Source organism: Lagenorhynchus albirostris, chromosome X, assembly GCF_949774975.1.
Source record: "Lagenorhynchus albirostris chromosome X, mLagAlb1.1, whole genome shotgun sequence".
Taxonomy (NCBI): Eukaryota; Metazoa; Chordata; class Mammalia; order Artiodactyla; family Delphinidae; genus Lagenorhynchus; species Lagenorhynchus albirostris.
Genome location: NC_083116.1, coordinates 30,286,359 through 30,430,537, shown reverse-complemented (window position 1 = coordinate 30,430,537; position 144,179 = coordinate 30,286,359). Strand labels below are relative to the sequence as shown.

The 144,179-nt window shown below is 39.0% G+C and overlaps 1 protein-coding gene across 1 annotated transcript; it reads right to left on the bottom strand.

Annotated features, from left to right (window-relative positions):
* Positions 1-29,564: 29,564 nt before the first annotated feature.
* Positions 29,565-102,329, bottom strand: KLHL13 (kelch like family member 13). The gene is made up of 8 exons (XM_060137593.1): positions 102,204-102,329; positions 100,457-100,522; positions 68,025-68,166; positions 51,456-51,588; positions 50,703-50,899; positions 41,422-42,217; positions 33,241-33,354; positions 29,565-31,113 (listed from the first exon to the last, which is right to left on the bottom strand). Exons 1-8 carry the CDS (start codon positions 102,242-102,244, stop codon positions 30,626-30,628), a joined length of 1,977 nt encoding a protein of 658 aa, XP_059993576.1. The 5' UTR covers positions 102,245-102,329; the 3' UTR covers positions 29,565-30,625.
* Positions 102,330-144,179: the final 41,850 nt, after the last annotated feature.

Sequence of the window (144,179 nt, the reverse complement as noted above, 5' to 3'; positions counted from 1 at the left end):
CAAAGGTGCATGAAATCCTTCTGATACCCCAAATCCCTGTGAACTTCCTATTATGCTACCAGGCAGAGAAAACTCTGTTTTTAAAGGGCTCGTGTGATTAGAATGGTCCCACCTGGATGATTTCCTTATCATAAGGTCAACTTATCAGGAACCTGCAAAATGTCATTTGCAGATATGTCGTGATAGTCACAGTCTGGGGATTAGAGTGGGAAATCTTGGGGAGCTGTCTTAGAATTCAGCCTGCCACAATGATTTCCTGTAACTATCTAATCATGGTTATGATACCTGTACTTTCTAAAGAGCTGTTGGTATAGTGATTATAGTCAATAATACTGTATTACAGACTTCAAAGTTGTTAAGAAACTAGATCTTAGGGGGCTTCCCTCGTGGCGCAGTGGTTAAGAATCCGCCTGCCAATGCAGGGGACACGGGTTCGAGCCCTGGCCCGGGAAGATCCCACATGCTGCGGAGCAACTAAGCCCGTGCGCCACAACTGCTGAGCCTGCGCTCTAGAGCCCGCAAGCCACGACTACTGAGCCCACGCACCACACCTACTGAAGCCCGTGTGCCTAGAGCCCATGCTCCACAACAAGAGAGGCCACTGCAACGAGAAGCCCGCGTGCCGCAAAAAAGAGTAGTCCCCGCTCACCACAACTAGAGAAAGCCCGCGCGCAGCAACAAAGACCCAATGCAGCCAAAAATAAATAAATTATAATGAATAAATTTTTAAAAAAAGAAAAAGAAACTAGATCTTAATTATTCTCACCAAAAAAAAAGAAATGATTATGTGACATGACAGAGGTGTTAGCTAACACTATGGTGGTAATCATACTGCAATATATAAATGTATCGAATCAGTACATTGTACACCTTAAACTTATAAAATGTTCTATGTCAATTATATCCCAGTAAAAAAAATTTTAAATAAAGAGCTGTTGGGCCCAGGTCATTTCTTCCTTTGTGTTTTACAAAAAAAAAGAGGTGCTACCTCATCAGGAAACATTTCTGAAGTTCAATTCCAACCAAACTTTAAGTTGCATGTGTGCAGGTTGAGACCTCCTGCAGATGAGTAGTCAGAGGAATGCAATCAAAACTCAAAAGTAAAGATCTTTTTCCACCAATTCACTATTCAAAGGAACTAGGAGATCACAGTTATTAATTTAATGATGTTAATATGTGCTGAACTCTTGTTCAATTGAAAAACCTGAATTAAGAGAGTTTAATGGGATTGACTTTGCATGCCTAAAACATAAAGCTTATTAAGAGGAAATACAGCAGATTTTAATAATTAAAAATTTAACACAAAATCAAGCAAAATTAGTACCCACAGTAGCTTTAGAAAAAGGTTAGCAAAACATTACATTTAATGGTAACATAAAATAATGATATTTCCCATTACTCTTACCTGATTACCCTTGCTAATTCTTTCAAAATGTCAAGTTTCACAAAAATATTTCCCTCCTTTGTGGCTTCATGGAAAAGACAGCTACTAGGCCTTGGGATACCTTAGAAGCAGTGGAGTAATAGTTTTAAAAGTTTGAATCCTCCTAAGCAAGAAAATGTTCAAATGGTGAGCCAGTGACAACATTCTCCCAGCCAGAAGTAACAACTGGGGGAAAAATACAAAATGTATCTCACTGCCACCAAGCATCCTCCCTTGGAGAATTCATGGAGCTCCTATGCACATAGGTCCATGTATGGTCCCTGGATTCATGTTTTCTAGCACATTTCCTTCCTTTGTAAAAAGCAGTAGAGTGGTCTCATCTACCTTACGCACCTCAGGGGCACAGGGTAGATAAGAAGGAACAAAACAATAATGGCTTGAATGTGCTTTTTTTCCCCTCCAGGCTTATTGAGGTATGATTGACAAATAAAAATTATATATGTTTAAAGTGTACAATTTGATGGTTTTTTAAATTAATTTTTATTGGAGTATAGTTGCTTTACAATGTTGTGTTAGTTTCTGCTGTACAGCAAAGTGAATCAGTTATACGTATACATATATCCCATCTTTTTAGATTTCCTTCCCATTTAGGTCACCACAGAGCACTGAGTAGAGTTCCCTGTGCTATACAGTAGGTTCTCATTAGTTATCTATTTTATACATAGTAGTGTATATATGTCAATTCCAATCTCCCAATTCATCCCTCTCCCCCTTCCCCCCTTGGTATCCATAAGTTTGTTCTCCACATCTGTGTCTCTATTTCTGCTTTGCAAATAAGTTCATCTGTACCATTTTTCTAGATTCCACATATAAGCAATATCATACGATATTTGTTTTTCTCTTTCTGACTTACTTCATTCTGTATGACAGTCTCTACGTCTACCCATATCTCTGCAAATGGCACTATTTCGTTCCTTTTCATGGCTAATATTCCACTGTATATATGTACAATTTGATGTTCTGATCTATGTATACATTGTGAAATGATCACCAAAATCAAACTAATTAACACGCCCATCATCTCACATAATGGCCATTTTCTTTTCTTTTCTTTTCTTTCTTGGTGGTGAGAACACAAGATCTATGCTCTTAGAAAATTTCAAGCATACAATGCAGTATTGTTAACTGGTATCACACTGCTGTACAGTAGATCCCCAGAACTTATTCACCTTGTGTATCTGAAACTTTGACTCCTATTATCAGTGCATGGAACAGAGTAGGAAGCTACTTCACTGAATTCCTCCAACTTCAGGCAAAGCCACAGGGACATATTGCTCTGCAATTTCCTCATCTTGAAACTGGAGACAATATATGGATAAACAATTTTAGAATAAACTATGCCCTATAATTAACATACTTTTCTACTCTCCTGGACAACAATGTTGTTTTGAGTGAAAAAAAGTTCATAAGCACCCTATGAATGGATGACATCCAGACAAAGGAGGGGTCCTCAATTACTATTTCCAATAGTGTAAACTGACCCCAAAATCTGCTCCCAGCATCCCTTATCCCCAACATCCAACAAGATGCCATTCCTGTTTAGAGGTAATCCTTTAGGACTAGCTTTCACAAGATACCAGTATCTCCACAATGTCTACCAAGTCCTATTACCTCCAAGGGAGCCGTCCCTTCTTTGACATCCCTGTTTCAGATTTTCCCAAGGTCCATTTTCTTCAGTATTGACAGTTGTGTTAGAAGTAATGCCATAGAATCTCCAAACTTTAAAGGGTTCTTCAAAATTGAGTCCAATCCCACATTTTCTAAATGAGGAAACTGAGGTACAAAGATGTCTGGGTCATAGAATTCAGCCCCATGATGACACCCATCTATTCAGAATCACCCTTCAGCCTGGTCTAAGCTTCTCACTACCCATATGTGTAAAAGGCTACACAAAGCTGACTGATTCATAAGGCCAAAGAAGAAACATGGAGCAGGCTAACGCCCCATAGCAAATAGTGAGTTCAGCTCCTGGATGGCCAGTTCACCCATTTCATGTTGTCTAGTAAGATTATGCCTATATATTTCAGATTACTTTTTAACTTACTTTAAAATAATTTTAGATTTACATAAACGTTGCAAAAGTAGTCCTCAGAGTTCAGATATACCCTTTACCCAGCTCCCCCTAATGTTAACACCTTGTATAATCTTAGTAAAATGATCAAAACCAAAAAAAAATCACATCAGTACAATGCTATTAACTAAACTACAGAACTTACGTGAATTTCACCAGGCTTCTTGCACTAGTGTCCCTTTCCTGTTCTAGGATACAATCCAGGTCCTGGATTATAATTGTTCTGTCTCTTTGGTCTCTTCCAGTCTGTGACAGTCCTTTAGTCTTTCATTGTTTTTCAACATCTTGTCACTCTGGATGAGTACCAGTTGTTCTACTGAATGTCTCTCAGTTATTTCAGATCATTTTAGAGAAGTCCAAATCTCATGGTTCCATGAAGTGAGCCCCCATTTTGCATCTCGGTCAGGCTCATATGTTTACCACCCAGTTACACTTCAGTAGTACCTGGGTTCTTTTCACTTATGACCATGCCATAGATGAATGAAGACAAATTTGTCATCACTCATTGGCCAAAATTAGACTCACTATTCTTCAGGTGTCTTTGAAGAATCGCCTTGTGATGTGTCATGAGTAATAAGAAACACTGTCAGGATATACGACATGAGCCTGATTAATTTGTTAATAATGAGTCTGTGTTGTTACCTTGCCTGGTTTAACTAGGACAGAATACTGTGGTGAAGCTGAACAAATGGGCACAGCGGTACAGTCAAAAGCCACGAAGAGATATGTGTGTTACATGAAAAGCTCTGGAAGTACAAACTGTAAGAGGGCCAGGCAATGTTAACTCCAGCCAATTAGATCCCAAAGCACCAGAACCTTCAAGTTCTGCGGGATGTTGGACATGATGAATGGCAATAAACACTCCATACCCCACCCAGTCCTTTGGTACATCATGTTCCCATCATAAAATACAGTGCCCATCATAAAACAGAGGATGCGTGCCTATGGAAGGCAGCTGGGAAGAGGCCTGCTTAGAAAGTGATCTTGGACAAATCTCTAGTGTCTCTGAAATATCAGCAGTTGGGGCAGAGGGGGGAGGAAAAAATGAGAGAACATAAAGGAAAAGGTGTTGGATACCACAAAGAGCTGCAGTTGCAGAGTCACATAAAGCATGATTTGGTAGCATTATCTCAGGCATCAAAATGGTGCTCCTCTGATACAGCCCCCCTCCAACACAAGCCTAAGACTTGACAATCTTGCTGACGGTGACTTGTTGTCCCTGTCCCCAGGCTACTTGCCTTTCCTTCACTGGGTGTCCAGCCCTTGGGACCACCTTTACTGCAGCACCATTTTCCAGGTCTGTCTTCCTCTTGACACTGAAGTCTTCTTGGAAGCAATGGGCAAGGATGCTGTTGGGACATAGGGTGATCAATAAAAGTTGGATGAATGAATTAATGAATGATGAAGCAATGGAGAACTGTATCTCATTTGATCCTCTCAATAACCCCGAAAAGCAAACAGGGCAGGTATTATTTCCATCTTAATGAGGAAAGTGAGACTTAAGAGTTTAAACCACCTGCCTGAGGTTGCAGGAGTTAAGTGATTTCCACAGTGCTAGGACCAGAGAAAATAAAGAAAAGGACCTGAATTAAATGCCAGATTTGACCTATGCCCTATGCTAAGCCCAGAGAGCAAACTCCAATGGACTTAGAGGTCTGGCAAGTCATTGAATGTGCACAGAGGATGTCAGGCCATACAACCGGTAGGGACAGTGGCGAAGTGGAGGGTGTGCCCAGCGTATGACGAACAAATCACACCTGCAGGTCACGTTCAGATCATGACCCCTGTGGGCACCTTTTCGCCCAGAATCTCATTTGACCCTCATCACAACCTGTAAGGTCTGCATTATCATCCCTGTTTTACAGCTGAGGATGCTGGGATGTAGAGATGCTAAGCGCCTGGGTTATCCCCTACTGTGAATGTCGGAAGGGGCCCTTGTCACCTGGAGCTACAGAATATCTGACTTTTATGGCTGCTGCCAATCTGAGGAAGGTCAAAGAGAGAGATTCAGCAAGACTGAGGCTGTGGATGAATGTTATATATTTGGTTTTGCCACGTTTCCAACTTAGCCCCTTTGATTTTTAGAACATTAAGCAGAAAAATATCTTAAAGACTCTCCAGTCCAGTGTTCTGCAAACCACCAGTCGTCTCTCCTTACTGAGTCAGAAAATGGGTTTCTGGGGTCACAGCAGGCAATTAAAATCATAACAGAAAATGATAGGACAGAAAATATCCGGGTCCTTCACTCATGAGTATTGGTGAGCATGTATTATTTTGTGAAACTTGTAGACACAGAAAAAAAATTAATTGAAATAAATTTTTTAAAAACTCACTTTGGGAATTTACTTCTCCAATCCAAACCCTTCACTCCATGTATCAGGAAACAATGGGAAAGAGACTTGGCCAAGGTCACACAGTCAGTTAATGGCGGGGCTGGGACCATAGCCCAGGTCTCCCAATGCCTAGTTCATGGCTTTTTTCCCTCATCACTGTGCCTGTGCAAGGCATTGTTTGGGAATTCTGGCAATAGGTACCCATCGTCAGATAGCGGTGCTTGAACAAACTCACATCTTATAAACAATCACTCTGAGCATGTTTATTTGTTGTTCATGTGCGTGTCCAGCTGTTGGATGTGCTTGCGTTTAAGGAAAACTCTGTGCCTCTTATAACATTTTGGAGCTGGAATGATCACTCTCTCTCTTTTTTCTTTTCTTGGCCTCGCCACACGGCTTGTGGGATCCTAGATCCCCGACCAGGGATGGAACCCGGGACCCCTGCAGTGGAAACATGGAGCCCTAACCACTGGACCCCCAGGGAAGTCCCTCTGTCACTCTCTTGAGTACAGGGATGGTGGAAGGTCTGATGTGAGAGCTCAGTGTGTTGCTGTAGCCCCTGAGTGGGCTTCCTTCAGGGCCTTGTGTGGGCTCAGGGTTTTAAAGGAGTGCCCAGACCACTTGATCTGTGGAATGAGGAGAAGTCTGAGCAGGAGTCGTTGTGTGGGGTGGTCTGAGGAAAATACCAGGGGCTGGCTCAGAACATGGCTGAAGGAGAACTGAGCAGAACTCTCCTCTCTGGAAATTTCTGCAAGGACAGGGGCAGAACATTCTGGAAGATGCAAAATGGAGTAGGGAGGAGAAGACAGGGTCAGAATGTCATTGGTTAAAGGAGAACTCAACTAAGCACCCCCTCCCCTAGGTGCTTCTCTGAAGACAGAAGAATGAGGACAGAACTTTCTGGAAAAGAGCTATTCCACACAAGGCAGAGCCTAGCAGAGGCTGTTGCTGGATGGAAGGAGACTGATTATCATATATGATCACGAGCTTCAAGGTTCTAAATGTGTGGGGGACCAACTGATTTTATATGTGGATCTTCTTTCTCTCATCTTTCAAAGCTGAGACTCTTTCAGCTCATTCTAATTTTGAAGCCACATTTTGAGACCAACTTCATTGTGTTATCTTGCTTCCCTTCTGCCTTTCCTTTCTCCCTTTCTATATTTTTAAATATGGACTCTGTATGTCCAGCCCCCAGAGAATAGTTTTCAAGGCTCAGATACTCTTTAAACCAGATAATTATGTGATTTACGGACACCAAATCAAAGAACCTAGTCTTGTGGGGAGGGTGAGGGGGAAATGGAGCCGTAAAGGGGAAGAAGGAACAGGCACTAGAAAAAGGGCAAGGCTGGAGGTTGAGATTCGGCAAAGAAACTGACAAGAAGAGAGCCTAGGGGAAATCATAGGCTCTCGGTCACCATCAAAATGAACTCCAATGATATTTGGTCCTGGAAGAAGTATTGATGGGGTCTGATCAATATAAATAAATGCTGATCTCAAGGAGGGGAAATTCATCCCCCAGTTATATCCAGTGATCTTTGTTTCTCAAATAGTTATTGTATTGTCTAATCTATGTAAGTAAATGCTTATCTGAAGCAGAAAAACTGCTACCATCAAAATTAATTCCAGTAAAAAGAAAAAAATTAATTCCAGTAAAGAGTTTGACAGTATCTCAAAAAGGTAAACATAGAGTTACCATATGACCCAGCCATTCCACCCCTAGGAACATAGGCAAGAGAAATGAAAACAAAGAACCACACAAAAACTCACGCGCGAATAGCGCGTAGCAGCATTATTCACAGTAGCCAAGAGGTAGAAATAACCCAAATGTTCATCAATTAATGAATGGTTAACAAAATCTGGTTTATGTCCACAAAATGAAATACTCTTCTGTAATGAAAAGGAATGAAATACCAATATGTGGTACAGCATGGATAAACCATGAAAACATTATCTAAGTGATAGAAGGCAGACACAAAAGGCCACGTACTGTTTGATTTAATTTACACAAAAGATCTAAAATAGGCAAATGGATAGAAACAGAAAACAGATTAGTGGTTGTCAGGGGCTGGGGGTCAGGGGGAGAAGCTTCAATGGCAAGAATGAAGGTCAAGTAAGCTCAGATTTTAAAATTGAAGGTTGCGGAATATGCAACCATCAGTGAGGAAAATGAAAAGTCTTTGATTCACGCCGAGTGTGTACTTTAGCTAACTACACAGCACTCTTCTCCGTTAACTGTGGAATCCCCTCATCCCTCCACCGTAAAAGGAAAGAAGGGAAAAAGTGGGCTACCACAGTTGAGGTTTTCCTTTCATGTATACCTTCATGTGACTGACTTTTTATTTAGTCCTCTGAGACAATGATTATTTTTTTTCTCTTGAAGCAGGGTACTTGTCATTAGGAAGCCCAAAGCTCCACCTTCTACTTCGGCCTCCACCAGGAGACACTAGTGGGGGCAGACAGGGTTTTGTGAATTCCTTCCCTCTATACAGTAGAGTCGGTGGACACTCCACCTGGGAAGCTGGGCAAACACGGTCTGACTCCAGTGGATAGGGTACAGCGTATAGATTGTGCTGTCATTGAAAGAAACCAAACAGTGAGACTGAGTTCATTCAGATCCAGCACCAGGGCTGAGAATTCTAGCAAGACAGACAGGCCTTTAAAGGGAGAAATGGGGCTTCCCTGGTGGCGCAGTGGTTGAGAGTCCGCCTGCTGATGCAGGGAACACGGGTTCGTGCCCCGGTCCAGGAAGATCCCACATGCCGCGGAGCGGCTGGGGCCGTGAGCCATGGCCGCTAGGCCTGTGTGTCCGGAGCCTGTGCTCCGCAATGGGAGAGGCCACAACAGTGAGAGGCCCGTGTACCGCAAAAAAAAAAAAAAAAAAAACGAGAAATGTAGGTCGTTGGCCAGGTAAGAGCAGAGCCTGGTCACAGACAGCCTGTCCTCAGTGCGTCTGTGGTTTTCCTTCACCTCCAGCATCACTGTCCCCCAGCCTCTCTGGGCATGGAGTAGGTGGGGTCTCCTAGCTGGTGTGTGATTATTTTGTCCCATCTCGTTGCTCAGATGTGTTTTCCTCCTGAGGACCATCCTTTTCTATACCTGTTGGGGATCAGTTTCTTCCCTATTCCTCCACCAGACTCTGCCGGGTCCATGGGACAGGTAGGCCTCCTTGGTCAAAGAGGTGGGGCTGCCAGGTGCCTGAGGGACACATCCCCAGTAGTGCTGGCTGCCCTTGGCTGTGGGAATTGGTCCTACTGACAGATGTACGCCTGTACCAGACTCTGCTGTACCCTTGGGACTGTGTGGGCTAGTGGTCAGGGGCTACTCACCTTCTATGGTGCTCTCCAAATAAGACGGGGTTTTTTTAAAGATGGTATGGAAGTCCTGTCGCCTTCTGAATGATAACTCTTTCCCACCTGGGCATTCATCTCAGATCTTGTCCTAGGAAAGGTCTGATCTGCTCATCCTTAATGAATTACTACAGATTTGGGCAATGGGAGGAGAAACAGGCATGAAACACAACAGGTTCAGAGAGGCTCCAGTTCTGTCTCAGTTCACAAAGGCTTCTGAAGCCTTGGCCTCGACACTTCGCACACGTGCGGCACCTAGTCGAATGGTGCCCAGAAGTCTCCCTTGAGCCCCTGGGATTTTCTGCGGACCTTGCTTTAAAAGCTGAGGAAGTGGGAATTCCGTGGTGGCCCAGCGGTTAAGGCTCTGCGCTTCCACTGCAGGGGGCACGGGTTTGATCCCTGGTCGGGGAAGCAAGATCCCGCATGCCGCACGGCCAAAAAATAAAAATAACTTTTTAAAATAAAAGCTGGAGAAGCTATCCAGAGGGAGTTAGCTAGGCCCCAGGGCTGGGGGCAGGGGTGGGCACCGTTATGAAAAGATGGCAGCACAGGGAGACATCGGTCAGAGAGTCTCCACCCTGGGTGATCATATGACTCCAGGTGGAGCTAGAGAAAAGGAAGGTCTGACGATAAAAATAAATCCAGTGAGTGAATTTTTAAGTGCTTTGAGGCAGGGCACACGAAGCCTCCAGTCATTTATAATCGTGATAAGCTTCGTTTCCTGGACCTTTATGGTTGTCATTTGGTCCTAAAGGCAGATGCTAGGAAGGAGAAGCACATTCACAGAAGGAGGTCGGTGCAGATCTGGGGGACCCATAGGTGGACAGAAAATTTAGGCACACATTTAAGTAGAAGGACGGGTTGGACAGGGTTTGAGGAAAGGAGTCAGTCAAGATACCGATTTCTAATAAAGGAGAAGCCAAGAGGCAGGAGGCCTCTGGGGAAGGCAGCCCCCTGTTCAGAGGGCTGAGGGTTACAACTAAGGTCAGGGGAGCAGGCCCTTATTACAAAAATTAAGGCGCCTGAACGGGCAGCCATCAGGGGAAAGATCCAAAATTGTGTAATGCAGGCCAGGTGCTAACGACAAAGAATTATTCAGCATTATAAACTCCAAATTCTTTTCTCTCACCAAAAAAAGGTAATATGGAGGCAGGGGGCAGGCTACCATACAAGCCTTTATACTCTCATGCCAAGGAATTTGCATTAACTTCGCAGAGGAATCATTTCTATCGTGTGGTCAGATCCCCGTAAGTAGGTAGCCCACGAGTGTGAAGGTTGCCCAAAGGCAGGTCAGCTGGCCCGACCTAGGGGCTAGTCGTGGCCAGTTATTTAAAAATTGTCAGGGACTTCTCTGGTGGTCCAGTGGGTAAGACTCCGCACTCCCAATGCAGGGGGTCCAGGTTCGATCCCTGGTCGGGGAACTAGGTCCTGCATGCATGCTGCAACTAAAGATCCCACGTGCTGCAACTAAGACTCGGCAAAGCCAAAAAAAAAAAAAAAAATTATCAAACAGCTAGATATTGCTGAGGGAGTCTGTCTGCTCGAGGGACCCACAGGGGCAACACCTTAACTGCTATTGAAATGGAAGACATTGACAAAACATCCTCCTCAAAACTGCCTACAAAAAGGGAAGATTATATTTAAAATCCCTTTGAGGGGACTTCTCTGGTGGCGCAGTGGTTAAGAATCCGCCTGCCAATGCAGGGGACACGGGTTCGAGCCCTGGTCCGGGAAGATCCCACATGCCGCGGAGCAACTAAGCCCATGTGCCACAACTACTGAGCCTGCGCTCTAGAGCCCATGAGCCACAACTACTGAGATCACGCACCTACAGCCCGTGCTGCACAACAAGAGAAGCCACCGCAATGAGAAGCCCGTGCACTGCAACGAAGAGTAGCCCCTGCTCGCCACAACTAGAGAAAGCCCACATGCAGCAACGAAGACCCAACGCAGCCAAAAATAAATAATAAATAAATAAATAAATAAGAAGCCCTTTGAGGGATGATAACATAGGAAGACCTCACATGTTAAGGGGCTCAAGGAAGCCTCTGTGATCTTCTTACTTACCTACCCTAAGAATGCACAGTCTGCCTCGAGGAGGGTGAGTGAGTCAGACCCAGAGGGTGAAAGAAAAAAAGTCTCTGACTTTCAGGACCCATGGGGGATGAACTTGGCTGATCTGATGACCTGTGCTATTGTCCAAACGGAAGAAACAAACCAATAAAATAAAAATGATAACAATGACGATAAAAATAAATAAGGAGGGTGGGAGGAAACTTGTAGCATTGACAGATATGTTTATGGCATAGGTTGCGGTGATGGTTTCACTGGTACACACTTACCTCCGAATTCATCAGGTTGTATCCATTCAATATGTACAGCTCTTGTATGTCGATCAGACCTCAACAAAGTAGATTTTAAAAATAACTGTAAAAACTAGAGAATAACAGAAGATATCGCTTAAAAGTGGGCTGGCCAGTACGGCAGCCACTGGTGACACGTGGCTATAGAGCATCTGTAAGTGTAGAATGCATACCGGATCTCAAATAATGTACAACTATCTCATTAGTAACGTTAAGTGTTGATCACATGTGGAAATGATACTATTTTGAACATGTTGGTTTAAATAAGTATATTATGAAAAATAATTTCACCTTTTTGATGTGATTGCTGGGAAATTAAAAATGACACATACGGCTGGGCTGGCATTTGTGGCTCACATTGTATTTCTGTCGGGCAGCACTGCGTTTGAAGGCCAGCAGAGGCCATGCCACCTCTACCACGATCTGGGCGCAGCCCAGGCTGCAGGCACGCCTCGCCTCTGCTGCTCCCCTGAGGGGCCGTGGCCCTGGCTCCTTGGGACCCCTCGCATGGCTCACTTGGACCTGCAGGGATGTTGACCAGGATGGCTTTGAATCTTGAATTCAGTTTGGAGAAAATGGTTATCGTAACAAGTTAGAGACTTTAACAATCTGAACATGGCATATCTTTCCAATGATTTCAGTCTCATCTAATTTAATTTCTCTCAGCAATACAATCAGAGGGCTGTTGATTGTCTTTTGTTAAACATATTACTAGTTATTTTATGTTTCTTGGCATTGCTATAAATGGGGTTTTTTAAAATTTCATTTTCCAATTTTTTCCCGCTAGTATATAAGCATACATTAGAGTTCTCTATATTAACCTTGGATCCTATGACATTGCTAAATTCATTTATTAGTTCTAGTAGCTGTACTGAAACGGAGCAGGACCCTATGATCCTTGCCCCCTATGTCCTCCTCCTGACTTTTGTCTGTGGAAAAACTTTAGTCAAAGAATAAGTTTAATCAGAGAAGTGAGAACAGGCAGAAACAAAGGAAAACAGTCAAAGGAGACCAAATAATAATAGTTTAATCATTAAGCATAGTCAAGAACCTTTAGCTCCTCCTTGAGGGCTAGAGATAATATTCTGAGCCGCATCCTGTGAGCTGTCTTATAGATACTGAAGCCCACACCAGGTGGAAGAAGTTAACTACATGATGACCAGGCTATAGCCATAACATAAGCTGCCACAATTCCGAGAATTGGCCTCAAAGAAATGGGAACAAATCGACCCTGGAACTGAAGATTAACTGTAACTAAAACAATCAAGATGACGCTGGTCAGACCACCGATGACCAATTTCAAGATGACTGTCAGAGCTGACTGTATTGTTTCTGCCTGTAGCCCCCTCCCTCTGTCTAGAAAAGCTCTAGCCCCCTGATTGTCGGGGTGGGGGGGGGAGAGTCAGCCTTTGGACAGGCGTCCACCCTCCCCCCCACCCTGGTTGCCAGCCTCCAAAATAAAGCAAACTTTCCTTTCCACCAACTGCCCTCTTTATCGGCTTTTAGGGGGCGAGCAGCCAGACCCCACGTTCGGTTCCAGTTTTTGGCGCCCAGCGTGGGGCTAGTGGGGCTACTGCGCTACCGCAGGTATGATGGCTTCTGCGCTCTTATGACATCTGGCTCCCCTGGGTTTTCCAGAGTAGAGTCACGGCCATGACAACGCACCAGGATGGTTGCGATGAGCCTGTCGCTCATGGTGAGCTAGTCCCGAGAAGGGGACTTGGGGGATGTTCCCGGCAGCTGCCGAAACCATTTGTTTCAAGGATCCTCCCTGTTTCTCCCTTCCTCGGCACTGGCTGCCAACTTACGCTTTTCCTTGGTGGAACGGCAAGATGCATCTGGACAAGCTGACGAGCTCCAAGACCAGGTAAGTCCACCCGTGTGCACCCGGGCCCCCTTCCCATCCGTGAGCGCTAAGTGCTATTTGGGCATTCTTGCCAATTGGTTCTGACATCTGTCTACCGTTGAGGACTGTTTGTGAGCACTGAGGGTATTTTGCCAATTGGTTCTGACGTCTGTCTACCATCGAGGACCATTTGTGTTGAGGGAGTGTTTGTTTGGGACTCCTTACCGGTCATCTTCTAAGGAGGATTTGTGACAGATCTGCCTTTTGGTGCGTGAGTGCGTATTCCATCTGCGTGATTGATATCTTTGTTGTCCTGTGTAAAATGGGAAATTCAGGTTCAATCCATTCGAAAAATTTTAGCTATAAAATTATGACTAAAGAAAAAGAAAGATGCTTTTTTTTTTACCAATGTATGGCAAGAGTATTCTTTAGACTCTCGAGAAAATTGGTTAAGATGAAACTCTTTTGAAATTCCCAAACTGGTTTTTTTGCATATGCAGTTAGAGAAAGTTAGCTTGATAAAATACTGTTTGCAGAATTCTGACCCTGAGAAAACAAAAATATGCCTAGGAGAACACTTGAAGGTAACTCTTATCATGTCCTTGAAGTACAAAAACGGCCCACTTTGCCTAAGACTTCAACCTTGGGTTAATTAGTAAAACTTCAAGTCAAAAAAAAAAAAAAACAGGGAAAAAAAGAAGCCTTTTAAAATTGAGTGTGTAAATTTGACTATTTGGATTCTTATTCATAAACTGATAAGTTTAATTGCAATGCCTAATTCATGAAATGTAAAAAGACGAAACAATGAGATCTCTGTCTGGATATATGTGTCTTTGTCTTTGGTTAATTTGCAAAGAGCTCTATTACAAATTGGCTTTAAAAAAAAAAAGTAAGCACTTACAAATCAAAGAAATCTAAATTTACCTACTTTTTGTCTTCTTGCAAGACCAAGAGGGAAAGTAAAGATGTTTGGGTTTCTTAAACACACATCTTGTACCACATTAAAGAGAAATTGTGCTATGAAAAAATACGTTTTTAGAGGCTATGGAATATGTTCTTAAGTTTGCCAATCATAAAATACTGATATAATAAATAGTTCAATTACTTGGTTTTGTTAAGGTTTTCAAGAGTTAAAAATTGTAATATGTAAATATGATAAGAGAAGCATTTCAGTGTGTAAAGCAAGTAGGATATGTGTTGTAGGCGAAGAGAAAGTATAAAGAACGGAGATATTTTTGTTGAGGAAAAATGATGACAATAATTTTGTCCTACTATGGGTTGGATGGGGAAAAAAAGGACAGATTTGTATGGATCCAGAAAGTGATAAAAGGCTTGTGAAAAAGGAACTCTGAGAAAAGAATTTTGTATGTTGTCAGGATTAAGATTAGTCTGAATTTAATTAGGTAGATGAATTTTGTTGTAACAGTAAACTGATACATGACTAAATTTGGTTTTCTCTCTCTGTTAAGAGAAAAGAATTTTCTCTAAACTAATTAGGATTATTTGGTATGTTAAATTATATGGAAAACATTTGATAACTTTCAGATCATACTGTTGAACTGGGTAAGAAATTCACAAATTCAAAATTCTGATGGAAAGCTATTGTTTTGTTTCTAACCATACTTTTGACCTCGATGTTCAGAATGGAGAAAACTGTCTAGTGAGGTTGTCACAGAGTACAACTACTCATGATGTGTATCACTGCTGGCTCTAAGTTTACTGCTTAAAGCACATGTACAATGTTTGTGTGAGAATTGGATATAAATGATAAAACGCATGGTCTATAAAGTGTTTCCCGATTAACATACCTCTGAGCCTGTCCACGATATCTGATTAGTTTTCCCCCAACGTGGACAGCTAGGCATAAACAAAAAGAGGCCTAGCACTGAGGGACATGAGTGGACCCAGAGCAGGCAACTGAGCCACTCTGGCAACGGTGGAAAAATATATTGAGTATCAATGCTTTCTATGGAAAGAGTTACAATTAAAAGGGAAAAATGATGGAGGAAATTTTCACATATTGAGGTGTGAGGAAGTCATTCTGCCTTATACATGATTTACTTGGAACTTTAGGCTAACCAAAACAGCCTGTTTATGGCCTATTAAACATACACTGTACATCTGCTTTAACCATTAAGAAAAAATACATTCAGAGAATTATACGAAGATGCATTTCGATTATTATCTTCATTGTAAAATGTCTACTAATTTGCAAATGTTTCTCCAGGTACTATGACAAAGTAATCAAGGAGAGAGGTAATGATCTCATAATACAAAATATTGATGCTAAGCATGGAGCTCGAGATTATTTCCTTTTCTGTGTCCATTCCCCAAATTAGGCAGGACTACGTCCCACTTCAGCAAGAAGTAGGCAAGAGCAGTCGTCGCCGCATTTCCTCAAAGAGTTGGGGAAAATTGAAACAGAAATGGAACTAAACCCGAGCCCCTCTGCCAAGTCTCTGACTAACCCTCTACCCAAACCTTCTTCCCCTCTTGTTCTGCACCCGTCCCTCCTCAAGACTGAGGAGTGCCAAAGAAAAGGGGCCTGAAACGGAGCAGGACCCTATGATTCTTCCCCTTATGTCCTCCCCCTGACTTTTGTCTGTGGAAAAACTTTAGCCAAAGAATAAGTTTAACCAGAGAAGTGAGAACAGGCAGAAACAAAGGAAAACAGTCAAAGGAGACCAAATAATAATAGTTTAATCCTTAAGCGTAGTCAAGGACCTTTAGTTCCTTCTCAAGGACTAGAGATAATATTCTGAGCCACATCCTGTGAGCTGCCTTGTAGATACTGAAACGCACACCAGGTGGAAGAAGTTAACTACACGATGACCAGGCTATAGCCGTGACATAAGCTGCCACAATTCCGAGAATTGGCCTCAATGAAATGGAAACAAACTGACCCTGGAACTGAAGATTAACTGTACCTAAAACAATCAAGATGACGTCGGTCAGACCACCAATGACCAATTTCAAGATGACTGTCAGAGCTGACTGTGCTGATTCTGCATGTAGCCCCCTCCCTCTGTCTAGAAAAGCTCTTGCCCCCTGATTGTCGGCCGGGGGGCGGTGGGGGGAGTCGGCCTTTGGACAGGCGTCCGCCCTCCCCCCAACCCCGGTTGTCAGCCTCCAAAATAAAGCAAACTTTCCTTTCCACCAACTTGGCCTCTTTATCGGCTTTTGAGCGGCGAGCACTTCTGGTTACAGTACTGCAGAGTCCCTGAAATTTTCCACATAAACAATCAGATGATCTACAAACAGGGCCGGTTTTCCTCGTAAAGAAAAACTCAAACAACAAAAATAGTTTAAAAAGAGAAAGGAAAACATTTGAAAATGTACTTCTCAAAGTTCTATAAAAGCACTGGAAAACCACAGGTACCTTTTACATTCTCATTACATTATCTGCTAGTATTCTTTTGGAGGAGTGAGACCGCAGGAAGCCCACCGTTTTGTTTTGTGGCGTCAGGATATTGAACAGAGTTTTCTGGCTTAAGTGGTTGAGGGAGCCAGTCAGAGCTACGGATCCCAGTGGTGGTGGTGTGAAGAAGGGGTCAGTGGAGATGGCTGGTGTCTTAGTAAAAAATACCACAGGCTGGGTAGCTTATAAAGAACAGAAATTTGGGGCGGGGGTGGGGGATAAATTAGGAGTTTGGGATTAACAGATACAAACCACTATATATAAAATCAACAACAAGGTATAGCACAGGGAACTATATTCAGTATCTTGTAATAAACAATGGAAAAGAATCTGAAAAAGAGTATATATGTAGAAAGCAAAATCACTTTGCTGTACACCAGAAACTAACACAACATTGTAAAGCAACTATACTTCAATAAAATAAAATAAACCAAACAAACAACAGAAATTTATTACTCACAGTTCTGGGGGCTCGGTGGTCTAAGTCCAAGGTGCTGGTAGATTCTGGGGAGAGCCTGCTTCCTGGTTTCTAGACGGCTGTCTTTTCTCAATGTCCTCACATGGCAGAAGGGACAAGCTAGGTCTCTGAGGTCTCTTTTATAAGGGCACTAATCCCATTCGTGAGGGCTCTTATGGCCAAATCACCTCCTAAACACCCCACCTCCAAATACCATCATCACCTTGGAGATTAGGATTTCAGCATATGAATTTTATGGGGACGCAAACATTCAGACCATAGCAGCTGGCTTCCAGTGAATCCAAGAGCCAGCACTGTCCCTAGAACACCCCAGTTTAGAAGGAAAGCCTTCGTGTATAACTTTAACATATTAAATGAGGTGGAAAATCTGGGCGAGAATCCCGAACGACACAGGCATCCTGAGGCCTCATCAGCCACAAAACTCACAAAACTCAACGTTTTGTCATTCTTGTGCCGGGGCATGTGAGTCACAGGCCCCGGCCTCCCTGGGATCTGCTTCTCAGGCCAAGAAACAGCGGGGGTGGACTGGACATGAACTCCTATTGATGGGCATATGCTCCCTACATTCCAGAAGTACCAGGACCAAGGTCCTTCTCTCTGCTTTCAGGCATCCCTGCTAAGCCTTTCTGCGAGTTCCTGGCCTCCTGCACTCAAGTCAGTCCAGCTCGAGGCTGTCCATCTCCCTCTGGCTACATCTTCCACCTCATTTCTGCCATGGCCCACACCCACTGCAGCTTTGATCTTTCTGAAACACTGAGGGTCAGACAGATCCCCCTGTTATAGGCTGGCACCTTGGCAGGCTTCAGGCAACTCACTCAACTCTTTTTCCTTTGATCAGAGACTATACACCTTTCCTCTTAGATTCACAGAAAGCAATAGTAGACACAAATGGACTTCACTGTTTTCCTGCCTCTATACAGACTGATGGGACCACATATATTCTACCTTGGACAAGCCTGAAAACAATAATAACAATAGAATATATTTCACTGTCTCTTTGCCTCTCTTTGAAAGTGGAGGATGGATCAACAACAAGGTCTTACTGTATAGCATAGGGAACTATATCCAATATCCTGTGATAAACCATAAAGCAAAAGAATATTTCTAAAAATGTGTATATATACGTATAACTGAATCACTTTGCTGCACAGCAGAAATTAACACAACACTGTAAGTCAACTATACTTCAATGTAAAAATATTGATTAAAAAATGAAATAAAGATTAAAATTGAGGAAATCAAGCAAAAGAGACTAAGACAAACATATCACACATATAAATAATATTGGAAATGAGAACAAGTGATCTATAAAATGAAAGTGATGAGACATCTATGAACACCTCTTTGCCAATAAATTAAAAAATAGATGAAATTGAAAGAAAAAAAAAAGAAACTGGAGGGGATCCCAGTTTTCACTGAGTCGCCATTCCCAACAGAGCCTCCATCCTCTGTGCTATGTGAGCGATTGAGAGGTCTTCTGCCCGTGACTATAGTGTCGCCGCCGCTCTTCTTGTCCCTCCAGTGGCTGGCCTTTCCTCAGGCTCTTATTACTGTGCTGGACCCCTCCAAGCCATGGCCATTCTCACAGGGGCCTCCCTAGTTCCGATCATGGTCATTATCACTCAGAGGGCAAGTGTTTGATGAAAAATTCCTCATGAGATGGTTTCTCCCCTTGTGCTGTTGCTACCCCCTCGAAAGAACTCTGGCTTGGGCTCTTCTCAACCCTTGCCAATGACTGTGGGTCTGTGGCCAAAACATCTGCCAACTCTCAAGAGCCCCTCCCGCTCTCAAGAATGTGGAATAAGGGTCCACTCTCCCTCACGTAACCAAGGAGCCATTTTCCAGAGACATCCGGGTGGGGTAATGGGCTCATTGTCTTACAACTGACTGTGCTCTTCTATCTGACCCTTAGTCAGTCCACCCCAACCCCCAGCTTCCCAGGCCAAGCAACTGTTGCTTTCCTACATATAGTTAGAGTCTGAGCACGTTAGGTGGGTGGCTCTCTGGGCTCCTGGACCTTTGGGAGCCTGTCTGCTTGCTACATAGAAGAAAAGAACAGATCGAAAACTTAGCGTGGAGTGAGTGAAATGCTCAGTGTGTGGGTTCACTAAAAGACACCCATTGCCCCCTCCTTTCCCCCCACCCCGTAGCATGTGGGTTCTTAGTTCCCCACCAGGGATCAAACCCGCGCCCCCTGCAATGGAAGCACGAATCTTAGCAACTGGACTTAACAACTTAACAACTGGAAGTCCCCATGCCCCCTCCTATATAATCTGTTGGAACATTTCAATTTTCCATGGTGCCTTCCTGGATTTTTGGTGACTGCAAGACGGCCCCTGGCTATCCATGCAGAAGCATGAGTGGTGTGGCTAGGACACCCCTGACGAATGGGCGCCCCAATCTTATCGGGGCCACCCTCACAGATATCCAAGAAAATGGGACATGCAGGACTCGTTCTATGAGGGTGCTGTCTGCTTCATTCCACGAATAGGAAAGTGGCAGATATGGGGGAGCCCTGCCCAATGTGTTCATGATGCAGTTCTCCCTCCTCCCTCACCACCTTCAGACTCCTAAGCCCAACCTCTACAAAGGGGTCAGCTCTCCAGCTCATTGAAAACTCTGTCTCCTTAACCTGTGACCACACACAGTGCTTCCCTTGGATGCAAACTGGGTAGTGCCTCCCTGATGGATGAGTGGGAATTCTTTCACCTTCCGAAGACTCCCATGCTTTCCGTGTACCTATTCTCAGATCTCTCTCTCTCTCTTTCAGATATGCTCCTGGAAAAGAACCAGATCTGGGGCTTCCCTGGTGGCGCAGTGGTTGAGAGTCCGCCTGCCGATGCAGGGGACGCAGGTTCGTGCCCCGGTCCGGGAAGATCCCACGTGCCGTGGAGCGGCTGGGCCCGTGAGCCATGGCCGCTGAGCCTGCGCGTCCGGAGCCTGTGCTCCGCAACGGGAGAGGCCGCAACAGTGAGAGGCCCGCGTACCACACACACACACAAAAAACCCAGATCTGCCCACTTCCATTAAGAGGTAAGTGACTGAGGGGGATTCAAAGAGGAAATCTATCAAAGGGGAGAAAAAAGAAAGAGCAGCTACCAGATGTGACAAATGGGCAACGCCATGGATTCCAGCCATGTCCCAGGCGCCCCTGACAAAATATTCCTCCCGTGGCCTCTCTGGATGGAGCTCCGTTCATGAGAGTTCTTCTTAGATGATAGTAATGGGCGTCCTTTGAGGCACTGGCCTCACTGGCCCCAGAGTCTCCCTCAGGCTCCAGGCTCAGGACTCAAAACAATTGGGCCCCCACTATAGAATTCAAAGGATCTTTCATTCAGAAATACATACATACCTGTCGAGCCCTGTGCAACTTCCCTACCTGACCTGACCAGGCCATGACGGCCATCTCCGCCCCTTGACATCTGTACACTGAAGGGCAGTGTGTCTAATTCCTTAGGCTTCCTGGGACCTTGCCTTCTCAGGCCCTCACAGCTCCTGCCCTGCAGAACAATAAGTACCATCAGCTAAGTTTCCCCATGTCGTTAAAATCTGTATCTGCACACTGCTAAGTAGAAATGAACGAGCGAGTGCAACTATGAGGAACCTCAGAAAGCAGTCAGAAAATACGATTCTGTCACAGAACCCTAGGAGTCTCACAGAAGCAATTCACCGGGGCCAGCTTTTGAGCACGTCCCTGTGTTCCCCTGGCCCATCCTGGAGACTGGGGTTTCCTCTGTGATAGCCAACCAAAGCTTCCTACTGGAAACCCTGGTCCAGAGGGTCCAGACCCTGCTTTGATCATCTGTAATCAATTTCTTGCTACCAACCTTAGTGCATAACTTTGGGTTTGGAGTTTTTCCTCTTACGAAAAAGAAGCAAACCACGCCTCAGAGGTCGTGACTCGGTTTCCCCCTGTATTTTGCTCTTGACTGTCTACTTGACAAGAGAGGTTCACAGTTTACACCGAATGGACAGAACCCACAGTCGCCTGAGGTTCTGACTCCAGCACTGGGCTTCAGGAGCTCCCCCAGGATTGAGCAGTGGGCAGGGCTTTTATAGATGGAGGGAGCGGGCTACATGCAGAAACAGCACAGTCAGCTCTGACAGTCATCTTGAAATTGGTCACATGGTTGTCTGACCAGTGTCATCTTGATTGTTTTAAGTACAGTTAATCTTCAGTTCCAGGGTCGTAGCAGATGGGGTTCCCTCATTGATATCTACAAAAGCAATCTACTCTCGTCCCCTCTCTGACTTCACGATCTCAAGCCCCATGAGATCTTTTTGACTGACAGACCCTGCATGAGATTCTGCCAGTTCCTCGGCAACGCATTGCCTCTTAACTCAGAGATGAGACTCTTTCGCTGGGGCAGCATCTGCTAGCGCTTCACCACGATGGTCTCTTTCTTCTTCTGAGTCCAACCTTAGATTTTACTTCCTAGCCTCCTTGAAAGTTGTGTGGGAAGTTGTGCACCACAGCCAGATCTGGCCCGCAAATCCTCTCACTCGCTCCTCAGCTATTCCCTCCTCTCTGATTGGTGCTCACCGGAATGGAGACGATCGTGGCTGTTTGGGAAGCTGTAGATGGGAGAGCTGTCTCCTGAGTGACTGCGTGGAGGAGAGCCGCCCTCAGATCCAGAACACAGCTTGCCTGGTACGTGGGTACGAAGCAAAAATGTTGACTTTATCATTTGGGGTCTGTGTGTTACAGCAGTTTAGCCTACCTTAAGAAATACTTGTAAAAACTCACTTTTCCTCAGTTCTGTACCCATGGACGCCCCAGGCATGCTTCTCAGGCGTCTGGCCCCGCTGAGAGCTCTGAAAAAATGTCACCCTTCCAAACCCGTGATGGAAAATTCTATTGTTGGAAATATTTTCACTGATGATGATGATTAGCCCTTTCGGGCCATTAGTCTAAGGCAATGGACTAATTGAATTGAATCCAAAAAAGATTCAAGCCCTTCCCAAGTGGGAAGGGCTCATTCAGAGTCATCAGAGGGGGGCAGGAAAAGGAGACTAATTTTTTTTTTAATTTTTAATTTTATATTAGACTATAGCTGATTTACAATGTTGTGTTAGTTTCAGGTGTACAGCAAAGTGATTTAGTTATACATATTCATATAGCTATTCATTTTTGGATTCTTTTCCCATGTAGGGTATTACAGAGTATTGAGTAGGAAAAGGAGACTTCAGATTGCTGTGTCCTCAGTTGTGCCAGGAAGTTTTCAACTTGAAGGCTCTTTACCAGAAATGAAGGCTTTTCACTTTTTTTTTTTTTTTGCGGTACACAGGCCTCTCACTGTTGTGGCCTCTCCCGTTGCGGAGCACAGGCTCCGGACGTGCAGGCTCAGCGGCCATGGCTCACGGGCCCAGCCGCTCCGCGGCATGTGGGATCTTCCCGGACCGGGGCACAAACCTGCGTCCCCTGCATCGGCAGGCGGACTCTCAACCACTGCGCCACCAGGGAAGCCCAAGGCTTTTCACTTTACATTTCATTTTTGGTATTAAAAATTTCAGCATGAGGAAGACGGCGGCGGATGGGCCGTCCAGCAGCCTGTGTGCCTGACTCAGCTCCCTCTGCCAACTCCCTGATTCCAGATACCTGACTCTGGAAGAACGTAGCCCTGGCTGTGACCGCCCCTGCCCTCCGCACTGGATCAGTCTGACTGGTTGCCCAGCACCACACAACCTGACATTTCCACGACTTTGCAAACCTCTCACTCCTGAGTCAGTTGTCCCAAACATTTTATTCTAGACTCCTAATTGGTGGAGACGTACAGCCTATGTACACACATCCAGAAGCCTCCCAAATATATCCACACGTTCCCTGTAACCTTCTCAATGCTCTAGCAGGAGAGACTGTGATCATCTCTCTTACCTGAGGGTGTCAAAGACTTGGTAGGAAAAAGCTACTAGTACAGGGACAGAAAGGAGGCACCCAATATAAGGTCACAGACGTCCCAGCCTTTATCAGCTCTCGTGGCCACCAGGACACCTACTCTTGCCCTTGAGTGCTCTGGCCACAAGTCACTCTAATTTGTCCCAAGGACACAGGACCTGTTCCTGGCTAGGCCATGCTAACTGCATTTGGTGCCCTGCCACCACGTTCCCAGCCTTGTTCCGAAAATCTGCTACAGCAACTTCATTGCACATTTGTTGTGTTTAACTAACAGCTTGGAGGCTGCCTTTTTAAAGACTACAAAACAAACACTTGGAGATCCTAGCTCAGATCCTGCCAGTTTTTGTCATTTTGCATTTCTCTCTCTACCGGGACCAAGAAGCCGTACAGTGAAGGTGATGGGCAATGAGAGGCAGCAGTGTGAGTTCTTCCTGACTACGTCCCACGATGTCCTTCCGAAGCAGGCAGGCCTGAAGGTATGTGTAGACCACAGTGAGGTGGAAGGTAGCAGGTGGAGAGGTACTTCCTGAGCCCTGAGTAGGAATCAGTTCTCCAGACAAACTCTGTTAGCTTTCGAGAAATATTTGACCTCTTGATTGGCGCACACACACATTTTCCTTTGGACCTGAGTGGGGTTACTCTGTGTATCTTGAACTTATTATTTGCCTAGACATCAATTTGGGGGACATCTTGGCTCCAAATAATTTGCCCGTTCAATGGGAATGTACCCCTTTCCAGGGATCGAGTTCCTGCCCCTCACATCAGGGCCCTGAGGCCCTTGCGTATTCATCCAAAGGTAAGCATCTAATGTAAACCCGTCCTATCGCTGTGCTTCCCAAGGAGTTTTCAACCGATGATGGGGAACGGGGAGCATTTTGTCATCGTGGGGAAAGGCAGACGTTCTCCGAGCCCCCATTCCTAGCCACTGCCGTGTCAAAGAGGCTGGGAAGCAACGAGTCCAACCCTGAGAGAAAAGCAGAGTCAGAGTACTGACACTCTTTGAGTCCTTCCTCTGGTTTTCCCTGTGTCCCAGCAGCAGCTCTGGTCTTCTTATGGTTGTGTAAGATGCCCCAATAACTGGTCTCATATATTTTTTTTCTTTTCGCCTCAGCTGGTTGGAGTTTGGTTTCTATGGCTTACAGTCAGGCCCTTTCTGCCTTCTGTATGTAATTCATTTCTTTATTTCCTTATTTTGAAAGCTGTACATTTTATTTTATTTTTGTCCACACCACGCAGCTTGCGAGGTCTTAGCTCCCTGACCAGGGATCGCACCCGTGACCCCTGCAATGGAAGCGCAGAGTCGTAACCACTGGACCGCCAGGGAAGTCCCTGCTTTCCATATTTATTAATGTCTATTACAGCTACTGTTCCTTTTGAGAAACACCTTCGTGAAGAGATTTGTGTGACGAATCAAAATCATGGCCTGCTGCCATGACTGTGTGCCACTTACGCTACATTCAGAGTGTGTGTTGTCATCTAACATGGTTTTGGTGCAAATTCCTACCAGGCTAGGGCAGACCTTATAGGTGGTTGTGGCTGCCTGGGTTTAATCACTGAGGGAACAGGTAGATTTTCAGATAAGACACGAGAACTGAGAAATCAAACCTTAGGTGATGTATCTGCTGGGGCCTCGCTCTTTGGTGTCAGGACTTTAAACAACCCAGGAGACTTGAGTGTGCTCCTTGGTGGTGGAGGGAATGGTGGGAAGAGGGCCTTTGTTACATGGAGTATGCTCAGGACCAATGAGCAGTGCTTTCAACCATTTTTGATCAGGTCCCACATTAGAACATTTTACTTATATTGTAACCACACACACACACACACACACACACACACACACACATATATAAGTATTGTTTTGTGAATTTTTTTCTTTTGATTAAATACATGTGTATATATAAACACATACACATAATCCAAAGAAAACTTCACAAAACAATACTTACATTTATGATGTACGGCACACTCTAGTTTTTATTCCATTTCTGTAAAAAATGTTTCTAAAATTGATCTTACAACTCAGTAGTTCTCAGACTTTTGGGTCTCAGGACTCCCATACATTCTTAAAATTTGAGGATACCAAACAGGTTGTGTTTATGTGAGTTATAGCTATTGATGTTTACTGTATTAGAAACGAACAATGAGAGGGTTTTTTTGCTTTTGTTTTTTGGCCCCGACCAGGGATTGTACCCGGGGCCATGGCAGTGAAAGCACCGAGTCCTAACCACTGGACTACCAGAGAACTCCCTGAGGGTTTTTAAAATACAAGAATACACAAACTCATATCCTATTACCTGACAGAGTAATGGCATCACCGTGTGTCCTTCAACCTCTGGAAAATGTCACTGTACACTTGAGAATGAGAGTGAAACAGGCAAATGAGAGCTTAGTATTATGATGAGAATAGTTTTGACCTCATGAATTCCCTGAGTCTCAGAGACACCAGGTTGCCTGGACCACACTTTGGGAATTTCTGTACTAATAGGTTGTGACCCAGACTTTGAAAAACATGAACCTAGAAAAAGCCTAGACCGATTTGGGACAAAGTGAACCAGTCAGTCCAATTAGCTAAATTTCCTTCTCCATGTTTCCTTCTTGTTCTTCCTGAGAGAGGAGGGTATTATGGTTAATTCCCCAACAACAATTTCATGTAAGATAGTTAATCTAAGCCAATCCGTGCACCGCATTCCCCTGGCAACAGGGCCACGAGAATCAAATGTCCTGGGTTGCCTCCATCAGACTAAAGAGAATTTAAATTCCATGATTGAGGGAGAGGTTTTCTCTCTCTGTGGATGTGAACAAGGGACGCTACTGGCAAAACACAGTGTTTACAAATGCTGTTGCAAACAGAGTGGGGATATGAGGAAAAAAAAAAAACCAACCTGGGAGTTTGATGACACTGAGCTAAGTACATCTTGCCTGGGGCCTCCTTTATCTCCAGTGGGCTTTGCAGCTCTGTGAGAAAACACATTTCCTTATTGTTAGAGTTGGGGATTTCTGTTACTTGCAGTAAAAAAACATATTGACGCACAGAGATTTTAGGAAAGTCTTGTTAAATATCCCATCCTGTACTCTGCTGGTTACAGAGTATTTTAAAGGACATGTTGTGTGTGACCCTACTTAGCACAGAACCAGCAAGTTGGGAGTTGGGGTAATTAGATCAAGTTGATCAGGGGGCAGGAGCTAGGCTTTCATGGACTGGCTGCCCCTTCCTTATGCGCATTCTTTTATTTATAGCTTTGTGGCAAGAAAAGTTGTATTTTATTAATGCAGGCACTCGAGTCCCAGGCATTCATTTTAAAAACATCTATTTTTGTGACTTGTTCAGATGTGGCTTTTTTAGACACCCCTCCTAGCCTCCAGCACACTACGTTGTAAGCATCTATCTACCCAATTAGACTGAGCTCCTTGAGGGCAGGGATTCAGTTTTATTCATCTTTGTAGACCCTAGGACTCTTCATTGACTGATACAAAATACATTCACAGTAAATATTTCTTGAAAGAATAAATGGGGGGCTTACCTCGTAGTGCAGAGGTTAAGAATCCACCTGCCAATGCGGGGGACACGGGTTTGAGCCCTTTTCCGGGAAGATCCCACACGCCACGGAGCAACTAAGCCCGTGCGCCACAACTGCTGAGCCTGCACTCTAGAGCCCGTGAGCCACAACTACTGAGCTCCCGTGCCACAACTACTGAAGCCTGCGCACCTAGAGCCCGTGCTCCACAACAAGAGAAGCCACCGCAATGAGAAGCCTGCGCACCGCAACAAAGAGTAGTCCCTGCTCACCACAACTAGAGAAAGCCCTCACGCAGCAACGAAGACCCAAAGCAGCTAAAAATAAACGAATTGATTAATTTTTTTAAAAAAGAATAAGTGAATGATAATGAAACGCACTCTTGTAATGCAGGAGTCAGCAAACTACAGACCATGGACCAAGTCTGGTCCATGGTCTGTTTTTCTATGGCCCAGGAGCTAACAATTTTTAAATGGCTGAAAACTCAAAAGAGGAGTCATATTTTATACTATGTGAGAATTATATGATATTCAAATTTCAGTGTCCTAAACTTTTATTAGAACACATCCTCACTCATTCATTTACACATTATCGACATTTTTGCACTACAACAGCAGAGATGAGTAGTTGCCACAGAGACCAACGGCCCACAGAGATTAAAATATTTACTGATTTTTACAGAAGACGTTGGCCAACCTGTAACGTTCTGATAATTGTGTAAAACCAATATACTCGCATTTAGCAATCGTTACTGATATGGGGGGAGATGAATGACTTCTCTTCTTTCTTGTATTTACCAATTTTTCTGTATTTTGCCTTTTTATAATTACCAAGAGTTGTAAAATACTACATGATTTGACCAATTTAAAATAAAATTCCTTTAATCCCTGTGAACTTGTTTCACATTCACTTTCCTGCCCGCATACTCCAAGAGATCTCTGATGTGGAAAGGACTAAACCTAAGGTCTAGTGCTTTGAAAATAAGACACAATGGCCAAGAATAAAATTAGAGGCAGGGCCAACTTTCCACATGAGGAAGTCTACTTACCATTCTTGGGGGGGTGGGCAATACACAAAGGCCCTTGAAATGGAAAAAAAAAAAAGGTCACAGTTGAACTAATGAAATACAACACCACTTACTTGCCCTATGGGGGCATTCTCTCCGGGTATAATGGGAGGGAATTATTTTAGCAACTTGCAAGGAAACAGTACATACTTATATATTGTTAAGTCTCTAAAGTAATATTAGAGAGGAAACAGGTTCAGGTTATCATTTTACTTTTCAGGGCAAACCTGATTATGAGCTGAATTTTTTTTAATTCTAGAAACAGGCAATGTAGCTGTTTTCTTTCATCTTCCCCACTCTACCAACCTTGACCAGGAAGGGAAATGATGAACCTTTTGAGATTTAATGTATTCAGTAGCTCCTTTTTCAAGTAGATCAAGAACCTAAGAAAGGCAAATGGGAGAAATGCTTGTAGAGCCAACTAATGACTGTCAGAGATTTTTTATAAAGAAAAATTGTTATTCGCTGTGAAGGAAAATGTGTAATAATTTACCAGCTGTTGGAATTGTTTAATAACAGCACTTGCATGACATGAATTGTTATTCTAAATAACATATGGCCTGGATGCAGAAAAGGTAAGCTGTCAAACGGAACCTTGTGCTTTGTTATTCCCTGTGGCAAACTGCGACCGGATCACCAGCCCTGTTTCCTCTTCTTTCTGGGCACGCGGCTATCTGCTATTTTCCAGTCCCCTTTGCGCTTCTGTGTGGACACAGGATTGACTTCCGGACAGCAGAACGTGGGTAGAAGTGATGCATGCCTCTTTCAAGCCCGACAGCCCTCATACCTGCAATGTTCCATTTTTCTTCTGCTGACTGAATGGAGAAGATTCCGAGGACCCAAGAGGCAGAAGGAAGCCACAAGATGGAAAAAACCTTTGCTGCTTGGAGGAGAGCCGCCTGACCAGGAACACCCATACTGGACTGTGGTGGGACCATTAGTCTGTCCTGTACATGCTCCCATGTTCAGGAGGGTGTTAACTCTCTGCAAATGGCTGAATCTGACCTGCCTATAAGCAGACGACTGAAATCACGTGACCAGTTTCTCTGACTTAAGAACAATCTTGCCAAAGAGGGTCTTTCAAATTCAAACCAGGCTTCTCCTAACATTCAAAAGTACCACTGATGGGAAAATTGTTTTCTTCACTATGATTAACTCAAGACAGAGGCAGTGACATGGGCACTGCCAATTCTCCACTAGATAAGAACTTTGGCAACACTCTAGTTGGTTTGGAAAAGCTCGAAATTTTTGGTTCAGATTTAATCGGGTCATTTGCAGATAAAGTAGGAAAGATCAAACATACGGCCCTAACATAATTATCAATCTCTTACAAAAACATTTTTTCAGTCGAGAACAGATCTCTTAAGTCATTTTACACAATCCCTTCTCATTAGGCAAGATGGATCTTCTGGAAGATCCGGGAAACCGACCTCAGAAATTTCACTGCTCTTGTGGCTTAGACATATTATTACCCTGTGGGGATGGAGAGGGGTCAGTTAGCATCTTCTACAAACTAATTCCTCAAAGACAACCAACAATGAGTTTTCACCAATGAAGTTTGACCTGGTCAAATTCTTTTCTTCCTTGAATGAAAGTCATTAGTATTCATTAATCCAAGCTGTTCAGTACTCTTAAGTTCTGATCATTTGGATCTTGGCATACTAAAAAAAAAAAAGAAAGGTATTTAATCAAAGGAAGCCAAAGGAAGCCAACTCAGACAAGAACAGGATACCTCACACCAAAGCGACATTAAATGTTTTTATTGAACAAAAAAAATAAAACATGGAAGTGGAATTCACTGAGCGAAAGGAGCTCTCACCAGGTGGAGCTGCTATACTTTGTGCTAAATAATCTTATGAACTGAGTATACAGAATACATATAATATGTAAGTTACCTCAACAGCAAAGGAGAAGGTGGAGATTACAGTTTTGGAAGGAAAAATTTGGCCAAATGACAAATTGAGTTGCTCAAAATTTCTAGCCCTTATTCGCCTAAATTCAGTATGATTCTACCTACGTGCGTTCAGTACGTGCATACTGAATTCCCATTTTAATGGAAGCTGCTTTTTGGAAGAAATTTCAAAGTTTTCTTTTTTGCATTTGTTTGACGTGCTACTCAGTTTTTAAAATTCTTCTATTTGATATATGTGTGTGTCTATATTTATACACACTTAAAAAACCCCAAAGCCTTGCTTACAAGTTGAGGGGTCATGCTGTTTTTTTAAATTAATATTCGTGAATTACAATTATTCTTTCTCCTGTGTGTCTAAGAAACTCGATGTGTTCTCAATGTACCCCACAGACAGGTGGGCTGACAGATATGTCAAAAATACTTTATGAAAAGAGGGAGGTAGCTCATGTGAGTTGGCAACCTTTTGTCTATTGTTTCCTGTTGGAGCGGGCTACCTCCCTTTCACATCTCACAGTCAAAGATGAAAGGAAAACTTTTTACTTTGAAGCCTAGTTAGCACAGTTGTACATTTACTATAATCCACCTTCAACTTGGTTTATTGGGCTTTCTAATGTAAGATGACAAATACCTTACACCCAGTACACAGCATCAAAAAAGTACTGCAGAAACATCTTATAGACAATACTTTGCCTTGCTTTTTTTTTTTTTTTTCTCCTCGTATGTTAAACATCAGCTTCTATGGGATACATTTCCAGAATGGTTTTGTTACCACCAAACAAACAGCACAAAGAACATCAATGTCGTCTTTTTTCCAATATTTGTATCAATTACTGGAGGCTAATCCTAACATACACTACTTAAGGGGGAGGGCGAAAGAAGAGAATCCATGACACGTTGCAAAGATAGGACTACAGCATCTTAGTTGTAGGGACGATCTTAAGGTGCAGAAAGAGGGGACTCTCTAGAAGGTGATGGTGTGGTTTCTTCAGGTGGAAAAACTGTGAGTGTGCAAGCTCGGATGCCACCCAGGGACTCTGGGAGATCAAAAACCTTATGCCATTCATCTTTATCTGGATCATATTTCTGCACTATCTCTACCATACAACGATTATTCCATGAATACCCACCAACCACGTAGATTTTATTTTCAAAGACAGCGACCCCAACATCACTCTGCCCTCTTAACATGGCAGCAATTGGGGTCCACTGGTCAAGGATCGGTGAGTAGTATTCACAGCTTAGGACATCATCATAATCGCTTGTTCCTCTGAAGTGATTGCCACCAATGACATACAGCCTTTCTCCCACTGTACACATGCAATGCAGACCTCTGACAGTGGTCATTGGCGCCTTCTGGATCCATTTGTCAGTATCAGGGTCAAAGCACATGAGCTCCTTTTGGAAAGTGTCATGAGTAATTCCTCCTAGAGAATGAAAATTACAGGCATGGGGTAAACAGATTATTATAAAAATGCAAAAGTAAATAGGAGACTCTCTGTCACAGGTCACAGATAATTAACGTCTATCCAGGTATTATGACATTTTAGAGCTTATCAACCTTGTTCTTATAAATGTCTCCCTGCTATACTTTCTCTGGATTAAAAATAAAGAAAATAACATTTTCATTTCCTTAAAGAACAAAAATGCAGCTTATGTTATTGTAATGACTTTCTCAGACAGAGACCCATGGGATTTAAGAGGCTTTACAGAATGAAAATATATTTTGGCCACTCTTAAAGTTGGGTTTACAGGAAATCCCAACTACAAAGCATCATTCACTTCTGCTGCCCTTCAGCGAGCACCCTCTGGGTGCTGAGCACAGGGCTAGGGCACTTTAAAGCCTAGGTGCCCGTTTCCTCATTTCTCAGATAAGAATGTCCACTCTAGTTCTCTCATTAGGATTGTGACCATGAACTGAAATAAATCACAGTGCTTCGGAAAAGTCGAAAGTATTGTGCAAATGTACAAACTTAGACGAATGTTCGGAACTGATTATTTTTGTAGAGTTTTGGGTGGGTAGGGTGAGGGTGGGTAATGTCCTCTCTTAAAAAGCTAAAGAATTAGAATGCTGAATATATATGGAATTTTGCATGTACAGCAATTCGTTGTCGCTCAATTGAGTCTATATCATCTACAAAGGATATTCTTAGAGCACATCTAAATCAGCCTGTACAATGAAAGGATCAGACTATATATTCTGCAGTTTAGGGAGAAAACTAAACTAATCTTTAGCCATATCATTCAGAGCTCTACGTCTGGTGGCCAGATGGCAATCGATTTTTTTTTCTGCTTTTAGATATTTTTTCTGTACTTCACTGAATTGTCAGCAAGCAAAACAGTGCTCTTTGGTTTGAAACTCAGCTGTGGTTCCTAGCCTACTCTTGACTGGGAAGGTCATTTGTGCAACGTATCCTAGTTATGCCAAAGCCCCACTAGAACCATTCGAATGTCATTTCTTTTCCCCCAGAAGACCTGGAGCTCTCCTTATAATGGCATAGCAGCTACACACGTAAAATAGGTGGATGGTGTAAATCATTGATTAGTGGATGGCTCTTTCAATATAAGACGTCCCATAGTTGCTCATATATTTAACACCAGAAACCTGCCAATCATACACTACAGGCCTTTCCCTGATCCTTCTTCATTAGAGATTTCATAAGGCAGCGTTCAGAGACTCAGACCACAAACATCACCTTATCGCCTTTGTTCTCTAATAGCGTAACTGCTGGCCTGACACTGGCAGGCCTTCAAAAGGGGGAAAACTGTCAGAGGTAGACTGTGTCAGGGCCAAATGGTAAGAACCTGAATAACGGAATAAAATTTCAATACCTGAAGTGAACATTACATTAAAATAAGACTCCTTTCTAAATTCTACGGAAGGATGATTTGAACACCAACAGTTTGAGAACGAAAGCTGTTACTGGGACACTGAGCGAACTGCAACTGTTTCAGAATTTTTTATCAGAAAAGTATATGTGCATATGGCCAAAATACAGGTAATCAACACAGAATTATTTATGCAATGACACCATAGTAGAACCCATTATAATGCTAAGGACAAGAGAAACATATATTATGGGTTGCACTAAATGAGAGAATGAACATTATTATGCATTATATGCATATTGGTAGCAAGTTTTATGCACAGTAGAGCTTATATGTTACATAATGATATATTTCCTCATAGAGTTTAGCTAAATTCTGAATAAAAATGAATTAAATGTTGTTATAGAGAATATGAATGGTGGTTATTAGAGTACCGAGTTATTGGAGTACAGGGTATGGGGACTGAAAGGCAAGCTGGAGAAGCTGAAAGCTTTCCAATTTCTTCTAAGTAAGGTATTTACAGTAGGATTGGTTTGCCGCTAGTCTTATAAACTTATAAAATGCCAAAGGATTCATATGCAAATGTACACACAAAATATATTCTAAAATCAATACAAATTACATTTTGGTTATCCATTTCCAGGATTATTATTAACACCAGATGGAAAGCTGGCGACATAGCTAAAAGTCTATGTATTACATTAATTGCAGTTGCAATTATTTACCTGAAATATACATTACGCCTCCATATACAGTTCCAGCATGGCCATAGTGGGGCTCACTCATTTTGGCAACGTAGGTCCATTCATTTGTTCTTGGATTGTAACATTCTACTGTAGCTGTTGTTTAAAAAATAAAAGGAAAGAATGAATGAATTTTTAAAAATGATTTATAATTTCAAATTTAGCAATTAATTATTTTTCCTTTTAGGTGGAACAATAATAATATCCAAATAACTGAAACATTTCTATTATAGCTATGAGATATTCTTTGGGGGTCACATATTAATTATTGACGTTATGTTAATAATATGAACCATTAATACATTGATACATGTTACATCAGATGAGCTACGTAATATAATAAGGTAACATTTCTGTTGCTGCAGAAATCACTAGTATTGGGCTTCCCTGGTGGCGTGGTGGTTGAGAGTCCGCCTGCCGATGCAGGGGACACGGGTTCGTGCCCCGGTCCAGGAAGATCCCACATGCCGCAGAGCGGCTGGGCCCGTGAGCCATGGCCGCTGAGCCTGCACGTCCAGAGCCTGTGCTCCACAGCAGGAGAGGCCACAACAGTGAGAGGCCCACGTACCGCAAAAAACAAAAAAAAGAAATCACTAGGATTTCTTTTCTTCTAGGATCTTGTTACATCTTTATAATTTGACATTTCTCCCATTTCTTTGCTCTACATATGTGGGAAGAAAAGATGAAAAACATCACAAGGAAGAAAAACACTTTGATTCTATATGATACACCATATAGGAAACAAAGGTTAACAGATATGAAGCAAAATTTTAAGTTGAAAATGAAAGTATGCACACTGCCTGGTGTATGTTTTGATGCCTATTGCTTTATTTTATATCCAGACTACAAAATGGACACTGACGATAATTTTTCAGTATTTACACATTAAAGCCAATAGCTTGTATATAACCACCCAATACCGTTGTAGCCAGTACTGCTCTTAACTTGAAGATGATTAGCAGCATAATATGAAGTTCAGATTTTTATCAGGGGTACTTCCTCTCAGTAACAAATTTATCATCTTTAACATAAAGTATCTGAGGCCTCATCTTACTTAAATATCAATCTGTTATAACCTCAAGACTAGAACAATGACAGTCCAGACAGATAGAAAATGTGATCTTTTTTAAAAGGCAGAAAAACAATAGGGATGTTAGGAGGACTCTGGTCAAAAGTACAACATCTAGACTGATTTGAAAAGTTTATACTATTTATTGCAGACGTTGCCACTTGCTAACCCAAATGCTTGTCTCCACTAACCCTGCTTTTTTCTTACTAACAGAACCACAACACTGCTCAGGAAAGCACTGTGCCCAACTCAAAATAAAATTCAAATTAACAGGTTCCCTTGAAGCTGGAATTGATGATATGATACAGTTGTAGGCAATGGAACGGAAGCAGGAGGATACTGAGCGGGGCTATTTGATCAAGCCACCGGAATAAAATGTGGCTACTTGCAGCCAAATGCAATCCTAATTGATGAATCATCCTTTGAACAAGTTTTCCTATTTAAGAAAACAACAGTAATGTGAGAACAGGCAAAACTAGAGAGAGAAAGAGATTAATTTTCTACTCTCTTCAATAACTTCATTTCATCAAATTCACTACATGAACTACTTATTTCTCCTCTAACAACACCTGTATTATACCACTTCTCATATCCCTTTACTGATTTCCTTTTCTACTTTAGTTTTGAATTTTCAGTCTTATTTCAAAGGTTTTTAACTGTTCTCTTTTTTAATCTCTTGTTATTTTTGTTCATTGCTTCAGGCTTGGACCCTTACCAACTCTATATCTTCTAAACCTTCCCATCAGGTAGCAAGATCCTGCAAAATCTTGCCCCCAAATAAGGGCTATTTCCACAATTAATGACAAACTAAAATTGTTTGCTCCAATACTGTTTGTGACTATTTTCAGTCACTGGATGTCTTTTTTTTTTTTTTTAATTTATTTATTTTTGGCTGCAGTGGGTCCTCGTTGCTGCGCACGGGCTTTCTCTAGTTGCGGCGAGCGGGGGCTACTCTTCATTGTGGTGCACGGGCTTTTCATTGCGGTGGCTTCTCTTGTTGCGGAGCACAGGCTTTAGGTGTGCGGGCTTCAGTAGTTGTGGCACACAGGCTTAGTTGCTCTGCAGCATGTGGGATCTTCCTGGACCAGGGCTCAAACCCGTGTCCCCTGCATTGGCAGGAGCATTCTTAACCACTGTGCCACCAGGGAAGTCCTGGATGTCTTCTTGAATGTTCAGTTCCATTTGCCTTCAGCATGACTTTTGCCTAATCGACAAGCAAAATCCTCCTGAATGTATATCATTAATGGTAGGGTTTTATCCGATAAAAGAATGTAGTCTAATCACACATCCTATCAGAAGGGTTTTAAAGACTTCTTTCCATCTATTTGATGTCAAAGGTAGCTTTTACTCCAGTTCTGTGCTTTTCTTAATGAAGAATTCTGCCTTGACCTTTGAAATTTCTAGACTGTTACACTCTTTCTTTGCGTCTAATTCAATCTGTTCTGATGCAGTTTGCATTAGTTTCCTCTTATTTTTTTATAGGGAGCTAGAATCTGAATAGCTATTCACTCTTTACGATTATTAAAATTTTCCTATGTAGAAAGATAATGCTGTTCTTCTATCACTGAGTTAACTGCATTTTTTTGGTAATGGGGGTTATAAGAATCCATCTATACTTTCTCATACAGGGGTCCCTGAAATGTAAGATGGCTATTAATCACCAGTAACACAACAAGTATATAATAGTTCATCATCCCTAAACTTGTCTTCTTCCAGCTAGATAACCCATCTCCTTTAGCTTTTCCCATCATTTAATCTTTACTGTCTCCATGCAGGATTGTTATTAGTAAAATCAATATATTTAGTTTTAAAATAGAATATATCTAACTAACAAGTCTATATATTGATACATGCCCTTAGTTCTATTTTCCACATTTACAAGGCAATGAGATGTTAGTGCCAACCACCTTGATAGGGGGAGGGGACACGGGATGAGCATCAAGGAGTTGGAGCCACAAAGCAGTGAGTCCATCACAGTCTGTGACAGGTAGGAATGGTAATGAGGTAATTGGGAAAATCTAGAACAGGGGAGGTCAGGCAAACTACAGCCTGTCAGCCGAATCCAGTACGTCGTCTGCTTTTGTGTGGCCAACAGGATAAAAATCTGAATGGCTTTTACATTTTTAACGAGTTGGAAACACATATCAAAAGAAGAATAGTTCGTGAAATATGAAAATTATATGGAATTCGAATTTCAGTGTTCATATATAAAGCTTTATTGGAACACAACTTCACTCATTTGTTTATAAACAAATTGTCTATAGTTGCTTTCATAATACAACAGCGGAGCTGATTAGTTGTGACAGAGATCCTACAGCCTCCAAAGCCAAAAAGATTTCCTTTCTGGCAATAGGGATCAGTTTTCTGATCTCTATTCTAGAGAACCACCTTCAGTAGTCTGGTGGCCTAGTATTTAAATTAGAGACCCTCCCTAATTTAAGAATTGCACTTCGGTTGGTTATGTCACATTACTCATCAGGGACTCTTATTTTCTCAGGTGATTCCACTGGAGTTCAGAATCGCGCACAAGGGATGACGTGGAATTTACTTGTTATTTGAGGTTAGGAAAGAGATTAGTCCTGAAGAAAACCATTTGGACAATAATGGCTCCCACAAAGAGGGGATGGTCTCTAGAATCCTAGAGTGCCAGTTGGTAATATGTCGCTTAATAAACTGCAAATCCATTAAGGGATATGGATGCATTTGATAAATTTCAGTAATTTTATTGTACATTTATTTGGAAAAATCTAACACGTTTTCTATAAGTTATTTCATTATTTGAAATCCTGACTTATTTAACTGAAGTGAAAGATATCTGAGCTGTCATATTTCTCCTCAATACAGAAAACCTCAATGGAAGATCAATTTCTTATATGACAATTTTGAAAGATACCAGAAATAACTGACCCCTTTTTCACTTAAGTGACAGCTACTCTAAGCTTTCCCCAGTTTCCCACTGTACCCAGTGTCAAAGGAAAGTAGCATTTCTAAGGAATTATATTCCAGCAATAAGCCAGGCTCACACACACACTAACAGTATCGTTTTTATGTACTATGGGCTTGGGTCCATACACTCCATGGCAAGATTTTAAAAGGCTAAATGCATTAAAATGATCTAAAATGTCTTGCAAACGCTGCCACTGTTTTCTTTTCATCATTATATACAGGCAATGGTTATTGTGTGTATGAAGAATAAATGGTGTACTGGTACTAATGAACCTGTTAAACTGTGAAATGATTTTCCCATCAATCCTGTTTTCCTGACACCCATTCCTACTCCCCTTCTCTATTTACATAGACATATGATTACGTCAACACAATCAGTTAAGATGGAATGTTATTACAACAGATGTTAGTGTGGGGCGGAGGGAGGGGATGCCATTAAAAAACGCTTATGGAACATGAGAAATGTTAAAAACCCTGCCTTGCTGGAACATTCAGAAATATAAGCAAGCATTTCTTTAGAACCAAAATCTACTATTCTGCCAAACTAATGGGTCTAAGAAAATTACAAAGGGCAACTGACACATATCCTCTTCTTATTTACACAAGGAGAAACATTATAAACAGAATTCGGAAGAACACATTCATGTTCTTCTTTGGGGAGGTAATCAGGGTGGTTACATCACGATTGGTTACCTCAACGATACAGAATGTGACGAGACGGACCCGCCTACTTCATATCCCCACATGGGAGTAAAATAGGAGGAACTCAGAGGGGTAGGGCGGGTCAGGCGGAAAACCAAACAAAACAAAACGAACCTGCTTGCTACTTGGTTTTATATAATGACTCTTTGGGGCCTGAAGGTTCTCCTGGAATCAAGACTCTATATTGGAGTGTGCTTAATAAGTCAATCACGTGATTTTTTAAAACAAACTTCCAATATATTTTAACTTCAAATATGCAGCACAGAATGGATTTGCTGGGTATGCTGATTTTAAGGGAAGCAATTATCTTCTACAAAAGCTTAGTTGCTTATAGATTCTAGGAGAAAATTTCAAACGGAAAGAAATATCAAATAGTTGCCCTCTAGATGGAATTATAGTTGTCCTTCGGTATTGAGGGTTTGTGTCTATATTATAATCATACATTTATTTGTGAAAACACAGTTTATGAATTAAGATAAAAATGGACCTCTGTTTACCATCTAGACGGGGAGTATTTTTTTAGAATATTTAAATCATTATCCTTAGGTTTAAGCTCTGGGCGATTGTGTTTTTAAAGTCTAAATATAATCAAACAGTTATTACAAATTTAGGAACAGCTCATGAAAAGCATGATTCTCTTGTATCCTGTCACTTTCAAACTGAAACACAGAAGACTGTTTTTAATAAGACATTAAAGGGGTGATTTCTGAAGGTCATGAGCAAGGAAGCCAGCTGCTTGCCCAACGGGGTAGTCTACTTGTTTCCAATTGAGCATAACGTGGGAAGAACTCAAACAGGGTAAGGATTAAGTCAGAAGAAGGAAGTCTCTAGCGCCTCAGTCTTATATAACAACTCTCCTTGGCCTGAAGATGATAAATTCTCAGAATATAAATATTAGGAACAATATATTGAAAACTTAATAGCTGCATATTAACAGAGGTGATAACATTACCAAGCAAGCAGTGACTGAAAAATGGAGCTATTTCCTTAGAGAAAAGAAGTTTCAAAATGACCACTGACTGCCAGGGCTAATGACCTATAATTTGTAAACTTGTAAAGATGAACTTACATAAGTGGTTTTTCTAAGAAAGTGTCAAGTCACTACTTGCATCTTCTGGTTCTTTCCAGACACCATAAATTTAAAATAGTATAATAACATGAAAATAATGTGTGTGGGTTGACTGAGGAAATGACAATTCTACACTAAGGGTATTAATGTGTCAAGTGCTTTTAAAAGTCTGATTATTAAAATATATTGGGAAACTTGTGTGGTTCATGATCCTGACAGCTAGTCCAACAATCTGGAAAGTCTGACATTAGAAAAAATTTCACTGTGACAACAAAGGGGAAAAAAAAAATGGGTAGGAAACATCAGTAACATTAAGACCATGCCACTCATACAGATTGCCAACAAACACATGAAAAGATGCTCAACATCACTAATCATTAGAGAAATGCAAGTCAAAACCACAATGAGGTATCACCTCACACTGGTCAGAATGGCCCTCATCAAAAAATCTAGAAACAATAAATGCTGGAGAGGGTGTGGAGAAAAGGGAACCCTCTTGCACTGTTGGTGGGAATGTAAATTGATACAGCCACTAGGGAGAAAAGTATGGAGGTTCCTTAGAAAACTACAAACAGAACTACCATACGACCCAGCAATCCCACTACTGGGCATATACCCTGAGAAAACCATAATTCAAAAAGATACATGTATCACAATGTTCATTGCAGCACTGTTTACAATAGCCAGGACACGGAAGCAACCTAGGTGTCCACTGACAGATGAATGGATAAAGAAGATGTGGCACATATATGCAATGGAATATTACTCAGCCATAAAAAGGAACGAAATTGAGTTATTTGTAATGAGGTGGCTGGACCTAGAGTCTGTCATATAGAGTGAAGTAAGTCAGAAAGAGAAAAACAAAGATGGTATTCCATATATATATGGAATCTAAAAAAAAAAAAAGAATAAGTGGTCATGAAGAACCTAGGGGCAAGACGGGAATAAAGACACAGACCTACTAGAGAATGGACTTGAGGACACGGGGAGGGGGAAGGGTAAGCTGTGACAAAGCGAGAGAGTGGCATGGACATATATACACTACCAAACGTAAAATAGATAGCTAGTGGGAAGCAGTCGCATAGCACAGGGAGATCAGCTTGGTGCTTTGTGACGACCTAGAGGCGTGGGATAGGGAGGGTGGGAGGGAGGCTCAGGAGGGAGGGGATATGGGTATATATATGTATATGTATAGCTGATACACTTTGTTGTACAGCAGAAACTAACACAACAATGTAAAGCGATTATACTCCAATAAGGATATATATAAAAAAAAGACCATGTCACGAACAAGAAAGAGCTTGATAAGCTGAAAAGTTTAAGAGCTGAGAGCAGCTCTTTTTGTCTCCAATAAACTGCTTATTCTCAAATCCATTAGACTACCTTTTATTTTTTAGAATACTGAAGAAAAAGATTCTGATAATTACTCTGAATTTATCCAGAGCCAATGCCAATATTTTAAACTTCCCCAGCATTATGGAACCTGGAATACCGTTCAACTACAGGGACTCTATTTCGAACAGAGAATAAAGGAAGATGGGTGTTACCCATTGTTACCAAACAATGATGGTAATGACAGATATGTAACACATGACATAAAATGTGGTCTTTCTGACTTCTTGGACAGCCACCTTGTTCCAATTTTATCTAAAATATCAAAATTAGTGTTAATTTATGTAGCCAAAGTATTGGTCTATGTTAACTGTACTTGTCGCTGATCTTAGATTAGGAAGAAGGGACCATCAAATAATAAAGCTTACCAGATCAGTTTACAGTGAAGAAAACCGTTTCGTATTTCACCAAGAGAGAATGATTTTTGAGACTAATAGTTACCTATCATAATACTCACAGTAAATAAACTCTGGATAATATTGAACTCTGAACACTTAGTAGATAAGAAGATCATCTTACTCTGTGGCCTGTGGTAGGTAACAGATTACGTAAAAGAAGCAACTATAAAAGTCCGTGCTCTGTAAGGAAGAATTTTAACCTGTTCAGTAAACTATTATGTGGGCTTTTAAAATGGAAAATGACGGAACATGCCAAACTTCTGTCCAAGATACTATTAGAATTTAAATTAGCAGAACATACTTTTTAGTTGAACCTTCAAGATGAAAACCATAGATATTGCACAAGTAAAACATTCTGCAACATATTGATATATTTGTAAGATAATAATTCGTAGTATGGCCAACAATGTATGCCCAGATAAGGCGTACAGATGGTCTCTGATATTTTCTAAGAAAAACAGTTTAAAATAAAATCCTGGCTACATTTTTTGGTCTTTGATGTTACAAAACTGCTTATTTTATGATTTGACAAGAATCTGGGGGTAAAGAAATTCGTCTCTATGCTTAATAGAAGTGCACACACTTACGCAGTTCACCAGCTGCATTTCGCCCACCAACTGCATACAGGTATCCTTTGAGGGCACTTAGGTGGAAGAAGGTGCGCTTTTCATTTAAAGATGCAACTTGCATCCACTTATTGTATCGAGGATCAAATCTGAAGACTGTATCAACTGCTGTTTTTCCTTTTGTGTCATAATTACTCTGTCCACCAACGACGTACAGGAAATTTCCAATGACGGCAATGCCATGCTGGTACCTTGGGGCATCCATGGGGGCTAAGGACTTCCACTCGTGAGCCTTTTCATCATACATGCGCAATTCCTTGCTGACAACCAGCTGCTGCCTCAGCACTCCTCCTAGTGTAACCAAATGAGTGGTGTCAGACCGAATGGCAGTCCTGTCTGACTGCATCACTGGCTGCATATATGGCATCATTTGGTAATTGCTGGCTTCCAAAAGGAGATTCACACACGTGTTGTCAGTTCTCATGAAATCCACGGTTTGCACGTAATTAATGAGCTCTTGTGGTGTCATCAGTGGAAATCGTATGTTCTTCATTAATTTTGCAGCAAAGTCCATCCGAGGCTCTTCCAGGCGTAGCCAGCGACAGGTAGCCTTAAAGAGCTCAAGTTCAGTGCAGTGCTTAAGGCTATTACTGGAAAGCACAAAGGCAAGACGTTCAAAAGGGAGTTTCAAGAACTCCCCGGTGCTCAGCAATGCAGGAAAATTCTTCAAGACGAAACTGTTAACGTATTTATCCACTTCTGTCAGGTTGTAGGTGTTGGCAATCCGCCCAACTTCGACACAATTGTCTAAAGTGACCTATTAAGCCAATTACAAAAAATTAAAACCCAACTACTTTCATGGCACTCACGCCTGGATACATAAATACCTGTACTAGAATGAGAGTAAATACGCTTTCTACTGCCCATATAGATGCAAATAAAGCTTCCTTTCTCCATATATTAACGATTTAAAGGGAATTCACAAACTACCCTTACCTAATCCAATAGAAAGGTGACTAAAAGAAAATGCTCATTCCAAGTCAGTAGATTGAAAGTTACTCTAAGAAACAATGGTATAACTTGACTATGGCCAAAATAATTACTCTTCTCTCCTCAAAATGTGTTCTCACCACCCCCAGCCAAATACTAAGAAAATTCTGGCCAGATGGAAGTTCTGGAAAAATAGAAAGTTATTCTATTATGAACCATCTCAATCCACTTTTCAGTCATGATTCTTAAAAGGAACTCAGCCAGCAGATCCACACACAGAAAAACTCTAGTGCTCGATCCCTAAATGTCTCTTTCATGTCAACAGGCTTCATTCATCACTATGATTCATTTTAATTCCTTTAAAAGTTATTGCATATAGTGAAGATAATTTCATAGGGCCATTATTCCTAGGGTGAAGTTATTCTCCATATTATTTATGTTTAAACAGAAGCAAGGAAATCACCTTCTTGAGGGCTGGAATGGGTGTTTCCACATCAAATCATTCCTTTTGTTTAGCTTTTGGTATGTATGCTGATGGCTGGCACCATAGTTCTCCTTAGCCACCCTCGTACTCTCAGCATACTGTAGCTCTGCCTGGAGTCCACGTTAGCCCCCCGAGATTTCCCCAGCACAGAGTAAAATATACCAAAGACGGAAGCCATGAAAAGGAGAGAAGCTATGGAGAGGCCTATCTTCAGCAGGAAGTCTTTTCAGTGCTCTAATAAATGATGGGTCCAAAATGAAAACAGGAAAATCATATCAGCAAATATTATGTAAAGCATAAGTCACAAAAACAAGCCTACCATACAAATGTCTGTGTGTGTGTGTGTGTGTGTGTGTGTGTGTGTGTGTGTGTATACAAACACAGAGACAGGTCAAAGGCAAAGGATTCAAATGTTTTTTCTTAATTTTGTCAGGGTGTGTGTTCACAAATGTTACATAAACCTCATTGATGCAACTGTATTATTAACAGATCGGCAGATGCTTAAGAGAAAACTGGCTGATCCTTCTATCATCTTTCTGTTGAAAAGCTGAAATGACACCTCTGCATAAAGTAACAGCCCAGTTATGATATAATACCACTGAAAGCTCTAAGGCCAACACACACACACACGCTGCTATTTTCACAGATTTATTACTCAAGAAGAATTTGAACTCTTTTAAGCATCCTATTTGCCTCACAAAAACCATCAACGATTTTAAATGGTTATTATACTTAATAGCTATGTATTTAAAAATACCTAAAATAAATTGTAACACAAAAGAACCAGGAAAAATAAATTAACAAATTATGGGCCTTTTGAAATCCACAGTTTAATACTGTTCAGTACCTTGGTTAATAATAAAAAATACGGGGCTTCCCTGGTGGCGCAGTGGTTGAGAGTCCGCCTGCCTATGCAGGGGACACGGGTTCGTGCCCCGGTGCGGGAAGATCCCACATGCCGTGGAGTGGCTGGGCCCGTGAGCCATGGCCGCTGAGCCTGCGTGTCCGGAGCCTGTGCTCCGCAATGGGAGAGGCCACAGCAGTGAGAGGCCCGCGTATCGCAAAATAATAATAATAATAATAATAAATACATTTTAATCCACTTTTAGGAGTGGCAGGTTGGTGTCTCATACAATTTTAAGTTGTGTAAATGAAGTTACAGTTAAAGCCTCATTGCCCAAATCACCCCAGGTGGAAGGGATTCCTGTTTGGGGTAGTAGGTCCACCTTATAAGGTAAGTAAGACATAGTCCTTCCCCAGAGCAAGGGTAATTTTCACTGTTTTTTTTTTTTCTTTTTTTGGCCGTGCCACGTAGCATGAAGGATCTTAGTTCCCCAACCAGAGATTGAACCCACGCCCCCTGCAGTGGAAGCGTGGAGTCTTAACCACTGGACCGCCAGGGAAGCCCCAATTTTCATTTTTGAAGATGTTTGCTAATATGGATAAGCAAAAGTTGATGAAAACACAAATATATTTCCTAAGTATGCAGATTCTTATCATTACTGATATGATTACAAATAAAAACAACAAAGAATGTATATTTTAAATGGGCAAAATGATAGCATTGGTTGTTAGTCACCAAATTTAAATCTAAATTTATAGCATATAATACAAACCAAGATTAACGGAAACCAAACTGTGTAACTTAGAACTGGGATCAAGGTATTTAGTTCCTTCCTCTTTCCTTCTTCAGTTTCATTCAATAAGAAAACAGTTACTAAAACAATAGGATAAAAAAACCTACCTTGTATTTAAGGGCATTTGGAAAATCCCTTCTATATATCAGATATACAAATGCACAGGACTGGAAAATCCTTGACAGACTACTCAGTCAATATAGATAGCTGCCTACTCTTTCCTTTAAAAAAAAATCACCAGAGAATGGTATTTCATAAACTTCTGAATTGTCATCTTCTTGATACACAGACTAAGTATTTTCTATAGCTCATGTACAATAGCTACCACACTGTAGGTATATAGCAAAGGTTAAATACTACGATTATCAACAATATATAAATTAAAGACGTGATGATAGATACAACTAAAAATAGAATATCTGCTGAATTAACGTAGCAAATTACTAGAACCTTATTAATTTTAAATGAGACTCAGATAAAAATATGTAATAGGAAATTAATTTTTATGAAGTGCATGTAATCAAAGCTAAAAATATTAATTGTAGGCTATAAGGATCGTAGAAGCACAGTCTAGAATAACAGTTAACAATATAAACAGATCAAAAATGATGGAATAGCGGTAAACAATTTTTGGAAAGATACAGGATTATTCAATTATAGTTCATTTTAATGCATTCTCAGTCATAATTCTTAAAAGTGCTTCAGCTTGCATAGTCCTGATCATTTAGCCTAGACAATATTAAATAATGAATATGTACATTAATATAACATACAATGCAATTCATGTACATAATAGAATATATTACATTTTAAAATATAAAACATGAATTTAAAGCTTATTTAAAAAACCAAACTCAGGCTTCCCTGGTGGCGCAGTGGTTGAGAGTCCGCCTGCTGATGCAGGGGACACGGGTTCATGCCCTGGTCCGGGAAGATCCCACATGCCGCGGAGCGGCTGGGCCCGTGAGCCATGGCCGCTGAGTCTGCGCATCCGGAGCCTGTGCTCCGCAACGGGAGAGGCCACATCAGTGAGAGGCCCGCGTACCGCAAACAAAAAAACAAAAACAAAAAACCCAAACTCATAAGTAGAAAGAACTCTCATTTCATCTGAATATATACCCTGGCCAAAATTCCAAAGAGTCATTACAGAAGTTAAGCCAAATAATTATATTAGAGTTTTAAAGGCTAGAGAAGCAAAAAAGGACAAAATTTCTCAACTGCTTATGAGAACCAATGACATTATTTTAAAAATAATCAAGTGTACATTTAAGTTTCCTTGATATAAATTACTATAAATTATTCTACTATAATCAAGCAACCTTCATGGTCATCCTAAAGGCAGTTCTAAGCATCATAATTCTCAATTGTCATTGACATCCTGGTATTCACTGCTGCAATATTAACATAATTTGATACTTTAATGACAGCTTTCAGCTGTGATTAACATAATTTGATACTTTAATGACAGCTTTCATCAGCAATCTGTGATGTTATGTTGCTGAAATTCAGTGTCTTATACAAATAAATTCCCATTTAGGAAAAAAAAAGCAAATGAGTATCTGCTTTTGTACTCTCAAAGGGAGAGCAAACACTAAGAAATTAGCTGGCAAATTTGGGGGGACTCCTCAGATATTCAGTGTACCAAATTCTCCTTAGCGCTATCTAGTTTATTAAAATGACAGCCTGACATCAAGTACAACCAATGCAGAGAGAGAAAGCACGTCCACAGAAAAGGACTGGGAAGAGATCAAACAAGCTACTTTTGGGGGTCGAGGATATAACAGGCATCTTCTCCTGGGCCTCCTTCCACAGGTGAGAACATCACAGGACACAAGGAAGGGACCTTTTGGTTAGAAGAACAAAGGGATGATAAGAAAACTAAAGCCTTTCTCTCCCAGTCTTGTCTCTCGTCGGATGATGAGTGCCATTCGAGGTGAATACTGATGGTGTGTCCAGCTTGGGGAAGCCAATTTTCTTATTCCTTTTCACTTTGAATGCACTTCCTCTGCTGGTTGCAGTATTAGTGATCACAATGGTCTTTGGGGGCGTAAATTGGTTTAGGCCCAGGCTGAGATTCTTCTTTCCCTCCAGAGTCCCAGATGGCAGATGGGCAAGAATGGGCTGGTTAAAGTTATATGCAGGGATGATATTTAGAATATTTGAGTACCAACTAATCAGAATAGATGCTCGATCATAAACAACCGGTATCTGAGTACTACTTACTGAATATCAGCCTTAGCAATAAGGAAAACAAGACTGGTTTGGTGGGGAGGGAAACAGTTTTGATTCGTTGTAAAATTATCTATACAATTTTTTCTTTAATTTGCATTGAACCTCCCCAAAAGCATTACCTGGAAAGAAGTGTTAATTAATCTTAATGGATAAATCCAATTTAGATTAAAGAAGGAATGTGAAATATATGTACTATACAGGAACATTCCCAAAGCTTCCTGCTGCTATCATCACATTATAGCAAAAGAAGCCGTCTTTTCTAATAACTTCTTCTGATTCCCTTCATTGTTGTCTTTTCTCCCACAAATGCACCTCCCTTGTTTTCCAAGGTCTCCCACTCTTTACCCGTCACCTCAATAAATGTCTCTGCACTTCACTGTGATCCCCCCAACCTGATCAGTGACAATAAATGTACAGGTGGAACCAATGATAGACCTGTATCAAGAAAAAAAAATAAGCACTTTAAAAAAATGAGTTTAAAGAAAGACTACACCAAATCTAAAGCACAGGGGCATCTTCATTCTCTGATTAAATATACTTTTATGTAAAAAAGAAAAGGGTTTCTTGCTTACCTTCATTCTGCTCTGTTTATTCTGTATAACTAAATTTAAATTGTAATATTTCCACCTCAATTACAAATGTTCTATTTCAGCAACCTTACATTAAATTGGGCTCTACGGGCTAGTCTGTAATCCTTCATAACAGTAATAATGTGGGGAAAACGCTAGATGTTACAAATTCCAAACGGCAAACAAATGGTAAACAAAAAATTTGACTACAACCTGTTTGTAAATCAGGGAGTGGCTGCATGGGATTTAGCATGCTGTAGTTATGCAGTGTCATAAGACAAAAACTAATGTAACTTTTGTAGGTATGTAACTAAACAAAGGTAAATTTCCATTATCTCCATGATATATGACAGTAAATGTTTTTAGTTTTATAGAAAATTTTACCTAGTCTGCTTTATATCCTTCACTGTCATCCTTCTGTTTTCTTTTCATGCTCCTCTTTTCTATAACTACCAAGAAAATCACTCAGCAAGAACAAAAGTACCAGATACTATAAACTCTAATACTAATTACAACCCTAAGATAAAAGTATTACTGCAAAGGAAGGCAAAGGTCGGAGGGGAGGGGGTTCTTGTTCTATTGAGCCTGATGCTCCCTTATAGAAAACTGGCGTCTCTATCGCACCAAAGGCAAGTGGGGCTTTATTATTGGTTGTTGTGTGTTTTTTTTTTAAGCAATATAGAGTTGTTCATTTTTTAAATTTTATTTATTTTTAAATTTTATTTTTAATTTATTTTTATTTTTGGCTGTGTTGGGTCTTTGTTGCTGTGCGCAGGCTTTCTCTGGTTGCGGCGAGCGGGGGCTACTCTTCGTTGCCATGCGCGGGCTTCTCATTGCAGTGGCTTCTCTTGTTGCAGAGCAGGGGCTCTAGGCGCGTGGGCTTCAGTAGTTGTGGCATGCGGGCTCAGTAGCTGTGGCACGTGAGCTCTACAGCGCAGGCTCAGTAGTTGTGGTGCACCAGCTTAACAGCTCTGCAGCATGTAGGATCTTCCCGGGCCAGGGCTCGAACCCGTGTCCCCTGCATTGGCAGGTGTATTCTTTTTTTTTTTTTTTTTTTTGTGGTACATGGGCCTCTCACTGTTGTGGCTTCTCCTGTTGCAGAGCACAGGCTCCGGACGCGCAGGCTCAGCGGCCATGGCTCACGGGCCCAGCCGCTCCGCGGCATGAGGGATCTTCCCGGACCGGGGCACGAACCCATGTCCCCTGCATCGGCAGGCGGACTCTCAACCACTGCACCACCAGGGAAGCCCGGCAGGTGTATTCTTAACCACTGCGCCACCAGGGAAGCCCTTAATTTTAAAAAAATTTTATTGTTTAGTTGATTTACAATGTTGTGTTAGTTTCAGGTATACAGCAAAGTGAATCAGTTATACATATACCCACTCTTTTTTAGATTCTTCTCCCATGTAGGTCATTACAGAGTACTGAGTAGAGTTCCCTGTGCTATACAGTAGGTCCTTATTAGTGATCTATTTTATGTATAGTAGTGTGTATCTGTCAATTATTATCATATTGAAAGTTATCATTCAAAATTAACATATAAATGCTTAGTGGATGATTTGCTGACTCACATTTTATGTACCACTGCTCCTCTTCATCCACACAAATGGTTAAGTACGGATACAAAAGAACTGTGTTCGAAGCTAATTTTTCTTTCTAGACGCTCAAACCCAAGTAGTGTTTTGGTTATATGAACTATAATCCTACTATATCATTAAAAACATAAACCTATTTCCTCAAAACATTTGGGTTAAGCACACAATCATGAGGCTGTTATATTTTAAAATTATCTAAAATAACTTAGCTTGTGGGAGAAATAAAAACAAATCTACCTTTGAAAAATATTTATATTATCTTGAAACTTTCAGTTCTTATACAGAGGAAAGGCACCCAGGGCTACTGTTTTTCCTGATTCATTTGACTGCTGAGAAGGAAAGGGGTAATAGAGTAAGCCTGAATATTTAACTAAGATATGGAATTCATGAAAGAAGGATAAAGGAAACGTTGGATTTTATATAATCCTTAAACTAATAATCCACCAACTTTTCTCAAAAATTAGCATGGATTCTGAGAGGGAAGATTTCCAACGTACAATCACATAGACATGTCCTAAGCAAACAGGATGAAAGACAAGTAAATAGTATGGTACTAAGAAAAGAGCTGTTTCCTCAAAGCTCATAGGCAAGAAAGTTCTAAAACGAAGAGTGTTGGCATAAACTATAGCACAAGTAAGCTTTGTCAGGGACATGTCTCTTCTCCTTTAGAAACGGGCTTTAGGATATCTGCAGAGACACTAGGAATGAAAAACGTAACCTTTAGGACAATATTGAGTGTTTATAAAAACGAAGAAATTTTCAAAAGGGCAAAAACATAGTTATAATAAATGTTTCAAGGAGGTTAAGGAACCAACATTCGAATTACAGGAAATTTGTCAATATTGCAAAATTACTGTGATATCATCTTGAGATAAACTTGCTTTAAATAGAGTTATCTAGAACAAAATTATTTTTTAATACTGTTATTTTGACGTGTATATTTTTATAACTTCACAAATCATGCTTCACCCAGTTTGGTTCTTTTCTTTCAAACTAAGGAACTGATCACAACGAATATCTTAAGTGATAAGTACAATAGGTCAACAGTGTCTATGGTTAGTGATTAGTTCCAAGGAAATTATGGCACTGTACCTAGTTTGGCTCAGGACAACCACGTATTGCTAAGATCAGTGCAAAGCAATGTTAAGAATTGATAAGTGTAAGCATCAAGTGTTATCAATTTAAGGGTCTCAACTAAAATGAGGCACTGTCCTCAGGAACCGGGTGACTGTAAGCAGTTCACTGATTGGTGGTTGTATGTACCCTCTTTTATCTATTACAAAAGGCTGAAAATGACTCAGTAGGTGATGTGTCTCTATGGAATCAAGACTCATATCCTTACAGATTTACACATCGATGTTACTTCTTCTCAGGATCCAACTCCCATATTTAAAGGAAGAAAAAATGACTGAGTCTATCTTAAAAGACTTCTAGAACCTCAGATTACCTTCCCACAGAATTCCATTTAAGGAACCTGTTTGTATAAAATCATTAAGGTGAATAAAATCAAATTATAATATGTAACGTTAACAAACAGGTTAGGGAATATATCGTTATCAAACACTATTACTGTCTAATGTCATTTGATTACACAGAAGGCTTTTCTTAAATGATTCTATTTTGTAAAAATGCACCTGTAATATTTTCCCATCGACCTGCTTCTAGACCATATACGACATGACACCTCTCTCTAATGGCCAGAGTTTCACCTCTATACAACAGATTCATGAGTCTACTCTAAACAGGCTATGACAGAGTCCACCGCAGGAAAAGATTTGATTTGAAAATGTCTTACCCCAGATATAAGAAATACTTTGCAGAAGTCCAAAACCGGCAGAATCTGTAGAAAACTGGCAGCTTCCAGTGTGTCTTGAAGGTTGTCCATATTAAGAGAAAGCTTTGCAGTGTAAATGAAATCAATAATTTTCCTTAAACCGACTTTGCTCACGCCATGAAGCTTAATGCACATTAAATCTTGTTCTTTCATTCCACCTTAAATAAAAAGACATTCCATTAAATGACCGTGGATAATTTAATTAAGGTCAAACTCACTTCTGCTGCTAACTAGATATGATAAAATCAGGGTAATTTTATTCTGTGCAGCGTTTGTACCAGAGTCAGGTTTCTGCATATTTTATAGTTAAAAGAGAGTACTTAAAAAGGAATATCTCTATACTAATGGAGGTGGTATACGATGCAAGTGCTTCCAAAATGTTCTCCTGTCACTTCAGATCTTTTGGTTGATTAGAGATTGTATTAGTGGGGATTGTATTAATCTCTGATGGCCCATTCAGATATGTGTCTGGGAAAGCAAAGCTATGAGATAAAGGTGGACAGAAGAATAAGAAAGGTACATCCGTTTTCCAGGTTAAAAAAGGGCCACCCACAACTGTACATACCGGGTGTCTATTCCTTTTGAAACTCCTCTTTCTTCTTGTAAAGACACTGACCAAAAGAACTGAATCTTCCTTTACCAATACCAAAGGATTTAAACACATATTTTTCATACTGCTTTAACGTGGAAGCAGAGTTTAGAAAGGCAAGCTACCTGTGAACATAGCCTTGAAGTAATCACTAGCAGAGGCCATCATGACTCTGTGCACAGGGAAGGCGTCATCTGTGTCCCCTGGCATCAGGGTCACGTCACAGAGCAACCCTTCAAGTCGGAGCTGGTCAAACCCCTACAACAAGAACATGAGATGAGCCGCTCGGCAAGGTAAAATGGGAATACAGATCTCTGTGTGCTAGAATTCTCTTGACGTATTAATGTGTGGGGAATATATTTGGAACATAAAGCCAGTAGAATAATGACTCAGAAGAAGAAAAAACTGAACAGCCTACTTGATATGTGGCAATATATATTTAACTCACTGTAGAAAAAAGATAAAATTAAGGTTAATTTGGATTAAGAACAAATAAGGAAAGAGTATATACATTCACTTATTTATATAACCATTGGCTCTCACAGTATTTTGAAAAAAGAATTACCATGTACACTTCCTTTCCCCATGTGCAGAATTAGTTCCAGTTTGTGAAGAAGGAAAGAGTTCTGGAGATGGATGGTGGTAATGGATGTACATTATGAATGTATTTAATACTGCTGAACAGTACACTTAAAAATGGTTAAGATGGTACATTTTATGGTATGCATATTTTATCACAATAAAAAAATGGAGAATAAAAAAAGATTTTTGCAAGATGGAGTCTGTAGTTTCAAAAATGGAAATGTACTGTTATAAAAAATCATGAAGATACTCATACAAATTACTTTTATTTATTTATTTTAATATATACAGCAGGTTCTTACTAGTTAGATTTATTTATTTGTTAGTTTGTTTATTTATTTATTTATGGCTGCATTAAGTCTTCGTTGCTGCGCACGGGCTTTCTCTAGCTGCGGCGAGCGGGGGCTACTCCTCCATGCGGTGCGCGGGCTTCTCATTGCGGTGGCTTCTCTCTGTTGCAGAGCACCGGCTCTAGGTGCACGGCCTTCAGTAGTTGTGGCATGCGGGCTCAGTGGTTGTGGCTCGTGGACTCAGTCTCAGTAGTTGTGGCACACGGGCTTAGTTGCTCCGCGGCACGTGGGATCTTCCCGGACCAGGGCTCAATCCTGTGTCCTCTGCATTAGCAGGAGGATTCTTAACCACTGCACCACCAGGGAAGTCCTACAAATTACTTTCTAATAATATAATGTAATATAATAATGTAATACAACAAGAACTAATAGCAAGGATTATTCTATCCCCTTCTTATTTTAATGACCCCAAATAAAACTTTTATTTAAAGTCGTGTTTCATGGATTTAAGAAGCAAAAGGCACGACATACTGAAGAATGCAGTTTCAGAAATAGTGATCCTGCACATATGTATAATATAAATCTTAGTCTAAACATCTTCTCGTCATAATTTTTAAATTGCTTTTTAAAGAAAATGCTTGAATCTACAGAACTAGAACTTCAAAGAGATAATGTGATCCAGCCACTTTCTCTCTGGAGAGAGATATAAATATTTTTACTCCAAAAATATTTATACATTATACATATACTTTAGAACAGGATTATGTATCATACTTTCCTCTCTCCAACAGTGATTGACATATGTTTTTGTTCACAAATATCAACTCTTTCACAAATGCCCCTTTTCCTTTGTAAACACAAACATTTCCCCACCCCCGCGCCCCCTCAATATTTTCCTTTCTCCATTGCTAAATCATCTCCTGTTCTTGTTATTTAGAGAAGTAGAGGTAAAAAGAGATGTCCATTTTAGGGAACTATTTTCATGGAGAAGGTAGGCAGTGGCTTTTTGAAAATTCACGTATGGAGTCTAAATTGCAGTAAGTTTAAGGGGATTGCCTTTCAAACGTAGGTGAGCATACGAGAATTGGGAAGTCCTGAATGCGACCACTGGGGCTGGGGATGGGATGGCCAAGCCACTGAGGAGGAGGGAACCATCAGGTAGAAGAGCTGAGGGACTAGGATGTTTGAATTCCCCAGTGCTTGGCACACAGTTGGCACTTAACAAATGTTCAGTTAATGCTTGACCAAACAAACCAGACTTTACCCAGAAGCCACCACTCGGTATTAAAAACAACAACAACAGGCTTCCCTGGTGGCGCAGTGGTTGAGAGTCCGCCTGCCGATGCAGGGGACATGGGTTCGTGCCCTGGTCTGGGAAGATCCCACATGCCGCGGAGCGGCTGGGCCCGTGAGCCATGGCCGCTGAGCCTGCGCGTCCGGAGCCTGTGCTCCGCAACGGGAGAGGCCCCAAAAGTGAGAGGCCCACGTACCGCAAAAAAAAACAAAACAACAACAACAACATGTAGAACTTGAATTTTATAACAAGCTAACTAGAAACCAGGAACTTTATTTGTGAACCTACTCTCAATAATAAAATAAATTGTGCCTATAGTGCTTATTTGTGGTAAACTGTACAGGCCAAGATGAGAGAAGAGGAATTGAACCAGGGTTTGGGGGGAAAAGGTTGGCTCCCAAAGGCTTGGCTTTTTTCTCCTTCAGATAAATTTCAGGTTTAAAAAATTTAGATATATGTTTGTTGTAAAAATACAGAAGGATAAAAATAGAAAAGTAAAGTCCGCCTCTTCTACTTACTAGGAGTAACTACTGTTAGCAGTTTAGTATATATACTTCCAGGCCACTTTCTACACATATGGATATAGGAGTTTTTAAAGTAGGATACTACACTTACTGTTACGTATCTTTTTTTGGGGGGCGGGGGGCCCTCCGGGCCGCACAGCATGCGGGATCCTAGTTCCCCAACCAGGGATAGAACCTGCGCCCCTGCAGTGGGAAGCGCGGAGTCTCAACCACTGGACCGCAAGGGAAGTCCCCTGTTATGCATTTTTAAAATTCACCTGGGCTTCCCTGGTGGCGCGGTGGTTGAGAGTCTGCCTGCCGATGCAGGGGACGTGGGTTCGTGCCCTGGTCCGGGAAGATCCCACATGCCGCGGAGCGGCTGGGCCCGTGAGCCATGGCCGCTGAGTCTGCCCATCCGGAGCCTGTGCTCCGCAACAGGAGTGGTCACAACAGTGAGAGGCCCGCGTACCACAAAAACACACACACACACACAAATTCACCTGAGTGTGTAACATGGACAGCCCTCTGTCTCAGTACACACATATCTACTTCATTCTTTTTAGTGGACGCACAGAATTTCATGGGGTATGGGGTCTACCATAATTATTCATCCATTCCTCACTTTTGGTCTCTCAACTTTTGCTATTACAAGCAATGCTGCAATGACCTTCCTTGTACATATATTTACTTGTGTGAGTAGATCTGTGGGAGATATTTCTAGAAGTGGAATTGTTGGTTTAAACAACGCATACTTTTAAAGTTTTAATAGCTACTGGCAAGTTAAAGCATATAGTTTATGTTGGGAAATTTATCATACCTTGGGTACTGGCAAAAAAGAGAGATGTCAAGATACCCATCAGATGAAACTAGGTACAGTATGCCATCTTACTTTATTTTTATTCAGCAAATAACTTTTGAATCTTCCTCTCTAAGGTATATGTGGATAATATCTTTGAAAGGCAATCATGGCTTCTTCAGTCAAAAGCAATGATTTTATCTAATCAGTTATTTTCTTCCACTAAAAAAAAAAAAAAACCCAAAACCTTCTTGGCTCATTTGCTGGCCCTCCTGCCTTTAAAATATTCCTACAAATATTTTATACTGAGAACTGAGTAATGTCAGTAGGCTTCTTTCCTACTATTTATTATTCCTTCTTTTCCCCTTTGAAAAAAGGCATGGCTAATGTTTCCTGTATCATTACCTGTGTCCTTTCTCATTTGGTCCATATTCCATTAAAACTGCTTGTTGAGGTTTCTACTCAATCTTTAAAATCTCGACAGTTCAGCTAAGACACTAGTAGCTTTTACCCTCTTCACAGATTTGATCATTTTGCTTCCATTTGCACTATTAAAAAAAAAAATCCTCTAACCATTCTCAGTATAATCTGGTATCCCCACAGAAAGGAAGCTGAGGCTCCTAGACCACTTTTATCACATTCTGAGTATTTTCTATCCTAAGCTTAATTTATCTACCTTTGGCAAATTGTCCGCTTTTGAGAGGTTTTGCATTTGTTTTCACTGCATGTAAAGTAGTTTCCCTTTCTATACATTTCATAACCTTTATTTTCAAATGCACAAATAATCCCACTATCCAATTCCATATTTGCTAATTTTATTCCTGATTATTGCTGTCCTTATCCAAATAAGATCTGTCAATTCAGACTGTTTTCATACAGACCTAAATATCTTGTTTGCACGTTGTTATCTGTACTATCCCAGCTGTGTCTAAAGAGAAAAAAAACTAAAGTTCCTCTACAACATACTTTGTCGTACAGAAGTACAGTCATTTTTCTAAACAACTTTTATACTCTAATCTTGTGAAGAATGTACACATGAAAAGAAGTGGGGCAGGGGGGACTTCCCTGGTGGTTAAGACTCTGCACCTCCAAGGCAAGGGGCGCGGGTTTGATTCCTGGTCGGGGAATTAAGATCCCACATGCTGCGCAGCACGTCCAAGAAAATATAAAAATAATACAAAATTTAAAAATAAAAATAAGAAAAGGGGGGGTCATTCTCTTCCACAATTCTCATCTGCCCTCTGTACGTCTACCTTTTGCTTTCACTGTTATAATCTTTCCCCCTATTTAACTCTAGGAATATTCTTGAAGATACCTTGCACACTTAAAATGTGTCCTTTTATTATAAAATCATTTTCTTCCACCAAATTTGTACTGATTCCTCTTGCCAGAATTCTATAAACATTTTTGTCTATTTCTGCATGCTAACCCACGATATACAGATACAGCTGTGTTTTATGCAAAATTGCTCAAAGTTTCCCATTAGTCTTTTTGGAGTGTCTTTAAACTGTTTTTACTGCTTTAAACTCAACTTCTTTCTAACTCAATCCTTATCTTAGTTCTCTATTTTTCTATTTTTTTCTGAGCCTTGGGTTCTATTTATGAGGGGATTATTGTCTGTTCTCAATTTCTTTACTCTGTTATTTCCCTTTCCCTCTTCTATTAACATCCCCATATCTTCTTTTTTATTTCTTCTTCACATCCTTTTAGGGAAAAAATAAGCATTAGAAAAAGGTTCTTAAAGAAAAGGTTCTTCTCTTCTCTGTAGTAAATTTACCTAATATATCGAAACTTCAAATACTATTAAATAGAGGGAGGTACATATGTCATACTCTGAAGGACTGAAACATTTTAAATGAGTTTGATAAATTTTTAAATGGTCACGATAAAAGAGAGGAGGGTATGTACTGACATTACACAACTATAATATAGAAACCTGATGAGCTACAAATAATGTATACCAAAAGTTGGTTGGATGTCAATAGCTTTCAAAATAAATAGAATGCTACTGTGGAAAAAAAGGTAGATTGATACTCTCACGTATTAAAAAGTAATCTGATAAGCACATCTTTCCACTAAATTCTGCATTGGCAATAACTTACTAGCAGATTCTACCTAGTTTTGATCAGCGTAATTTCAAAAAGGAAGTGGAGTAAAAAGGAAATGCATCCTAAGAAGAGCAATAAAAATTATTAACTTTAAAATTGTTTTATGAACAAAGATTAAGGAACTAAAAGAAGAGAAGGTAGAGGAATAGGTTTACTCTAATCTTTAAGTAAATGTAATGTATTTGATCAAAGCAATATCACAGTCATGTTTTTATGAGACACTGTTCATTTCAGAGGACAGAAAAGGAACAGATATTAATTAAAACTCTATTCTCATTATATAACACTGCTTGGAGTTTAAAAACTGCTAATGGCTTTCCATCACTGCATTATATCATTATATAAGGCTTTAAAGACTTCTCTAATCTGGCCCCAACTCAACTGTTCAACCTTATTTTTCATCATTTCCCTAAGTATGCTGACCCATCTTATCAGGTTGTTCTCCAGACTACCTCATCGGTAAAAACGCAGGCTTACTCCTTTTCCAGTACCTTTATTTATGCCAATTTATTGTGCTAAATTATGCTATTTTATTCTATTTTTCACATAGAATATCCTCCCTCCTTCAAAGCCGAGTTCAAATTTGACCTCCTATGTAAAGCTCTCTCTAACCAAATCTCTAAAAGACTTAGGCATCTGGAGTCTGTAATTAAATTTAGCATTTAATTACAGCTGACCCTTGAACAACATGAGTTTGAACTGCACAGATCCACTTACATGTGAATTTCTTTCAATAGTAAATATTGATACTACAGTACTACACGATCTGCGATTGGCTGAATCTGGAGATGCGGAACTGCGGCTATGTAGGGCCGACTGCATGGAGGGCTGGCACTCCTGATCCCCGCATTGTTCAAGGGTCAATGTATAGCCCATAGATTTCTGTTTCCAGCAAAGATGAAGTAACAGGGAGTGGATTTACCTTACTTCTTGAAACAACTCAAAATCAGGCAAAATATATAAAAAATAAGAGTTTCAGGCTGGATGAAGGAGAAGATCTGTGAAAGAGGAGAAACAAGTTAGCGGAGCCCCATGATTGTTTATGGCCTGGAGTTTCCAGAGGTACAGGGAGTGGGAACCCAGGCGAAGCCCAGCATTTTCCCAGGGTTGAGTGTCTTAGGGCAGCTGGGTTTGTAGGGCAGAATACAAGAGGGGAGCTCTGCACAGAGAGAGGGCTATGGAGATCTACAAACAATCCCCCCTCAAGTATATAGATGAGTACTGATGAGTGCATTTGTCTGGGGGAAAGAACCACCTAAAAGGAGCACAGGGAACACTCTTCAAGGTTCGCCAAATGCTGGAAACAGATCCTATTCAAACCACAAGACTGGTAACCTCATAATACTAGGGCTTTGGGTAAAGAACTCAAAAGGATTTGTCTCAGTACTGGGAAAAAGTTTGCTCTAGAATAAGTGTGAGGTTCCACCTCACAAAGCTTAAAAATACATAGAAAATACGTTAATGAAAACAGAAGAACTGGGGAAGAAATGAGAAAGGAACGTGCCACCAAACTCATGCTGAGTCCCCACCCTACTCCCTACTTTTCCCCCCAGTGTACCCGAGCCTGGACTTAAGGCATCATATAACCTGGAGGCAGTCATCTGGGAGCAGACTGAGAAAGCTCTACTTCTGGCTGGAAGAGCAAGGAAAGGGATTCTGAAAGCTCACAGGGAGTGGAAAAAGATCCATTTCACTTTTTTTCCCTCTGTTTTCCTCTGAGCCCCAATCCCCAGGCAATTCCAAGGCACTGGTGGTGGCAACAGTGACAGTCGTAACAGTGGTGACAGCAAATTCCTAAAATTCTGAGAGGAACCTTTTTTGATCAGATGAAGTCCCAGCTTTCAGGCCAGAGGACCATAAGGAGAGCCCTACAGAACTGGGAAGTACTGGGGAGATGGTGGAGATGGAGGATCAGGAAAAAGAGACCCCACAAAATTCCACACCATGGAAGACTGCTTAACAATAAAAAGGAATAGACTACTGATACACAAAACAAAGTAAATGGATCTTGAAGATATTACACAAAGTAAAAGAAGCCAGTCTCAAGAGCTCACAGACTGTATGATGTCATCTACATAATATTCTCAAAAGACAAAAACACAGTGACAGAAAACAGATCAGTAGTATCCAGGGCTTAGGTAGGGATGAGTGTGACTACCAAGTGTAACAAGAGAGCATGTTAGGGGCTTCCCTGGTGGTGCAGTGGTTGAGAATCCGCCTGCCAATGCAGGGGACACGGGTTTGAACCCTGGTCCGGGAGGATCCCACATGCCGCGGAGCAACTAAGCCCGTGTGCCACAACTACTGAGCCTGCGCTCTAGAGTCCGTGAGCCACAACTACTGAGCCCATGAGCCACAACTACTGAGCCCGCATGCCACAACTACTGAAGCCCACACACCTAGAGCACGTGCTGCACAACGAGAGAAGCCACCGCAATGAGAAGCTGACTCACCACAACGAAGAGTAGCCCCCATTCGCCACAACTAGAGAAAGCCCCCGTGCGCAGCAACAAAGACCCAACACAGCCAAAAATAATAAATAAATAATACAATAAATAATTTATAAAAAAAAAGAGAGAGTACGTTAGGATAATAGAACAGTCCTGCATCTTAATTGTGGTGATGATTACATGAAACAATATATCTGTGAAAACTCACATATGTATAGATCAATTTAAAAAAATCAGTTTTACTGTATGTTAGTTAAAAATAAAAGTAAAATGATGGCAAAAGATATGCCAAGCTAACACGAATTAAAAGAAACCTGGCATGACTATAATATCAGACAAAATAGATTTCAGAGCAAAGACTATTATCGGTCTGATGAAAGATCTCAGCTTCCTCAAGAAACTAGAAAGAGCAGAGCAAATTAATTCCAAATTAAACAGGAGAATGGAAATAATAAAGATCAAAGTGGAGATGAATGAAATATAAAACAGGAAAATAGAGAAATGTTTAAAAAGCAACCAAAAAGCTGGTTCTTTGAGAAGATTCATACATCTGATAAAACTCCAGCCAGGCTGATTAGGGGGAAAAAAATGGAGAAAATACAAATTATCAATAACAGCATTGAGAGAGGTGATATCAGTAGAGACTCTATAAATATTAAAAGGATAACAAGAAAATATGAACAACTGTATGCCCATAAATTTGACAACTCAGTTGAAATGGACAAATTCTTTGAAAGACACAAGTTGCTAATAATTACTCTAGAAGAAATAGATAAACTGAGTAGCCATATATATACTATAAAACTGAATTTTCACTGGTTAATTCTACCTTACATTTAAGGAAGAAATAGCACCAATTCTACAAAAACAGATCCAGAAACTTAAGAGGCGGAAACATGTCCCAATTCATTCTACAAGGCCATTATTATCCTACCGAAACGAGACAAAGATAATCAAAGAAAACTAAGACCAAAGACCCTCATGACCATAGATGCAAAAATTCCTGCTATATCAAATCAAAGTTAATAATATATAAAAAGGATAATACATCATGAGCAAGTGGTGTTTATTCCTATAATGCATGGTTGCTTTAGCATTCAAAAATCAATGAATATAATTCACATTAATAGACTAAAAAAGAAAAATGATAAGATCATCTCAATAGGTGCAAAAACGTGTTTGACAAAATCCAACATCAATTTCAATTTGGAAAAAAACACACAAAACTCTCAGCAAACTAGGAACAGAAAGAAACTTCCTCAAATCTATACCTAACCTAACATCACACTTAATGGTGAAAGAATGAATGCATTCCCCCTAGTATTAGGACAAAGCAAGAATGTACACTCTGATCACTTCTATTCAACATTTTTCTGGAGTTTCTACCCAGTGCAATAAGGCAAGAAAAAGAAATAAGAGGCATCAGACTAGAAAGGAAGAAATAAAACTATCTTTATTTATATGCAAAATGGTTGTCTATGTAGAAAATCCTAGAGAATCTACAAAAAGGCTTCTAGAACTAATAAGTCAGTCTTTCAAGGTTGCAAGACACAAGATGAATAATCAGTAACAAACAGTATTTTTATATACTAGCAACAGACAATCAGAAATTGAAAGTATGTATTTGAGCATATTTAACTCTCGGTTGGTATGTACTGGTCCTCTCTATCACTTAAAACATGCTAAATATCAAAACAACAAAAAAACTCATTTGAAAGATCAGGGTAATGATACAGTAAAGTGGCCTAAAAGGAAAGGTGGTAGACTCTCTTCCAACTTATATACTAAAGATACACACTCAATTGGAAGTATAAGAATAACCTATTGTACCCTAACCTGAGTACCTGAAGAACTATCCCCAAGAAAAATTATATATTCATTTCCCTATATTCTAGGTGACATTCAGGAAACTGAAATAAAGAAATAAAAAGTATCATTTTAATAAAAACTTCAACAATCTGGATTATTCAAGTTCCTCTTTTATAAAATATAACTTATTCTAAAATCATTATGCCTTTCTTATGCTAATAATATATTTTAAAAGTTGCTTATCTTATGATCATAAAACTTTTAAATAGGGTACAGTTCATCAACATGACACGATCAGCAACCCAAACGTTTACCTTAGGATAAGTATTTCATGAAGTTAGCCCACTGGAAAGCAATGCAGGTTAATTTGTATAGGCTCTTGAGAAAAGCCATTTCTTTAGCAGTCTATTACATAGATAATAACTTGAGATAATACAACCAAATCTGTCATTGACTTTACAACTAAAGTTGAACAGAGAAAATAAATAGGTAAAATGGAGGGCAGTATGGAAGAGCAATCTGATAGGCACCAATCTTAACATGAGAAAATATCCATTAGGCATCTAGACATCTGGAGCCGGGAGGCGTTTTCAAGCTTGATAGGCTGAAACATGGTACTCTACTTATGGCCTCCTTGTCCTAACAGGGATGTTTCCAAATGGCAGTTAACATTTTTTTCTCTTTGGTTCCCCCATTCACCCCCATTTTGACAGGGGAAGGGAGGAAGGGCAGGCAGGCATGAAGACACTCTGTGTAATTCTGTTATTTCTATTAAGAATAAAATCTTTACTATATCATTCGTGCCAAATTATCTTTTAGCCTTTAATATATCTTTTTATATTTATATTCAGTGAAAACTTAATATTTAAAGACATTAAAAAGAGAATAGATTTTAGAGTAAGATTAGAAGAAATACAAATTTACATTTAGAAAACCTGTGTTCAAGTCCTGGTTTTTGTCCCTTAGTGGACAAGTGAATTTGGGCAAGCCTTCTAACTTTCCTGAGCTTCAGTTTCCCAATCTATAAAATGGGGATAATAATTGTTGCCTTTTGTACATCACAAAATTGTTTCACATATTAATGAGGCAAGCATATGTGAAAGTGACTTATAAGTGCTATCCAAATTCATTTATTCCATAAACAATATCAATAAGAGCAGTAAAAAGCATTGGGTACTTCCTCTGTGCCAGGTACTGGGCTAGGCTCTTTATATGTATTATCCCTTTCAATGATAAGAATAATATTAATAATAAATAACAATAATTATAATCTATTGACATTTATTAATCATTCACCATGTACCCCAGCACTAGATCATACGCAGACAGAAACAACAAATTAGACTCTAGATCTTGTGGATCTCACCGATATGTAATATTGATGGGCTAAGAGGGGGGTAAAGTAGAAGCTGCCAACTCTGCCTAGGTTACACAAATTCCAGCTTTAAAAGGCATTGAAATTAGCTGTCAGAAGAACAGATCCATGGGAGAAACTGTTTTCAGACGTCTCACTTTGCAGAATTACCCACTGCATAACTGTAGTGGGAAGAATGTGAGTTTAGGCCGAAACTGATATTCCAGTTTTACCGTTTACCATTTAAGATGGATCGTTATGAATACATAGGGGTTTACCAGACCAAGAAATTTAAGTAAGGGCATTCCAGGGAGAAGGGATGAGTGCAAAGATACTTAAGTATAAAAGAATAACATATGTTTAGAGAATAATGAAAAATCAGAAGTCTTCCAGAAATTTGCCTTGACTATCTGTCCCATTAACTCTACTAAGGTAAAGCAGTAGCAAAGATCATATGGTCGAATGGATAAAGGACTGAAGATTGGCAGAGTAGTTATGGAAGACCAATAAGGGACCACAAAACTGAAGGTGCTGGGAGAAAATACTTGCAAATCATGTATCTGCTAGGGGATTTGTGTCTAGAATATATAAAGAACTCTTACCACTGAATAATACAAAGATAAATAACTCAGCTAAAAAAATGGAGAACTGACCTGAAGAGACAGTTCTCCAAAGATGATATACAAGTGGCCATAAGCAAAAATGAAAAGATGCTCAATATCATTAGCACTCAGGGAAATACAAATCAAAACCGTAAGATACCACTTCACGCCTTCTAGTATGGCAATAATCAAAAAGATAGATAACACGTGTTGGCAAGAATATAGAAAAATTGGAATCCTCATACTTTACTGATGGGAATGTAAAAACACAGTCACTTGGGAAAACACCCTGGCAGTTGTTCAAAAGATTAAACACAATGATATATCACCCGACAATTCCACTCCTAGGTATATACAAAAGATAGATGAAAACATGTCCATACAGACACTCACACATGAATGTTCACAGCATGATTATTCACAATAGCCAAAAAGTGGAAACAACCCAAATGTCCATGAATGGATGAATGGATTTTTATAAAAGTGGTATATCCATACAACGGAATATTATTTAGTCATAAAAAGGAAAAAAGCACTGATGCATACTATAGTGTGGAGGAACCTTGAAAACACCATGCTAAGTAAAAGAAACCAGTCACAAAAGACCATACATTGTATAATTCCATTTACATGAAATATATAGAATAGGTAAAACTATAGAGATAAATAGTAGACTAATGATCGTCTAGGGTTAGGAAAGGGGTTGGGGTAGATGGGGAATGACTACTAATGGATACATACAAGATGATAATATAGATGAAAATTAAAGTTGTTACTTTAAAAAAATGAAGATGCTAAGAAGAGTATGATTTGATGAATCACCATAGTATGGGGTTTAAAAGATGTTAACAACCTGGGATAACAGGGTGAAGCCAAAGGATGGACGTTTTCCATGAGAAGTAACCACAGTTGTAGCAGTAGTAAAGGAGTGAGGGAAGTGAAATAATTCTTGACTTCACCAATTACTACTTAAGCAAACCCTGGTTAATCTTCCTTACTTGAGTAAAAGTATTTTGCACTGCTAACTCCATCATGAATTCTCCCGGAATTGGTTCAGAATTCTAGGAATTCGAGCCTGTCAGGTATCAAAATTATTTCCAGGCACTTTCTTTGACAGCCTAGTTTCCAGAAGCCTATTCAGTGGAGACAGTCTGCTGGAGCAGATCAAGCCAACCAGATGGACACCTTCTTTGGCACACCCATCACTTCTGATCAACATTTCCTCTGACACCTTCCCTGTTTGGCTCAAATGGAAGGAAAATAAGTGGATATTTATTATGCACCTTACTTTCCCATAAATTGTCACATTTAATCCTCACATCCACTACGCACATTACCGATAAGGAAACTGGCCCGTAGGGGATAGAGACTTTCCCAAAGTCACATAACTAGCTGGTAACTAGGATTCCACTTTTAGCCTAAACTCATGTCCTTCCCACTGTGGTTGTGCACTAGGGTATCCTTCAGAGTGAGACTTCTTTAAATAGTTTTTCCCCATGGATCTGTTCCCCTGACAGCTACTTTCAATGCCTTTTGAAGCTGGAGCTTGTGTGATTGCTAATTTTAAAACAATGATAACATTTACACATTAAACACTTCTCTAGCTTGTTCCCTTGACAACCATACACCTAAGATTAGATACCAAAAAACCCCAGTCTCTGTTAGTGCTTGGACTTAAAAAATCTCAGTTAGTGAGAACATAATTTTTAATAGACTATTTTTTTTTTTTTTTTTGCGGTACGCGGGCCTTTCACTGTTATGGCCTCTTCCGTTGCAGAGCACAGGCTCCGGACGTGCAGGCTCCGGACGCGCAGGCTCAGCGGCCATGGCTCACGGGCCCAGCCGCTCCGTGGCATGTGGGATCTTCCCGGACCGGGGCACGAACCCGTGTCCCCTGCATCGGCAGGCAGACTCTCAACCACTGCGCCACCAGGGGAGCCCTTAATAGACTTTTAAAGAGAGCATACAATGTTTTTCAATAGCAATATGGAGTGGTACCTCTACACCACCACAGAAAATATTATAACATAAAAAATCAGTTGAAGAAAGAATGAACTCTCGGGTTACTTTCACATCTCCATTCCTACCGCCAGCCTAGATCAACAAAAGCCAAGCTAAAACGTGACAGAGCTAAGGGTTCTAAGACCCAGCTACAACTGTTTGGTCACCATTATATTTTTTAAGTTAGACACAAAAATATTTCCATAGTAAAAAAAATTAAACAGTGCAGGATTACCCAGAGCAAAGTGTAAGACATCATTCACCAGCCTCCCTAATGTTTCCAGACCTTTTGCTATGCATTTACATGCATGTATATGTATACATATTGTATATTATTTCTACAAATAGACGGGATTATACAATATATATTGCCCTGTTACTTTTTTTTAAGCAGCTTTATTAAGATATAACTAACATACCATACAATATACCCATTTATTTTTTTTAACTTATTATTTTATATTGGGGTATAGTTGATTCACAGTGTTGTGTAAGTTTCAGGTGTACAACAAAGTGATTCAGTTATACATATACATGTATCTATTCTTTTTTAAATTCTTTTCCCAATTAGGCTGTTACAGAATATTGAGCAGAGTTCCCTGTGCTATACATTGGGTCCTTGTTGGTTATCCATTTTAAATATAGCAGTGAGTACATGTCAATCCACCCATTTAAACTGTACAATTCAGTATATGTACAACCATCTCCACAATCAATTTTAGGATATTTTCATCACCTCAAAAAGAAACCCCGCATCCTTTAGCTATCATCCTTATATCCTCTGATTTTCTCCAATTCTGAGCAATACTAGTCTATGTTCTGTCTCTGTACCTTTCCCTATTCTGCAAATGTCGTATGAATGGAATCATATAAAATATGCTCTTCGTGACTAGTTTCTTTCACTTAGCATAATGTTTTCCAGGTTAATCCACGTTGTAGCTTGTATCAGAAATTCATTCCCTTATAGAGCTGAATAATATTCCATTGTGTAGCTATGCCACAGCTGTCCTATTATTTTTTCATTTAATATTTCCTTTCCATTCAGTACACACAGATCTAGCTCACTCCTTTTAGTGACTGCACAGTATTACACAGTTTTGATGCAACATAATTTAAGTAACCATTTCCCTACTGATGGATATTTAAGCTACTTCCGGTGTGTCCCCATTATAACAATAACTTGTAATGTCCATATGATACATAGGGAGAAAGGGAGAGGCCATCTCTCTTGGTGTAAAAAGGACCCTGCCTCTAGAACAGTGTTTCCAAAAAGTATGCTCCCTGGACCTACAGCATCACCTGGAAACTTGTTAGAAATGCACACTTCTGGGCCCGACCCTCAGAGTTCTTGAATCAGAAACTCTGAGATGGGGCCCACTGCTCACTGTTTAACAAGCCCTTCTCCTTGTGATTCTGATATGTAATAAAATTTGAGGACCACTGTTCTAAATCTCTTTGCACTGCAGTGGCTTTCATTAGTTGGTTTAAGGTAAACTTTAAAAATTAGCAGGACCACAAAAATTGGCTTTAACACATGAATATGGTCATGGATAGGGCAGAAGTATAGCGGAGGGGTAAGTGAGTTTCTATGTTTCTTTAGAGAAAGTACTTTAATATAACAAAAAACCTCTTCCTTTCATGCTTTTCCTAACTGTTTGACCCCTTATTCTCTTCCTCCCGTAATCTTGTAAAACCAACAATTAAACCATTTACATAAACTAAGATACCAGGAGATGGGAAGCTTTTCCTTCCTGACCCTCTCATTTCTGTTGATGATATGATGAACCAGATCCCATTAGAACTGAAACGTTGGAAAGATGAGATGTCAATGAATCACAGATGGGAACTAGAAGAAAATTTAGAAATCTCCCACTCGAGAGTCATAGTCTGGAGATAAGGAAAATGAATCCCAGAGAAATTACATGACACAGCGAGGCCACACAGCAAAGTGCAAGCTTCCGTCTCCCATTATGCTATATACTATACTATATACTATACTATATACTATATACTGCTGGACTATCATGGTTCTTGACCAAGGATATGCATTCATACCAAATTCATCTGGGGAAATTTCTTTAAAAAACAGATTTAGAAGGATTTATTTTCCTTAACTTACTAAGCTGAGAAGCCTGATATAATTTGACTATATCTAACAGGAATTTATGGACATCAAGCATTACACTATTGCTCTGTAACTCGGCAACATCCACCGAGGTCAGGGAGTGTCCACAATAGTCAGAAGTACTTGGACTGCTTATCCCTACGTTACACAGCCCCACATTGCAGGGCTTTGGTGTTCTTTTGGCTTTCTATTGTTTTTCTGTCCTCTCCTTTGATGTCAGTTATTACTTCTTGCATGTATCAGTGTGTTTGCGTCCAGCGGCCCTCACCCCTACTCCCATACCTACAATTGCCAATGTGAGTTGAGACACCAAATAAATACGATCTTGAGAACTACGATAAAGGTGATGGGAAAATAGGTTGTGAGGGAGGAACTAGAAACTTTAATATGGGGACTTTGTGATATTTACCTTGGCTGAGACATAATGAAAAGTCAACGTTGCCAGACACAACATTCTGTAAGAATGTGGCATGACAGCAAGACCTCCCTTACACAAATGAAACAAAGAATGAACTCAGAATTTTTTTTAACACCAGGAAGGTATGCAGTTTTCCCCCCCTCAAGGTTTCTCCTCTATTTGTTTGCTCTTTGTTTTTTTTATTCATAAACTTTATTTTAAAGAGCAGTGTTAGGTTCACAGCAAAACTGAGCAGAAAGTACACAGAGTTCCCACAAACCCCCTGTCCACACACAGGCACAACCTCTCCCACTAGTGACATCCCACACCACAAAAACCCTGGGTGGTTTTTAAAGCTATGAATAATGCAACAGTGAGATTACCTGTAACACCACAGAACTGTGGGTATTGCTGGTAAAGATGCGTGTGGTTCCCGCCTTGGAAGACTGCAAATGGGAGGAGAGGCCCATTTCGCTGCTTCCAAGGGACAATTTCATGTGTTGGTCTTCCTCTTCCACTAGAGATCTGAAAAGGTTTTTAAATCAGAAAGAAAAACAAATGAAAACTTGTCATATAATTCACAACAACTGGATGATTTAGAGAAACAGACACTCTCTGATTATGTGCCAATCATCTGACTATGGAATATACTGAATGTTGTTTCACTGTATTTTAGGCTCATACCATTCTACATCATAGAAGAAATAGATATATATTTGTAAAAAGCTTTCCGAGGTCAGAATAGATGAATGGGAACTGAGAAATCAACTAAAAGCTGGCTCAAAACTATAATTACAAAGGGTTTGTTTCTCTAGTGCCAAAGTAATTGTTTTGGTATTGGGTGGTTTAGGTAGCAATACCATCAAATTGTGTTATTCACAGTTAAAAGTACTTTGGAATCCCTACTTTTAGAAAGATAAACGTAACATTTATCATTTATTGAACAGTCACCATATATCAGGTACTTGCCAAGAAATTTACACACATGATCTCATATAATCCTCAAAACAATCCACTGTAACAGGTATTACTAGTATCTCCTTTTTATTAAGGGTAGGGAAAATGAGCTACAGAAGGGTTACAAATTACTTACCTAAGGTCACAAAGTTATTAAAGGGACTGGAACAGGATTTGAATCTAAGTTTAGTCTGCTTCCAAACTCCAAAGACCCCATAAGTAAAAGTCAAAGATTAACTGTGGCATCCTAATACATTACTTCCTCTTGTGTTACTATAGTTCTAATCAACCCCAACTGAACAAAAAAATTTACACATGAAAGAATTCCTTTTTCTAGCAGTATCTCTCACTAAATAATCACTTGGGATTATTTAGCGAAACAGCTACAGTGTAGTGGCCTTTTCATCTTTCCAAACAAACAAATAATAAAAATAATAAACGTAAGCTATGCCCGTGTATATATCACATTAGCAATTTTTCAGGGACCATAAAAAGCATTAGAGAACCTGTAGTCAACCTGTAGTTAGTTTCACAGAGAAAATGGCGAAATAATAGTTAAAGGCCTCAGGTTACACTAAAAATTGACCATTGTGGTACAACCTTTCATTATTCCTTAGACTAGGCAGACTTGTGTTTCCTTAAGTATACGCTGCTAAAACTGCTTCTGAATCACCTGAGAGCAGGGAGCCCCATGCCTCTGAACGGGTTTGTGCATTCATGATGGGCAGACTGCTAAAATGGACATTAAGAAGGGAGGAAGGAAGAATGGATTTCCAAGTGCTAGAACTATGCCTTTTTCCTATTTATTTCTAACTTCCCGAAGGTTGAATTATTGGTTTCTCTAACTCGTCTCTATCCAATACCATAAAAGATTTCACCTTTTCCCTACCATACCTATAATCTAAGTGGATCAGTTTTAATAGGAAAAAAAGTTTTACAACAATACCATACTTTTAACAAAGATCCTCCTTTTTGAATTTTGACACCAACCAAATGGCTTTAAATCCTGCAATAATTAGCAAAAATCCTGGCCTTAAGGGTGACATCAATTCTTCTTAACGATATTAGAGCCATAGTATAACCAAAAAATGAATTAATAATATATAACCATGTTTTATTCAACTCTCATGGATATTTAATAAAGAAGATAATAATTTAAATAAGATTTTAACAAGCATAAAAGAAAATGAATATAGTTTTCCACTAGCTTCAGAAATAGCTTTTTAAAAGAAATTATATACATGATATATAGCATACATACATTTGCAGATACTTTTAACCAGCTTTCGCAGACAGACATTTAATTACAGAATCAAATGGAAAAGTGGGAAATAGATTGATGGTGACTGGTATCCCTAACCAGAAATTTTCCATTCATCCAGAATTATTTTAATGGGACATTCAAGCAGAATGTTTCATTAGTTTCTGTATTCCCTGCACAGAACCTGGCACATGAGAGGTTTAATATATGTCATCTGAATGAATACAGAATCTCATTTCTGTGGATCATTCCAGAGACATTTCTTTATCATGCAGTGCCTTAAATGACCGTCAATTATTATTTCACAGAACCACAGATGTAAACGGGACAGGAGTAAAGCTGAAACCGCACTGCCCCTATGACATATCCTGGAAATTGTATTTTTTTTTTAAATAAACTACAGATCACAACTTGTTTCCATGTCATTTGTCTCTTGCTCTTAAAATCGAAAGGCAGAATATAAAAATGCAGCCTATTCTTGGCAAGATAATATGTCTGGCTTTCTAACTAATTACTTCAAAAGCTAAAGAAGTCTTCACTAAAATCATCTTTTTCATGACTCCTTAACAACATCTTTTGACTTTTAAACATTCAGAACATTCCCTATTATTTCTGCATCAGTAACAGCACATGTCATGTCAACCTCCCCAGCAGATTCAATATTCCCTTCTATCTCCTACTCACTAAGTCTATTGACTGGATGTGAAGAGCATTGTTCTTCAACAGTGCAAGGAGGTGAAACCTCTCTGCAAACTCCAAGCCACAATGACATCAAACTATCCTTAAAGGAATGATTATCTGAGTAATTCCAAGAACAAATAACATTTTTAATCTTATCCTTTCTAAGTCATATGGTTGAAAGCAATAAAAGAAGCAGTGGTTCTCAGTGCGGGGAGGGGCATCAATGTCTGGAAACACTTTACGTGGTCGCAGGGTAGTGAGGCGTTGCTACTCTCATCTGGTGGGATGCTGTTAAACATCCTACAAGGCACAGGAGAGGTCTCCACGGCAAAGCAGTGCTCAGGCAAAACTTTCAAGAATGCCAAGGTTGAGAAACCCCGGTACAGAGGGATTAACCTCCTCCGGACAGATTTTCTAAAGAAATTTCATGTTCTAAATAACTTCCCAGTCTGAGAGTTAACTCCATGAGGTAACGCTGGCAGTCAGAAACACAGTAGGATTATTAATTACCACTAACTCCTCCAAGACTGCCTAATAATAGAATACCTCTGCTCTCCTCCAGTCCATCAATCTGAAAAATCAACTGTTTACAGGAGATAAGTACATAATAGCTTCGAAGTTTATAAGATAATTATGTGGAAAGGCTTTTGTCCTATGTAAACTCATTGAAGAATAATTCCTAAGTCGGCTTTAAACAATTGTTATTTGGAGAGAAAAAAAAAAAAAGCAAAAAAAAAAAAAAACAATTGTTATTTGGATTCACTTTTACATGCCAATTTAGAATCAAGCAAACCCTGTCCAAATAGTCCTATTTCATCAAAACTGTAAAATTATTCATGGGAGAGAGATTGTGTTCATCAATTTTCTTTTGAAAAATTGAATCTTTTTCTTCCAGCGTCTACATATTGCTACCACACCATTCCCGCCCGCCCCACTACCGCAGGACACATCTTATTTTGTAAACAGTGACCGACCACAGAGCATGAAAGCAATCTTTCACAAAGTGTACAGGAGTCACTCAAGTGCACTTGCTCAAAGAGAACAATTACTTTTTCTAAGAGCATTAGGTAGAGATGGAAGCACTGCCTGATGGTCTTACTGAAAGCTCTGCAAAGGTGGTCAAACCAAACATACAGAGACTGTGGCATTTCTTTGTACTAGTAATTGAAGACAAAGGAAATAGTCTAAGCAATTGTCACGTGTTAACAGGGTGATACTAACATTGTAATGTTGCCTCAAAGCCTTCCATATTTAAAAAATTACCCCAAGGGAAACAGGTGTAAATGACATAGGGACACAATTCATAAATATAAAAGTACAAATGATTAACAGATAGAAAAATGTTCAACTCCATTCATACTCCAGAATATGCAAATTAAAGCAAATCTGTAAACTTATAAAAGAGTAGAGTAGAAGATATACTCTCAAAATTGCTAGTGCAAACAAATATTAAGCCCCTGCCATCGGCATGGCATTGTTCACTCATGGATTTTTTAATGAAAAATTTAAAATCATCAAATGTACACATTCTTTTCCTTTTTACACTGAACATCATGACAATAAAAGACTGTATTACTGGTGGGTGGGCTGCAGCAAGAGTGGTCTGTCGATCTTGTTCGAATATGTTTTCTACAATGAATAGTTCTGTAGAGGTAATAGTTTGGTAGATGTTCTATGAAGAACCGTGTACTTAGAATTCACTATAGCAATCGGGTTTGTTGGTATGCCATATGGGGAAGGGAAGAGTATCTCATAATTGCATCGTTTGGCTCCAAAGCCTCAAATAGTCTTAGGACACTCATCAGTCTCAATAAAACATGCCGATAGGATACATGCACTTGCAGAGGAAACGTACTGCCCAAGACTATCAGAATACATGTCAAGTTGTTCCCTTTACTTTACTTGATTTCATTTCTGCGGGAAAAAAATAAGTGAATCAGAGAAAAACCAGAAAGGTAAAAGTATATCAATGCCTTTAACTTTTCTCTCTTCAGCTCCTGATCAGTTTGACAGCACTTCCTGCTTGTGACTACCACATTACAAAGTGGTTAAACCTAACAATGTATGTAATTCTAATAACATAATGCCACCGTAACAAAAGAACAGGGGTTTCTGAGTTAGTGTCAAAAGTATTATTCAAATACTGCAATTTCCCAGAGTAATAATATTATTCTAACTGAAAGTCAGCGCCAGTGGGTTGGTGTGCAAGAAGTGCAACAACAACAAAACAAAACAAAAATAAAAGTCATGAATGGTATAACAACACAACAAGTCAGCTTGGTTAATCAAGGCACTGACTCACACTTCACCACCCGTCCCCCAGAAAAAGAAAATACATATTTCTCACACTCACAATTTAAAAAGAAAATCAAGAAAAAGGCTTTCTTCAAAGAAGAACTCCCCCGCCATTTGTTTTTCTGCTCTGAAACAGAGAAGTGTCTGCTAGCTGTAGCATTTGCTAAATGAAACATTTCTTGCTATAAAGCTGCATTGGCAGGTGGGGGAAAAATTCAGCCACCTGTTCTCACATTCATTTGAATTTGAGTGCTAAATCCGTCAAGGTATTTCCTTCCCCCATGAGAAATAAATTAAAAGCTTAAGATGATATTAGTCATTTCCCATTGATTTTTCTATAGATTCAAAGTATGCATTCTCCATTGAATTCTAAAGATATTAATAATCTTCCTACCACACAAAATTTAGAATCAGCTCTCCTTCACGCCTCCCATCAAAAACTGAATGATACACACACACACACACACACACACACACACACACACACTCTCTCTCTCTCTCTCAATTTCCATTAAGAAAAAAAAGGAAGTGTTTTTAAAATTAAGAAGGAAAATTTCCAATTCATGAAGTAACTTAATATATATAAAATAAGCCTGGTATTTTCTTTAAAAGAAAAACACCTTAAAACCTAAAATATTTGAAGATATGTCCCAGGAATTCCCTGGCATCTAGTAGTTAGGACTCTGCGCTTCCACTGCAGGGGTCCTGGGTTCAATCCCTGGTCGGGGAACTAAGATTCCACAAGCCACACGGCAGGGCCAAAAATAAATAAATAAATAAACTGCTTTAAAAAATAAATAAAAGATTTTAAAAAATAAAAAAATAAAGATACGTCCCAACTAAAATGACATTTATGGTATCACTGTACAAGGAAATCATAAATATCATAGCAACTTCTCTCTTTGTTTTCTTAACATCTTTATTGGAGTATAACTGCTTTACAATGTTGTGTTAGTTTCTGCTGTATAACAAAGTGAATCAGCTATACAGATACATACATCCCCATATCCCCTCCCTCTTACATCTCCCTCCCACCCTCCCTATCCCACCCCTCTAGGTGGTCACAAAGCACGGAGCTGATGTCCCCGATCTCCCCGCGGGAGCAACTTCTCTTAAGAAGGCGTAAATTAATCACTATTTAAGAAACTATGGAGAACGTGTCTCCTCAACAAGGTGTTTGCCTGAAAGAAGTCAAGAAAAGATAAAGCTTTGGTTAGTTATTTGTATTTTTTAATGACATAAGTATAAGTACATTATTGTCAACTTGCAATAAATCTGCTAATGGAAATCTTTAGCATAGATGATATAAAATAGCTGCTAACCTTTCTGAGGCTTTCTTTTCTGCTGCAGCTATATACCAGAGCCCACAAAAGAGAAAAAACTTTCAAGGTGATAGGGCCAGACTGTAAAATGATTTTCCAAAGTAAAGAAGCTTCTTTATATGCAAATGTCTGTCACATGTAAAATAAAATCACATTAATAAATAGCTGATGTCAGTTTTAACACAGGAATAAGATAATCTGCCCAGCACCTGCTGTGTACTAGGCAGTGTGCTAGACACGTTCTCTATGCTACTTAATCCTCATAACCATCCCATTTTAAAGACAGGAAACTGAAGCTCAGAGAGTTTAAGGCCTCACCATGAATCTGGTAACTATGACTTGAACCTGAGTCTGATTCCAGAGACCAAATTGTTCCCATCACACCAAGCCTAAAAAATGAAAAATAGCAGAGTAGAGGCCATAAAGCAATCAACGTTTCAGTGCTTAATTTATAAACATGAGGAAGATCTCAGAGAGACACATTCTGTTATAGGGAAGCAATTTGTTGGTTGAACTACTTCAGTCTAAAATTACCCACTTTTACCACTACTTCCATAACAACAATACCAATGCGAAAAATCTCTCATGCCATTCTCCCAACACATCTGGGGTCAGGAGGGAGCATATCCTAGGATATAACTCAGATCAGATTTAGGGAGAACTTAACATTACGGATACCAACATTTAAAGGAACAGATTCTGAATTCCAAAGCCACCCATCGCCATCACAGAAATAGCACTATGACACAGATGAGGGAATTGGGCTAAACAAATGGAATGACAAATGATAGTCTACTCTAACAGGATGAAAGTTAATTATCCAAACCATAAAGCATTTGCATTGAATACCTCAATCCTGTCCCTGAAACACTTTCAGATTAATGTTTGCTCCTTCTGTCTACCATATTTCAAAACTTTAGTCTTCCTTCACCTTTTAAAATTCATATACCAATTAAACTACATCAAGTCTCATGTATCTAGACTAGAAAATTCTACTGTTTGGAAGCTTGGTTTATATACTATTTCTCATTCTTTACATTTCTCATAATATTTGGATGAAAGATATAGATAGATAGATGATAGATACCTGAAGCAGAAATACAAGAGTATAATCTATAAAAATATTGAATCACTATGTTGTATGTACACCTGAAACTAATACAACATTGTAAATCAACTATACTTCAATTAAAAAAAATGAATTCTAAATGTTGATTCCATACCTACTATATAAAAAAAGCTAAGTCGAAGTTGAAGCTCCCTTGCCTTAAGAAGCCATATAAGGTGAGCAAGTACACAAGTGGTAGTGGTGGGAGAGAGAGAGCAATATGGATGTGTAGGTTGGGGGAAACAGCACGGACTCCCATCACCATCAATAGTCCCGTTCCCAGTGCACAGAGGAAATAGTTATAATCCTCTGAAAGGATGCTCCCTGCCCCCCTACAGCCAGCACCAGCCTGGCCAGTGAGAAGTCTGAGCTATACCTGAGGTCAGGAGCATGCCTTCTCCTTCTTCTATCCCCAGATGAAGAAACTGAACCGGAGCTCCAACACGCATGCCACTTTTCTATAAAGGAGCTTTTTGCTCCCAGAGGATTTATATTAACCAAAGTATCACTTTATTCCTATTATCTGTAGCTCACTGACTTTGAAATTTGACTATGGTGCTATAGTGCGTATCAATGCAAAAGTGTATTATTAAAGAACTGAGCTTTCACATGCCTAAAATTTCAGATTATTAAATATTCAAACATCCAAGTTATCCAATTTTAGAGTTTATTATAAAGGCAGATTCCACAAACTCAAAACCAGTTAGAAATCACTGAGACAAATCTCTTTGGGAACAGGAGGAATCATTAATCAAGTGATAAAAATCCAATCCTTTTCTGTCTTTTCTGAATTTCCTAGTTATATTCAGCTTCGCAAAGTCAGTAATTCATGACCAGGTCTTAAGGGCATGTTTATTTTTCTTTTAAAAGGAAACATGATAAGAAAAAAAACAATAAAGAGTAAGACTTTCCAACTTAAAAGTAATAGCCAATTGTACTCCATGTTTTAAGAATTATAATTGGCAGCTCTACGAGTCCCACTGATTCTGTCTTCAAAGCCTGTAATAAATGTAACAAATCTCAACCTTGATTTTGCAATGACCTAGCAGTATCTCTAATTATTTCAATGAATGTATCAAATCATTCATTTAAATATAATGTTTAATATGATTTAATCACACCAATGTTTTAATATGACAGCCAATAGTTTTAAGACAGGGGAAGGTAATACAAAAAGAGAAATCAGAAGACAGACTCTAAACCCAAAGAGTCTGAGAATAACACTAAGGATAGCTCTCTCAAGTTTGTTTCAGACGTGGAGCTTGGCGAAGCAAAAAGTCTAATTTTAGTACAATTTTTCATATTAACATTATTTTCCACTTTGTACATATTTGCCTCACCATTAAGGTTTTTTTTTTTAAATAAAACTTAGCTCTAAGACTTTAACATCCCTCTTGCGCTTCCCTGGTGGCGCAGTGGTTGAGAGTCTGCCTGCCGATGCAGGGGACACGGGTTCGTGCCCCGGTCCGGGAAGATCCCACATGCCGCGGAGCGGCTGGGCCCGTGAGCCATGGCCGCTGAGCCTGCGTGTCCAGAGCCTGTGCTCCGCAACAGGAGAGGCCACAGCAGTGAGAGGCCCGCGTACCGCAAAAAAAAAAAAAAAAAAAAACAAAAAAACAACACTTTTATAAGATTTTGTCCATCGTACAGCAACGCTAAGGAAGGAGTCCTTTGCATAAAGTATTTATGTACCATGACTATGTTTACCCCAAATAGTAAGTATTCTTGATAAAATTGGTAATGACTTCCTGAAAGGGAGACTGGTTATTTTTTTTTTTGGAGGGAGTAGATGCAAATTATAATTCATTGAGGAGTCTGCCACTTTGAGGGAAAGGTGTTTCTTTTTAGGAACATTATGGTCTCTGGCTTAAAGAAAGTTTGTGTTCTTGGGTGGAACGCAAAAAGGGTAGAGGCAGACCGTATAATTTAAACAACATGACAGTAGGCATCCAGCACTCACATTTCCCAGTCATCTAAGTGGGAATTTTGAATAGAAGCTAATTGGAGCATTTTCAGACTGTGTATGTGTTTTGCAGAAGCGATCTATGAATTGTGAAGTAGTAATGAAGTACTGCCTCCGTCTGTTTGAGACAAATAGGACAGAAGGATATTAAGCAAGAGAGAAGCATTCCCTTCCTTCCTTCCATACCGTCCTTTAAACCAGTGTTTCATACCCCAATTTATAATTTCTGACTCTCGGAGTGCAGGTGAGAAGGACGCAGAGAAGACTCACCAAGATGAGTGTCAGGGTGTCAAAAGTTTGGCCAGCTAGTTGGAAAATGCTGGCCTAAATGCTATTCCCCTCAACTCATCCCATCTACAACAAGCTATTTCTTGAAGCAATAAGTCATTTTAAATGTCCCAAATCCAATCTTTTTCTAGATCATGCTTTAAGGAGAAAACTGGCTTATTTAAAGGTACTCTCAAGGGAAATGAATTTGACTACATAGTTCTTAATGATTATTCCTGGAAGCTTGGTCAGTCAGAAGGAAGTTCAGGAATCTCAAATGTATCTAGATGTCACGCATTCAAGAGAGACATAGATAGGATATTCTGGATTCTAAAATAAAGTTGTTATCATCAAAATATTTCAGTCATCTTAGACCCCTAGTTCTCCCCCCTCTCCTATGCCCAGGCAACTGACAAAGTACTACTAAGTATCTCTCTAGTATGCGTCTTTCACCATCTCTCCACTCTCACTGCCCCTACCACACTTCGGGTATCTATTACCTCTTCCTTGGATTTGGTTAGTAACATAACTTACATATTTGTTACAGTATAGCATCTTCACATACTGTGATTGTATTTATAGTTTTGGCGGGGGCGGGGCGGGGGGAGACGGGGTGGGGTGGAGGACCGGGGGGACCTTCAGGATAGCGGAGGAGGGCTTCCCTGGTGGCGCAGTGGTTGAGAGTCTGCCTGCCGATGCAGGGGACACGGGTTCGTGCCCCGGTCTGGGAAGATCCCACATGCCGCGGAGCGGCTGGGCCCGTGAGCCATGGCCGCTGGGCCTGCGCGTCCGGAGCCTGTGCTCCGCAGCGGGAGAGGCCACAACAGTGAGAGGCCCGCGTACCGCAAAAAAAAAAAAAAAAAAAAAAAGATAGCGGAGGAGGGAGACGTGGAGATCACCTTCCTCCCCACAAACACATCAAAATACATCTACGTGTGAAACAACTCCTACAGAACACCTACTGAACGCTGGCAGAAGACCTCAGACCTCCCAAAAGGCAAGAAACCCCCCACCTACCTGGGTAGGGCAAAAGAAAAAAGAATAAACAGAGACAAAAGGATAGGGACGGGACCTGCACCTCTGGGAGGGAGCTGTGAAGGAGGAAAGGTTTCCACACACTAGAAGCCCCTTCACTAGTGGAGACAGTTTTCCAAGAGCAGTATTCAATCACTCCTCTCTGCTTGCTGAACAAAAGCCATAGCCTACGCTCTTGCATTCAAGGCTCCTTGGACTAGCCCTCCTTAACTAGTTGCACATTCTGGCAAATAATTCAAAGTAAGTATATATTTAATGATTTGAGAATAAATAAAAATCCAAATTTATTCACAAACTATCAATTGTTTTGCTTTAGAATATGCTGTTTTCATACATTAGTAACTGCTATGCCTTTCTGTCCTATTGTTAACCAAGCAATGTGTAAAAGCATTTATTTAAAATATTTCTGATAGGAGGAAAACTTAGTTAATTTAAATTGAATATCTGCTGGGAGTTCCCTGGTGGTCCAGTGGTTAGGACTCAACGCTTTCACTGCCGTGGCCCCGGGTTTAGCCTTTTTAAGTATAAAACAATTCAGAACATAAGTAAATGTGGATCATTTATTTGAGTACTAATTTAAAATTTATTTTTAAAGATTTCCTTTTATCCTAGTCAGCCATTCTTGTTTTCAAACTATACACAGAAAACACATTATCAATTAAGTACAAACATACTAGTTTTAAAACAGAAATTTGTCTAAAATAGTTTTCCCCTCATGGTAAAGGACATGTGAAAATAAGTCAAATAACTCTTAACTTTAAGAGTAGTTGCTCTCTTGGAAGAGATTATAATCTTACTTTCTTTATCAAATCACAATTTGATGAACGATGACTAAAGTTTTCTGGTCACTGGTAAATGGCTTCTATTAAAATTACTTTCAGTCTGTGTCAGCATCATGGTACTTATTGGAAAGCAAGGAAGGAACAGAATCAGGATTTTGGATTAGTTCTTTTCGTAGGAAAGATAGCTGTAACTTACTCCCTAACAAGATTGTAATTTATTAGATTCCTCTATATATGAAATGAAGAAATGCAACACACTTTGAGTGAAATAATTTGCACAAGGCTACAGACCTAAAAACTACTCTCTCTAGATTCATTCATTGGGGATTTCCCCAGCGGTCCAGTGGTTAAGACTCCATACTTCCAAAGCAGGGGGCCTGCGTTCGATCCCTGGTCGGGGAACTAAGATCCCACATGCTGCACGGTGTAGCCATAAATAAATAAATAAATTTTTAAAAATTCATTCAGCAACTCAACATCTGAACACCTGCTATGTGCCAGCCACTGCACTAGGAGATATGTAAAAAGAGCAGGCGGGATACTTGCTTGCAAAGAGATCACAGTGAAAGAAATAATTACTTTCCAAAGGACTAAGTGATATAAAAATAATAGTAAATTCTCAACATCATCTACTAACAAATACCATGTTGCATAATTCATATAAACCACAGTAACTAAACTAATTGCAAACTTTGCTCCCTGGTACAGAAGTGTATCAGTTCATATTTAGCATATAAGCGCCTAAATAAATAACATCGACTTTCCTTACTGCTATTTTATTTTAAAGGATTATTCATCCCAGATCAGGCTATCTGCAAGGCTGCATCAGCAATCAAATAATATCCACTATTCAAAACTATAATCTGCGGGTTTCCCTGGTGGCGCAGTGGTTAAGAATCCGCCTGCCAATGCAGGGGACACAGGCTCAAGCCCTGGTCTGGGAAGATCCCATATGCCGCGGAGCAACTAAGCCCGTGAGTCACAACTACTGAGCCTGGGCTCTAGAGCCCGTGAGCCACAATTACCGAAGCCCATGAGCCTAGAGCCCGTGCTCCGCAACAAGAGAAGCCACTGCAATGAGAAGCCCGCACGCAGCAACGAAGACCCAACACAGTCAAAAAAAAAAAAAAAAAAAAATATATATATATATATATATATAAAATCTGCAATTATAATTATATGAAAGAAAGCCAAACATATGATGGTGGATCACATCATTTGAAAGAAAAGTCTCTAATTGCATCTATCTATATACTTCAGCAATATGCTTATGAAAAATATGCTAATGAGCCAGGTCACTGGTCTACTTTAGACGAAAATTTTGGTTCCAGTTTCATGAACTTTTGTTTAGCTGTGAATCATTCAGAAATGATTACATATGCACATCCTTTGAGGGAAAGTGCTCATAATGAATGAAAATCACTTCAGTTTAGTGATGCTAAGGGATTATCTATTGGATAATCTACTTACAACCTAAAACATCCATATACTTTTCAAAACTCTATTTCAAAGTATTTTGTAGATCGAACTGTGAGTTAATTAGGAACACAGTTCAGTGTAGGACAAGAGAAAAATCTCTGGCGTGATCACATGTATAAAGAGAAATCTAGTCGAAGTTTTTGTTGTAAACTGGTTTTTAACATTAATTTGTAATACAATTGATGAAATGGGATAAAATAATAAAAAGGAAATATAAATTAAGACTGAGTTAACTCATCAAATGTGAATGTACACAGATGGAGGAAAAGTGACCAGACTTAAATATCACATTCTCTTTCAAGGTACAGTGGTATGACAAAGAATGATTTCTAAGGTTCCTCCCAGCTCTTAGAGTCCAAGAATCCTGAATAAGATACTTATGCTCTTTTTAAGATATGTTCTGATCTCACTGATCAGTGAAAAGCACTATATTTTTGAAACCAGAAAAACAAAGAGTGAAAATAGAAGATGTTACAGGGCAAGCTGTAAATGAGCAAAGGTCTTTTAAAATTTGTAGAAATAACTTCAGTGAGAGACTTTCAAGTGTGGGGGGGAGAAAAGGAGGGGGAGAGAGGAGGGGGAGAGAGGAAGGACAGAGCGATGGCAAAGGCACTAGTTTAACCCGGTTGTCCACGAACACTCAAATGAGCTTGCCTCTCTAATGTATCATTCTCACAATGTTTCATTCTCAAAATCTCACTGTTTTAAAATACAGTATTCAAGGCTTTTAAATCAAAAACTCAATCGAGCCGCTGCACCTTCCAATCTAATCACGTTAAGTCCTTAAAGGTGGAAGAGAAAGGCAGAAGAGTGGGTCAGAGAGAGAGAGATGTGAAAAAGACTCCTGCCATTGCTGGCGCTGAAGATGGAGAAAGGGAGCCAGAAGCCAAGGAATGCTGGTGGCCTCTAGAAGCTGAGATCAACTGTTGCCTTACAGCCAGCAAGAAGATAAGGACCTTGGTGGTTCTACAACTGCAAAGAACTGAATTCTGTCAATGATCCAAACGAGAAGGAAATGCAGTCTCCCCTAGAGCCTCAGAAGCAAACACAGCTCCACCAACACTGTGATTTTAGCCCAGTGAGACCCATACCAGACTTCTGACCTAAAAAACTATAACATAACAAATTTGTGACGTTTTAAGCCATTAGTTTGCAGCAATTTGTTATGGCAGCAATAGAAAACTTATACGTGGAGGTTTTTCTCAGTGCCTGCACACAATCAAACAATGGGACAATCATGTCCACAAGAAAGTATTAAACATGCTGACTGGTTAGTACCCTAGGACTGTGATAAACAGAGCACATCTGCTCCAGTCAATGGCAGCTAATTACTGGGGGGAGAAAAGGTGGTTGGCCAACGAAGGTAGAATAGTGCTTCGAAAGAAATAGGAAACAATGAGGTTAATCCCAGTATCATATCAGTAAGTAAAGATAATTGCCCCAGTATTTTCCTGCAACTTCACCACTTGACAGTACCACAAAGTAAAGCTAACTTCTCCCTGTACCACCACCCAATTCAAAAAAGTTTATCTCATCTGTCATACTCCTTTGTTCTTCGAATTCTAGTGAGATATTTCCTAATTAGTAGATGGCATGAAAGTAGCAAGAGTCTATAAAAAGAAAAAGGCATTAGAGGAGTCAAGATCATTGAAATCAAGCAGAACTGCGTTTGAATTTTCACTTCACCTCTTACTTGAAGTGTAACGTTGAGCAAGTTAACTAACTTCTCGGAACCACTGTGCCCTTAGAGTAAAACAGGGAAAAGACTTACCCTTATAGAGTGTTTGGGAGGCAGCTTCCAAAGTGCTTGGCACTTTTTTTTTCCAGTGAGGGAAGGATTTATTACTACTTGCAACAAGTAAGGAGAACACCGGGAATATTTCCCAAAGCAGTGTCTCCCCATACAGCAAAACTGGGGAAGTTTTCACACAGTGCTTTGCACTTTTATAGTAGCACTCAATAAATTGTATTCCATTTAACTATGTTAAACCAGGACATTTTTGAAAATTGCAAATAAATATGTTTCACACGAAATTTACAATATCTGTTGTATAGGCTAGATTCAAGAATTCTGAAAGTTGTTTTTAATTACATTTTTCTTATGGAAACATGTTATTTCATTTCTCCACTGAACCATATCATAAGAAGAATTGTCCAACGAGTTGGGCATGCTCCTGTCTTACCATACCATAAATGTCGCAAAATTGGGTTAAAAACAACATATACCCTCATCATAGTAAGTCATGCCAGTGAAAATATTTTACTATAATTGGAAACATAATATAATTTTATTTTTCTCTAAGATTACATCATATAGTCTGGGATCAAACTGTTGATGCTTGTAAGGTAAAAATATATACACTTGTGTGCTATAAAGTACCTAAGCCCCGTCCAACTTAAAGAATGGCACTCCATTTTTCTTGTTTGAAAAAGTGACTATCAAGTTTAAATGTAAATTGCATCATTTTCCATCTTATGGAATATGTACTTTCTCTTTTTTTCTTTGTTTAAATATTGGAGTATAACTGACATACATTGTATTAGTTTCAGGTGTACAACATAATGATTTGATATTTGTATATATTGCGAAATGATCATCACAATAGGAATATGCACTTTAAAATCTGGTATCTATATCCAGTTCATATCTCTTCAGTGAGCCCAGATACATTTCTCCTCTGTAGTAGTTTTATTGCCATTAAATCCATTATCAATAATGCAAGCACAGTAAACAAGAATGTTATTTAAACTGGTTGTCTTGGTTTAGCATTTTCACAGGAGCAAAATAAATCAAGCAACTTAATTGTTTATAAATAAAGATAGGATAGAAGATAAAGTCTAGTCATTTGAATAGCTGCAAGGACTATATCCATAATACCCAGCAGAGTTATGCCTGGCGCATAACAGGCAGTAACTTCTGAATATTATAAACTCAATATACAAGGTGACTGAAAAAGAACTGAGCTCTTTCAAAAGTGGATTGCTCAGTAACTTCTTTATGTACTGATGCCCTAAGAATCTCACGTTTATACCACCTCTTTCTTGGCCTTGAGGAGATAAAGCAATACACTGTGGCTGCTATTTCAATTTAAAATATCGGCATGCACAGCGCTTATAATTCTTGACTCTACAAGTAATACAGTCATTAATACAGATACTTGCCTATCTCTTCCTTCTTTCTTTTCCCTCCCCCTAACTTGGCCCTATTTAGGTCTCATCTAAATATTCTAAATTTCAAGCAGAATGTCTGGAATCCTCAGAGTTCTTAGTAACTCCAGACTTCGCACGATGGTGAAAGATTTGCATTTCCGTCTCTCTTCCCTCTGGGGAAATGTTTTGAGGGGTACTTGGAAGTAACACTCATTTAGGCATAAAAAAACAACGAATCTAGATAAATTTTCGACAAGTAAAATTCTTGGAAATTGCTGAAAGCATCCGAAATACTAGCTTTCTGTCTTGTAAGTTTCTTGTGTGCAATATTCCTCAGATACATTCAATGGTTTTAAGAGATCTTTTTAAAGACACATACAATAGGCTTTAAAACAAAATTTTAATTTCATTTGCACATGCCAGAATTCCTCAGACTCGAAGATCTGAAGTAGCCAAGAGAATAAACGCTGACTAGGAGGAACAAGCAATCTAGTCGTAAACCTCCGAAAAGAAGTTTGTAAACTCTGAGTCACTGTGGTTCAGGATGAATGCTATGATTAAAAAATAATATAATTGCAGGCTCTTTAAGATAAGCAAAACGCCTGTATGAAAGGAGAGAGGTCTCTTCTAGTCGGACCATGTGGGGAGCATCTCATTCAGATGTAGTATCTTGTATAAAGTTTAACACAAAAAAACTATCTGGGTGAGGCACAACCAGCAGAGTGAAGAGCGTGGAAAACATGTCACATGAGTAATGGTTAAAGAAAGAAGATTTCCAGGCTTGTACGTTATGGAGGAAATAATATTTTTCTCCATAGCTCCAGAAGGCCACACTAGGAATAGGAGATGAAAGATAAGAGGAATTGATTTTGCTCAATGCATGGAAGAGCTGTCCACGAATGAAAGGTGCTGGCTTGGGGAGGTAGTGAGCTCTTTGTCACTGACAGTGATCAAGGAGAACGTGCATCGGCATCTTTCAGAGTTGTCACAGGAAGGATTCCTGCTTTAAAGGGGATTTGGATTCTCTAAATGACATCTAAGGTCACTTTTATCTGTATGATTTTCCATTAATAAGTGTTAAGCTAGCCCTTCTGCAAGTTCAGACAATGGAAATTCACAAGAAACATGCTACAGGAGTTACAGATGAGCGCTAAATTGCTCTGTGTTATTTATGTTATTTCTCCACATAATTTTGTTAGATTGAGCATATGTAGTAAAAAAACAAATTAAGCAGACACAAACAAAAGTTTATGTATACACTAATTGTGAAAATATCTAACTAATTATATTCTTTTCTAATTTGAGAATATCAATTTGGGAAGTATTTTGCTAGATGAAAAGGATACCTAAGGTTTTGTTTTATTTTATTTTCAAGGTTGTATTTTATTCACTAAATTAGAAAAAAGACAATCTTAGGGGACAGAAAACATGTCAAATTTAGAAAGTGCATGTTTTAATTTTCACTGTCCTTTGAATCACCCACAAACAAGGAATATTTATATAGTATGACTAAATCTAGACAAATTATTGACAATTAAATAAAGCACCAGTTTTTCTAGGGAAATCTAGATACTGAATCTCAATGATAAAATGATAGAAAATGATTTCTATAAAAGTCAGTGCTATTGGCACTTACTCTAAAATATATTTTACATAGTAAACAAAATAGTTGTAAACAGGATGCTAACTGAATACAAGTGTATCGGCTAAGAGAGGACAAGTCTAATTCACTAACACTCATTCTATACCCATTGTCTGGCTTGCTATGATTCACTGTTACATTGTGCTGGTTAATTCTTACCTATTGTCTTCCTCCTTGTGGCCACACCATTATTAGCGAGACTTAACTGCTTGTGAAGAAAGATAAAAGATAGCTAATGCTAATTCTGTTCTATTTCAGTGTGTCCTTGGAATCTAACAATACATTAACCCTATAACATCAGCCTGAAGGAATCATTTGCTGCCTGAAAACAATGAATACCAAAACACCAGAAAACCGCTTAGAAGTGACTGCCCTTTCAGCTTTATTAATTTAGGCAAATTGACAGGTTAATTTACATGGTTCACACCTGTCAGGAGCAGAGTCTACTAATTTAGCTTACGCTGACCAGGAGATACTCCTTCAGGCTAAGGTTGAACTTCAACCTTCTGCTGAACAGAGTGTAACACAAACACATCAGTCAGATTTTGATCAAGACAGTCCCTTCAGAATTCCACATGGATGGCACACCACCCTTGCAAGTGTTCAAAACTGAAGCTGAAGGGAGACTCTACCTAATAGAGACTAAATAATATTTGGTAATCAAGCTATGTGGAGGCCAAAGGATTATTTCCCCAAATCTTTTGTCTTTATGATACTCCACTCTTCCCAAATCATATTTTAACACAATTTGAAAAGCACTTTATGCTATATAAGAAACTATTTTCCTTAATATTATCATAAACATTGTCTTTATCATCAATAAGTCTTGAAAATATGGAAAGGTTTTAACTCACGTTCAGGTTCTAAACAAGCAGAAAGCAAGCCAACTTGGACTTTAAATCCACAAGGAAAAAAAAGCTTTTCTGTTCAATGTTTGCAATAAGTAAAACATTCTCTATTCTAGCTTTCACTAGTGGATAGCAGCACTGCCCTATATCACCAGCATCAATGGAAGAGTTCTAGCCAGCAGCACCTACATTGAGTTTAGAAAGAAACCATAAGGAACCTTTATATTTCTCCATATTTGCTCCATTACTACAATACATTTTTACTACAAGCAAAAATATTTTATATTGAAATTTCAGTCTTTGAAAAAGCACCCAAGTCATCAATGAAAATCATGTAATATGTATTCGACAAATCACAGTAAATAACGATAAAACATTACAAACCAATACGAGCAAATATACCAAAAGATGCTTATATTAACTGGGAAGAATTCTATATTCAAGATAGTATTTTTAATGTTTATACGTAATTTTACAGGTAAATCCTAAAATATCACAATCTATCAGAGAGTCAGAGTTTAACTGCTCCATTTCAATGCAAAGACTTTAGACCCAAAAGACACAAGTAGCCATCTAATCTATGTTTGCCAACCCAACCGACCATGAGAGCAAACATGATGTTACTTGACCCAGGATTCTAACTTGCTCTTTACAATTTTTGAGTGAAAAATATGCTCAACTTAAATATCATCTGTGTGTAGAAGTGCTATGGAATATAAGGAAGCACTGATGAGAACAACATGTTAAACGTGGTATTTTTATTTCTGGCCCAGCAAGGCAATGAACTCTAAATCAGTCAAAAACGAAACAATTTATTTAAAACTTGATTTAAACTCCCCAAGCTAGTCTTCTTTTCCTATATTTAACATATATTCTCTGTGTATATTTACATAATATTTTAAACCTCATATTAATTTATTTATTAAAAAAATAAGTTAAGGCCAATTTAACAATACAGACCGTCACAATGTCAAAATAGTCCAGACTAACACCAGCTCCTCAAATATACTTTTCCATTCTACATATGTGTACTACCAACACTCAATGCCAACGTGCAAGATCTATGACATTTTCTGGCTTCTCTCATCTAAATCAATTCACTCATATCACCAGGTCAAAGAGGTGAGGACTTAAAAGAAAGAAAGTGGTTCATTAAAGATGTTGTATTAAGCTGTATCTGAGCTTGTGGCTAGTATGGATTTAAAAAATGTAAGTATTTTTTAATCATCTCTAAAAATTAGCAAATCAGCTGCAACAGGGGCTACAAATTGGATCTTTTGGACAGTAAAATGCAGTAGGAATACTAGAATCATTAGTAACCATTATTAATTGTAACCTATTGATTTTAGTTTGGGGTGTGTATGTTTTGTTTTGATGATGAAGTTGCTTTTGGTAAATCTTTGGTCATTTCTCACCAGCTAAGATATATAAAGTCAACAGGCACATCTCATTTTCTCGAATTATTTGAAGGAGCTCCATTAACTTGTCACCTCCATTAATTTGCACTTTTGACAAATGCAGCTTTTGAGAAACAAACAGAGCTGATTTTTTTCTTTTACAAATATAACTTAAAATTTTAACTTTATAGGAAACAGAGTTTAACACCCAGATAAAATAACCTGAAGCATCTCTAAGAAGGAATAGAAAAAATAATCTGAAAATGAAATGATGACAGGATTCAACTCTGAAATGTCCTCATTTTTCCTCGCTTTCCCGGGAATTGCTTCTTTTGGACTGAGAGCACAAGCACACTTCCTCAGCAGCTGAAAGCCTTTCAAAGAACCAGAGAGATACCACTGTGCATCTGAACCTCATATAAAACAAAAACTAAGTAATAAAATGGCAACTCACCAGATTTCTAAACACACAATGGACCTAAAGCGGGAAGAATTTTCCACATCTGTCCTACTGAAAAATATTTTAAAGGGAACACTTACAGTTAAGACAGACTTTCACTCAAAAGCTTTTCTCGTACAATTATTTAATAAAAAAAAAAGTCCAGCTTTCCCTCACTCCTTCCTCTACTAAAAAAAGATCACAGACAATACTTTAAAAGAATATTTTATTATATCTCCAAGATTTTGTTTTTAAAGCAACACTTTGCAAATTTAAAAAATAAGATTTTCAAAAATTCTAGAAAGACATCCCAATATATTTCAGTACATATCTACTTAAAATAAATTTCTAAAATAGATATTTGTATAATACACTTTTCAACTCCATGTATATAAATAACTACTCATAGAACTATAATTTGCACAAATTCAAACTTATACTTCAGAACTCGAATTATAAAACTGAGAAAGATATAATATCAAACTTATTAATGTTCATACAGAACTCAAGTATCAAGTCCTCAATAAAAGACTCATTTTCTGATCAATGTGTTAACTCTGAATGTTTCAAATTCATCAAAAAATTATAGAAAGCATTTCCATATTTAACACATCAACATCAATCATAAGCAGTTTTTGTGCCATTACACAAAAGAAGTCATCTTAAGTATTTCAGATACACAAAAATTCAAAACATCCAACCAATGTAAAAGTTTATCCTTATGCAATTCCTTAGATATACCTTTAGACTTTCATCTTAGTAATTACATTACCATTAGGCACTTTAAATGAAAAGAAACATAAACGCCTAGAAAACCAAAACAATGGTAAAATGTGGGCATGCCAATATATTTAAATGTAAGCAAGCTTGAGGTTTTTAATCTTGTGGGGTTTTGGATGTTGCTGTTTGGGATTTTCAACCCCCTTTTGTCACAAGGTTGATTCATGAATGAAATCCCACTTTAATATCCTATTTTCTCTCACTTACATGTATGCTGGAGAAAGTGGAGTTGACCTGGATGTTTTAAGCACAGGAACTGGGAATTTCCAGATAGCAGGAGAGCTCGTTTTCCATTTCAATGGCATGTTGTCACCACGGTACTACAATAACAGTAAACAGCGTTTCCATAACAGACTACCAACTATGACTTCCATTCCACACTGTACTGACACAGCAGTGGCTGCCGCGGAGAACAAGCAAACGATTCTGCCAGTGCCCTTAAACCGATGCTTCCAATCTGTAAAATAGGGCTGCAAGGTACCTCCTTTAAATCCTCCTGTCCCCTAAAGCAAATGATGATTCTATCGTTCGAACTCAACAATAGTGCCACCTCGTTAGGAAAGCGTTGACTGCAGTATAATTTTTTTGAAAAGACTGCACTGTGCATACCACACAATGCAGCTTTATTTGATAAAAGCGGCTAGGGTTTGGGGTGGTTCTTTTTTTTTTTTGGTATTATTTTAAGCTTGCATTACCATTGTTCTACCTTAACAGGGATACTGCAGCACTGCACTATATTCTGCACCTATTAACCTGATTTCTGACCAATAGTAGCAGGAAAAAAAAAAATAGACGGGTTTCATATGAAAATGAAACAACATACCTACTCAGAATACACTTGTCATCCTCTGAACATTCTTCTTTTGAGCTGCAACAATACAAATGGGATATAAACCTCAGCATAGCCTTAGGCCACAGCTAATAGAGATCAGTGACTAAATTCGGCAGCCTGCTTTCCTCCTGTGCAAGCTCTGGCCACACAATACAAGAATGCCATTATGGGAAGAGCCCGTTAAAAAAAAATGCCAGTCTCTCTGTTTTCCAGTTAGAAGAAGGCAAAATGTAAGAACAAATATAAACTGCTGCAGAACTCTGCACGCTCTTCTAGTAGCTTCTGATTCAAGTTGCTCTCTTTTCCCTATTCTTATTTCCAAGCCAGGATGAGCAAAAATCTCATACATTTACAACATGCTGTGTGCTAACACGAATATCACTCTGTCTTCTGCAGCAGAGAAGTACAGAATAGCGTGCTCTTAATAGCAGTCCTCGGAGGGACGCTATCAACAATCTAATTCAGTGCTGCCCTCCCCTTCTTCTCTCCCCCTTCCCCTCCCCTTCACCCTCCTTCACGCCTCCCCCGCCCCCAAACAGCTCACAAATTGCCTAGAGGAGAGACACCAAGCAGGTGTCCAGCAGGGACCATTCCAGAGCTCAGCGGCGGGTCCGGTAACCTCTAGGGGTTAGTAACTGACAAGGAGGATCAAAAATTCAAGCTGCCGTCAAAGGGAGGTTGACGTATTTCATGAAAGTAACGGCAAATAGAGGCTTCATCTGTATTGTTTTAAAATACTGCCAGAAAATAGCGTTGTAAATGCCCAGAACGCGACTGGGTGTTTCAAGTTTCTGTTTAAAGCACCAAACTCACACACTTTCTACACAATTCAAAGAAGTGAAAATAGGATAAACTGGTATTATGCTGAACTCTTTATTTTCAGGTTGAAGAATTTTATTTCTGATGTAGGCAAGTCGCCATCACTAAATATCTACCCTCAATGCGTCCTTCCACCTTCTACCTAAAAACCGAATTACCCATCTTCATCAAATGCAAGCTTAATAAAGGAGGACCGCCATTGACATGAAAGCCGCTACCTTTTTAAAAACTCATCGCAGTGATGAAAAGCTCATATTTACTTTCAAGTGTATATTCAAACAATAAGCTTGTGCTTTCAACTTAAGTAGCTGGCTTTCATATGCTCTTTCCAAACGATTCCCAGTTTTTGAAAGATTGAGATTTAGTCCCTAAGAGCCTTTCTCATTTGTATTCAAAAAGCACAGGTAATTATTTCTGTAAGAAAGACACTGCTTTCAAAAATTGCAAAATACGTAATTTCATATACCAGAATACAGCGTGAAATCACCTAAGGTAATCACAAGTACCTTCAAGAACACATCAATATTCAACAATGTATTTTCCTATGAAATCCAACATATATGTATACATAGTATATACATTCACGCATACATACCTAAGGAGAGAAAGCTTATTTTGAAACATTGACCAGTAATGCATAAACTTTATTAAATACTAAATAGGTCTCAGCCATCACTACCTCACAAATAATTTTTATTCAATCGATCAGACACAAAAACACTGCACAAAAACTCAGTCAAGCAACTTAAAGGGTTAAATGATATTTCCAACTCTTTTCAGTACCCCCCCCCGCCAAAAACTGTCTCACAGAAGTCTTCAAAGGAATCAGAGAAAGGAATATTTATCAATACCTTAGTGGCCAAAATACATTTTAAAAGTTTTTTAAAAGTGCCACTAATACAAATAAACTGTAGTCAATATCTTACATTAGAAGGATTTGTATAATAATCTTAATAGTTAAGGAGCAAAAAGGTCCTAGGTACCATTGGCAGTGGTAACTTCTTGGAAACCCCAAGAAGGAAAACACACACAATACACACACGCGCGCACGCGTGCGCACACACACACACACACACTCATCAAGCAAGTTTGGAATGTCTCATTCCAAAGTCCTGAAGCATTCTCAAACATTTGAAAATATAAAACAGCTACAAATTAGCTATATGGAGCCATTTTAGAGAGAAACTTCAATCACTTTCCAGCTTATGAAAATATTACAAAGTAGCAATTGCAAATGTAACTTCTCCTTCTGAGAACAAAGACCCCCAAACCTATGTAAAACCAAGGTAGTTAAGTGTTTTGAGTCTTTATCTGTGAAGACGACTCAATATTTATGAGGGGGAAATAGGGTGAATGTAGAGTTTTCCAAATTTCCAAGAGGGTAACCTCCCAAAACAGGCGAAGATCACTTTATTGCAAAGGTTCTCAAGTTATTATTCTACTACGAACAATCAACTGATTCAAAAAACCAACATATTCTTGGTCTAATCTCGTTCGGCTCCAAAGAAATCAACCAATACCACCAAATCATCTCTTAGACTTAATGTTCAGAACCTGTTTTTGTAGCACTCCAACGGTTGTAATATTTGTTCAAAGTGAAAAGAAAGACCGCTTTCTTCCACCCATCCTAAACACTCTTAAAGACCCCCAAACCCGAAAAGCATTATATCTGATGATGAGCATTTATTTATATTCATTTCTTTTGATTTAATAAATTGCTAGAAGTCATTTGTAATTCTCTCTCATGAGCAAACAACCAATACGCCAAAGGCTTTAAAAATAATTCCCTTAACTAGAAATATAGTCCATGAAATACACTTTACACTATTAAATTGCTTAACAACACCATTCCTCATACGTCGTTTAGAGATAAACTTCAGCCAGGTAAAATTGCCCCAATTACAAATTAGCAGAGTCCAAATTAATCAGATTTTACTACCCTGATGGCGACTCTAGTAGCAACTACGGAGTGTAATTACCATTACATTCCAGAACTAAAAATGTTTTCACCTACAGAGTGAAAGGAAGAAAATGATTAAATATATATTTTAAATATAATTTTATGCAAGCTCAGTGGTCCCACTACTTTAGTATTTAGACTGGGGGGAACCTCCCTGGTGGCGCAGTGGTTAAGAATCCGCCTGCCAATGCAGGGGACACGGGTTCGAGCCCTGGTCCGGGAAGATCCCACATGTCGCAGAGCAACTAAGTCCGTGCGCCACAACTACTGAGCCTGTGCTCTAGAGCCCACGAGCCACAACTACTGAGCCCGCGTGCTGCAACTACTGAAACCTGCACGCCTAGAGCCCATGCTCCGCAACAAGAGAAGCCGCCACAATGAGAAGCCTGCACACTGCAACCAAGAGTAGTAGCCCCTGCTCGCCGCAACTAGAGAAAGCCCACGTGCAGCAATGAAGACCCAACACAGCCAAAAATAAACAAGTTAATTAATTAATTAATTTTAAAAAATATTTAGACTGGGAAATGTCAAAAGCCCTCGTTCACATCACAGGAAACACTGATTTCATTTACAGAACACTTGGTTTCTATTATGGACAACTGCCTAAAATGGGATAGAAAGACAACATGCACAAAAGCTCTTCAAAACATTGTATGAACATCAATCACTCAAAAATACCTGTGAATGCGTATTTCAGAGATGTAATAAAGAACAATGTTGGAACTTGGCCAAGGCCATGAAAGAAGTCATTCTTGGCCAAATCTTACAACACAGAATTCCCTGGTTCCCAAAGTAGAAAGAGAAGGTTTGTAGAACTTTTACAAATCATCTTGCTCAGTACCCTCATTGTATAGATGAAAAAACTGAAGCCCAGAGAAGTTAACTTGTCACACTACTAGCTAGTAGCAGAACTGCAACTAGAAACCAAATTCCATCTCCTAGTCTAGGACTCCTGCTCTAGAATCCCTACTGTCCTTTCTTCTCAATGAGACAGTTCCAGAAGATGTTTGTTTCCATATGAAGTGAACCACATTCTACAAATATCTCAATGTATTCAAAAGAACTACAAAGAGTTATTTATTCCTCCAATTATATGTACACTCAAAGACAGACATGGGAAAGGAACACCAAAAATACAAACGTGTGCAGAAAGACCATTTCCAAAATCTTAATTCCAGAAGGTGTTTAAGAATGATCAGGGAGAAAACGGTGAGTAAAAATCAAGCCAGTCATAGTATGAGAGAAAAGTGAAATATATAGCCAAGAGCCTCATTTTGTTCTCAATGTAAATGTTTCTAAATAACTTTATATGAAAGTTTAATTTGCTTACAGACTGCTACAGTTTGTCTCCAGTACCACCATCTCGTGAAATGAATTGACTAATATGTCACATATCTGACCTTTCTCCATATTTTCCCAATATTCCCTAAGAACTAACCTACCTTTTTCTTGCAAGTTTTGCTTAATCCCGTGGTAAGTACAACTGAAGAATAATAGCATTAACCATCGTTTGTATGAGCAGGCGCTGTGTAATCTTCTGGAGTCCTGACAATGTCCCTTCAGACTAATCTGGGAGATCCATGTTATTCCTGTTGCTCAGACAAGACTGTAGATCATGCCAAATCGTGTGCTCTGTTTATATTCTACCAATCAGTAAAAGTACTTGGATGGCAACCAAGTAGGACTGTTAAACCCTTTAAAGCATACAAAAAGTTAACTTCTAGACAACAGAGCACAATTCTTAATACATTCAGGGCTCCTCATTACAGGAAATAGAACTGTTCACGCGAATGGCTATATATACTTAGGTGTGTGTGTGTCTCCTTTTCATTTGTTTTAGGAAATTGAATATCAAATACATTAAAAATTTCTTACTAGATACTCTGATATGTAGCCTTGTTCAGATCAAAATGGAAAATCCTAGACATTTCTCAAAGACAGCTGCTTTGGAAAGTCATTATTTCATCTTTTATAAGCACCTTCTCACAAATCAATTTCCTTAACGGAACTGTGTGGACTCTTACGGTCCCACAAAGAATTTACATAGATTATTGTAGCCATGACTATGCCTTGGATTACTGTACACAATCTCCTTCACAATACAAACAAGTAGAAAAACACACTTGTGCGAGCACATACGCACATGTGTGTGTGTATGCCCAGAGAATTCCTCAGGCCATGACGGCATAAGTAATGTGAAGGGAAATACTCTTCTGATCTTTAACATTTCCAAAGGAAAATATGGGTCCTAAGCGTTTGTTTGTTTCTTTGTTTGCTTTGGGGGAGTCAGGTATAGAACAGCAATAAGAGGAGCTAGTAAGCTGATAAGGTAAGGGGAACAAAGGAGAAAAAAAGTAAGGGTGAGGAAGGTAATGGACTGGCTGGAGGGAGAATGGAAAGCCAGAATGGTAGTGGTTCCTGATGTTTATGTAGCACCTTTTGTAACTGGGGGTCAGATGAATGAGTTTATGAGGCTAAGATGGGAGCTGGTGTAGAAAGGACTGAGCAGGCAACAAGAGAGATCCAGCTGTTGGGGACCCAATGATCCACAGATTCTGACTACCCTTAATCTCACTACGCTGAAAAAAGGATTTGCACTGAATGGGAAATTCAGAAGTCCTTGCCCTTCCTTCTTCTTTTTGTTTTCTGCAGTATCTATATTTTTTATGGCTTTTTTTTTTGGGGGGGGGGCTACCCTTGAGTTCTTCGTTCACATGATTCCCAAATCCATATGCCCAAGTGAGTCTTCATACATCTTTGACATGCATAACCTAAATTAATTCTTAAGTATTCCCGTGTATTAAAAAATGCCTTAGGGCTTCCCTGGTGGCGCAGCGGTTGAGAGTCCGCCTGCCGATGCAGGGGACACGGGTTCGTGCCCCGGTCCGGGAGGATCCCACGTGCCGCGGAGCGGCTGGGCCCGTGAGCCATGGCCGCTGAGCCTGCGCGTCCGGGGCCTGTGCTCCACGGCGGGAGAGGCCAGAACAGTGAGAGGCCCGTGTACCGCCAAAAAAAAAAAAAAAAAAAAGCCTTAAACCCCAAATCAAATTGTTTGGGTGTATTGGGGGGGGTAATGGTGGAAATCAATGATTTTTACATACATACTATCTATATACATGATTTTGCATTACCATTTTTAAATTGTTGAAAAAAGCCATTTACAGAGACAGTTTATGATCATCAAATAGGGATAATGTACCCAGGGCTCCAATAAGAGGCCTGCTGTTAGGACACCCCCGTGCTCCAGCTTTGCTTCTTTGTCTGCCTGAGATGCCTTCCCCAAACTCGTGCTCCTCCTTCAAGAAGGAATCCCTGAATCTTTATCTTCCTAATTGATCACTATTCCTGGCACAGGGAAAGCACTCAGTAAGTATTTGTTGAGCAGATTGGAAGCGAGATTTTTATAAGCAGAGTAGTGGTTAAACAAGAACTGTGTACTGAAGCCAGGATATATCCTGAAAAGTTTTAAAAATGCTGTTATTGATTCTGCTATGACTAAAAGCAGAGTTCAAAGTAAAAGGAATATCCATTTGTTAATTTGATAATTTTAGGCTATAAAGTCCTTAAAATGAAAAAAAATTAAACATACACATTGTCTTGTTAAAAATAAGCATATGTTGAAGAAAATCACCCAGAACACATACTTTCTTAAGTAAAATAAAGGCGTCACTGACAGTGATGATGGATTGCTCTAAGGAAAAACCTCTGCTCTCACCTCAAATAATAATAATTTAACTGTTTAGTTGTCTCTCAACAACTTCCTAAGTATCTCCTTAAATTACATTTGGTAAATAAAATAGCCAAACTATCGTTAGAGTTTCTGATGTGTTTGTTTGATAAGTCTGCAAACTTATCAAAATAAAAATCTATTTAAAATGTACAGTGTTACTCAAAAGAAAAGTTAAGAATATGGCTCTACTGACTAAAAATTATATGCATATAAAGCTTTTCAAATAGTTTCACTGCTTTGTGGCATCAACTATAGAAGCAACACTACAAACTGTGCATGAAGACAAAGTAATAAGCAATATTACAATCTTAATTTTTGTAAATTATGAACTATGTTGATAAGAGTAAATCATTTCTAATAATGTTTATCTATAATGGTTGAAAAACTTTTTAAAATAATAAGCACATCACATACCTAAGTCTCAAAAGCATGCCAGTTAAAGAAAGTCAACATTTCCTATGTTATACATTCTTTCAGTAATACCTACATTTTTTACAAAAATCTGAGTTGCTGAAAGACCTTTAGAATAAGACATTTTCCTCAATATCCCAATTAAAATTAATGAAATAATGCTACTATCTTGAAAAAATCGTATTTATATCCTTTTATCTAAAGAGTTATTATAACATTCACATGCGCACCATAAATGTTACAGGCAAAACTGAGATCTAGGCGATTACCTAAGTCGTTCCACCTCTTCTCCCTGAGTATTTGTAAATCTTGGTTACAAATACTTAGGGTAATCACAATAATATTTTGCTAACCAGAAGCAAACACTTTCGTGAAAAGCTAATCCTAATGACTCACTGAGATTATACCACACTACTTAAATTTTCCATGAAAAAGGCCCTTTATATGCAATTACTTTAATCTTGTTTTAAATATCTTAAAGTCCAAAAAAGGCTCAACTTCAAACTTGAACCTTGTGACCCACTGCCATAACATGGGGACCAATAGTTTCCTTAAAGGTATAATTTAGAGTTACGATATCTGCCTACTATGGTGGTATTAAAGAGACTTAGCAAACAGTTCAATACCTCTATTTTCATGAGTATTTTGAGAACCTTCTCATTCTCTAATTTAGAGTTCTTCTCATGGGTAATTTTAAATTCTAAATTTTTTTTTTTTTTTGGCTGCGTCGCGTGGCTTGCGGGATCTCAGTTTCCAGACCAGGGTTGAACCTGGGCCACGGCAGTGAAAGCCCAGAATCCTAACAACTAGGCTACCAGGGAACTCCCTAAAGACTTTTTTCTTAAAAGAAAGGCAGGGAGGGAGGTATAGAAACATTTATACTGCAAGATGCCAAATATATGGTAGCAAGTCTAAATTACAGAAGCTACTGTGCAATTAAAAATTGCTATGTCTCAAAAACATATTTAGCAATTATGAAAATCCTATGATGGAAGACATCATTAACTCATGTTATATAAAGTGTTCATGTGTTACAAACTAACAACAGCATTGTTTTAGATTTATGTCTAACTTCATTACTTGGATGCAATGGTTGTCCAGTGGGGGAAATCCTTTCTTTTCCTTTATCTCATGTTGTACTACTAAGTAAAGTAAATGTGATTCTGACATGAGGGAATGAAAAACAGAATTCATCTTCTAGGCTGACCCTAGGTTTTAGCTAGATGCAATTTAAATTTGGGGTTCCTGACTGCCTTCCTAAGTCTGTCTACTTCAACCAGTAGTTCAGAACCACTTCACGTCTTCAAAATCAAATATATGTTTTCAATAATCAGTTATTTCTCATGGAATTCTGAAGGTATACAACACTTGAGTAAAATACATCTTTAGCTAGCATATATTTATTCATTCATTCCTTATTCAGCTTGACCTAAGTCAGAGACACTGTTGAGCATTTTTATGTCTTCCACTACAGGGTCTGGCCACTTGGTTTGATGCTGTCCAGCCAGTAAACAAAAACATTTGTGTTTAGGGATTTCCAGAATCAACAGTTTTTGAGATTCAGATCTGTAAAGCACAGACCAACATAACTTGTATTCCAAAAAGGGTGAAGAAGCAGCAAGATGGAGCTTAAACTGATACTCTAAACAGGGAACAAGCATTAGCCAATTGATTAATTAGGACCACGTTTTCGCATTTGTCAACTAAAATGCATTTGTTTATACTGAGGCCTCTGTAGTATATTAGCCGTTCCTGACAGTGTAAGATAGGCTCCTTGAACTTCACAAACACCAAAATCAATCCACTCACTATGCCAAGACCAAAACCTGTAGAGAAGACGTGCGAGCTGAATTCGCTCAATCATCAGTGAGTACCGAGAAGTGATGACTTTGCTAGATGTTACAAGTATACAACAGAACACATGTTCCCCAGCCACAAATCCCTTAAAATCTAATCGGGCCGACTGCGTATTCACATATGAAACATGAGTAAGCATAAATATATTGCTGCCGTTAAGCCTTAACCATCCAGAATCCTAGATAGCCTAGTGTTTTTAAAAATTAAAAATTAAATTGAAAACAACTGGGATAGGTTCACTCTTAAAAATATTAAAAGTCACTTGTTTTTCACCTTTTGGGGGCAATGTTTCTGCTCTTTATCTTCCTCGAGTCGAAAACGAACACAAACCTATTGAAAATACCTCGCAATCACCATAATGCACAACATCTATTGTGATATGCCTCCAACGGAGATATAGCAAGGTGTGCAAGCAACAGCTGTCATTCCTCACCCCTGCCTGACTCCCGCCCCCACAGGCCTCGACATGGAACTTGGATGCTACCAAGAGAAAAGGGGCTCTTCTTTACCTTCCGATGTATACCAAGAGAAAAGTCCTATACCTTTTTTTTTTAAACGTCTTTATTGGAGTATAGTTGCTTTACAATGTTGTGTCAGCTTCTGCTGTATAACAAAGTGAATCAGCTATACATATACATACATCCGTCATATCCCCTCCCTCTTGCGTCTCCCTGTATCTATTTTACATTTGGTAGTGTACATGTGTCCACGCCACTCTCTCACTTCGTCCCAGCTTACCCTTCCCCCTCCCCGTGTTCTCAAGTCCATTCTCTATGTCTGTGTCTTTATTCCTGTCCTGCCCCTAGGTTCTTCAGAACCTTTTTTTTTTAATTCTAGATTCCATATATATGCATTAATATACGATATTTTTCTCTTTCGGACTTACTTCACTCTGAATGACAGACTGTAGGTCCATCCAAAACGTCCTACACCTTGAAGCTCTCCAACTTTAGCATGCTTAAGAATCATCTGGGCTGAATACTGAACATGTACAAGTCTGGAAGTGAGAAGCAGTACTCTGTATGTTAAACAAGGAATCCAGCTGATTTGCATGCCTGGTCTACTCAACTTGGAGAAACCCTGCTTTAAAAGTCAAGGTGGCCCACCCCCACTCAGGATGACCCCGGTCAGAATGAGGTTCTGTTTTCTGTCTCAGTGCCTGGCCTTCCTCAGCGTATCAGCATTGGCTGCTCACCAATCGTTGTCTGTCCCCACTGTCCATGGCTATTATCTTGCCCTCCCACTCTCCAGACCCTTGCAGGTCTGGGAGAGTCTGAAAGCAAGGTCTCCAGGTGGCGGACAGATTTGGAGGCGGACAGACACATGCAAAGTGGGAAACTGTGAAGTACAGCAATTAGGCAACAGAGGTAGTCTGAGTTACACTGATTGTGCAATACAGGGTAGAAGTTAAAGACTTGTTTTAAACTTTTTCAATGAGGAAGGGTGCCGAAGAGGACAGAGCTGGGCACATGTGATCTGCTTGTAGCTCTGCCACAAACTTGTAACCTCTCGTGTTATCCTCCGTAAAACAGGGAAGATGCCAGACTCACAGCAGTGTGATGAGAACCAACTGAACTTGTGTTTGTGAAAGCACATTGGAAAATATAAAGCACAATACAATGATGTGTGGTATTTCTTTGATGAAATAATTTCTTTTTTTGTCTTAATAAACACAGTACCCTAGACGTTATTGAAAGTTTCTTTGATGACTGAATGGCTTCTAGTACCTCAGGGTCTTTTTTATGAAAATAAATTCTCATTGACAAAAAGGTAGAAGAAAATGCAGACCCTTAGACATACCCTGAAGTTGATTTTTTGAATATATCCTTGAAATCGGCTTGTTTTAAAGATAATTGCCTCCGTCTCCTGAAAGTGGAGTGCAAAAAAAAAAAAAATCTGGTTAATTGTGGCTTTACTGTATGCAGTTCAAAATTTTCAAAGCATACTCTGCAAATATTTTAGCTATAAATTAATAAACCATATTTATAAATCCTGAACAGTTAAGACTACACAGAACAATTTAAAAATATGTGAATTAACTTTAAAAAAAACCCTTAACTAGCAAACCATAAGATTCTATTTGTTTTTATCTACACTCTCTTAATGTTTCAGAAAGTCTGGAATAAAGATTGACATTGAATACAACATTTACTGGCAGCTGATCTAAAAGACTAAACTAGACAAATCTGGACACAAGGAAACACTTTTCCAGTAAATATATACTCAGCCTTGGAATGCTTTGTCATTTTCTAGCTTTTTAAGCCTAAAGTTCAATTCTTTGCTGATATACTGTTTTGCCATAAAAACCAGAAAGCAAACGGCACAGGCTTTCAGAGAACAGATGGCTAATGTTCTTCTAGGTTCATTTACTACATTTTCTTATTTTCATACTGCTTGTAATTAATAAAAACATATAAATAGATGTATTGTTTCCTAACGAGAAGATTTTGTTTTTGTGAAGTTCTGTCATATACCTAACTCCTTTGGGCTAATACAAAAGGCAACGATGAACAGACATACTTCTGGTACTGCCTCAGGAATGCAGTTTTAAAAATAGAGACTACTACAGAAGCACTGCAGTATATGCTGTCAACACGCTTAAAACATTAAAGTATGCTGGCAGGTGTTTGAGGAGCTCTGACACAAAATTCAATTTATTTACATTTATTTCATTTATGTTGCTATTAGCTTAGAGAAAGTAAACATTACTAATCATTACCTTTGTCTAACTTTTTCTTCAAAATAAACAGATTTGGTATTTTTCTGGGTCATCTCACAAGCACTATTGCATTATTAAAGTCACAACTAAATCAGTCATAGTCTAATAGTATCTTTAAAAAGACCTTGGCAGAAACCTTATCCAGAATGTTATTCTACATCTAATGACTTGCTATGCAAAAGGTAGGTAGCAAGTATTTTTGTTTTAAATGATAAATTCAAAACAGCTTCTCCTTAATAGCAATACTATTTCAAAGTCTACTTTTACTATACACACAAAAATTATTTTTGAATCATAAAAAGCTACAATGGGTTAAATTCATATTTGTCATATCTTAGTAATAAACCTCACCAAGCAAATAACAATTATATATATTTTTGGCTTAAAAATACATTAAAGTATCTTTAAATACAGATTATTTTATATTCCTATTAATATTATTCCTTTCTTTTGTGTATTTAAGAAGAATCTGGTGTGCCACCTTCTGGTAACTGAGTGAAATTATGTATCTTCACACAAGTCACTATTCTTTATTTTAACTTTAAAAAATATATATATTTCTTAACCTGTATTACATTTAAGCTATATAAATAAATCTATACCATAGTCTGAAATAAAGTAAAATTTCCCTAGTGATTTTTTTTTAAAAATCAAGCTTTACACATGCTTCCTATGATTTTTCCATGGTTACCAATATGTCTCCTGAATTCTACAATACATATAAAATTGATTTTTGAACACCGCTTCACAGCCACATATGAAAACAACAGGCTTGCCATTTTAATGAATAAGTAACAGCAGTAAATAAAGAAAAAGAAGTTCTCTTACCAATAAGCCCATTTTTCTCTTAAGGTTTGAACTCTCATCATTTGTCATGTTCTTGTGGATCCCTCTCTCATCAAATTCTCTGGAGTTTTAAAGTTGAGAGCTGTGATGCACAGCTAGGCTCCTCTACATAGTAGCGCACCCCAGTGCATCTGCCTGGTATAACACTTCACAGTTGTAGCTCCCAAAAGCAGAAACAAGCTTTATGTATTCAAAACCTATGCACCGCACACCTTCCCTCGGTAGGAAATTGTAGTCAGCGTGGTTGAACTATTTACATTTCTTATCTTAACTCCCGATCCGATATGAAGATCAGAACCACATGAATCTCGAGCTCAGTTACAGTAAACTGAACAAGAACAGTGCGTTCATCTTCAGAGCAGAGGTGGGGTGAGACAAATACTAACACCAGGAGATCTGACTGAGGAAAAAAAACCCAAACATGTTGATCTTATTTTTTCAAGGGTCATTGTCCTGATATTTGTCATATTACCTTAAATCTTTATTATCTTTAACTCTTCCCTCTCCCAGTCCCTAGTAGCCAACCAATAACTCCTATCCTTTATTCTTTATCAATTTTCCAGGAATCTAACCCCTACTGTTTCTTTGTTTTTTAACAAATGAACTATTTCCCAAAAAATGCATATAACTGGCCTCTCTGCATCTCCCATCTTTAATCTAGCAATCACATTGCTTCTAGATGACTCTCTTAAAATACAACTATACATGGCGTAAATTAAATGTGCCGAAAATATTTTATTCAACAAATATCTGTCAAGAACTTGCTACACGTTAGGTAGGTGATATGGATGACATGGTGAATAAGACACAATCCCGTGCTTTCAGGAAGCTTCTAGTTGAGTGAGGGAAGCAAACATGTACTCTGACAGCACAAAATATGGTGTAGAAGTTTTAGCAGCATAAGCCCAGGATTCTACAGCAGCAGAGGAACAATGAAATTAGTGCTGCAACTGAGGCCTGAAGAATGAGGCATTCACCAGGTGGACTCCAGAAAAAAAGTCTGTGCAGAGACACACACAGGCTTGAGGATTACAACATGTTGGAGAATCAGGAAAGTCTTCAGTACAAATGGAAGGAGCTTCAGGTGCATGGTGTTGAGGGGCGTGGGTTTTAAGATACACAGAACCATATCACAGAAGACCTTACGTGCCAGCAAAGAGGTTTGGATTTTATCCTATGAGCTATGAGAAGCCATTTCTTGAAAGAGTGGATCACTCAAGGAATTAAACAACTACGCCCAACACGCAAAACTCAAGACAAGCCGGCCAAGCTACTCTTCTAATTCACAGCCTAGTATCTCCTAACACCAACTTCCCATTCTATACCTCACAAGCCCGCTTTGTTCTTCCCCTCCTTTGCTCCAGAGGTCCTCCTGCAAGAAATCCCTTCCCCGGTCCACTTTTCTAAACTCCATTCATCCCTCTAGACCCAACTCAAATTGCATTCTTTTCTGTGATGTCTTCCATGGTAATCTGAGTCTACAGTTTATAAACGTTCCTCCATCACATGGACCATACTATGCATTCTTCCTAAAGCACATAATGCACACAACGTTCAAGGAACTTTTCTGACACTTTATAAAGTGAAGCAAGATGGCAAGGGAAAGACACTGAGGCAAAAGCCAGAGCATGAGGGTAAGTGGCCTAAGAAAGTAAACCTCCCCAGACTTCACGGTACACACTAATCTCACTAACTTTCTTCATCACTCTCAAGCCTAAAAAGCAAAGAATATGGATGTAAGAGAACTAGATCTGGATTGGGCAGCAACTCTGCGTTACTATGCAACATTGTTGGCTGTATATATCACAGCTCTGGTTCAAAACCTCCAGAGAATTGATAAGAAATGGATACCAACAGAACAGCTAAACGATGGAGCTGTGATCTTTGGAAGAAAAGAGTTGAGGGTGGGGGAGCTGTTATTGTTGCTTTACTACTTGCAGTAAAACAAGAGAATTCACCTGAAGGTCCATACCATAAACAAAAAGGATTCATGAAGACCACAGATATAGATGGGAGAGTGAGGACAGGGGATTGGATCCAGAAGGTTTAGAATCTCATGAAGAATTAAGGGAGAAAATCCAAGTGTAAGAAGGGGGTTGTTAAAAAAGGGATAATAGTGTTAGCTGGGAGATTAATCTAGGATAAGAAGCTTTACCAGAGAAACGTGTGCTGGGGTGTAAATATTTAGCGTTCTCTTGCTGTGGAACCACACCCCATTATGCTCAGTGTCAAACAGACAAGCTCTCGTTGAAGTTGGCATTTAGCATTCAGCTTTGTCTCATCCTTTTGATGTATACATAATTTCTTACATTTATGCAATGATGCAAAACCCATGGTGCTTTCTTTCATTTGCCAATAAAAAATCTTTTCATCTTCTTCAAGCACTTTATGTTAAAGTGGGTTAAGAGGATTCTGCCAATAATTTCAAAAAGTAGTTAATACTTTAAAATATTCTCTCAATGACTTAAAAATGCCCTAGATAAAATCTATCTACACCTTCTTGTTTATTGAGTGCAAAAACTGACCACTTTTCCTTTCCACTAACTTGTAAGGAAAAAATTCAAATACAGAAAAAAATGGAAGAATGTGATTTTGGATGTGTGCCACACTTTTCTCAAGAAATCTTCAAAAAAGGGCAGTATTTAAGGGACATAAAATGATTTAATCCACTGGGTCTTTGGAAGAATGTTTTAAAACTATGTATCAATGGTACCATAGATTTTATTTATTTTTATTTATTTATTTTTGGCTGCATTGGGTCTTCGTTGTTGCGTGCGGGCTTTCTCTAGTTGCGGCGAGCAGGGGCTACTCTTCATTGCGGTGCACGGGCTTCTTATTGCGGTGGCTTCTCTTGTTGTGGAGCACAGGCTCTACGTGCGCGGGCTCCAGTAGTTGCAGCACACGGGCTCAGTAGTTGAGGCTCACGGGCCCTAGAGCGCGCAGGCTTCAGTAGTTGCAGCACATGGGCTCAGTAGTTGCAGCGTGCAGGCTCTAAGGTGTGTGGGCTTCAGTAGTTGTGGCACGCGGGCTCAGTAGTTGGGGCTCAGGGGCTCTAGAGCACAGACTCAGTAGTTGTGGCACACAGGCTTAGGTGCTCCGCGGCATGTGGGATCATCCCGGACCAGGGATCGAACCCGTGTCCCCTGCACTGGCAGGCGGATTCTTAACCACTGTGCCACCAGGGAAGTCCAATACCATAGATTTTAAAACAAAGAGAGAATAAGCCAGACCATTTCAACATTTAGTTTTGTGGAAAACAAAACAATTGCTACAGTATTTCCCTCAGACCTGGCAGAAAAAAAAAGCAATAATCATTTTATATTAGCTTTGAACTAGAACAGGTGTTTTATTCAAATTCACATGAACTAGTTCATCTAGAAGTTGTAAAAGGCGAAAAGAGGGTAGTAACTACCTCCTGGTAGTCCACAGTAATTGGACATTATTTTTGATGATAGGGTCTATATTAATCAAGTATAAATAATTCACTTACATTCTATTTAAAATAGCATCATCATCGTGTCATCTCATGTATAGCAGTACTCTTCTCATTTCTTCTTTCATCCTCCTTCTTACAGCAGGATGAGTTGGATGGTTTATAGAGTTTTCTGTTGTGTGGAAATATTCTTAGATGGTATATTTTCAGAAACATTGATCTAAAGAAGGGATGGCCAGGGGCATTTATATTGGGAGCAATTGTTCATATATCTATAGCCCAGAAGTGTATATTTCAGGTGAATTATCAGATTCCAGTAGTATGGCCACTCTATCTCATGGGAAAGGTGGGGTCAAAAGGAAGAAAATGAATGGAAGCCTCCTTTTCTGTTACTAATAACTCTGCCTGTACTGTCATTGGCTTGGGAAAAACGGCAAAGGGAGTAGAAGGCCACTGTTTCAAAACTTCCCATTCCTAGCTGAATGAGTCATAACCGTCTTATATATTCCTAAAATGTAACAAAACTCAGGTCATACCGCTATATGGTAACACAAATGATTGAGGCTAAGTCATGAGTAATTCAAACTACCTAAGAGATGTCAATTATTCAAGGTTGACGATAAAATATAACAACTCATAGCTTACCAACCTAAGTCTTAAGTTCATTACTATTTAATAGCTATAGTGAGAATTGGAAAGAAGCTAAGTTACACATGGTAGACGATTGGGAAGGAAGAAATGTTATCATGTTAAGTTTGGAAACATAGACACAAGCTAAATGACATTCCACAGTCAGAAGGGCAGACATACGGAGTTAATAAAGAAGTAAGAATATTTCCACTTGTCAATAACTTTTCAACCTAATTTTCCTATCTAGATACTCCACAAAGTATTTTACTTCTTTTAAGTGTTAAGTGATAGCCTCACCCAGCAGAATTCCAAGTTAAAAAGTTTATTATACTTGTTAATTTTTATTTTTATTTATTTATTTATTTATTTTTTGCGGCACCGCGTGGCATGCAGGACGCGGGATCTTTGTTCCCTGACTAGGGATGGAACCCATGGCCCCTGCTGTGAAAGCGCGGAGTCCTAACCACTGGACCGCCAGGGAAGTCCCAATACCTCTTAATTTTTAAGAGTCTCGTTTTCATTTTCACCCCGACCCTGAGGTAGGCAGTGCAGATGTTAACATCCCCATTTTCCTAGTGAAGAGACACTTATTAAATGACTTGGCTCAAGTAACATAGCTGCTAAGAGAACTGGGAAACAAGAATTTAGGTCCCCTGACATCTAATTCAGTATTCATTAGTCACCTCTGTATTGTACTAATATTTATTTTAGGGGGAAAAGAGACAAACATGACTCCTAAACATCACCAAAAAGGGGAAAAAGGGGTCTTCTCAGACTGATCATGAGGAAGTAAATGGCCACAGGACGGAAAGAATAGGCCATGAAGATATAGGATGCTATATGACTAAAGGTGCAGAACGATCCACGTACACCTATGGCAGAAATACCTTCCCAAAGCCAATTCGCAGAGCTCTCTTATGTCCCTCAATTAGCAATTTCTTGCAATAGACCTCAAATGCGCCATACTCTCTCACACCCCAGTGGCCTTACATATGACATTCTCTCCACTTGGAATTCCCTGCCCTCCTTGTCTTCCAAAGCCAATTTCTACTCATACTTAAGTGTCCAACCATACCTCCTTCCATGAAACCTTCTCTCACATCCCTTAGCAGATTCTGGTGCTAGGTTTTGTAAACTCCCATAGCACTTTGAATATTACAGCTCCTGTCACCTTGGATTATAACTGTTTCTATAAACAATACACTAGACTATAAACTCCTGAGAGTGGTGGTTGGGTCTTTCTTATGTTTTTATTACACTTTACTCAGGGCCTGTCACATATAGTAACCCAATTATAGGAGGCAATTTTAGTGAAATCAAGTCAGCAGAGGTAAGTTCTTCTCTCCTCTACAACTAAGCATTGTTTTCAGATGATAATTAAGCAAGAAATCATTAAAGAGTCTTATCCTTCTAAAGGTGTTCAGAACGAGCCTTCCCAAAATGTACCACTTTTGTATGAGGATTATTTTGAGCTAAAGGCAATCAAGATTCTGCAGGCTCAAGAGAAACGTTTGCCCCTCCCTTAACTACCTAGAAGAATTTAAATTGGGGGTCTTTTCCAGAATAAGTTATTACTTAGAGATAAATTTTATCTGAGTGGCCCAGTGTATGTCAGGGCAAACACCTAATTACCCAACATCTGCTCTTCTTATAGTTCTGTGAATTACCCTCCCATCCTTGGAAGCCCCAGGGCCCTATCCCATTCCCTAGCTGAGGATGGCATATATATGTCATTTTACCTTTCTATCTTTGAACCTCTCATGTATGTGGGGTTCTCATACATACAAAATTAAATTTGACTTTCTCCTATTAATCTGTCACATGTCAGTTTAATTCCTTTTTATTTTTAATTTATTCTTATTATTTTTTTTATTTTTGGCTGCGTTGGGTCTTCCTCGCTGCGTGTGGGCTTTCTCTAGTCCCAGTGAGCGGGGGGTACTCTTCGTTGCGGTGCACGGGCTTCTCATTGCAGTGGCTTCTCTTGTTGCGGAGCACGGGCTCTGGGCGCTCGGGCTTCAGTACTTGTGGCACACAGGCTCAGTAGTTGTGGCTTGCAGGCTCAATAGTTGTGGCGCGCGGGCTTAGTTGCTCCGCGGCATGTGGGATCTTCCCAGACCAGGGCTTGAACCCGTGTCTCCTGCATTGGCAGGCGGATTCCCAACCACTCTACCACCAAGGAAGTCCTTCATTGTTGCTCTTTAAATGATACTGAGGTACTCTCTCTCTTCGGACTCAACAGAATATTGGTTTGATGGCATCCAAGGAATGTTGCCTTCCATCAAGCCATCAGCCGATGCGGGCACCCTGTCAGTGTACCCGGAGGGGAATTCAGGATGGATTAAGATACATATCTAAGGAATAATTTCAATGAGCCCAGACTCTTACATCTTCCCATACACAGAAAAGCACTAAAATCATTAACTTGAGATTTTTGTCTTTTGTGACTAGCAGTAATCTTCTGATGTCCAGCTACATGCTTTTTCTTTTTAAGCAAAAACTCCTGTATATCGTGGCTCCTCCCTTACCTCTTTGGAACAGTTCCTCAGAGCTCTCTGAGAGGCTGCCTCCCAGGCTACAGTCCTTAGTGAGGTCCCTGAATAAAACATAACTCATAACTTTTAGGTTGTGTATTTTTCTTCACTTGACAGATGGATGGAGACTTGAATGGCTCAATAACTGAACTGAGCAAAGGAAACAGCTACAATAAAGAAGGGAAATGTCAATTATCTTTTGCCTAAATCAAGACAGTATTTTTTTGAATTTGATTTTATTTGTTTTTTATACAGCAGGTTCTTATTAGTTATCCATTTTATACATATTAGTGTATATATTTCAATCCCAATCTCCCAATTCATCACACCACCCACCCCCGGCACTTTCCGCCCTTGGTGTCCATATGTTTGTTCTCTACATCTGTATCTCTATTTCTGCCCTGCAAACCGGTTCATCTGTACCGTTTTTCTAGGCTCCACATATATGCATTAATATACGATATTTGTGGGCTTCCCTGGTGGCGCAGTGGTTGAGAGTCCACCTGCCGATGCAGGAGACGCGGGTTCGTGCCCCGGTCCAGGAAGATCCCACATGCCGCAGAGCAGCTGGGCCCGTGAGCCATGGCGGCTGAGCCTGCCCGTCCGGAGCCTGTGCTCCACACGGGAGAGACCACAATAGTGAGAGGCCCGAGTACCGCAAAAAAAAAAAATATATATATATATATATAAATATATACGATATTTGTTTTTCTCTTTCTGACTTACTTCACTCTGTATGACAGTCTCTAGATCCAACCACGTCTCTACAAATGACCCAATTTTGTTCCTTTTTATGGGTGAGCAATATTCCATTGTATATAGGTACCACATCTTCTTTATCCATTTGTCTGTCGATGGGCATTTAGGTTGCTTCCACGACCTGGTTATAGTAAACAGTGCTACAATGAACATTGGGGTGCATGGGTCTTTTTGAATTATGGTTTTCTCTGGGTATATGCCCAGTAGTGGGATTGCTGGTTCATATGGTAGTTCTATTTGTAGTTTTTTAAGGAACCTCCATACTGTTCTCCACAGTGGCTGTATCAATTTACATTCCCACCAACAGTGCAAGAGGGTTCCCTTTTCTCCACACCCTCTCCAGCACTTGTTATCTGTAGATTTTCTGATGATGCCCATTCTAACTGCTGTGAGGTGATACCTCATTGTAGTTTTGATTTGCGTTTCTCTAATAATAGTGATGTTAAGCAGCTTGTCACGTGGCTCTTGGCCATCTGTATGTCTTCTTTGGAGAAATGTCTATTTAGGTCTTCTGCCCATGTTTTGATTGGGTTGTTTGTTTTCTTAATATTGAGCTGCATGACCTGTTTATATATTTTGGAGATTAATCCTTTGTCCGTTGATTCGTTTGCAAATATTTTCTCCCATTCTGAGGGTTGTCTTTTCGTCTTCTTTGTAGTTTCCTTTGCTTTACAAAAGCTTTTAAGTTTCATTAGGTCCCATTTGTTTATTTTTGGTTTTATTTCCATTTCTCTAGGAGGTGAGTCAAAAAAGATCTTGCTGTGATTTATGTCAAAGAGTGTTCTTCCTATGTTATCCTCTAAGAGTTTTATAGTGTCCAGTCTTACATTTAGGTCTCTAATCCATTTTGAGTTTATTTTTGTGTATGGTGTTAGGGAGTGTTCTAATTTTATTCTTTTACATGTAGCTGTCCAGTTTTCCCAGCACCACTTATTGAAGAGACTGTCTTTTCTCCATGGTATACCCTTGCCTCTTTTGTCATACATTAGTCAACCATAGGTGTGTGGGTTTATCTCTGGGCTTTCTATCCTGTTCCATTGATCTATGTCTCTGTTTTTGTGCCAGTACCATACTGTCTTGATTACTGTAGCTTTGTAGTAGAGTCTGAAGTCAGGGAGTCTGATTCCTCCAGCTCCATTTTTTTCCCTCAAGACTGCTTTGGCTATTCGGGGTTTTTTGTATCTCCATACAAATTTTAAGATTTTTTTGTCCTAGTTCTGTAAAAAAATGCCATTGGTAATTTGATAGGGATTGCATTGAATCTGTAGCTTGCTTTGGGGAGTACAGTCATTTTCATAATATTGATTCTTCCAATCCAGGAACATGGTATCTCTCTCCATCTGTTTGTATCGTCTTTAATTTCTTTCATCAGTGTCTTATAGTTTTCTGCATATGCGACTTTTGTCTCCCTAGGTAGGTTTACTCCTAGGTATTTCATTCTTTTTGTTGCAGTGGTAAATGGGAGTATTTCCTTAATTTCTCTTTCAGATTTTTCATCATTAGTGTATATGAATGCAATAGATTTCTGTGCATTAATTTTGTATCCTGCTACTTTACCAAATTCATTGATTAGCTCTAGTAGTTTTCTGCTGGCATCTTTAGGATTCTCTACGTATAGTATCATGTCATCTGCAAACAGTGACAGTTTTATTTCTTCTTTTCCAATTTGTATTGCTTTTATTTCTTTTTCTTCACTGATTGCTGTGGCTAGGACTTCCAAAACTATGTTGAATAACAGTGGTGAGAGTGGACATCCTTGTCTTGTTCCTCATCTTTAAGGAAATGCTTTAAGTTTTTCACCATTGAGAATGATGTTTGCTGTGGGTTTCTCATATATGGCCTTTATTATGTTGAGGTAGGTTCCCTCTATGGAGAGTTTTTATCAAAATGGGTGTTGAATTTTGTCAAAAGCTTTTTCTGCATCTATTGAGATGATCATATGGTTTTTATTCTTCAATTTGTTAATATGGTGTATCACATTGATTGACTTGCATATATTGAAGAATCCTTGCATCCCTGGGATAAATCCTACTTGATCATGGTGTATGATCCTTTTAATGTGTTGTTGGATTCTGTGTTGAGGATTTTTGCATCTATATTCATCAGTCATATTGGTCTGTAATTTTCTTTTTTCGTAGTATCTTTGTCTGGTTTTGGTATCAGGGTGATGGTGGCTTCATAGAATGAGGTTGGGAGTGTTCCTTCCTCTGCAATTGTTTGGAAGAGTTTGAGAAGGATGGGTGTTAGCTCTTCTCTAAATGTTTGATAGAATTCACCTGTGAAGCCATCTGGTCCTGGACTTTTGTTTGTTGGAAGATTTTTAATCACAGTTTCAATTTCAAAACTTGTGATTAGTCTGTTCATATTTTCTATTTCTTCCTGGTTCAGTCTTGGAATGTTATACCTTCCAAGAATTTGTCCATTTTTAAGAATTTGTCCATTTCTTCCAGGTTGTTCATTTTACTGGCATAGAGTTGCTTGTAGTAGTCTCTTAGGATGCTTTGTATATCTGACGTGTCTTTTGTAACTTCTTTTTCATTTCCAATTTTCTTGATTTGAGTCCTCTCCCTCTTTTCCTTGATGAGTCTGGCTAATGGTTTATCAATTTTGTTTATCTTCTCAAAGAACCAGCTTTTAGTTTTATTGATCTTTGCTATTGTTTTCTTTGTTTCTATTTCATTTATTTCTGCTCTGATCTTTATGATTTCTTTCCTTCTACTAACTTTGCATTTTGTTTGTTTTTCTTTCTCTAGTTCCTTTAGGTGTAACGCTAGATTGTTTATTTGAGATTTTTCTTGTTTCTTGAGGTAGGCTTGTATAGCTATAATCTTCCCTCTTAGAACTGCTTTTGCTGCATCCCATAGGTTTTGGATCATCGTGTTTTCATTGTCATTTGTTTCTAGGTATTTTTTGATTTCCTCTTTGATTTCTTCAGTGATCTCTTGGTTATTTAGTAACGTATTGTTTAGCCTGCATGTGTTTGTGGTTTTTATGTTTTTTTCCCCTGTAATTTATTTCTAATCTCATAGCGCTGTGGTCAGAAAAGATACTTGATATGATTTCAATTTTCTTAAATTTACTGAGGCTTGATTTGTGACCCAAGATGTGATCTTTCCTGGAGAATGTTCCATGTGCCCTTGAGAAGAAAGTGTAATCTGCTGTTTTGGGATGGAATGTCCTATAAATATCAATTAAATCTATCTGGTCTATCGTGTCATTTAAAGCTTGTGTTTCCTTATTAATTTTCTGCTTGGATGATCTGTCCATTGGTGTAAGTGAGGTGTTAAAATCCCCCGCTATTATTGTGTTACTGTTGACTTCCTCTTTTATAGCTGTTAGCAGTTGCCTTATGTATTGAGGTGTTCCTATGTTGGGTGCATATATATTTATAATTGTTGTATCTTCTTCTTGGATTGATCCCTTGATCATCATGTAGTGTCCTTCTTTGTCTCTTGTGACATTATTTTAAAGTCTATTTTATATGAATATTGCTACTCCATCTTTTTTTTGATTTCCATTTGCATGGAATATCTTTTTCCATCCCCTCACTTTCAGTCTGTATGTGTCCCTAGGTCTGAAGTGAGTCTCTTGTTGACAGCATATATATGGGTCTTGTTTTTGTATCCATTCGGCGAGCCTGTGTCTTTTTGTTGGAGCATTTAATCCATTCACATTTAAGGTGATTATCGATATGTATGTTCCTATGACCATTTTCTTAATTGTTAGGGGTTTGTTTTTGTAGGTCCTTTTCTTCTCTTGTGTTTCCCACTTAGAGAAGTTCCTTTAGCATTTGTTGTAGAGCTGGTTTGGTGGTGCTGAATTCTCTTAGCTTTTGCTTGTCTGTAAAGCCTTTGATTTCTCCATTGAATCTGAATGAGATCCTTGCGGGTAGTGTAATCTTGGTTGTAGTTTCTTCCGTTTCATCACTTTAAGTATATCATGCCACTCCTTTCTGGCTTGTAGAGTTTCTGCTGAGAAATCAGCTGTTAACCTTATGAGAGTTCCCTTGTATGTTATTTGTCGTTTTTCCCTTGCTGCTGCTTTTAATATGTTTTCTTTATCTTTAATTTTGGCCAGTTTGATTACTATGTGTCTTGGGTGTTTCTCCTTGGGTTTATCCTGTATGGGACTCTCTGCATTTCCTGGACTTGGGTGGCTATTTCCTTTCCCATGTTAGGGAAGTTTTTGACTATAATCTCTTCAAATATTTTCTCAGGTCCTTTTTCTCTGTCTTCTCCTTCTGGGACCCCTATAATTCGAATGTTGTTGTGTTTAATGTTGTCCCAGAGGTCTCTTAGGCTGTCTTCATCTCTTTTCATTCTTTTTTCTTTATTCTGTTCCACAGCAGTGAATTCCACCATTGTGTCTTCCAGGTCACTTATACGTTCTTCTGCCTCAGTTATTCTGCTACTGATTCCTTCCTGTGTATTTTTCATTTCAGTTATTGTATTGTTCATCTCTGTTTGTTCTTTAATTCTTCTAGGTCTTTGTTAAACATTTCTTGAATCTTCTTGATCTTTGCCTCCATTCTTTTTCCGAGGTCCTGGGTCATCTTCACTATCATTATTCTGAATTCTTTTTCTGGAAGGTTGCCTATCTCCACTTCATTTAGTTGTTTTTCTGGGGTTTTATCTTGTTCCTTCATCTGGTACAAAGTCCTCTGCCTTTTTATTTTGTCTCTCTTTCTGTGAATGTGGTTTTCCTTCCACAGGCTTCAGAATTGTAGTTCTTGATTCTGCTGTCTGCCCTCTCAGTATGTGTAAAGCTAGAAACTGAAGAAATGCATTTCACTGGTTTATCACCACCTAGACCGGTGAACACTGAAAAATGAAAGTGTCTCCTGTAACCAGTCATTTCTACAGACTGCTAAGTGAAAAGGATAAAAGCATGTTCTTTGGACTGTTACACCCTATTAAATTATCATAACCAGTGATGATGAAAGAGCGAATCACAAAATCCAATTTTGACAATAACTGCTTTACTAGATTGAACAAAAAAATAAAATATAAAACATTGAATTCAACCAAGCAAGCCATTGCACATCACCAATACGTAGTAACTCAAAGGGTATGCTGAGCAGTCACTAGTAAAATACACAAATGAGGCACAGGAGGGCCCAATGCTAGCAAGCCCTTGTAACTTTCAAAATAGAGAAAAATATATGTATTTGATTAATGACCTATGAAACTTCCGTTCCAATATGGAAATTATAATTTAGGCTTAAGGAAATGTCTCAAATCCCTCTCTTACCCCATTTCCTGGCCTCCCCCCTTATGCAACTGGCTGGGTAGAAATGGCAAGGATATTAACGTAATGAACAATATAAGGAATAAAAGACAAAGCAGTTCCCCATAGGGAAGAGCCTATTCACAACACAGTCTAACACATGCATAGGGTTAGGGAGAGGGGTGGTGGTTTCTGCAGCTGTAAGGGCTCACTGATGCGGATCATTAACCACTATCTTCTGTGTATTCTCTGGTATGGTTAGAAAGGCTGGAGGTTTTTACTTAAACAAAATAATATGGTCTTATAAAAGGGAGCTGTGTTTTGCTACCACTAGATTTGAATTTTGCCATTGGGACACAGAAATATAGTGTATAAGTCCCTATGGGCTAGTTGGAAATACAAGAGTCATAAAAGCCTCTAGGATCTTGAATCCTAAAGGAAAGATTGGCTCAGAAGACACAGAGAAGAATCAGCCATCCAGGGAAACAGACACTAACAGTTAAAGGAATCAGTCCCAGAGCAATGAAAAATCGGTAACAAAAGATAGGATTCTGTATTAACTAATCATGCGATAGCCAAGAGTAAACCTAACTCGCCATCTTTTTTAATCTGAAATTTAGAATTTATTATGGCTTCCTTATTGCTTTCATCATCTCAGCGTTCCATGACTCCTTATTTGTGTGGATGTAGACTCCACTTTCAAGGTCCCCTCAACCCCAGCCCCACCTTGTTTATTCAACCCTATTTCTCATTATAAGCCATCCCAGAGTTGCACATATCTGGAAAGCACAGACCCTTTTACCCAGAATTGCCATGGGAGTTACAGCTTTTTGAAAAGAAATTACAATTTATAGTTTCTATGGATTCAAGAGAATCCAGACGGAAGTGTTACACAGAAACAATTTTGGGGAGGGAGGTTAAGGGGAAAGGGAAATTAGCAGAGGTTTCCCTTGTCCCCAAATATCTTTTCCTACAGTACCAACTCTCCGTCCAATAAACTTTCTCTCCAACCCTTGTGTCTTCCTCGCCTCTCCTCGCCTCTCCTCTCCTCTCCTCTCTCTCTCTCTGTCTCTCTCTCTCTCATTGTTTGCTCTGTACTACTGCCAGAAATTCCAGCAATTACAGGTTCATTTTATCATTTTAGCTAAATAGAAGTTTGCTGAAATTGTACCAAGTACAGTTGCCGGGATGAGGTCGCTATCAGTTTTTCACACCTTGGTGTGAATGAGTTCAGTCAAGTTTCTTCAAACCGCAGACAGCTGCTGCCCTCAGGGAATGGGGAAGGGTGGTAGTGAGAGGGAGCCTTCTGGAACCCTGGCAACCTAGGGTGGGGTGTTATTTGAAGGAAGTTGGCAGGGGGCCTTGCTGGATAGAGAAACTTGACCAGAGACAGAGAAAGAGAAGCTGAGACAGAGAAGGGTGCAGAAAGGGTCACAGGAGAACAACCAAGCTCAACTTCCAGTACCACTGTGTCTTCCAGCCCAGAATCCATCATGCCTTTCCAGACGCCCTGCTCCCAGGCCCTGGAAACCAAGCTAGTACTGCCCATGGGATAGATCAGCTCCTTAAGTAGGTTAAATACAATACGTGGGGCAGGGCCAGAAACCTCACCGTCATATATATGATGTATCATGTCCAAACAAATAATCTGTAAGTAAACCTTTAGAATTCATGGCATTGATAGGTTGGGAACTCCTTGTACTTTTCAGCATATAACGCCTCCCCCCCAGTACACACACCCTCAGCAGGTGGTCTTTTCTATTTTGGAGATGCTGGTTTTTTTCTGTCACTATCCATTCAATTCATAAAACATTTCCTTTGCCTGGATTGTGGCTGCTCCTCTGTTCTTAAGTTCCAAATCAAGCTCTACCTTTTAAAAAAAAAAAAAAACTGTTAGTCTTTTATTTATTTATTTGTTTATTTATTTTCATGTGCGCTGCATGTGGGATCTTAGTTCCCCAACCAGGGATCGAACCTGTGCCCCCTACAGTGGAAGTGAGGAGCCCTAACCACTGGACCGCCAGGGAAGTCACATGCTCTACCTTTCTGAAGCCTAATTGGATTCTCCAACCAAATGCCCCCTTTTCTAAACTCTTGCAGGACTCACCTCAGCCTCCGAAATAAAGACTGAAGGCTAAATTTCTACAGGCAGAAAACGTTCATTCATCCCCCCAAACAATTAATAAGCACCTATTTTTGTTGTGTTTAGGCTGGAAGTTCAAACCTGAGTAAGCCCAGCTCCCCACAACCCTAAAGGTGGCTACAGCCCAGGGAGTATCAAATACAGTCACAATACGATGTGAGATGCATGACAGTGGAGGTGACAAGAATGCACATGGAGCACCCTAACTGGGCAGGGAATGGGGCAAGTTCCACAGAGGTGACACCTGAGCTGAGTTTTTAAGAATAAGCAGGGGTGGGTCAGGCAGTCAAGTGACACAGAGGGAATGGTGAGGAGAGAGGGAGGCAAACTAGTTAAGGGATAATTGCAAATATGACAACATAAAGTCTTAAACTAAAGTAGTAGGGAGGGACATTCAAAAAAATTTTTAGGAGCTAGAATAGATAGGACTCACTGACCAGAGATGATGATAATGGCTAATATTTATTGATCAACTGCCATGCGCTAAGTAGTGTTATAAATGCTTTACTCAGTAAACCATTTAACTTAACTTTACTATGACCTTATCATGTAGGTCCTATTAATATCCCCATTTTACAGAAGAGAAAAGTAAGGAATAGAAAAATCAAGTGCCATGAGGTATACAATGAGTAAACACTGGGACTGGAATTCAACTCCAGGCAGCCCAGCTCCAAAGACCACCACTAAGCCCTCTACACACTATCTTTAAAATGTAGGGTCACTGGGGAGAAGGGGAGCCCAGGACTGAGAGAGAAAACGGTCAGGAAGGGGCTTGAATATATTGTCTGTTGCCTTTATTAATTATTTCTGCTCCTTGTTCCTAAAGTCAAAAGCCAATTTCTCTGTTCATTTTCTCCCTATATGTTCTAGTGTTTTCTTCAATGTACTGGTAACCCAACAGGTACCTAGTCTTGACCTCAGCCTGTTCTCAGTTTTTGCACTTGGCACATTCAGCCTCTTCCTAAAATGATTTACCTTCATGGCTTATCTCCCCTATTAGGCTGACAGCATCCAAGGCCCAAAACACATCTTATTCACCTTTGATGAACGGCATCCAGTACCTAATATGTACTCAAAAACTAATGGGCTTGAACACAGAATAGCAATGATTCTTAAAGTTTCCTATTCCTCAGTCATCTGTAAATTGCCTTCATTTGTCATCTCACTCCTACATTTATTATTTGATTTTTCTTTAAATCAACCCTTTAAAAGTTTGCATTTATCTTAAAAGGAAAACGTTATACTTATTACTGCAAATGGAAAACTGCTATAACGTACTGCAATGAAAAGGCAACTATGAAAACAGACACAACTCCTAAAACAAGAAATGTTTACTTGTACACAGACTAACACCATCCTATTCCTCATGTATTACCTCACACGCACTGTGGGGTAGGGTGGGTTTTTTTTCTATTCAAGTGAAATTCACATACCATAAAATTAACAATTTTATACTGAACAATTCAGTGGCAATTAGCGCATTCCGAACGGTGGGCAACCACAACTTCTGTCTCGTCCCCAGATATTTTCATCACCCCAAAATAAAAACCCATATCCATTAAGCAGCTGCTTGGTGTCCTCCCCGCTGCCCGCAGCCACTGGCAGCCACCAATGTGCATTCTGTCTCAATGCATTTATCTATTTTGATATTTCACATAAATGGAATCATACATTATGTGATCCTTTGTGCCAAAATTCTTTCACGAAGCATAATGTTTTGGAGGGTCATCCATAATGTATACAGTATCAATACTTCATTTCTATTTATGGCTAAATATTGCATTGCACGCATATACCACAGTTTGTGTATCCATTCATCCATCGATGGACATTTGAGCTGTTTCCATATTTTGGCTCTTGTGAATAGCTGTGAACATGCATGTACATATATTTGTCTGACTACTTGTTTTCCTTTCTCTTGGGTATATACCTGGGAGTGGAATTTCTGGGTCATATGGTAATTCTATGTTTAACTTTTTGAGGAACCTCTGGCGTAGGTTTTGCACAGCACACTCTTTTTGTGTTTCAAAATAACATGTGGGATTAAAAGATTTCACACCAGAATGTGTGTCTCCAAACATATGACAGGTAAGGAAAGAGGTGCCTTCTTATCGTGCTTATGAAAATACAAATTTCAAATAATTTTCATCATATTTGTGTGCTAGTTGTTTTCTTTGCAGTTGGTCCTTTTACATCAGTAGCAGATGGTTCAGGCAATTACTAAATTAGGTCTTCGTATCTGAAGATACATGACTGATTTCATCAAAATCATGCCCAGGTGTGAGCATTTCCTTCACAGTCTAGCACCTTTACATTTTAGAAATTCCATTTCATCTCCTGATCCATGTTAGTTCAGAACAAAATAGAAAAAAAAAAAAACCAACAAAATATAGAGCACAGGCTTGATTCCAATTCACAATTACATATCCTACAAATACTCTGTAGATTTAAAAATTACCATTCTCTGGATGTAAGGTTTTGCTCTCTCCTTGAAAAGACTGCAGCCATGCATTGTCGAGTATGCCTGAGCACTGCACCACTAATGCAGTTGGTCAGGATGAGATGTTGTTACCTGCCCTAGTCTTCATTTCAGCAATAATATTCATGAAATCGCAAGTGTAATACACCAGGCTTTTTAAATTTTCCCTAATAAACGTTAAAACAAACAACAAACCTATTCAAATTGAAAGTGTAAGTCTGTGTACTGCCTGGAGTCTTTACGCTGCCAGTAGCACGCACACCATACTTCAGAAAACACTGCTCTGACAGGAGCTATTTTTTAAAACTGCACATGCTATACTCACATATTTTGTTTGCCAAACAAACAGGAAGTTACCATCTTGTCTGCAAACTGACAAAGAACAAATGTACAACTCAACACAAAGAAATTCAAAACTAAAGGAGTTTTTAATAAATCTGAAGACTTAGACCTGTTGACTTCCTAAGAGAAAGGTGAAGTATCTTTGGGCAGGCATCTCCTAGAATCCAAGCTGTGAGGACAAGTGCTTCCGGAAGGATTCACAGTCACTTGCACTTTGCAACATCTTCCACTGGGAGATGCACTCACCCTGTGATTTGACAGAATACTTTGTATTCAAAGAGCACCCACCCCTAATTTAAATAGAATGCTACATTTCTTCCTGCAGTCAACCTTGTCATCCCCTAGAATATACTACACCCGCTGACACACTATCTACTGGCCAATAAGAGAGAATAATTTTTAAACAAATCATTTCCTTTTTTCAATATAGAGATTATCACAGAGAATCTTTATTCTTATGCTAAGGTGAAAGCATTTAACCAATTTTTTCAAAGGCAGGTATCCGTGGATATATACAAAAACAGAATATACCTTAAAAGCTGCATAAAAAGTAGAATTTTCCATCTTGAAGACTTTCACTGCCACTGACTACTCACATATAACTGCAGGGGGGGTTCCATTAAAAACAAAACGAACAAAAATCTGTCTTCCAGCCAAATATTTTGAAAATAAGTCTAAGACACAATAAAATAATTTAACAATATAGGAATAAATGTAAAGATTACACATGATCATGTACGTAAAGTGCCTAGCACAAGGCTCATTTGTGTCACAGCAATTTAACAAATGGCAGTTTAGGTCCTTCAAGATCAGGTGGCTCTCTTTGCTCCTTGGAACTAAACCGCAAATCCTCAGGCCACAACTAAATTGTAACTGTCAGGGTGCCCATAATCCTGGTGTTCCCCTATTTTAGCACGCAGCACATTCTACCTCATCTAATAATTACATGGATTTATATCTATTTTATCAGGTTGTAAGTACCCCTGAAGGCTCCCTAAAGCTCTTAAAAGAAAATGCAACTAAAAATTAAAAACATGGAAGAGAAACCATGTAATAAATGCCAATAATATCACTTTACTTTTATATGATGCCCTACTAATTACAAAGCACTTTCATGTCCTTGATTTCATTAATTTATGATCTTTTATTATCTTTGCCTCACCAAGAAGGAAATTGAGACCCAGGGAGGTCAAGTGATAGCTTGTTAAAGGCAAAGCTGGGATTAGAAATGGGGTTTATAAAGGCGAATAGGAAGAGAAAGGGACAAGAGTAACTAACAGCAGAGGTGGGGGACGTGCAAAGAGAGGAGAGACAGATACACAGAGGCTCGGCGGGAAGAACATGTCCCCAAAGGATATGTGAAATGTGTGGTCTTAATTTTTTCAACTGCAGACACAATAGTATCATCTCTTAAAAATCACTTTGCAAGTGATACATGGTAGCTCACAGGGACCTTTAACTGGTTGCATCTGTCTAGGCCTAATCAGGAGAGAAACCAAACACTAATTTGAACTGGGAGTTTCACAAAAAGAATTATTAGCTTTGACAGGGGATTTGAATAACAGGGAACTAGAGTGATGAGCAACTGGCTAACGCTAAGCAAAGAGAATTCTAAAAAATACAGGAATGTCAGATGTCAGGAACAACTACTACCCGTAGGGCTGAAATAAAGCACCCATGTAAGAGATCCCTCCCCCAAGGCTAAAGGTCCAAGGGAGTGCCCCCAACCCAGGGCCAAGATCCAGACCTCATTTGGAGAGGGCATAGCTCACAGAAGGGCAGAGAAGTTGCTGTGGTCCTCATCTTTGGAATTTCTGGAAAGCTGAGCCAGCTTTGAAATTTTCCAGAAATTTCAAAGATGAGCCTATCATTTGGAACATACCTCTGGGAAGTGCCTTACCAGAAGCACTCTTCCACAACACTGTCTAAGGCGGCGCCAGGAAAAGCTACTGACAATTGGGTGAAGAAACCGAGCACTAGAGAAGATGCCTGAGTTGCCTGAACAGTCTGCTGAGCAAGCCCACAGGAAGCTTGAAGCAAATCCCTCTCCTCGTTGTATGCCTTTCCAGAAACTTCTACTAACAAAACTTCAATGCCAAGTGGCAAAGGAAACAAATATTTCAAAGCCTCAGATCCATGTCCACAGAGCAGGCAAAAAGGGTGAATTTGAACCTGAGGGTCAACAAATCAATAACTAGCACATTGGTTAACTGAGAAATACTGTTTGTAAGTAAGAGACAAATTTACAGCACAGCTGGGCACAATAATTGTTTTCCCAAGTCCACATTCTGGACAAATTTGCTAGAATAAGGATTATGTAGTTGTGTTGCTTTGATTCTATTACTTCATACTATATATAAGACATGTGGATGTATACCAACTCATATCCACTTATGAGGTTATAATTAGGTAAATGTGCCTTCACAAAATTTTGAAGGCAAAGAGTATTAGATTTTACCTATGTAATCTATCCTGCCAGGGTACTGCAGAAAAGAACCTTAAAAGACCATGTAGTGGTATGAAAGGCAATATACTGCAGCTACGGAATTATTCCTAAAATAACAATTTTACATGTTAAAGTGGTCTTTATTGTCAAAGTGCTTTCACAGCTGCTAACTCATTTTAGACTTGTAAGTTCACATAGCTAATTGCCGTTGCCCTTCCTCAACAGAGACCTAGCTACAGGGTCTAAAGTTCACTTAGCTATTTGGCCAAACAAATGCATCGAAGAGGTTCTTTCAGGCTAGAACCAATCCCTATCAGAGAATCCCAACCTATCACTGGGAATTATGGGTGGTGTTCTGCTGCAACCTTCTCTCTTCTTCTAATCTCCTAAAAATGCTACAAAATAAACTTATTTTCAATTTACTTTGATTGAATGTATATTTGAGGAATCTTGCAACCTGCAGAGATTCCATTATCGTTGGCTAGAGATGAGTATAAAAGTAAAGCTATATTCACTTCAATAGTGTTCAGGGGAGCGTTTTCTCATGCTTTTTGGGTTTTGTGGACCAGTAAAATATCAAAAGCAGCCTGGGGTCCTACAAAGGGTAGCCAACTTTATTTTGCAAAGTAGGAATATTTTCAAAGGCAACTATTAATCCATGACCTCTTATCCGCAGTTTCAAAATCCAAACAATTGGAAATCAAATGTTTCTTTTTTTTCTGCCTGTAACTCAACTCATTTGGCAGCAAAATCTGAACTGACCTGAACTCATCTGGCAGTAAAACCTGACCTGAACAAACGTGAGGCTATACACATGCTTTTTCTATCTCAGTGTAAATATGCTAATATGTGTAAATACATTTCACTGCAGAAATATTACTCTGATTACAGGGTGTCAGTTCAGCTCCTACTGGGGCTATTATGTAATATAGGAGACATGCACTCTATTACCTGTCTAAAAAACAAAAAGAACCTAAATTCTGAAACACATCTTGCCTTAAGGCTTTCAGATAATAGGGGTACACGACCTCTCATCGCTATCACTTCATTAAAGAAAGGGCAAATGGGCATTTTAACAACCAAAAAGTAACAGACAATCTCAGAATAGAGGATGGTTCTTAATGATCAATAAATTCAACTTTCTGGGAGAAAAACATCACAAAATGGTTGTTTTTCTTATTTCACTTCAGACCTGTGACAATACCCACAACAAACCAGCTTCCATGTGCTAACTAGCATCTGGGACCCGCCACCGGCGAAGACATTCTACCCAGGTGGCTCCATGCTCAAAAGATGGTCTTTGGAATCTTTTTGTAGTCTGGGACAGGACCAAGTTAAGCCATTCCGTGACTGCTGTAGGCCATAGATAAATGATACTTATGCAGCGAAAGAACCAGTGGTCATGTAGAATCCATCCAACAGAATTTTTAAACGTTTTTTTTCATAGGGGCAGGACAGGAATAAAGACGCAGACGTAGAGAATGGACTTGAGGACACGGGGAGGGGGAAGCGTAAGCTGGGACGAAGTGAGAGAGTGGCATTGACACATATACACTACCAAACGTAAAACAGATAGCTAGTGGGAAGCAGCCGCATAGCACAGGGACATCAGCTCAGTGCTTTGTGACCACCTAGAGGGGTGGGATAGGGAGGGAGGGAGGGAGACGCAAGAGGGAGGGGATATAGGGATATATGTATATGTATAGCTGATTCACTTTGTTATACAGCTGAAACTAACACACCATTGTAAAGCAATTATACTCCAATAAAGATGTTAAAAAAGAAAAAAAAATGTTTTTTTCCCCCTAAACTGCCTCTAGTGAACAGATCAGAAGGTGTCTGCATCTCTGGTCCAAATCTAACTGAAAAGGTTCTTTGATTTTTAAATAACTAAGGTAACTGAGTGAACATGTATATACAAAAATAAATCTAGAAAAATCTAAATATATATCCTGATTGTGAGAACACTATACAAGCTGGGAGGAAAACCCACTAGTAAATCATCTTGTTGCATAAGAATCTTATGGCTTTTGTAGATCGCTTCTTTCTGAGCACCACCTATTCCCTGAACAGTATGATGTACTAAAAATACTAGACTACTCAAACATGTCAAGCTTAATCCCAGTAGATGCTACTGAATCAAGTGTCCTACAGTTTAAGAGAGATCGTTTAATCTCTCCTACAAGGGCCACCATCTGCATCTACAGACAGGACAATAAGTTGTTCAGTTCGACAACATTTAATGAATCTCTACTTTGCATAAGTCACTGGGTTAGATGCAGGAAATGGAAGATCATGGACTTCATAGTCTAGTCGGGAGAGACTATTTAAAAAGTAATTATTACACAATGTGCTAAGTGATCTGATAGATGTGCAGTCAAACACAGTAGGATGGAATATCATATAATTCAGCTGGAGGCGGGGAGCAGAGTTAAGAGATCCAGCAAAAACAAAGGCACAAAGGGTCTGAATAAACTTAGAGAGGCCTTAATCACAGAAAAGACTACTGCATTTCCTCTTGCGTATTGTATCGCCTCTTTACATTCATCCTCGTATGTATTTCAAAATACACATAACTCTATACTGTAAATTAGGGGAAAGGAAATCAAAGATAAAGATGGGAATAAATCTTTGATGAGCATAAAACTGATGGTCATGAGATATCAAGTACTCTTTTTGCCCCCCATCGTTTGGTGCCTATGCCTGGTTGGTGCTCTGAGCACATGCTTAATTACCTATTGCGTAATCCAACACCATCACAGCAATACAAAAGAATGTGGCATATTTAACAAAGGAAAAATAATGCAGTACAGCAACAGCACAGGTTATAAAAATGGGAAGTGGCAAAAATGGGGTTAGAAAGATAGTTTGGGTGCCCAATATGAAGGGCTTTCTATGCCATGCTAAGGAAATGAGACTTTCTGAACTCACGTCTTTAACCTTAAATAACCAGGAAGAGGTTACTACATAATAGGTTTTAAAATTATCTCCATTCAAAAATGGCTATTATGAGAAAGAAGTCGTGATTCTATTAGTTATCTGAAAAATCATCTAATTCCCAGCTTCCTCATTTTCTGACATCATATTTCTATAATATCATTAAGTAATCAAATCAGAAATAATCATTAATTAGTAAGCTAATTAATATTAATCTGAAGAACTCAAGTTGACAAGCAAAAATACCATAAAATATAATGAAGAAAATGTGGATGCTGACTGCATGAAAACACTATTTATTTATAAGAATAACAAAAACAAAAAGTATGTGAGATAATTAAACATCCAACAGAAGGGTAGTAATCATTAAAAATTTTGTTTGTGGGCTTCCCTGGTGGCGCAGTGGTTGGGAGTCCGCCTGCCGATGCAGGGAACACGGGTTCGTGCCCCGGTCCGGGAAGATCCCACGTGCCACAGAGCAGCTGGGCCCGTGAGCCATGGCCGCTGAGCCTGCGCGTCCGGAGCCTGTGCTCCGCAACGGGAGAGAGGCCACAACAGTGAGAGGCCCGCGTACCGCAAAAAAAAAAAAAAAAAATTTGTTTGTGAGAAAAAAAGTGACAACAACTGAACCGTCAAAATAAAGAGAAAGTTCATGCCCTTCCCCTTCCTGAACAGTTTCATCAGAAAGCCCGAAGTGGCATCAAGCAAAGTAGGCATCCTATGGTGAGGGCAGGGGAGGGAGGGCAAGGTGAAGGCCCTTTATGTGGCTGCAGAGGATGAGGAAGCAACATCAAGGATGGTCTGGCATGGCGAGTTGAACCCCAAACAAACTGATGGTGGTATTCATGCTGGGGGACAGCGGCCACAGCCAGACTGGGACCGTTGGAGGCCAACATCCGGGGACGGAGAGGGCAGAGTGCGTCAACAGGATACGGGCTGCATGTGGCCCTGGCCAAATAATGGGAAAGACACATTTCTTTTCTTTTCTTTTCATTTTTTTGGCCAAGCCGTGTAGCTTGTGGGATCTTAGTTCCCCAACTAGGGATTGAACCCGGGCCCTCGGCAGTGAAAGCACCGAGCCTAATCACTGGACCACCAGGGAATTCCCCAGGAGACACGTTTCTTAATATTAGAGATTGAGGGGTGAAAACATGGAAAGGCAGAAAGCTAGGATGTGCTCTATGGTGTTGTATTAGAATTTGAGGGTAAATCAACTACACTCCAATAAAAATTTTTTTTAAAAAAGGAATTTTAGGTATTGAGGGGAATTCATAGTTTTCAACATATTGAAATATAGATGTAAATGTGTATGTGTGTATGTGTGAAGAGGGTGCGGAGAAAAGGGAACCCTTGTACACTGTTGGTGGGAATGTAAATTGGTGCAGCCACTATGGAGAGCAGTATGGAGGTTCCTTAAAAAACTAAAAATAGAACTACGATACAACCCAGCAATCCCACTCCAGGGCATATAACCAGAAAGGATGAGAATTCTAATTTGAAAAGATACATGCACCCCAATGTTCATAGCAGCACTATCTATAATAGCCAAGACATGGAAAAAAAGTGTCCATCAACAGGAGATTGGATTAAGAAGACATGGCATATTTATACAATGGAATATTACTCAGCCATGAAAAAGAATGAAATATTACCATTTGCAGCAATGTGAATTGACCTAGAGATTATCATACTAAGTGAAGTCAGACAAAGACAAATATTATATAACATATATGTGGAATCTAAAAAATAATACAGAATCAGACTCACAGACATAGAAAACAAACTTATGCTTACCAAAGGGGAAAGGAAGGGGGGAGGGATAAATCAGGAGTATGGAATTAACAGATACAAACTAGTATACATAAAATAGATAAGCAACATGGATTTACTGTATAGCACAGGAACTATAGTCAATGTCTTATAATAACCTATAATGGAAAATAATCTGAAAAAAATATATATCTATAACTGAATAACTTTGCTGTATACCTGAAACTAACACAATACTGTAAATCAACTGTACTTTAAGTAAAAAAAAAAGTTCGATGAGGAACAAGATATTTATAGAGTCTCAAGGTACTCCCACTACCTGCCCAGAAACACCATTAATTAGAAGGGAGAGAAAAAGTAATTTTACAATGGAGAAGCCTGACAGACAGCAGCTTAATCAAGTTAACATCACCAATACAGGACAAATTAAAATTACATGTCACCTGATAGGCTGCAATGAGAATATAGTATCATTTCTGTGCAATTCCTGCTAAAGAAGGAAAACCTGAATAGAATCATGACAAACCATTAGGACTAAGCCAAACTGAAGGACATTTTGCAAAATAATTGGCCTTTAGTCCTCAAAAGTGCCAAGGTCATGAAGGTCAAGGAAAGACTGAGGACATGTTCCATACGAAGAAAACTGAAGCGATATTACAATTAAATGCCATGCATGATTCTGAACTGGAACTTTTTGCTATCAAGAACATTTTGGGAATAATTGGAAATATCTGAATGGGCCTTGATTAGAATGTGGCAATGGATTAATGTTAATTTCCTGATTTTGATGGTTGAATTGAGGTTATATAGGAGAATGTTCTCATTTTTAGAAGTTATACACTAGAGAATTTGGGGCTAATGGGCATTGTGTCAGCAAGTGACTCTAAAATGGTTCAAGAAAAAGAAGAGCTCTGTGTACTGATATTATAGTTTTTCTGTAAATTTGAGATTGTTTCAAAATAAAAAGTATTACAAATTGGAAAACGCTAATATAAATTTTGGTACATGCATACACTAAAATAATATTTATAATGAGGTTAATGATAACAACTTTAAGAGGAAATATTTTAGTGCTTATTATGTTCCAGACAGCATTTTATAAGCATATCACGTTCAGTGATGATGAAAAGGAATGAGGACACAGAACGATACTCTTGATATATTATGTGAAAAATACAAATTAATATCTATAATATGAGCCTATTTTTATAAAAATAATACATATACACACATTTTATATAAATATAGACCAATATATTAACCGAGTAGTTAAATAACTGAATGATATAAATTTTCTTTTCATAAAAGTACTTTCTAAGTTCTAAAAATAATGAGATATATTAATTTTGCAATACTATTTATTTTAATTATACCATTTAGAACAATATATAGTAGTAATATGGGGAAATGTTAAAACTGCATTATTAGAGAAAAACATGATATAAAGATATGTATAAGGTATGAGTCTAATTTTACTTTATTTAAAAAAAGGGAGGCAAAAATGGCTGAGTGAAATATATTTAAATGTTAAAAGAGTAGTTAAATCTGAATAATGACACTAGAAATTATTTTTTATTTATACATTTCTGTATTTTCTAAATTTTCGACTATACGTAGATTAATTTTATTTTAAAAATGTTATTTTCTTCATTAGGTGATTATTAAGTAGATTATTAACAATATGGAAAGTGTTAATGGCATCACTTTGTAAAATACAAAATTGCACATACATGATGACCATGTAAAATGTATGCATGGAAAAACAGTTGAAAGGATGTACGACAACACAATAACTGGTTTACCTTAGATAAGGTGAAATAATGTGTGATTTATTTTGTTTTCTGCATTTTCCAAAACTTCTGTAATTTTCATATATGTATACATATTATTTCATCTGTAATGTGTAAAAATTCTCTTGATAAGGGAAGGAAGGGAATTCCCTGGCGGTCCAGTGGTTAGGAAGTGGTGCTTTCACTGCTGAGGGCCCAGGTTCAATCCCTTGTCAGGGAGCTAAATCCTGCAAGCTGCGTGGCATGGCCAAATAAATAAATAAATAAAATATATTTTTTTAAAGAAAAGGGAAGGAAAGCACGTGAGGGGCACTGGAATAAGAATTTGTGATAAATGTTTTAGAAAATAATTCTTAAAACTGAAAAAGAGCCATTATCTTAACACTCTCAGAAGGCAAACACACAGCATGGTAGTGTAGACGTGGATACTGAGTGTGGTGATCAAGGCGATGGCCTAATCCCCAGTACACTGCCTAATCCCCAAGACCTGTGAATATGTTACTTGACATGGCAAAAAAGACTTTGCAGATGTGATTAAACCGAGGGCTATGAAATGGGGGGATTATACTGGATTATTCAAGTAGGTTCAATATAATCATAAGCATTCTTAAAATTGGAAGAAGGAAGCAGGAGAGGTCCAAGTGATGAGATGTGAAATGAACTCAACCCACTGTTGCTGGGTTTGAAGATGGAGGAAGAGAGCAAAGGAGTGCAGGCGGCCTCTGAAAGCTGAGAAAGGTAAGGAAGCAGATTCTCCCTTAAAGACTCCAAAAGGAACGCAGTCCTGCCTATACCTTGAATTTAGCCCCATGACCTCCAGAACTGCAAGATAATACATCTGTGTTGTTTTAAGCACTGAGATTCTGGTTATTTGTTACAGCAGCAAGAGGAAACTAATACATGGGGCTATAGACAGCTGGAAAGAAATGGATGATTTTAGCAATCTGTTTTAGGGGGAACAAAATGACTGAGGCAGGAGAATGAGTTGAAATTGAATTAACAACGTTGTTAACAGCAAGAGCTGTGTCTGGACGCAGACGTGTCATTAAATATATGTTTATGGCCAAATACTACGCTAGAATAGTGCTCATAGTAACGTTTAGGACACCGACTGGGTTACGTTTCGATCTATTTTTATCTACCTCCCTACTTGCCACTGATTATTAGATTAAGACTTATTCCCTTATTGTAATTAATGTAAGCATTAATTCCCTTATCAATACTTATCCATCCCACAGAAAAGAAACTACTTGAACTATTTAGCCAAAAGTGTTTTACACATGTAAATAGTGATAGACTATATACCAATTTAACTGTAAATACAAAATTTATGCACCACACAATACCGAAAATCTGACAGAAAACGTTTAATTATAGAAACTACTTTTTTTGCTTTAAATGTGCAAAATGTAGGTTTCTGAGGTAAAAATGACACTTTATGTCAGAAAACCTGGGTACTCGTGTCTTGGGTCTTTCCCTTGCTATGCAAACTTGGAAAAGTTCTCTCACCTTTGCATATCAGATTCCCTTTCGTTTTATATTTAAGAGGGTTGTACAACATCTCTACAATCTTTTTCTATCTCTAAAGAAATGCAGTCTCTTTTTTGTGGAGCCACAACTATTCTTAGAAAAACAAATAGCCTTAACTCTGTTTTCAACTCCTTTCAAAAATCAACTTGACCTGCTGGAGGGTCTACCTTCCAGGGAGAACAAAGTAATTCAAGCATATCATCTCATTAATTTTCAAGACAGGAGAAAGAAAATATTTCTGTTTGGAAAAAAAGGAGAAAGAAAAAGAAAGAAATTGATAGCATATTAAATAAATTGCCACTGTTATGTTGGCAGAGCCAGGACCAGAAAACAGAGTTTTTCAAACTCAGGACTGCACTCTGCCTTTTCAACAGAAGGGTCTATCAGGTAATGAACTACCCTTAAAGGGAATGGGTAGGAGTATGGGATCAAAAGCTAGTATTTATGTACTTTCCCCTTCATGCCACACGGTCAACGGATAAATGTAACGTGAAGGGGCAGACTGTAGGGTCTGGAGATCAAATAGCTATTCTCTCCCTAGAGGCCTTATTGGTTTTAGCACTGCCTCAGGGAACCTAGAGAGAAAAGTATGTTCTAGCCAGCTCTGGACAATGGCTGATCTCAGACAAGCTCAGGCGAAGTTACATAATACTATTTTCAATAATGTGCCAGGAAAAATAAAGGACACTGTCTATATCTAGGCACAGCTCCTGTCAAAAACAAGTTTAATTCAAATTCACTCTGCTGCCTCTGTTATTTTGTTTCCCGAAAAGGAGATTGCTAAAATCACCAGAGGATTTCTTTCTAGCTATCTGGAGCTCGTATCTATGTCAGCTATGCCATGCTGTGCTGGTAAAGGAAAACGTCTCCACCTTTGGAAGAATTTATTGCATTATCTACCCGGTAAGGGTAGGAAGTGAGGGAGGAGGACACGTTCCCTTTCCCTCAATGGCAGATTAAGGCCTTGAGCTCTCAGAGGAGACCCATAATAGGGCTGCCTGAGGGTCACAAAGCTTGAGATTGCCATAGCTAAAACCCAAAGCCAGGCACAGAAACTACAATCCAAAGGAAGAGTAGAGCTTCCTTCCAGGAAAAAGAAAAGGTATTACTCTTTTTCTATTCATTTTAATCTAAAATGAAGCAATGGCAGAAAGAAAAGTATTAGGAGACAGGAAGTCAAAATATCACACAACACTGATAACCAAAAGGAAAACTTTGTTGTCTGACTGTATATTTTTAAAAAGCATCCACATCGCTAAGGCTGTGAATTATTTCATGGGTCCACGTCCCTAGTCCCATGTAACCCATGACCCAACTGTGGTTCAGGAGCCTTTGGAAATTTTACATAATCTTTCAACACTTTCCATGCAACTGCATTTGTTGGGAAGATGAAAAGGGGGAAAAACTGAAGGACTGGAAAAGGAGAGAAGAGAAAACTTTTTAAAGAAAAACTTACTTTTATCAGTTTCCAGGTTCCCAATTCATTTATAGCACTTAACCTATTAATGGTATGCACTTCCAAAATACAGCAGAAATGCCTTGGCCTTAGGGTCAACATCATGGGTAGTAGGTAAAAAGTCCTAAGGGAGTTCACAACCCAGGGAAGGAGACAGACAGGCATATGGTTAAATGCACAGACTGAGCTGAACTCCCTGGGTGTGAGCCCTGCATCCATGCTTATTAGCTCTGTGACCCTGGACAACTTACTTAAACTTTTCTGTGCCTCGATGTACTCACTTGTAGAATGAGAATAATGATAGTACCTGCTTCATGGGGTTATTATGAAAATAAGATAAATTTGGAATAAGGAATATAGAATTATATCTATGTGTGTGTGTGTGTATATATATGAGTTCGAACCTGGCACAAAGTAAATGCTATATGTGTCAGCTATTATAATGACTATTCAAATACAACTAGCACTACTATTGAGACTTTGATCACCACTACCACCACCATTGAAATAAGAGTTGATACTATGGGAGCCATAAGAAAAGAATACCTAATTCTGTTTGGAAGAGGATGGGGTACATGTCAGTGAAAGTATCACAGAGGAGTTAATAATACCTTTGCTGGGTCTTGAAGGATAAACAGGAGTTGGTTAGGCCAACAACCAGGGAGAAGGCATACCAGCAAGAGGGATGGAAACAGGAGGAAACATATCACCTCCCAATTTTGAGGGAGGGCAACACGTGCTCTAGGCAGGAGATGAGGCTAGGCAGGCAGAGAGGAGCCAGTGAAGAAATCTAAACAAGGAAGTGATATGAACATACATCTTTACATTCCAGAAAGATCATTATGGCTGTAATGGGAGGGATGGACTGGAGAGGGAAAAGGAGGTGGGAGGTAAAAGAGGTTTAAGACTGGAGGCCAAAAATCAGTTTAGAAGGATATTATAAAGATCTAGGTGACAAACTATGTGGGTCTGAAGTAAGAAGGAGGTAATAAGAATAAAGCAGCAGAGGGAGTAGATTGGAGAAATAATTAGGAAAGAGAAATGGGACTTGGTGACTGACTGAATATGGGGAATGAGAAAGAAAGAAGAGTCCTGGATGATGGCCAACTTTCTGAGTGAATGGCAGTGTCACTAAACAAGGCCAAGACCACAGATGAGGAGGCAGGTTCTGGGGACAGAGATGAGACAGGTTTGGACTCATCGTGTTTACAATACCAGGCAACGGTATTATTGAAATAAGAGTTGGTTTATTCAATGTTGAATAAACACTTGTATTTATGAGTTTTAAAATATTAACAGTGCTTTCAGTGCAGTAGAATTATACTTTTCCATATTTTCCCAAATACTTCACAGTGAGCATAAATTACACAATTGGGTAAGGAAAACTTTAAGATGAATACATGAGTGTCTAAATTTAAATAACAAATAGCTAATAGCCTCTGATCCCGCCAGCCCCAACTTACTGCCAAATATCTAACAGACACAAAAAGTGAGAAAATACAGCACAGGTATGGGAACAGACCTGGCAAAGGTGCTGTTCCCTTCCACTGTCCACCCTTGATACCTCTCTTGTGTTCATATCAAGTCAGAACTTACAAATATTGCTATATACTGGGAAGCCTGTGTGCCAGGCTCTGGGTACATGGTATATTCATTTCTTATTACTGCTGTGACAAATAACTACAGTCTTAACAGCTTTAAACAACACAAATTGACTATCTTAATGTTTTGGAGGTCAGAAGTCTAGAATCAAGGTATTGGCAGGGCTTGAGGGGAGAATTTGTTTCTTTGTCTTTTCCAGCTTCTAGAGGCCACCTGCATTCTACGGCTCATGACACCTTCCTCCATCTTCAAACAGCATGGCTCCAAACTCTCCTTCCATCATCACATCTCCCTTTTCTGACTCTGAATCCACCTGCATCCCTTTTATGAGGACCCTTGTGATTACACTGGGCTCTCCTGGATAATCCAGGCTAATTTCCCCACCTCAAGGTCCTTAACTTAATCACATCCGCAAAGTCTGTTTTTGCCACATACAGTATCAGTCACAGGTTCTGCAGACTAATATGCAGACATCTTTGGAGGGCCACTGTTAAGTCTACCACAGGTAGTATTTTCCACACTTCTTCACTATAAAGGTACTATTTTTCCTTTCCATACTCTTTCCTTTGGAAAGCAAATCATTAAGTCCACACTCAAGGGGGGAGATAGATGAAGTTCCATCTGTTGAATGGGGGAAATATATACATACAAACACACACATTCGTACATATATAAAATCCGGAATTGTTCTGCAAGGAAGAATTGTCTCTTCTCTCTCATCTATTTATTTCAATCATTTATTTCTATCAGTATTGGCTCATGGGTAAAACTCTGAGGAAGGGGTTGGATTAGTACCCAAGAGCACATACAGGGGCAATGGTCAATTCATTCAGTAGGCAAATGCCTACTGAGCAACTAATATGTACAAGACATGGTGGTAGGTGCTAAAATTTAAGTACACACTGCTATATTTAAAATAGATAACCAACAAAGACCTACTACATAGCACAGGAAACAGTGCTCAATATTCTGTAATAATCTAAATGGGAAAAGAATTTGAAAAAGAAAAGATACATGTATATGTATAACTGAATCACTTTGCTGTACACCTGAAACTAACACAACATTGTTAACCAGCTCCACTCCAATATAAAATAAAAATTAAAAAAATAAAATAAAATAAACAAGGTCAGGAATCTTGGCTGGGGAAAAAGATAATCAAGATGGACAAGATCCCTGACCTCCTAGAGCTTCTATTTTAGCAAAAAGGGATAGATAATAAACAAAGAAGGAAAATATCTAATAGTGGTAGTGACGAGTCATGCAGAGAATGAAACTGGGGGGTGTGTGTGTGACACTAAACAAGTGACCACTTTAGAGTGGGTAGTCAAAGAAAACATTTAAGTGGACATTTAAGTGGAGATCTGAAAAGAAGAACCAGTCACACAAAGACCATGGGGAAGAATGTTTCAGACAAAGGGAACAGCCAGTACAAAGGCCATTCAAGGAATCTTTCTTCCTTTGAGAATAAACAGAAAAACAACTAGCATGGGAGCAATGAAAATGTATTGAAAAACAAGGACAAGGAGATTTGTCATTATAAAGACTCAGAGAAAGAGCAGAACTCTGCAAATGCTTTCATATAGGAGTCAGAAAACAATGTTGAAAGTCTTTGGCACATTCAGGAGAATGAGAAAACATGGCCTCAGTAAAGCGGGAAGAGGAAGCCAAATAAGATAACATGATCAGATGAGGAAAGCAATAAATTGTATTTGCCAACTACCAGGAAACTAAACTACCAGAGTCACAACCAAAATGTATATCAGAGGGAGTAAAGAGAGAGTCTGATACAGTATAAAATAAATTCATTAAGTAAAAGGAAAAAAGATAACAAATATTAAAGTGAGGAGAGAAAATATGATAGATATGGAAGACACTAAAACAAATAACACCCCAAAAGTGGATCCAACCTAAATATTTAAGAAATCATTTATACCATGAAAGAGTTTATACTTTGCAGCTATTATATCTACTACAAGTTTTTATTAACATGTGAAAATGTTCATGATACAACTAAGAAGAACAGCAGGATACAGACATGATATACAGTGTAATAAAACAGTAAGTGCTTCCATTTATTGAGAATTTATCATGTACCAGGAATGTGACTACTTTACAAAATTTTATTTTATTCTCAGAACAATCCCAAACAATGATACTCTTTTATTTTATAGATGAGGAAACAGACTCAGAGAGGTTAAGAAACTTTCCAAAGTTCACACAGCTAGCAAGAAGCAAAGCTTGATCTGAACCTGTATTTGGAAGACTTCAAAGCCTCTGCTCTTAAGTACAACACTAGAAGCATATCACGTTCAATAATTACAACTACAGTTACATTTCAAAATGCACCAAAAGACTAGAGTGAAAATGCATTAAGGGGTTACCAGAGTTACTTTCGGTGATTATTTTCCCTGCATATCTGTATATAATTTGTTATTTTTAACTGTTCTATAATAAATATGTATTACTCGTAAAGTCAAAACAAATGAACAAACTGGTAGAGAGAGGAATACAGCACTTTTTAGTTGCGGACTCATGAAAAAGATTTGAATGTTAAATACATAGAAATGTTAAGGTCTTCACATATAGTTTGGGATTCAACTAATGGCTGTAGATGAGATGTCCCAGAAAGAATGTGTAGAACATGTACAGAATTATGAACAGGAACATTTAAGACACAGAAAGGGGAATCAGGGTAGTAATTCCTCTCCCCAGAAGCAGGAACACTTTCTACGGCCTGGAAAATTCTCTAGAAAGATCGAACAGGCAACATTACTAACAAGTTTACGTCCTTTGTATAAAGACATGCAACTGTTCGGTAAGAGGAACAAATATGCTGATAAACGTGCACCTACAGCAACGTATTATGACAATTATAGTGGGTAACCAAGACTTACAGAATTTCTGGGCCAAAATAAAAGTCCACTGTATAAAATTTAACTGGCCTCAGAAATTCGTGCATTACCCTCATATTATAATGCTTATAGGCATCTTCTAGCCTAAGATTTAACCTTATTATAATCACTGACTCAATTTAGCAAAGGTAAAACTAGATCTTCATAAATTTTTAATCTTGAAAGAGCATAAATAACCATACCTTCATGGAAGTTTATAAAGTCAAATTGTGAAAACAGTAATAAAAAGGATATCTTCAATGACTGACCATCCTCAAGGTTAATCAAAGATGTGTTTATTTATCACCTACTGTGTGCTTAGGTTTAAAGATATAATTCCAGACTTTTAAAACTAAGAGGAAGGTCGGGATCTTCCAATCCTTAAATGTTACAGGTGAGGTCAGCGCTTGACAAACAGTAAAGGCTCAATATTTTAAAATATCAAATGACCTGAAAAGCCCTGTGTTCCCTTGGCATCATATACTATTAAGAAATGATTATATAGTAAGCCAGTAAAAAAAGTCAGAGCTTATTCCTAGAATCTGTAGTAAATTTCATTAGTCTATTTTACAACTTAAAGATTGTCGCTTAATATTCAATTGCTTAACTATTAGTAAGAGTTGACTGTGGGAAACAAAACTACCCTAAACAATTTAACCAAATGAAATCATCGGCAACAAATAATTATTGATAAATGTTATAACTTCTATAAATATTTAATGAATGCCTATTATGTACAAAATCCTGCATTATATGCAATGTGATATAAATATACATTAGATACAGGTAGTCACGCTCTGAAAGAGCTCTCTTAATGATGCTATAAGGAAAGATGCTCAAATTAACTTCAACGCAGAGCCAAATGTGATAAAATTCACTACAGGGAAGAAAACCAGTTCAGAGGCAAAAGAGACCCTCCTGATCATCTGCTTGGATTGATCAGGGAAGGTTGATACATAGGGCACTGAATTTGATCTGGGTCTTGGAGAACAGGTAGGATTTCAATAGTCAGGGACAGGAAAGGGCAATCTGGACCACATTATCAGATAATCCATTTTAAAAGATCATGTTGACTAGAGTGTGAAGAATCTAGCTGAACGCCAAGTATTGTTAAAGTTACCCCTAAGTATTTCACAACTCCCTCCCCTCCCCTCTTCCTCATTTCCACTGCCATCACCTCTGTTCAGACTCTCCTCATTTCTTATTTTGACTACTACAATAGCCACCAAACTGGCAGGGAACCATGTATTATCATTCACTGCCATACCCCTAACACCGTGCACAGTAAGTGGTGCATAATATTTGTTAAAGGGATGAAAATCCAATTATACAGTGTTTGGCACTCTTTTTCCTTACTGCAAACATCAGACAATATTATATACTGTGTTTTATTTATCAAAGAGTACTTTTAGAAAACTGGAACACTGTTAGAGCTTTACATGTCACTGCAGAAATCCTTATTACAGCTAGGAACCCCATCAGTACACACCACCACCATAACACCAACTGGGTGACTCTTAACCAAATGTCTCCCTGACATTACTGTAATGTGTACATGAGGACGATACTCACACTTGCTGTTTGCAACAAAGCAAGACACATATGGCTGACCTCTCCCTGTACTAAATGAATCACTGGAATAAAAGTCCTAATAGGGTAGAACATATGCTGAATGGTAGATTGCAAGACTAAAAACATCTAAGACTAATAACAGGTTGATGCTATTCTGCACTGCTACCCTCCACCCTTAATTCTTTATCTTCCTACCTTGTTTACTAATTTTCGACGTTAACTTTCTGCAATAGAACAAAGATTCATCACTTTTAATATTCATCATCATATTTTAGCACCTGAAAATGTTTAGCACTTAGCAATTACACAATAAATGTTTGTTGAATTATAAATAGAAAAATTAGATTTTTTTTGACCAGCAATTACTACATGTCAGACATTGTATTAAGCAATGGGGATACATTTCTTTCATACATTCATTATCTTATTGAATAATCACCTTGACAAAATTTTAAATTTCCCATTAAATTCGTGTTAAATCTATATAACAATTTGGGAAGAGCTCTTTCCAAAATTTAGCCTTTTTTTTTTTTTGCGGTACGCAGGCCTCTCACTGTTGTGGCCTCTCCCGTTGCGGAGCACAGGCTCCGGACGCGCAGGCTCAGCGGCCATGGCTCACGGGCCCAGCCGCTCCGCGGCATGTGGGATCTTCCCGCACCGGGACACGAACCCGCGTCCCTTACATCAGCAGGCGGACTCTCAACCACTGTGCCACCAGGGAAGCCCCAAAATTTAGCCTTTTAATCGAGGACCATCGCATGTCTCTCCATTTTTTTTTTTTTGTTTCTCCATTTTAAAAAAATATCTTCTTTCCTATCTCTCAGTTGAATTTTAAAATTTTCTTCATATAGGTCCTAGAAATTTTTGTTGGGGTTATTACTAAATATTTACATTTTATGGCTTTTGTAAATGGAATATTTTCCATTATATATTTTAAATGACTATTTGTAATATAGATTAAAGGTACTGGTTTTTATTTTTCTCTTATATGCAACTATATTTAGAACTTATATTAAAACTATCAATTAAGAACTTGTTTTTATGTCTTAGGTTTTGCAGGCACATGAGTCTATCTTCTAAAACTTGATCATTTGTTTGTCTCCTCCTTCCTGTTAAGTATGCCTCTTTATTGACATTGGCCATAGTTTATAGATACATATTTTAATGTGGTGATGAGAGGGCATCTTTGTTTTGTTGCTGCTTAAGGAACAACTCTTACATTTATCATTAAGTGTGATGCTTGTTTCTTGGTTTCAGAGAGATAATTATTTTTCTTGTTAAGAGTGCAACTTTCTATCACTAATTCTTTATGCTTATGGGCAATGAATTTTTTTCAAACACCTTCAGCATTTACTGTACCTTTTATTTCTTATGAGATCTATTGACAGGATGCGTCATATGAGTAGCTTTCATGGTATTAAGGAATCCACACTCTGGGGTAAAACTTTCCTAGTCACAAAGGGTTAATACTTTTCATATATTCCTAAATGTGTTTGGTTTGTATTTTATTTAGAATATGAAACTGACCCATAATTTGTGTATACAAACAGTTCATAAGTTCATTTATTTAAGTTTCTGGTCAAGAATGCACTTATAATGTGAGGGCTAAAACCATAAAACATCAGGAAGAAAGCCTGAAATTTGGGAGGGTAAAGATTTCTTAGAAAGATGCAAAAATTACTGAGCATAAAAGAAAAAAAATGATAAATTGAACTTCATCAAAATGAAACAAAAATAAAACTGCTCACCAAAAGACACAAACAAGAAAATGGGATGGCCAGCTACAGATTGGAAGAAAATATGCGTAAGACATACATCTAAATATCAAGAAAAAATTTAAAAACTCTTAAAACTCAAAGAGAAAAAAACCCCAATTTTTTAAATGGGCAAAAGATTTGAACAGATGCTTCTAAAACACAAATAGTTAATAAACACGTGAGGAAAATGCAAAGTGAAAACCATAGTGGGAAACACCTACATACCCAAGAGAATAGCTAAAATTAAATACCAAGAGCTTGTGAGGATTCTCACTTATTACTGGTCAGAAAAGAAAATGGTAAAAAGTGCTTGGCAGTTTCTACGAATGTTAAATAAATTAAATAAATATATGTATACATCTCCTATGACCCACCAATTCTACTTCTAGGTATATATCCAAAGGAAATGAGTGTATATGGCCACAAAAAGATTTGTTAAAAAATGTCAACAACAGCTTAATTCATAAGAGCCAAATAACGGGTATAACTTAAGTGACTCTCAACAAGAAATGGATAAACAAACTGTGGCATAGTTAAACAATGGAACACTACAGAGCAATAAAAAAAGAAGAAACTACAGATACCTGCAAGGATGGTGGATTTCAAAAACATTATTTTGAACAACAGAAGCCACACACAAAAGAACACACAGTGTTTGACTCCATTTACATGAAGTTCAAGAACAAGCAACACTAACCTAAAATATGTAAGTCAGTAGGAAGGGAGGGGACATGAACTGGAAAGGGGAACGAGGGAATTCTCTGGAGGGATGGCATTGTTTTCTATCTTGACCTGGGTTGTGGTTACCTGGATGTCTGCATGTATAAAAATCAAGATGTATATTTAAATGTTTGTGTATTTTACTATATGCAATTATATCTCAATAATAATAATGGAAACAAATTCAATTATGCTATAACCACCACAGTTATCAACTTGAGCTTAGGAAATCCTGCCATCCTACTAGTTCCTCTTCCAAATGTGTGATATAGAATCCCTGCTTCAGCAGTGCTTGAACTCTACAGACTCAGTTTACCATTAGGTATTCGGCACAACGTCCCCCGTCCAACTGGCCCAGCAATCTACTCTTCTATCTTTTCACCCAACATGGCAACACGTGATTCCTGCTGTGATTTCCTGGCTCTCGGTATCTCTGAACAAGTCTACCTTACAGCCCCTTGCCCACATTCCAACAAGCATGTACCTTTCATTCAATATTTCCTTGATGGGAATATTATGTACAATTCCTACCATGGTATCTTTCAAATAACAATAACGTTATATGTGTCCCCTTTATACTTCAGCCTTTCCCCACTTTCCATATTCTTTGAAGACACACCTATTTTTAAAGTACTTTAGAATTTAGTAACACAAATATTGTATTTTCAAAATAGTTAAAATCCCACATTTATATTTCAACACAAGCACTGATATACCGTGAATTACTTGCCAAGCTCTCTCTCTCCACACAAACACACACACCCAATAGACCCGTTTTTAACCCTCAAAACAACCTTGAGATATAGGTATTATTATTATCCCCAATTCACAGACGAGAAAGTTAAGGCCCAGAGCAATTAAAAAACTTAACCGGGCTTCCCTGGTGGCACAGTGGTTGAGAGTCCGCCTGCCGATGCAGGGGACACGGGTTCGTGCCCCGGTCCAGGAAGATCCCACATGCCGCGGAGTGGCTGGGCCCGTGCGCCGCAACTACCGAGCCTGCGCTCTAGAGCCCACGCGCCACAGCTACTGAAGCCCGTGCGCCTAGAGCCCATGCTCTGCAACAAGAGAAGCCAGCGCACTGCAACAAAGAGTAGCCCCCGCTAGCCACAATTGGAGAGGGCCCGCTTGTAGCAACAAAGACCCAACACAGCCAAAAATAATAAATAAATAAATAAATTTATAAAACAAAAAAAACTTAACCAAGACTACACTAGTAACTGTCAGAACCATGATACAGACAACTCCAGCATATTATTTCAAATATTTCACCCAAACCATACAATTAAACTATTGGGAATAAGGGATACTCTTTCACTGCTGCAAAGTAAAGTCTATGTTTCTTTAAACCACGAATTTAAAATCCTAAATTGACAGAGGAAGCTCTCAACTTCTCAGAACTCCCTAAAAAAGTTTTAACTGGAATTTTAAATAACAGAAAGGTACACACAATCACAGGGCAATGCTATTTAAAAAAATACTTCGTTGAGACATCTATTCGTAAGCAACAGATACCAGTATTTATTCATTGGTATGCTTTAAAACTAAAAATTCAAATCAATAGCTCCACTGACTGAATTCCAGGTGTTCACAATGTACACCGATTTTGATTTCTGATTATATTTTCTATGTTTTTCATCAGCTCAGAACACACAGTTATTAACATGTTCTTCATTCCATTTCTTTGTCACCCAGGCATTCTTTTATTCACTCATATAGCAAATACTTTTATTTTATGCCAGGTATTCAACAAATATTTATTGAGCACCAACTATGTTAGGTAAATAAATAAGCAGAAGAGACATTATATAACTTATAACGTAAATTGCTTCCATAAATATACCGGTTACGGAGTATTGCAGCAACTGATTCCCCTCTATGCAGATGATCCATCACCTCTAAAAGCTGGAGAATGACCTGTTCAGGAGGAAAAGAAGTCAATATTTACTATGAAAATCAACACTAGAATTTTCACATTATGCTACCTTTGTAATATTTTACATATTTTGCGATAGGCAAAATGTATGTCCATGTACCTAATATCTATATTACAGCTTATGAAAATCAAGAAACTGAATCTGCAATAGTCCAAATACCTATGAAATTCAACACTGAAATCATTAAAGAGTACTGACTAATTTCATGTGAAATCATTAGCCGACAATGATCTATGGAAAAACCACCGCGTATAAAGGAAGATGGATTAAATGAGAGTCAGAAGACCTGGGGTGTATGTGTGAAGTTGGGTGAGACAGAGAAGTTAAGGAGCGAAGAGTTACCAGCGGGACTTGAGGCCTGTGGGGCCCATATGCAGGGCCCACGATTTTCGAAGTGGTTGGTCAAAATTAAGGATAGAAAGATTGTTTAAAGATTTTTAAACCTTAAAGATATAAAATAGGTAATAGAGGTAGGAACATTGTTTTTACGGGAAAGGAGCAGGCGAGGTGGTAGTAAACTATAGTATATATTTGTTTTTAGTAATGTGGATGCTTTGCATTGGCAATAGAGAGTATATTTAATGTATTCTATTAATTTCAAATATATTGGGAAGCAAAAATGTATAATTTACATAAATGTTTCTTGTTAATAAAATCAATTTATTGCATTGGGAAGATAAAAACATATAGTATCCAGTTTAGTTTGTTCATATAATTGTTTGTTATAAAACTACTTGAAAACCTAAAATAATTAAGCTAGAGGAAAAAAGATTTTCTTCATTGTTCCCTGCCTTCACCTGCCCCTTAATTTAGGGGCAAAAGGAAAAGAAGTAGAAAGGGAAAAAGTACAGTTGACCATGAACAAAACAGGTTTGAACTGTGCAGGTCCACTTATATATTTTTCTCAATAAATATAGTACCTGCATTTCCATTTTACAAATCTTTAAATTAACTAAGTGTGGGGAAAAGCTTGTGTTCAATTAGAGATCATAATATGTGGAATCAAAAGAACTAGGGTTTCAGTCCTGATTCTATCCAAACTGTTTCAACTTCCTGCCCTTGGGTGCACGATTTATCAATTCTTTTTTTTTTTAACAGCAGAGATAGCAGTACGAGGATTTTCAGCTGTTTAGGGGTTGGCGCCCCTAACTCCTGTGCTGTTTCAGGGTCAACTGTACTCTGTTTCTTGGGTCTTCAAAACTCTAAAAAAGAAACAAATCAAATGACAACATAGCATTCATAATTATTTGCACAATCGCATTTCTCTGCTTATATTCTCTGTTATTACAAGTAAAGAAACTGAGTAGCCTAAACAAAATAAATTTTTTAAGCATCTCAAAATCAACTGACTTTTGACTTACCTTTTCTAAAAGTGTTTAACCAGTGAGAGAATTCTGAGAGGTTGAGAAATTTTAATTTTGTTTAGGCTACATGATTTTTTAGAAGACGTGCCAAGAGAAAACCAGCTATATCTAGATTACTATCAGGAATCTGGGAATGTGAAAATAATTAATTCATGAAACTTTTTACCAACTACATCTAGGGTAGAACATACAGGTCCCAAAATTAGGTATGCAAACTTTCACTTAATCCCATCGTTTTAAGCAATCCACTTGCTGCACCTGGATCTCTGAGTCTGGGGCTCTCCTGTCAAATTCTCCACATAATAAACCTCTGATCTCCAGAGGAGCAGAGAGGGGGTGATGGTACAGGAGACTTCAGCGACTTATTTTAGACTTTCAAAGAACAGCCCATGCTTTCAATCACATGACTCATTCCTGCCTTCTACAGACCAGGTGCCTCCAAGTCTTGAAATATTAGGAATTCTATGGGAAGAATGAGTTGCTTTCTCTCGAAAGTTCACATAGGGGAAGATATTGGAGTTGTAACTTCCTTTGCTCTAAGTAAAAAAATAGTTCCAACCTTACATCTGTCAGTGTTTCCATTCCTGTTCTCTTTGTCCTTTTGAATTTTTCCATTTCTTTATTCTCATTTTAATGGAGT

Bases quoted from the DNA above. Each gene is read 5' to 3' on its own strand.
- KLHL13 (XM_060137593.1), bottom strand. From the start codon at position 102,244: ATGATGAGAGTTCAAACCTTAAGAGAAAAATGGGCTTATTG. The intron at 50,900-51,455 runs GTAGCTTGCCTT...TTTTTATTTAAG, and splicing joins CTTCAAGGCTATGTTCACAG to GTGGAATGAAAGAACAAGAT. The intron at 42,218-50,702 runs GTAAGACATTTT...TTGGCTTAATAG, and splicing joins AAGTATTTCTTATATCTGGG to GTCACTTTAGACAATTGTGT.